The 144,179-nt window shown below is 42.1% G+C and overlaps 1 protein-coding gene across 3 annotated transcripts; it reads right to left on the reverse strand.

Annotated features, from left to right (window-relative positions):
* Positions 1-30,290: 30,290 nt before the first annotated feature.
* Positions 30,291-108,683, reverse strand: CTDSPL (CTD small phosphatase like). 3 transcript variants are annotated; one of them, XM_050915653.1, is made up of 9 exons: positions 108,466-108,683; positions 60,546-60,700; positions 53,587-53,619; positions 50,069-50,122; positions 46,717-46,818; positions 41,627-41,683; positions 34,397-34,489; positions 32,565-32,750; positions 30,291-30,638 (listed from the first exon to the last, which is right to left on the reverse strand). In XM_050915653.1, the coding sequence occupies exons 1-9, from the start codon at positions 108,539-108,541 to the stop codon at positions 30,513-30,515; spliced, it is 882 nt and encodes a 293-aa protein (XP_050771610.1). In that variant the 5' UTR covers positions 108,542-108,683; the 3' UTR covers positions 30,291-30,512. The 3 variants fall into 3 exon arrangements, with proteins under 3 accessions (XP_050771610.1, XP_050771611.1, XP_050771613.1); XM_050915654.1 differs by lacking the exon at positions 50,069-50,122; XM_050915656.1 differs by lacking the exons at positions 50,069-50,122; positions 53,587-53,619.
* Between the last annotated feature and the right edge of the window lie 35,496 nt (positions 108,684-144,179).

Here is a 144,179-nt window from a genome sequence, read left to right on the forward strand (position 1 = left end):
GCTGGATGCAGAGCCTAGTGCTCAGCAGTGACTGGCGCTGGAAAAGGGAGAGCAAACTGGCCGAACGTGGAGGCCGGCAGCCCTTGCCTTGGTGTCCTATCGAGAAGGTCAGAGCACCCACGCAGCTCTTGACTGACTGTCTTCCCGGGAAGTCCTTCTTCCCCAGGATGTCTTTGAAAGCAGCAGGCTCTCCCAGGCAGGTAGCATCTCTGCAGGGTGAGGGCAGCCCTATTAGACTCAAAGCTTTCAGAAGCAGCAGCACCATCTGAGCTGCAGTAACTTCCCCCTGAGATCAGTCCCAGTGACTGATAACAAACTCTTTCGGTGCAAACCCACGCCTCTCTGAAGATCCGCGAGAAAAAAACAGTGGCACAAGAAGCTGTTAAAAGCCACCTGCGTGCAAGCGCCTTGCAGCAGCATTGCCCGTGGTATGGTGCCAGGTGCATTATTTTCAAACAATAAAATGCAGCTTGGTGCACACCTACTTCAGAGGTATCCACTCCACCTCCGGCTCCTCTTCGTGAGGTTATTCAGTCAGAGCCATCCCAAGGGAAAGGCGAGCATGTAGCTTGCCAATTCATTACGAACAAATCTCTCCTTTCTTTCAGCTCTTTCTCCTCTGGTGAAAGGGAGAGATCACTGGCTCGGGACCAGCACTGCGTCTGAAGGCAGGGCTTCGTGCCACAGCGAGGGCAGGAGATGCACGCAGAAGGAAAACAAAGCTGAAGCCATTTTAATTCCTCTTCCTGGTTTCCAGAGAAGTGGTTCAGGTTAGAAACGTTCTCACAAACTAACTTCTAATTACTCACTACCTCCAAGAAAAAAGTTACGATCCTCTCCCACATCAGCATTTTAACGGAGCATTTTTTAACCTAATGGCTGCAGGCAAGTAAAACCAGAGCTGAGGCATCAGGGAGGAGAGCGTGTGTGTTTGGTCACCTGCGCAAGACCTGCCTGAGCCCGGGGGAGGACCTGCACTTCAAAAGCTTATGGGAAAGGTGTGACAGCTGGAAGTTGAGGAGAGACCCTCAAAAGAAGGCTTTTTCCCAGCTGAAACTGAGGGAAGGCCACTGCTTCCTATGCAGGGTTAAAAGAGCCTGGAGGAAGGCTAGGAGAGGGGGTTAGTGGCTGGGGTTCATCCACCCTCACTTGGATATCTTAGTTTTAGGTGCTTAAGTCTGAGGAGGACTCTCCCTGGGTGGTTCCCCTCATCCTGACGCTGGGTCTAGGGCAGATCCAGTGAATCTTGGTCAGGAGGGACTTACTGTCCCTTTGGCCTATGGGGAAAACCCCACGGGTGGAGAGCCCAGCTTGCCACACTGCCCTTCACCTCTCTCAGAGTGTGGGAGCTCAGTCCCATCCACCGTGCCCCAAGACTCTGCTTGCCAGATCTGTCAGCGTGAACTGAGCCAAATACCGTAAATGAAACAGCAGTTAAACCCAAGTACCAGTGCCCACCTGGCCCATCCTTCTCAAAACACAAGTCTAAGAGTTATGATTTTTGCTGCTGCATGTAACAGTTCTATACTTACTCTAAGAATGCGCGCATGCATATATGTGCATACATGTATGTGTGCAAGATAAAGAGCAGGTTTTCCCTGGTGCACAGTTTAACTGGTGCAGTTGAATAAGCCCTCGCTATCAGGACCATCGTTTGATGGTGACGGAGCAGGGGTGCTGGTCTGGCTTCACTCAGACCAGCTGGAGAACTGGTTCCCAGAGCATTGGCTTCCCAGTGGAAAGCAGCAAGATTAATATTAACTATCAAAAGGAAGGGACCGTTCCAGTTTTGCTCCAGTTCAGACCTGCAAGCATCACATCAAACTTGGGAAGAGAAACCCAGGGCTTCTGGAAAAAAACAGATTTACATTTCGGATTGCAAATGAAATGACCTGGACCTAAGCATGGTGCTCCATAGGTGACTGTGCATTTCCATCGCTGGCCTGATGAGATGCCATGGATTTATTCAGGGGGAAGGTTTGTTTCTTGAGCTGCAAAGGAAAGCTTTGCGTATGTTGGCTGACACACCTCTGCCAAAAGACACCTAATTTGTGTCAAAACAAGTGGGCACCGACCAACCCAATCCACACTTCCACGTTTAGGGATGGGGTGCTGAGCCAAGGTGTGAGTTACCTTATATGAGCTTTAAAGTCTTTGAAATGGAGACAGACCTTCACAGGATCTTCTCTCAAGGGAACACCAGCAACACCTGCCTTTTTGGTATCAGTCACCCATACTAGCATTATCGTCTAGGCTTGTGTGAAACCAGAGGGATGTTCAGAGCCACATACGTGGTGTGTTTATCACTGTTTCATCCAGCCCTTGCAACCCAGGGTGGGCTACAAGGTCACGCTTGGCCCTCCTGTGACTTTGGGGGTGCCACTCAGTCTCCACCTGCATCTCCCCGCTTTAAGCGATTGCTCCTTGAGGGGACGTCTCCCCACCATCCCACCCTCCGGGGACCCGGCCCCCGTGGTTGTGTCTCCTTCCTGAGATGGCTTTTGGTGGCTATTCTCTGTTGTGGTAAGAAGAGTGTCCAGGGAGACAACGGGGCACATGGATATGGGGTGGATTACTGGGACTGAGAGGCAGAGGAATACGGGACAATAAGGAGGCATAACTTTGCCCCTGTGGTATCTATGTGCTGTATGATGGATGGTGTTGGCGCATCACGATTTTGTGAGATAAACCCTGTGCTGCCCAGCTCCGGGGCTCCCGCTCGCCTGAGCGCAGCTCTCTGCCAACACGGCACAGCAAGGAGCAAAGCCCCAGCCCACGGGGCCGTGCGTCTGGCACTCGCTTGGCATAAAAAGTGAAACCCATCCCACGCAGGACCACAGCACGCGAGCGCGGGAGTAGTGTGCAATCCCCGCTTGGCAGAAATGAAGGCCAGCTTTGAGAGAGTAGCACATCAACGGCATAAAGCCAAATGAATAAAACATCCCTGCAAATACCGAAAACAGCTTTAGAAAGAGTCATTCATCCAGGACTGCCTTTTGCACCCAGAGCTGCCAATGGGAGTTTTGTCTGAGCACGGGGAAGGGAACCAGGCATCTGAAAGACTGGGCTGGCTGGGATTTGCTCAAACCCAGGCAGCTATTTTGTAGACAGCAACAAAGTACAGTAATTCAGGCTCTAGCACCCTCCCAAAGGGAAGGTGGATATCTCAATAATCTCTATCACCCCAAAAGAATACGATTTCTAGCCCTGCCTGTTTCTTACCCTGTTCAGCTGTTTTTGTAAGAGCAGTTTTAAATAAAGGGCCAGCCAGAAACTTATTCTTTCATCCCAGGGCATGGCAACAGGACATTTTTAGGTAGGAGAGGTCGGCTGCTCTGAATAGCTCATTCCACAGGAACTGCCCAGGATGGAGCTCAACCATGCAATTTAGCATCCCCTATGTCTCGTGTCTTTGACGTAGATATAAGGTAATAACAAGTTTCACTGTTACTCTACCCAGCACTGCCTCAGATAAGCATGAATAGGCTCAGATAAAGGTGGATAACAAATGGTAGGATTTCTTTTTCAAGCAGAGGTCCTTGAAAATCAAGGCAACTGAAGCAAAAGCACACCATCCGATGTTGGAAATTAACATTACATCTCAGAGGACGTTTCAGACTGAAGGATGCCAAAGACTTAGCAACAATATTCACCCCTTCCTGCATTCCTTTTACACCCAGAATGGGTGGAAATACAGTGGAAATGTATAATCATCGAGGATAAATCATAATTAGGTCCATTTCCAGGGTTGTATTATGTGGAAAGGGAGAGCATGAGAAGAGAGGTTTTAATGAGTCGTAGGAGCGTGTACGCCCTTGTGACTGTACGATCTGTTTCTCTGAGGTGCCAACAGAAGCTGAAGAATATATGTGAATAAACAAAGAGCTGGAGCAGAGATATTTTGGGTGTGGTGTGTTCACACTGGAGTCCTTCCTTGTGCAGTTGGACGTTTCTTACATAGAAAGCCCAACCTGTGGATTTGTCTCAGTCCAGAGCGAATTTCAGAAGGCTGCCAAAGAGCCCATTCCCTGTGACGAAGGAGGGACGTTGAGGAGGGGGGGTGGTGGTGGTACGTGCGTTCCCCAGGGGTGGCTAAAATGCAGCTGGGTCAGGTAGCACAAAGGCTTTCGCTGTGCCTCGAGCTCCCCTTCACTGCACAGGGCATTTCAGGGCTCTGCTTCCAAGTGGGCTACCATGTATTTAGCTCTATTAAAATTGAGGGAAGGCTTTTGGTCCAGCAGGACGTGCCCGGCACAGAGCAGAGCCCCAGCATCTTCCAAGCATGGGCCAGGTGTCTGAGCCGGTCTCCTCCTTGGCTGGGGACAAATGACCACAGCATGTGTGGTGCTGGAGGACCAGGCTGCAGGACAGGTCCAGCCTGAAGTCACAGAATCCATGGTGCATCTCCCCCACGTCACATCCCACACCTCCCCGGGGGGTCCAGAGCAGAAAAGGTAACAACCTCCATGCTTTAAGTCCAGAAAAACTTGCGCAGCTCCATGGAAAAGATTAGGAGACACCATGAACATCTTCAGCATCCCTGGCCATTCAAGAGCAGGGATTTATTCTCTCAACCTAACCAGGAGCCCCAAGATACAGGGGAAGGCAGGAGACCAGGGTGACACCGTTTGTGGCCATGGCACAAAACCTTTGCTCCCAGCTGGGAGACCTTGGCAACTGTTGCCACAAAGTCCTGCCTATGAAATAACGTCATGAGAGAGACCTACGTGTCCCTCGGTGGGAAAGGAGCTGGAGGAGGAAAAAGGCAGCCTGTTCGTGCAGGGAGGAGGAGGAGGAGGGGAGGCTCACCTGGCTCTGCTAGGAGGAAGGCGAGGGAAGATGGTCAGGGCTTTCCTGATACGCACCGCGCTGGCTAGAGCCTGTCCTTGCATTTGCTACCACCCGGCACCTCAGCCCACGCGGCAGGGAATGGTAAAACCCCACCAAAAAGGAAGGCCAATACTCTGCGATTGTCTAATCTCTATTCTGCAGGCTCTAATTGCCCATTTAGCAGTGGTGTGTAAAGAGCACCTGGATGATTCACCATCTAAGCGCTGCTCTGGTGGGGCCAGTTTGCTTCAGCTGCTGTAACATTTGTTTACATCTGTGCTAGGGTAGCCTTGAGTAAGTGCGAACCTCCCACAGATGCTAATTCACAGTGGTTCTCCTTTGTGTTAAATATTTATATTCTTAATAGGCATGCCTAAGAAAAATACTGGCAAGTAAGCCTGCAGCTCAACTCCACTACAACTCAATTTTATATCAGTGCAGTTTGCATCTCAAATGAACAGGATGAGAAAACACTCTGTACTTATAGAGCAAAACAGCCCAGCAGCTCAGCCATTAGCAGATGTATCGATTAGATGACAACAAGACCTATCGATGAGAACTTCCAATGACTTTTTGTCGCTGCCTGGACCCATAACCGCGTTGCAAAGGCAGGCGAGCTTTAAGCAAATCCCCACGGCAGCAAAGCATAAAACAAACCAGGCCAAAACAAACTGCTGTTAATTGCTTGTTGCATGAAATCAAAGCCAGTCTGTGCAGAGCTAAACGAAAAGCATGTGTCCTCGGAGCTGATACGTAGCCCGGCCAGGTTCTCGGGGAGCTGAGATAGCTCCGTGTTCCAACCCCAAATGGTGCTAATCAGGATGGGCTCATCGCTTTCAGTAAAGTCATCCTGGCTTACACCAAATGAGCAGTTTTTAAAAAAATACGAAATCTATTAATTTGTTTGTTTGTTTCTTACTATCCCACAGAACAAAAGTCATCAAACAGTTCTGGACTTCAGAAATAAAACTAAGAGGGGTGCAGGGAAGCTGCTTACCTTGCTGGAAAGCGCGCAGTGCCCTCGCAGGTCTCTCTTCTCTGCCAAACCCAGCACTTTCTCTCCTCTTTGGTGCGCTAGTTTCAAGGCACTTTTGTTTGCTGTTCTGCTACCTTGTCAGCTCGGGAACAGCAGTGTTCGGTAATTCAATCCTCTACTTAACCGCAGAGACACTCCTACTCGGAGATCACACCCATTCCCAGGCTCACGGAGGAACAAAGAGGGAGCCGGTGTGAGAGAGTTTCAACCAACTCACTGTTTGCATCAAATATCCACCAGCCCCGCATTCATGGAGCAATAATGATTAAGTGCTGCTTTACTTAGAAACCTGTTTTGTCCAGATTTAAAAGGGCAGGGGAGGATTTTTTTTTTTTCCCCCCTTTTCTCTGTGTCTGCTGGACAAAGCGAGGTGCAGGGCTGCTCAGTGCCACATTGACGCTTGGGCCCAAGAGTCCCAGCTCCAGTCTCTGACTCCGACTGTCCCGAATTTTGGCACAGTTGGTGCTCGGGGAGAGGTGCTCGGGGCAGACAGCCTGCTCCTGCACTCCCTGCAAGGCTGAGCTGGGTCTCCCTGTGCTTGCAGGCTGGAGCCCTGGGTGTATTGCAGCCCAGGGCGATGGGGAGCAGGGGTGAGGATTGCCATCAAGATTACTGGCTGAAATAGGGATGCAACAGAGCATTGGAGTGTGCAACCGGGCTGCCCTCCCAGGAGAAAAGTAATGATAAACCAGAAAACCCCAGCGAAGCTGGCAGTGTTTGCTGCAGCCACCTTCTGCAGCAGAAAGCTGTGTCTGTGGATACTCATTGCGATAGTGTAGCTTATCGTTAAGAAAAAAGTATCTGTGAAGCTTTCAGAGCCTCCCCCTCCGAAAGCTGCCCTGATGCCACTGGCTGTGGATGACCTGAAGACAAACCATCTCCTCTCATTCCCAGCTGCTCCTGCCTGGCATCTGCATGGTGCTGCTTGCTGCCGGTGGAGGGAAAATCCCTCGCTGGAGACGGGTGGAGGCACCACTTCTTACCCTGTTGTCAGCCGGCGGCTCTGCCTTTGGGGGACCCAGGACTGTGTCCAGCTGTGTTTTTACTGTCTCCAGGGATGGAGACTACATGACCTCTCTGGGAACCATCCAAGTCCTTCCCTTCCTACACATCAAGCTCCTCTTGCCATTTCCTTAATTTTTCAGATTAACCCACACAAACTGAAAATAGATGTGGATCAGGTCATCAGCTAAACCAGGTGTCAGAATAGGTTTAAACCAACAGTTTCCACAGATCTCGTCCGCTGACCACTCTTAGACCTAAGGGACCTGTAATGGGAAGTGCGCCCAAAATACCCGTGACATTAGCTACAGACCGGTGTACCACTCATCACAGATAGCTGCAAATCAGGACGCGGGTTGAACCTGCTCATTCAGCCTGGGTGTGCCCGTATCTGAGAGGAACACTTCAGAGATCTTAGTTTCATTGTTGAAGATGCAAAACTGATCCTTAGCAAGCCATTTATCCCTTAATGTCAGCAGGCTACAGTGCATAAAACCCGTAACAGCCTTCACCTTTCATTTTTCATTCTTTTGATTTCATCACGCTGAGTGTCTTCCTCTGTTGCAGGGAACAGAGGAACCGTGTTTTGTGTCTTCCTCCGGTCCACAGAAGATGGGGACCTGCGACAGGGTCTGCTTTTATCTTGGGAGTCAACCCCAAGCCCACTGCTGGCCCAGCGGTGCGGTTCGTACACCAGCAGCTCTGGTGGGAGGCGTTAGAAGATGGGCTGAGGACACCTGGAGATCTCAGAGGATCGGCACCAAGCTCCGTCGTGCTCGGCTTCCCCTTTTGCCACATGAAGTCATTATCCCCAGCACCAAGGGTTTAATTAATAGCTGCTCTGTGTCTGGGTCCTTTTCAGTGCTGATATATGCTGATATAAACCAACCTGTTTCCATGGCTGCGGCTACATGAATTTGAGCTCTGGGATGAAGCATGTCATTCCTATACCCACGGCTTTGGTAATGCACTTCAGGCTCATGCACAGGTGATGTTTGAGCTGCCTGTCCCCACTCCTTTCCATCACCACGGTGAAAAAGTAGTAAATAATCCTGGTGAGCTTTTAAGGAGCCCAAATCTGTAGAAATATATGTAAAGCATTTTAGAACAGTCAACGCTGAGGGAAAAGAAAATGTTTGTCATAAAACATGGGTTCATTTAGTGCTGAGCTGTAGGCACTTTTGCTTCCTGCTAATTCTGGTCATGCCATGGGGTTATTGAGCAGAAAACATTCTTTCCAAGCAGTTTAACTCAGTACTGGTGGAAAACAGAATAGCCTGACTTTCATAACTGAAACATGATCTGAGATGTTCTTGTTCCAGCTATTTTTCTCATGTGCACAACCTGATGCACTCATATTCTTGTCCTAAGCCTTGACTTGGTATTCCCAGAGCTCAAAGACCTTGTGGTTTAATTTTTTTTTCATGCATACAGATGGCAGATGAGGCTGTTTTCAGCATCCCAGTGCAAGCCTAAGACACTGAAGACATTGTCACAGGCTGATGGTGGGGTAAATCAGAAGCTGCTGGGAGGAAGACTCTGCTGAAGTGCAAAAGCAAGGTTTGGCAGTGTAATGGCCCACATCTGCCTCAGCCCTGGCCATCCCACATGCCTGTGGACAAGGTTAACATTGTGCACGGGGAAACAGGCTCTGCCAAGGATGTATTTGCAAAATGACACGTTGCAAAGGTATTTCCACCCTGCTTTCGGGTACGGAGCTCTGGGAGGAAAAGGGAAGGGCCAAACCCTGCAGATGAGATAACACGGCAGGGGCCTCACGGTTTGGAAAAGCAAGGGAAGGAGGCAAAAAAACCCCCGCAAACTGCTCAAGACACCAGTGCAAAGACCCATCGCTACTTATGTGAGGTTAAATGTCCTGACTTGTAGCAGCCAAAGCATTGCGTGAATTTCTGAGAATGTTTCAGGAAAGCTTTCCTTGACCCGCAACCAAAGCACGTGACATTTTACTACACATTCCTCACGTAGCCTCGCTCAGGCACTTCTCTGCCCTACAAAATTATCATCTTCAAATGAAAATCTGCATAGTGCCTCTTATAGGCAGATCCCTACAGATCTGATAGAGGAGGACCAGGCTATAATTTACTGCTCCCCCATCTGCCGTGCTCCTGGGTATGGGGAAAAAGATGCGAAAGCAATACACATGCATGTATATCGACCATAATACATGCAAGGACCTCACTTGTTGGGGCTTATAACTTGCTGAAGCAAAAGACCGCCTGAGAAATACATGTCAGCCAGCCGTGGCATCTAAGCCGTGAGCAAGGCAGGGATGACCGGGAGCCGTAAGGGACTGAGCACCAGCCTCAGGATTTGGCCCAGCTAGCCTGCAAGGGGAGTTTTGATGCGGGAAAGTGAACACAGCTTTGCTCTTTGGCCTGGTGGGCTTGGACCGGTGGAGGCCGGGGCTTCACGTGGATACGGTTTCGTAGGGCAGTGCTCTGCGAGCACCAGCTGACCGGGCAGCACAGAGCTGCCTCTGACAGGTAACAGTGTGCTGGTTAATGGTTAACGGCAGCAAATGGAAATGTCTTGGGACAGAGGAACGTGCCCGGGCACGGGGGGTGAGGAGTGCTCCTGTGCTGCAGTGCCACAGTGCAAGGCTGTGCTGCACCAATGGAGACACAATCGTCTTGAGCTGAAGGGAGTCGTTGCATCCTCCTCTGGTCAGCTCGTGTCAGTCGATGGCTCGCAGCGCCCAGAGAAGCCTTGATCCTGCAAACGAGCCCTTTCAGCCCAGCTCTTGGGCAACGCTGTGCAGGGAGCCGTGCAAACGGTGGATCCCGCGCAGGCAGGAGTAGGATGGGGCAAATCCTCTTTTCCCGATTGAGAAGAAGAGAGTGGCCTTGGCAAGCCAAGGACACAAGGGTAAATGCTGATTTTGGGCAGGAATAGCTTCGGCGAGAGCTCTAGAGATGCAGTTCACCTTCCCAGAGCCAACAGCTTGCAGCAGGTTAAGACAGGAGCAGTCTCTCTGGCACAGGGGTTACAACATCGAGGCAGAAAAAACCTGTACCTGTTGCTCCAATTTATTGCTTGGCAATCTTCGTGCAAAACTCATTTTAAGCCAGCTATGCTGGGCTGTGAATTGGGGATATGGGACTCATGTTTCCTCAGGCTTATGGGAAAAAGTACTCCCCTTGCAAAAGAAAAGGAGACAGGGACAGAGATGATGACATCTTGTAGCATGACGGCAAGGTCTGCCAGGGCTTCTGGTCAGTCTTGAACCCCTTTTCTATGTCCTAAGATGTCTGTAACCCATCCTTGAAGGTGGGAGGCACAACTCTAAGTCTCTGCTAGCAAGGAGAAATACCTCAGTGAATATAACTGCACTGACTATAATGATGGGATATAACAACACTGATGGAAACGGCCATACCATAGCAGACCTCCCTTGATCTTTCTGCATGAGCTCTGGCTGCTACTGAAGGCTTTGCAGAGTGATATACTGCAGCGTGTTTTCTTTTCCAAAATTACATTTTGGGGAATGCGGAGGAAAATCCTCGGGGAGGGCGTTTCTTCCAGACTCCCGCTGGTGAACGACTCCTGCCTTGGAGCACAAGAGCGACTGTCACCTTTCAGGAGGTTAATCTGCAACTTGCCCGGGTGCAGGGTCAGCCGGGGAGGTGGTAATCTCCGGGGGTGGCTGGCCGTGCCTGTGTGCACTGCGGGCGTGGGTTCCTCTGCACTTCTCTCCGTTTGCTCTCGACCGCCGCTGCCAAGAATTAGCAGGTGCACTGAGAAAACAGGATAGCCGAGGTGGGACCGTGACGTGGCACGGGCAAACAGCAGCCCTGGCTGCCTTCCAGCCAGAGGAGGAATGCGGCACAGGGGCCCCAGTTTGGATCCGGATGTATTCAGACCGCTGTTTTATCTGGGGAGACTTCCAGAAGGACCCGAGTCCCCCAGACCCATCACCCCAACGTCGCTGTCAAACCCTACACCTAACGCTGATGCCAGAGTTTGGGCACCTGATGTTCTTCAGGTTATTGGCTGACTGTCTGCTAGGATGAATGAGGTTGGTGCTAGAAAAGCTTAGATTTGCTACTACTTCAGAAAATTAGCCTGCTTTTCCAGAATGCCAAAAAGCTTTAGGGAAGTACTTGGTGGCAACAAAGACTCGGCGGAACTCGGCCCTTTAGGTAAAGAGATGGAGAGTCTAATGGGGTGAGTTTTAAGGCAATGTGGTGGACTTCACAGTGTCTAACCATGGGGGAATGACATGCAGGAAAACAAAACCATTGTGTTCCTGTTCCTGAGTGTTTTTCTCATTTTTACGTAAGCCACAACCAGCTGAGCTGAGGATCCAGACTATCAGCTGGTGATTACTGTTATTAAATTACAATCTTCTTCTAGAGATCTTAAATCCTGATTCAGCCGTTCACAAAGCAAATGCAGATGATTTACAGACTTAATCCCAGGTAAGGCATCGTGGGAGCCTTGCACGGAGATGTTTACCTGTCTCATGTCTGTCTTAAGACGGTAGCAGGGATTATCGCTTGCTGTTATAGGGATGATACCAGGGATGGAGCACAGGATACAGATGGATAAGGCTTCCCAACCAGTATCACTGCAGGAACTGGGTAGTAAAGACAAGAACAAACCCAGATCACCCAAGCACCAGCCTGGCAACTTGGTAACGAAGACCAACCTCCTCCTGAGCATCCTGTCGCCGCCCTGTCCTCAGTCCTCAGCTATGGTATGGAGCAGATGTTTCCCCTACGTAGAGCAGCGCGTCTACCTTGAAGAGGAAGACAACGAGGAGAGGAAGACAAAAAGCAGAGAGGATCAGTAAAACCAAACATCCCTACAAACGGGGCGGTTTTGCAAACTGCTGTACGGATAGTTTCAGAGTTTCACAAAACCTCAGGGGCTCTCTCTCAGCCCTAATGAAAACCTTATGAAACCCGGCAAATTCCAGCACGCTTTGGTCAGGGTCATCAAGCAGAGCCTCTGCGATTTCCAGCGTCAGCTGAATTCGGCAGAAAGGAGACATTTCGCTGCAAAGGCTGCACAGGCAGGGGAGGCTCAGCCGCGCCGGCACTGGTTAATGGGTGTGCGAGCCTGGCAAAGGTTATCCCGCAGCAGCCCGTGGGCAGCAGAGGAGTAACTCACTCGTGCCATGGTGGTGACACCCCCTGAGGTCCAGGCTCCTTGGGACTGTCCTTTCATGGGAATCGCGCTGCAAGCAAGGGGGATGAGGGATTAATGTGTTGTTCTCACATGGCAGCTGAAGCGAACAGAGGTTATTTATGCCTTTTGGACAAGATTACATGGGATGTCTGCACAAGAACCAGAAAGTTGACTCAGGTCCCCAGCAGCTCACCCCTACCCTGCAAGGAGATGTGACCTGGGTTTCTCTCCTGTGGGGTACAAGGCTGGTCCTTTAGCACTCGATGTAGCCAACTGGTCCCAATGGTTTTAATGTGGGTTAGGATCACTGAATGCTGAAAGGTGTCATTGCAGGACATGCTGGCTTTACTGGCGAAAGCTGCTGGAGCTCTCACCCTCGCTATTTTTTTTTAGCATTCAAGCAGACCAGCAGTTTTCACAACTGTGGGAAACCTGATTGCTCACGTTGGTGACCATACCCGAGTGCCCACAAAATAACTCCACACTCCCTTGCAAAATTAATTTTTAACCCGTCTCATTTCAGTGACCCAGCTGCACGTGTGACTACAGAAAGTTACTCTCTGCTAAGGGCTGGGGTGGGGGGTGAAATCCTGAAGCCCTGCCCCGCTGCCAGCACACACCAGCCTCCCCCACCAAATTAGTGTCACAGCAGCTGCCAGTCTTATTTGAAATTGCGGTGCCCAGACATGGAGAGTGTGGGGGATGTCCATGCAGCCGTGTCAAACAGGAACTGTGCCCCGGGAAAGGATCTGGATTTTTCTCAGGGACTTTTGGGCTTGTTCCCCAGGTCTTTCCCCAAAATAGAGCAAAAATTTCCCCAGGACATGTAGTCTGGTAGCTGAGCTGAGTTTACCAACTCCTGTTGTTCACATCTGCTGAACAAGGCTAATGAATTTCAAATCTTAACAGGCGAAGGGGTGCAAGGACAAACCATGCAAGCTGCTGAGCCCCGGGACCTGCAGACAGAGCCAAGATCATACCTACAGGGCTCAGGGTACAGCAGGTAGCCGGGGCTGGGGCCGGTCCTGCAGTGAGCTATTGTTTGCAGGAATGCAGCCCTGCCTGTGCCAACCAGGAAGGAGCAAAAAAATCAAACACCCTAAAGGCTGAGAAATTGTCATCCTGCTACATGTTGCCCCTCCTTGTTTTCCACGGAGAGCACCATCTACACCTGACGTGCATGCTTGGTCCATTACTCACACACATCAGATGTTGGTCACGTCATGCTGCTGGAAGGAGCTCCAATACCCCTGCCGTGAGCATGCGAAGGGCACCAATACTCATCACAGCTTTGGTTCAGCTGATGAATGAAGATCAGGCACTTTGCTGGGTGCTGTATGCACTTCCCCATGTGGCCTATGGCCTTCTGCACGTCATCTCCACCTACTTCTTGTAGACCAGCCCAAGGATCATACGTAGGAGATCACAGGTAGGGTGGGCTGGGTTGGGTTGGGTTGACTAGGACCCATAGAGCTTCTCTGAGAATGGAAGAGGAAGGGCTATTTGAGGGAAACAACTTGAGTTTTGTTATTACAGATGTTTCAATGATTGAAGAATTCGTGCAGCCACTTTTTAGGGAACATCACGGTCTAGAGAGTTAAGTTGCCTTGTCAGAAATGATCTTCAGAAAGTCAAAGCCAGAGCTGAAACCCAGGTCTCTTGTATCCCCTGTACTACCCACCGGGCCATACATCCTACCATGTTGCATTTGGACCTAAAAAGCCGGCTACAAGCTTGGGTGCCAACAAGCAATGGTGTTCCCTAGCCGCCATCAAGCTCTGCATGAGAGACCAGCGAGGAATGGTGGTGCCTCCTAAAACCCTCTCATTTTCAGGAAAAACCTCACCCTGAGGCTGATGCACCCAATTGCTCCCGAGAGCCTTTTGGTGGTTAGTCAGCGCAAACACTGAAGCTGCCTGCCGTTAACGGGTCAGAGCAATGACACTGGCGAGGAGCTCACGTGAGCCGCGAGCCTTTTCCCGGGCAGTTCTGGTTACCGTGTTTGAACACTAAACAAGAAACCCGGGTTACTTCTCTGTGGGACGGGACTCTTTCTAATACAAGCGAGAGGTCGTGCTTGGGGCATCCTTGTGCCACTCCCCAACAGAAAGTGGCCAGCTCAGTGTTTCTCCTTCTTATGTTTCCTGGCTTTCCTGAAGAACAGCCCACGTAAACAGCCCATCCTGCAAAGGACAGTATTATCTTAGCAAGTTTTGGCACGAAGGATTAAACAGATTAACCAACAGAGCAAATGGACACCAGCTTTATCTGTAGGCATCTGCACAACGCAATGAGCAATTTCACTTCTTACCAAAACTGCTTGGGGACAGACGATAACGAGATGCCAGGGACAGTCGCCGCACACGTAATAGCATCAACGTGGACTCACACATAGGCTTTCTGGCCGTGTTTGCACGGGTTTTGCCTCGCCTGGAGTCAGAAGCATCGCTCCCTTTGCAAACAGGGAGGAGGAGGGTGATACTGAGGCTCACCAGCCTCGGGAGGAGGAAAGGGCAGGGCGCTCGCACCCCGAGCAGGAAGCGAGTCCTGGCCCTCGGGGTAGATCTGCTGCACCCGCCTTCGGTTTTAGGATGTTTTCTCTCCCCGGCGAGGATCTGGATGAGTCCGGGACTTGACTCCTCTTTGCTCAAAGATTTACTGGGGAGGACTTTTCCAGACCGCATTCCTTCCACACAGAAATCCAGCTCCAGAAGAACGTTTTGGGAGAGGATCGCAAACGATGCCTCCAGGGTTGCATTCCTGGGCTGGTGGATGAATCATTTTCCAGTCCCACAAGGGAAAAGCCCATCTCTAACACACTGAAGGCCAGGAACCGGTGGAGGGAGGGGATTTGAACAGGATGGACTGGTTTCCAAGTTTCAGGCAGCGTGAGTGAAGCCGAAGGAGAGCAGTTAGCATGGAGCAATGTGTGTATTTGCACATCTCTGCTGGTTGTGGCAGCTGCAGTCTTTGCTTCCTCGGCGGGAGGCTGTGTGCAGCACGGGGATTGCTGCTTGGATAATCGGCCTGGGGAGGAAAGGACCTGCCATTTTAAAAGGACCACACTTTACACCTCAGAAGTGCATGGTCCAGAGTTGCTTTTTTGCATGAACGCCTGACAAATTAAAGGTTTCTCAGGAACATTTTCCGCTTTACCCAGAAAGTGGCGATTATTCAATAAAAACCCACACCCCAGCTCTCAGCCATTTCAGCCAAACTCCAAAACACTTCAAATCTCCGATGACGCAGGCTTGAAGCTATTTCCTTACATCCCCTTTCTCCTCTCCTAAACCAGCCTTCCCAGCTGGATTACACTTCCCAAAGGCTCCTCTAACGTTGCTTCACTGGGATGCTTTGCACCTCACGCTCCCTGAAAGCAAAGCAGCAGCAGATAAGCATCCTGCCTGGCCACTGGGAGCTTTCACAACACTCGCTTTTGAAGATGAGTCCAGACGCGTTCGTGCCAGAAAATCCCAGCTGCAGATGTGTACCTACAGAAATGCCCGGTGCCTTGTGGTCCCAGAGATGCTGGGGTGGTCAAGGGAAAGAAGCATCACCTGCAGTACGGTGATGGTGGCAGGGTGCATGCTATGTTCGTCCAGATGAGGGGTGTCCCCACTTACACACGGGAAATACGAAGTGTGAAGGATCCTGAAGAGGCCACACAGCTCATGCCCAGCCACGTTTGGAGGCTGCAGGCTTGGACACTGCCAGAGTCCGGTGGCTGGATTTGTTGTTCAATACCTCCACTGAAAGGAGTTCACAGCTCCTCCGGGTATCCTGCGTCAGCATTGGGAAGGGAAGGGAAGGGAAGGGAAGGGAAGGGAAGGGAAGGGAAGGGAAGGGAAGGGAAGGGAAGGGAAGGGAAGGGAAGGGAAGGGACCTTCAACGTTCATCTAGTCCAACTACATCATGCGCCCTTATAGCTAGGAGGTAGCTGTATGGTAGTCGTAATACGTTGCTGAAATCTTTTTTTTTTGTTGAAAATTAAGTCATCTTCTAGATCCAACACAAATCTGACATCCTGCTGAAAACCAGGCATTTATCCTGACAACAACCTTCTCTCTCTTCTAGATAAACCTGTCTGTGTGCTGCTTTCCTACGGGCCACGCTTTCCCTACTCTCCCTTCTGTGGCTCTGCCAGCCCACTTTATCTATAACTTCTGCCTTAGAGCACACTGACACTAACCACAGCTCCGATCGAAGTCTCTCTGGCATCCAGCAGAGCAGCAGCAATTATTTCCTAGATTTTACATAACTGTCCTTTTGAATATATTCCTCGAATGAGACTTTTTTTTTTTTTTGGCAATGGTTTGTTTTTTTAAACTTGTGGTTGTTTTTTCTTCCGAAGCATGGCATAAGTGATCCAGACCTTGTCATCCACTGCATCTCCCTGCTCTCTTTCTGCAGCACGGCTCCCTAAAATGCAGTCTTCTGGGCTCTATTCATATATTTGATCTGCTTAGATTTATCATGCAGGGAGATCTCCCTGCTCACATCTCTAATTTTATTCGTCACTGCGAAAACTCACCTCTACTCCTCATGGTGTTTGAGCTGCAGATCGCTTCTCCGTGGCTTCAGAGACCCATCACCTACACCGCTTCCCTGGTTCAACTGGGAGACCATCAGTCAGGTGTGACTGTATCCACAGCCCCACTGACAACAGTATAATTTTGCATGGAGCTTCCCTAAAATAACAGCGGTGTTTAAAATAGTGCCTCTCTCTTATCTTCCTCTAGCGTGATAATTCGATTCACTCAAGGCAGTAACCAAAACCACACAGGAAAGGGTTCTCCCTGGGGGAAACTGCATTAAGAAATGATCTTTGGAAAGCCCCACCAAGCCCACCGAGCTTAAGTAGATGACTTTGAGACAGGAGGGTTTAGTTCTTTCCATGGGGCTTTGGGCATGACTAAAGCAATTTTTGCTCAAATTTCCTGTAAGCAATGTGCTTCGGATCAGGCTGGGGGAGCTGAAGGATGAGCAAAGCCACGTTACATACCCTGGACGGGCAATTAATGGAGACAGACATTGCCTAGAGCAGATAACAGCAGGGAAAACACCGACCTCAAGAGGATGCGACTTTTTGGCCATTGCCACCCAATGAATTAGGCTGACCTGCCATGAGGGAGACTTCTCCCACGACTGTTTTTCCCAGCAAAAAGATTCTGACTTTATTTTTCCCGATCTTGCATGTTTTCCAACTCAGACAGCGAGCGTTTTGTTGAAATGCTTTGAAGTTGCTGCCTCTGTTGTAGATCTGAAGGCAGCTCCGCTACCTGACAGCTTGTGCTTCCCATCCTCCCACCTACCTTAACCTGATAAAGTCATTCTCCCCTCCTACCTTGCCACTGTGCATTTTTAAATAGAGCATCAGGATAAGCTCTGAACAGACATTTAGGAAAACAGGACTGTGCCTTCACACAATTTATAGGCTTGGATTGGGACCGTTTAGAAATCGGCATCTCTCTGCACTTCTTTTCCTTGAGTAGTGGTTTAGGCCAGCTGCAACTTAAAATTGAATGTTCAGGGGCCAAACAGAGCTCACCGGTACTGTAGCAGCCTTTGTTTTTCCATGTCTGTGTTTCTTTCATTACAGTAGCGCAGCTTATTTATAACAGCTCTTAGACCAGCTCTCGAGGCTGTCAGCAGATAAAAGTAATCAGGCTATAGTTGCTGCTCATTTAACAAAAAAATGGGAAATAATAATCACAGAACTGTTTTGAACTTTGAAAATGCTATTAAAAAATCTGACATTTTTTCATTGCTCTACAGCTGGCCACAGAACAGGAGAGGTGAGCAGAAAGTTCGTAGGAACGGACAAGTTTGTGGTTTGTTTTGATAAAAGATTGGCATTTGAAAAAGCAACTCAGAGCACTTTCACCTGGCTCTAATTGCCGTCATGGTGGAAGAACCAGCTCTCCACAGCACGGGGTACAGCGGTGGGAGGGCACAGCACAGAAAATCCTGCTCCACGTCACACCTTTCCCGGCAGGGTTTTCTCAGCAGTGCCATGGCAGGCGGGATCTCTTCTCCTACAGTGAAACCTCTGATGTCCCAGAATGAAGTTAGCAGTCTCTGGGAGCAAACACGCATCCCCCCTCCACCAAAACGACCTGCTAGTGCTCACCACGCACTTGTTAATCCTCTCCTTTTGCAGGAGAGATGCTTCCCTACAGCAAGTTTCACCTTAACGACCGTATTGCATCGAAACAATTTTATAAGCTATAGCTGATGCTCAACCATGACCTGAGTTTACTCCAGACGTGGCGCTGCTGTTCCAGATTGCCAGCTTCTGCTGAAAATAATTCCTCAAGAGCAAGCCCCTACCATGAGGCAAGAGATGGGAGGTTTGTGAAGCCTGGTGGATGGGCCACCTCGAGGTGATGTGCTGCGTCTGGAGTCGATACCTGTGGGGAAGCAGAGACAGGAGATGGTTTGTGGTTTTATACCGGGATGCAAAGAATTAATTTTGATCAGTGAGCCCAAGTTGTTGTAGCGCTTGGCTGTTACATGAGCACAGCCTGGGTGACTCAGATCCAAACCAATGCTGATGCAGTGGCAGGATATAGAGACAGAAGTGACATTAGGCTTTTAAGAATACTCTTCCCTCCTCAGTCCTTCAGCTTTTCTTGTAGCCAGTCTGGCCCCACACCACAGCAAACATCACGGAGGCCGGAGAGGTGTGCTGCAGAGCCGAGAGAGTGATGCTTTCCTATGGAGACAGAGAAGGGTTGCCTATAGTTGGAAGTGTTCTTCCTCCCCCAGCCAGGGCTAGGTGGTTTGGGCTGCAAGCCTGTATGGACCAGTAAATCAAACATGCCTCACTCCAGTAAAGACTGACAGTATTTCATCACGGACAGCCCGTGCAGCTGTGAGTACCTGGGTGGTGAGCGTGTGGGCTCACAAGATACCTGGGGAGACAACATTGTGGACCGTGGAGTGGGACATATGGGACCCAGAGCCCAGGTTCAGGCTCTGCCACAGGTCACCTACATGATCTGGGATGGCCTCTCCTCTTCCCTCCTACACCTCCACTTCCCATCTGTAAAATGGGTATGTTGCCCCGACCGTCTCAGCAGCTAACCTGCGTTTCACTTCCCTCTGGGTTAAGTTTCATCAGATCCTGAACCACTTCATTTGCTGGAGCGCTTCTGTACATTTATCAAACCACTTGTCTCGCTGGAGGATGAGCTGCCATTCTCTTTAATTATGGAGGTTCATAATGATCCGATTTCTGCTTCACTAATATCATGCAATAGTTCTCAGGGGGTATCTGCTCTAAAGCTGAAAAAGATATTAGGGAAGGGAACCCGCTATTATGACTAATTAATCGCTCTGCTTCAACACTTCTAACTGTCTCCAGGATGGAGCTGATACCCGTTCTGGTGGTGAGATCCCTAAAAATGGATGAGAGCATACAAAACTGGTGCCTGTGCAATCCAGCCTGTCAGAGAGCACATCAAATTCATTATTTTAAAAAACATAGCAAGAAAGCATCAGAGCTGACAACCTGGTTGTGAAGAAGTTAAAAGAACTTGATTTTCTGTAAAGTTGAAATTTAGAAAATCTAAAGCAGCCAGAAAAACCGGTTCCCTTTGCTGCCTGTAGCTGACTCACCGCAGGCAAACGAAAAGCATTTATCCCCCTGCTCCCAAAGCATGGATTTTCAGGAGAGCCAGGGTGATATGGAATCAAATGAGATGAGGCTGCAGCCTTTACAGAAGATGTAAGAAAACATATTATTTGTGGATTTTTTTTACCCCTCGAACGATGGGAACTCGGATAATTTCCTTCCTTTCCATCGGAGTGAAGGTGAGAAGCGCCTGTGTCCCAACAGCATCCAAGCAGCTGAAACAATCCAAGGAGGAACAGGATCTTGGAGAGATCAGAGCCACATTTAACACCAAGTCATTAACTGGAGCCTGACGTTTTCCCTGGCACACAGTGTATCACTGTAAAGGTTGGGAGATGCCTCTCAAGGCATTTTTCTCCTTTTAATTGAAATTCTCCATATCGGCTGGGTTACATTAATCGAGTTGCGCCTTCATTCTGCATCTCATGGGGAATCTGTATTTCGCAGGTAATCTGATTTTTGGAGCACAGAGGAAGTCTTTGTTTTGCTAACAGAGACGCAGGCGTTACTTGCAGTAGCGTCCCCTTAGCTCCAGCACCCCCATGGCCCCGTGCAGCTGGAGGCTGCCCATGACGGGCAAAGCCGTCACCTAGAAAAGCCAGGAATTTTGCCCAGGCATGGATCCCAGCCTGGGATTTAACTTTCAAGGCAGCCTCACCATGGGAAGGCAGGAAAACCTGCGGTGCTTATTTAAATCCACAAGAACGACCTTTTTCACTCTTTGCAAGGGCAGCTTATACTAATAAACACACTGATTCGAGGCTAGAGCTGCGTCTTGTCGAAATATTCAGATGGCTGTAAGAGGATGAATTAACCTTCAGGTTAAACACAAGCGATTCACCCCGCGGTGCATCGTGTTCCCTGGTGAAGCCAGATGGGGTTTGCTTCTCCCATATGCGTCTGGAAACACCCATCAGCATCTCTTGGCCCCACGTTGTCTCACTGGTGAACGCTCACCTTCCCTTCTAGTAACACTGTTTCTCTAATCAAATAGCAATATGTGCAAAATAAAAATATTCTGACTGAATGAGAAGAGCGGTTTCACTCCCCAGAATTAACGAGGAGCAGGACTGCAAGGGGTTTAGTGTGACCTCCAGTCCAGATGTTTTGCACTTGGAGAAGCAAAACCACCAACACTCAGGGAAATCTGTTCGTTCCTCTAAAAGAAGGGGCAAAAGAGGGGGGAACAACCGAGCCAGAAGCAAATAGCATGTCCAAGGTAAGCTGGAGAGTTCGGAGCAGAGCTGGGGGTGATACCCTGGTTGGATGAATCCTCATCGGCTCCTGGAGCCGCCGAGCCCTCCTCCTTCACCAGGACAGCTGGCCACTCCATTCCCCGGGACAGCCGGCCAGGAGGTGGAAGACGACACATGGGAATCGTAGAATCAAAGAAGAGCCCAGGTTGGAAGGGATGTCGAAAGATCATCTGGTCCAACCTTTCGTGGGAAGGGGAGCCTAGATGAGGTTATCTAGCACCCTGTCCAATCGCATCTTGAAAACCTCCAGCGATGGGGACTCCACCACGTCCCTGGGGAGGTTGTTCCAGTGATTGATTGTTCTCACTGTAAAAAACTTCCTTATGTCAAGATAAAACCTCTCCCGGCACTACTTGTACCCGTTGTCCCTTGTGTTCTCCGTAACTCCTTGTGAAGAGAGAGCCTCCGTCCTCTTTGTAGCCACCTTTTAAATACTGGAACGCTGTGATGAGGTCCACCCTGAGCCTTCTCTTTTCCAAGGAGGAAAGATCTAACGCCTTCAGCCTTCCCTCAAAGGGCAGGTTCTCCAGGTGGCAAGGAGCACGCAACTGAAAATGCAATGAGAGCAGAAAGCCAGGGAGATGGGCTGCACGGGAGGCTTACGGGTTGCAAACCCCACCTTCTCGCAGCAAACGAGAGCGCGCTGGGCACGTGAAACCAGGCGATGCACTAACGAACGGGGAGACGCAGCCCTGCAAGCGTGGTCCGTTCCCCCGGCAGACGCTGCCTTTCTGGCCCGGCCTCAAACCCTCCCCTCGCCCGGCTGCCGTCCCCCCCCTCGCCCCCGCACGCTGGCTCGGGTCTCGGCCACGCTGCGGGCGACGTGCACGGCTCAGCGCACTCGTGCCGGCGGGGAAGCGGAAGAGGCGCAGGGAGCGATGCCTTGTTATACACCTGCCAGCTTGGCACCGCATTTCTTTCCCTCTTTTTTTTTTTTTCCCCCGCCTCCTGGAGACTTAACATTTGTCCGCAGTTCTCGTGATGTACTTCAGCCAAATCCCAAACAATTTAAAATGTTGTTGCTTTAAAAAAAAAAAAGAAGAAAAAGGTTAGCAGCAAAGCTTTTGGAGGAAAAAAGGTTTACCACACTAGGGAAGGTGTAACAACTCAACTATTTGAGAAATAATGATTTCTCTATTTTTCATGCGCTGATCATATGATTCTGCATTTTCATCGAAGAAAAAAATAATCAGTTACTAAAACGATCATGAATACTTACCTGCCCTGTATTCAGTTGTGGACACACCCGTTCCTTTTGCAAAGGAAACTCAGCATTCATTGGGCAAATGAAGAAATTGCCCGTGAAATACTAAGAGAGATTTTTAACTGAAGGAAGACGTTATCCGTGGACCTGTGGAGCGCAACCCTGGAAGGAGACTCAGATACCAAAGTTGTGGCTATGCTTTTACTTGAGATAATGTCTTTTACTTTTCCTTTACGGCGCCTTTAAAAGCCAATGCTGCACAGCTGCACCATCTCGTGGTGTGACCAAGCCCTGCATGGCCCAAGCCTTGAAAACCCTCTCCATTTTCATAAAACTTTGATCACGGATGTATAAAAGCCAAGTGCACCCACCGCCGCACCATGCCGCAGCTTGGCCCACCGCAGTCCAGTGCCACAAAGTCACCCCGGACCTCCCCCAGCTCCCGTCCTTTCTGCCTGCACATCCTCCTCTCCGGGACACAATATTCCAACCATTATCCAACCGCAACCATCACCATCCCAAGTATTTGCCTGTATCCCTCTGGTTATTATTTCAAGATCTATTCAGCAGATTAGAGATCAGGCCAGTGAACTATTATTCATCTGAAACTGCCTTAACTGAATTACTAAGATGTGTTACAAAGGATTCAGACGAGATCAAGGCTCCACTCGCAATTTAGAGAAAACATTCAAAGGAAAATTAAGGGTCACAGAGCTACATAGCCCCGTGACGCAGAGCCAAGGGCAGGACCTGTAAGCGCTCAGTCTGAGCCCTACTTTTACACAGCACGTGGCCCCACGAAGCTAGAAATGGGCTCAGGTCTTGACAGAAATCTTCCCCTCTTCTTCTCATAAATGCATTTGCTCGTGAAGGAACAAAATGGCCCAAGACACCAGATATTATGCCCAAAAATTTCAGGTGCATAAAAACACACAGAAATTTTACATGTATCTACAGTTCTTGACCTCTCACGGTATGGCATGTAGTCACCAGGTGATTAGGTAGACATTAGAAAAAAATCCGAAAAACATTTATGAAATTATTTTCCTATTAAAAACACACATGAAAACATGTCACTTTCATATTTCTGTGGGCTAATCTGCTAGCATGTGCTCAACTTACACCAAACTTCTTCAGCACGATACTTACACGCTACTGTCTGAAGACCTAACTCAAGAGATGAGTGCCAGATGAAAAGCAGCTTCACATGGTCACCTTGAACCAATTCAACTCGAGTAAAAGGCGGCTCCCCCAGGCTCCCTCCAGTTTGCTTAGGCTATAAATGTTGTTTGACCATGGACTGGTCATCACTGGTTAACCCAAGACCGGTGTCAGGTCACCTGCTCAAAATCACCGCTGACGGATGTACTCACAACAGGCACTGCCAAGCGCTACAGAGGCAGATACCACTGCCGCCTGGAAGGAAAATGCGGTGATGTGCCTCCCGATCCGCTCTCAGGCCCCCGTTTATCCGTGCAAACCCAGGGCAGCCAGGTGAGGAATCGACCGTCTGCTTCGGGGGGGTGCCTTGAACGCAATACGAGGGATGCTGCACGCAGGAACCGAAACCGGCTCGTATAGGGAACCCCACCAGTCTGCATCATCTGTTTTCTCCCGCCGCCTTATCCCCTCCCAGAATCGAGGATCTTGCTCCTTTCTCCTCTCCAGCTTATGTACAGGCTTCAGCGGCTTTGGAAGCAGCAAGATTGTTTAATTCAAATCTCCGCAGGTTAACAAAAAAAAGAATGGGAACTGAACCTACCTGCCAAATATGCTGCTGGAGGAAGAAGCCCTTGATGCTTAGCAGTCAAGGCTTTAATCTTTATTAAAGCCCAGCAAGTCCAAAGAGTTGGGACAGGAACGGAACGAGGAGAACTCTCTGGCCTGATTCTGTAGTGTCTTTGCTTTTTGCCCCAGTATTTCCCCCAAGGAGAATGGCACAGGGAGGGAGAGGGGCATTTCTGGGGGCAGACCTCAACTAGATGCATTATCAGACATGAAGAGGATGAAAAAAATAACACAGTTTATTGTCAAACTGAATCAAAGCATGAAAAAAAAATCACAAAGTTATACTGTAAAGAGATTTGGTTTTCATCACAAAAGCTCATTAAAATCTGACAAAGAAAACAACCCATTGTCAAGCCAGTAACTCCTCCAACAACCCTCAGACTCTTCGAATGCAACATTTATTGAAATGCTGGGAATTCATAGCTGGGGTACATTGCGTTTGTATGAACACAACTATCAACCCTCATTATGTAGAAGAACAGCGGTTCTCAGAGGGGGTGACAAGTTTCTGGCTTAATGGAGACTCCTCTGTTCGCCTTCAAGTAGCAACAGCCTTGTCCTAGCTGGAGTCCAGCCCGAGACGATGGCTACGGCTGACGGGGGGGCCAGCTGCGTTTCGTTTCTTTGTCCAGCATTTTCCTGCAATTTACATCCCGATCCAATGCATCTACATCGCTAAATTAAAAGGCGGTTGCAAAATTAAACGATGGCAGTTGCACAGAGAAGAGCGGTGGGAGGTACGATTGCAGCACAGGGTCCAGCAAGGTCCGGGGGATACAGCTAAGCTGCCACAGCCAGCACCTCAAAAATTCAGTTTGCTGCCGATTTAAGCGATGACCAAATCTAACCTTTTTAAATCGCTGTTTGGGAAGGTGTGTAATTGCAGACGCAGACCTACTTTACTGAGTCAAATCGATCTCTATTAAGTCCAGGACGTTAGTGTATGTCCTGTGCTTCAGAAATGCTGATTAACGTGGCATTAGGCAATTACAGGACAACCTGCTCCTCAGCACAGCTCCCTTCGAAATAGCACTTGAGAAGGCTTTAAACAAAACAAACCTGGAAGCTTTTCAAGTTTGAGTTTGCCAACCTGTCCAAACCAATATATTACCCAAAGATCATTTATTTTCCGGTAGCTCCGGCAGAACCAACAGAGGAGTCCAGGAGAACTTTGCCTGGCCTCCTGCCAGCGTAGCTGGGTTGGTAGGAAGTCTGGATGGCGAAGGTCGCTTGCCAAGAAAACTGCTGGAGCCTGCAGGATCCCCTGGAGCTGCAGCCCACCTGCAAGAGCCCTATCCCATCTTGCAGGGAATTTCAGAGTGGCTGGCTTTCCTTCTGAGTCAGAACACAATAAAAAGGGGGAAAAAAAAAATATTGGAAGGCATGTACGTATATAAGACTATCATGTATTCAGTTTTGCAGACGCTTGGTTTCAATCAGTCAGGATAGAACACCAGTATCTTTCTCACCACTATAAATGAGATGTTTTATGAATTTTGAAATACTTGTTTTACTGAGTGAAAGAAAGGCATCTTTATCTTAAGTAGCAGCTAAGGAGATTGGTAAAACTAAAAAAACCCAACCAACCAAACAAAAAAAAACCCTTACAAAAAAAAAAAAATCAAAACACCCAACCCACCAGTACAAAGTAAAGGCAGTCTAGGTCATTTCAACTGATCACAGGAATAACTAAAAAAATATTTTTAATTGCAGCTAATGTGCTATCTTGAGCCAGCTGCTTATTCTAACAGGCCTGAGGTTTTCTGCTCATGAAGCATTAATATGTGCCTTTTCCTAGAAAGGAAGGCTCTGCCTAAGTCTTACTGTGTCAGATAAAAAGTCCCAAAATAGACTTTCCAACCAAATAAAGTGTTTTATTCAGATATTCATTTGGATATGGCAGTGATGTTAAGAACAGCTATTCAAGTAGCTGAAGTAAGCCCTTCAAAAGAAGTCACACAGCTTTGAGACTTGAACAAATTATTGTATGATCTCATCCAAGAGATCTAAATAGCTGGAACATCTGCCAGAGTCACCACCAATTTATTTAGCAGAGTTCACCAGTAGTTCATCAGCTCTGTTTGCACAAGCAGGTGCCAGGGCAGTCAATAAGGAGCCCTATACATGGCTTAAGAAGAGGAGAGGGGGAGGAGAGTGGAACAGAGACGAGCGACGTTACTATCTAACACGGATGTGCATCAGCAGGAATAAAGTCCCTCTCAAATTAGGGCAGTGACTATTACTGAAGGAGAAGTGCAGAAATTCTTTTTCCCAGAGAAGTATTACATGCACAAGTAACTATATTGTTAAAATTTTTTATTTGTGACAGTAAAGAAACCATTCAATACCTGATTGACAACACTTCTCTCTCCTGAAAACACTCATATGGTATCTGTAGTGTTTCTCAAGTATCGCTGGATTGTTCATTGCATTAAAGTGTAAACAGCTCCATTATTAGGAAAAAAGAAAAAAAAAAAGAAAAAAGAAAGAAACATTGCCATTGCTTACTCCTCTGTTAAGAAGTTCCCAATAGATCTTTAACAAGAAAGAAAAAAAGTCAGCCGGATTTTTACAATATAATGTGAAACAGAAAACTGACAGCTGGTTTTGCATAGTTAGCCCAGAGATTTTTAAGCAATTGCCCCACGCAAGTCTCACCTGCCCGCCTCGCCCCACAAAGGCGTAACATCACAGCACCTTGGAAATCAGAGGCACAAACTTGTTTTTGTTTTACAAATAGGGCTGTGCGGTACTGTGTTTTATTAGTTTAAAAAGAATCTGTAAAACATAGGATTATGTGTTTGTAAATTATATAGCTACAGATTTTTTTTTTTTACACTGAAATTTCAAAAGCTGCAACATCAGTACACACCAGTGTCATTTAGATACTTTATTGTCCCCAACCAGTCTAATCAAAATCATGCTGTGATAAAGTGATTGCATACACTGATAACCAAATCTCTTCAGGTGTTGAGTTTCTTCCATGTATAACTTTGCTGTTTAAAAAAGATTAAAGAGCAAAACAAATAGACAAATTATTCTTCCAAAGCTACCTAAATGAACACAGCAATATTGTACATTTGCTACGATCTTCCATTCAAAACCTGCCACGCTTCCTGGTGGTTAACAAGTATTCTGCGCACAGCCCTAGTTTACAAATGGCAATTTAATCGTAACACTTCAGTTGAATTTCAAGAATCTAAGGCATTCTGCCTTACAGCTTAATTTAAAAATACCTATACAGGCAAAAAACCTTTTTTAACCCGACATAAAAAGGACAACAGAACTTCAGGCCAGGCAGCATTTCTTTAGCTGAACAGAATGACCAACTGGAAAAGACTTTTTAATACTTCTATAATATCCAGAAATAGAATTGAAAACCAGGGTTTATAACAGCCCTGGTGACCTGCATGCATTAACTGCACTTCAAAATATGCAAGAGATTTAGGAAACAAGTATTTTTTCCTATTTTACTTTTTAAAAACTTGTATTTAAAATACAATCAAATACCCGTATTGCAAATTTTACAAACATTCCACTCATTATCTGACTTTATGGACAGAACTATATTGCTTTGTTAAAATCTAGAAACTCTAAGTATATAGCGTACGTATATTCACGCAAACTTAACACTTGAAATTTCAAGTATGATGATAGTGTCAAAATAAACAACCACGACAGTTTGATCCCTTTGGCCAAATCTGAATACCCAGGGAAGTCCAAACCTCACTGCAGAGCACTCCAAGTTTTAGTTCAATGGGAATGAGTTAAAAAAAAAAAAAAAAAAATTTCATCGAAGTTATAGAAAATACTCTTAAGATACTAGCAGAGATCAAAACTGTTGCTAAGTTTTTCGCCTTTGTATTGTCACCAAGTGTCATTTTAATGCTGTACTCGGTTACAATAAGGTTTTTCCTGGAAATCTGGGGATTTCAAGAGCTGAAATAAACAATACAGAACAAGTATGGTTGTACAGAACATCATCAGAACCGTTCTTCCAGAAGCTGGTGCAGAAGTTCAGTTGTCCATTATATGTGGATTTTAAAACAATACAAGACACTTTAATAATCAACATTCATTCACAGACTTAAGGCAACTGGTTCATGAAATCGCTGCTTTCATAAATGCAAACTAATGACATGGTTCGTCTCACATACAACAGGTCACAACCGTTAAATGGTAATGTCTCGGTGGGGTTATTTATTGTCTAATTGGAAGATTGTTTGGTCTAATGCTAGCGAGAAAGTCTTTGAATTTTTTCAGCCACTCCTATCATACCTGCACAACTAACTACAACCTGAATACTTCCCTGCAAACTGTATCTGAAGCCTAGAAGCTACAAACACAGTTGAAAATACTGCTCAGAGAACAACTTTTTGGCAGCTTAGTTTCATTACTCTGAAGTCAAATACAAAATTAAACAATCTTAAACTGAAAGTAAACGTTAATGGACTAACCAGAATCCATACGTCCTTTTTTTTTTTTTTTTCATTTTTTTTAAACAATGTAGGTTGTTGGTTTTTTTTTTTTTTTTAAATGTGACAGTTTTGTCTTTTGTTGTGGCACAGAATTATACAGTACTAAGGTAATGCCAACTGGTAAGAAAACAAAACGGTGATGCCGTACAGACTCACGAGTGTCACGGGACTGCCTCTAACATCCCTCGCTACGAGACCCAGCGAGCAGCTGGAGCACAGCTGCACTGCAAGGGGGCAAGTCATCTTTCAGTTTTATACTGCACCTACGACAATCTACTCACTGCCTGTGTAGGCTGGCCTGCCCTTCTATGAATGAATTTGTTAAGCTGCTTCACCAACGCGTTAGACAAGGATGACAATCCAAGTCCATTCGCAAAAATTTTTTTCGAAGTCGTCAAGACTTTTTGAGAAAAACAGAAAAGGCAAAGGGGATCTACTATTCAGAATTTAGCACTAGGCTAATGAGAAGCACCAACTACTCCATTTAGTTTTCTCTGATGAAAGCCAAACATAGCTGTAATTTTTATGTTTGTAGATTTCTGGTGCAGATAATAATTAAAAGGTGACACTGGAAAGGGATGGGAAAAAAAAAAAAGGTGTGCCTTGTTCTTTAAAGGCTTAAAATATTTAAAAGTTATTCTTTTGAAAGGGTACCTATGACACTACAGAAGATGCTAAGCAGGTTCTCAGATTCAGAGATGAGACACAGTCAACTCCAAAGCCAGAGGACCAGTTTTAGTCTGGGCTAGTAACTTCTGCCCTTCTAGCAAGACTCAATAAAGCTCCCAATCTGTCCCTTACACCTTGAGGAAGAAGAAATACAAATCAGAAATGTGGGAAAAAGACTTTTTGCATTTTTATATACCAAAGAAAGGAGAGGGCTTCATCCCAATTGGGGGGAAAAAAAAAAAAATTCCTTTACAGGTCACCTTTAACTGAGTTCTCTGGTATATCAGATACCATAGGATTAATACATAGGGGTGGGTTATGAAGCCTGCATTTTATTTATTGCCCAAGTTTGCAGCTTACAGAAAATGTTTCATAGCACAGGCACAGTGGCAAAAACAGTATAACAGCCGATGGTCAACTCCATTTGGTGAGTATACAGTAGCAGCAATTAAAAGAAAAAAGTACTCCAAACAGCTCAATACAGATCCAGCTTACCCAGATGGGTTTTTTTAAGAAAAGAATCTTAAACTAATAAATAGATCTCCTCCCCATTCTCCCAAGATAATGGTTTTCCAAAAAACGAGAGGCATGGCAGTTGTGCGTAAGCAGAGACAATAGAACTTCATCTGTCTAGAATAAAAGGTGCTTTAGATCTACTAGCCACCTTATTTTCTCAATTCCATCATTCCCTAATACTCAAACAACTGCAGATATGTTCAAAACTGTGCCCAAAATCATATCAGTGAAACAACCATGTAATTAACCCAAATCACCCCTCCCACAAACGCTTAAACCTTCTGAGCATGACAAAATGTAATACAACTTAATGTCATTGTGGAGACAGGAACCCAGCATCTTTGTTTCAACTTTTTCCTTTGTTATATATTACAGTGCTCTATAAAATTTTTCCTTTTTCCTTTTAAAGCATTTAGACAATACAAGACTAAAAGATGTCTGGAAATACGTCTTATACAAAAATGAATTTTTATCTTAAAATAACATTCAAAAAGGCACTTCATTCTGTAAGAAAAAATTCAGAGTCAGGTCAACTGCTCTAAGCAGGGGGGTAAAATTGTCTGCATAGTGGGAGGGGAAGAAAGGGAGAGAAATTCAACTGCTGAAATACAAGCTTCTTTTTTGGCATGTTTTAAGAAAAGCTGATCCAGTAAAAGATGTCCATTTATGAAATTCATTAAAAGAGTCCCATTTAAAATAGCTTCTTTTTTTTTTTTTTTTTTTCCTTTAAAAAAGTAGTCTGAACACATGACCTTAGGAGTCAGGCTTCTGAAGGCTTAATAGCATCACTCATGATTGTCCTTCGTGTCCAATGTAACAGGAAGATCAAGAGTAGCACTTCTGACAGGGGTGACCTCCCCAAAGCTTACATTTGAAAGAGCTGAAAAAGATGGAGACAGCCTCTAGCAACTGCAATCTAGTAGCAGAAGTCAGTCAAAGTTAAGGGCTACCTGTTGCAGAGTTTATGAAGCATACTGTAAACTTCTTCCTCTTTGCTTAGTCCTTCAAAGAAAGGAATAAGATCTAGCAGCTCTGTGTCTGTCATGTCATCAAACCAGGACTGCACAGGCACCTGAAACAAAGCAACCAACAAATACTAAGACGACTTCATGATGTGAAGAACATGGGAGTTTTGCCTATGTAGATGTCCTGTAATACTCATTGCCATCACAGTAAGGCAAATTGCTAGTCGTTAGCATTCAAGCGGAGCACCAGGTTCAAGTCCACGTTTTCTAGTATGCAACATCAACCCCAAATCCAACTGTAAAACAGCTGACATGCAGCTGACCTTCTCCTACATGTCCAGGTAACCTACACGACCCAACACCGGACAGCTCGATTTGCTCTGCCTCCTTGATATTCGGAATAGACTGGAAGGAAGATACAGGTTATGAAGCTATACTGACACTTTATTTACGGGCAAGTCTTTTTTTCCCCTGTAAGTGTTATCAGTGTGAGTCACTAAACATAGGCATGCAGCAACAACCCCTTCTGGCATGAGGCTGCGGAGCAAAGATTTAAACAGCGAGTACAGAACAGTTCTCTGATTAAAATATAAGACCTTAAGAGCAGGTTCAGAAAATAATGCATATAATGACACTTCTTAAATATGTGGGCTGGATTTAGGGAAGGAGTTTTGTGTATCTTCACTATGGAAGTATACTGAGGTCTTTTAAAGACTATCTTGGATCTTGTTACAAGCTCTGGTTTCTGCAGACTCAAATATCAGTTAGCTAGCAGCACTTTTCTATACATGATTAAACCACTCTGACAAGGTCCTTAATTTCATCTCCCAAATTTCTACAGCTCATTATTTTCTTGGCACTGAATTCCAAGATACCAAATGACGATCTGGATCAGGTTTTTAATTTTAACCATGAAGATAAATTAGAGCTACAGCTCCTGGTTATTATAAATGGCAACTTCAAACCATGTGTGGCACCAATCAGAAAAATGTTTTCACCCGATCATTTAAGGCATCACAGTACTGAGATCTGAATTTAAAAGCTGAATGCTGCAAGATAAATAGCTCACGTTAAAAAAAAAAAAAAAGAAAAAAAAAAGCTACTCCGGAGAGGCAGGACCATGCAAAACAGTGTCCCTAATAAAAATTTCCTATGTTGATTTTAACAGTTCACAAAAAAGGCAGCCTAAAAACATCAAAGAAAACATTGCACAGCCTGGTTGTTTAAAAGTCAGTAGATCTAAGGGGAGTTCCAGCTTGCTATCCTGGCAGCTACAAAACAAATGTGAGCATCTGTACTGACTGCAGCAATGGATGGAGCAAGTGCCAGACCATTCCATCATAGCTTCTGGAGCCGATACGAAACATACAGTGAAAATGCGCATTGCTCCTAATTATTCTCCCTCAAAGTACTGTTGTCTGCCTTTTATCCTTATTGCTAAAACTTGATGAACTTGTTGACTAACATTTCTAACTATGAAGTGAGTTATCACAAAAATACTTAAAAGGAGAAGCATAACAACACAACGGGATCTTGATTTTTTTTCTTCCCCTTAGCCACGAATACAGAACTCAGAGAGTAACCAGTAAAGCATTAATTATCTTGTCTAATAAAGTACTTTCATTCACACAATGAAATAAGATGGAGTACCAAAAGCAGTTCAAGTAAACCATCCTTTCTGTAATCACCACTCCAAAGAACAGAAACTATGCTGGCGGGCAGCTTTGCTTTTCAGAGCTAGGTTAGTTACACAGGTTCTACATGACTTGGTACTTCTCAAAACTGATGGACTTCGTGCCAAAAGCTAAAACTGAAAGCAGATGAACAGTCACAACTGTGACACACTGTCAAGATCAGTTTGCCCTAGTCCGTTAGCATTTGGCAGTGAATACCAGAACCTACCTGCAGTCTAAGAAAATACAGAAACTAATACAGTTAGCGTTCTGAAAGGCTATTTTCTGCATTAGAAAGTCTGGGCAAGGACCAGAAAGGTAAAGTTACGCTTGAGTACTTCGAATACTATGAATACTTACTGCATTTTCAGGATGGAAGATGTAAGATGCAGGAGAATTATCTACTATAATAACTTTACTCAGCTCACGTCCCAGTCGACTCAGATCCTTCACATAATTTCCTCGGTGGAAAACACAGGATTCTCTAAAGAGCCTTGCCCTGAACACACCCCAGCGATCCAGTAAGTCGGCTACTGGGTCTGCATACTTAAAAACAGAAGTTAAAAACATGAAGTTAGCAATGTGCAGATAAGGCTAATTCACAGAACTATACAAAGAAAGGACACAAAATAATTTCAGATAAAATGCCCTTTCTTCATTTTCTTCCCTGCTCCTCGTTAATTAACTTACATTCCTGCAAACCTAAAGTGATTAATAGAGAGATAATGCAAAAGTAGGTCAGTTATCTTTCTATGGAAGGCTAACTTGCACGCTAATGTTTTCTGTGATTTATAGATTAGGTTTTATTCTTAAGGCCAACTTACAGTTACGCTAGGAGTTACCTAGAAGTTGATGGATCCGGAGATCTTCACCTAACATTACCATAAAACCAGCCAATGCCAACAGAAAATCTATATGAAGGCATTTTCACAGCCAATTTATTTCTGTGTGCCTCTGAAGATCAACTGCAATGAATGCATCTGAGCTTGATGTAGCTTTTTCCAATGATGCGCTTGGAGCGACTGGGTCAGTAAGAATCTCAAGATTACCAAATTGCGTAATTGGGCCATGAAAGATCAGACAAAGATGTTATTAGGAAAAATACCCATACACAATTCTGGGAAATTCTCATTTTATATATAAGATGATACTTTAAGTGAGGCACAGCTTAGAATCCAACAATTGATATAAACTGTCCAAGGAAAAGAATCCAAATAAACCAGAACATGAAATAACCATGTACTTGAAAATGGTAGTTATAACTTATTTTTGCAGGACAGGAGTTACCATTTTCCTATATTTTAAATTGAGAAACAAAATTGATGTTGAAATCAATCATCTTTTGACTATGAAAACTGCTACACATTTAACTGCAGTATGAAAATGTTCCATTATTTAGGATTTTCACAATGCTACTGAACAGAACACGGTAAACAGAGCGCAGGGAAGAATCCTCTGATAAGAAGGCACTATAGCAGATCAAACAGGGTCCCGTCCCCTTCCACCATCTCTACACTAGGCTGGAGTAAAAGCTTACTATGCTTGAGTATTATTTAGAAATAATCAATGTAATTTTACAAACGAGACACCACAAATACAACACTGAAAGAAGTGAAGAATTTAAGATGTCTACTACTGTAACGTCTACCACAAAACTACCTACGAGGTACTACTGCTACTGGAGACCAGAGGGCACAAAATATTCCTGTTGATGTTTCAAGCTTTACAAAATGTCTAATTTTCTAACTCCAGATTGCAATTGCACCTTGACAGAACAAAGATGTGTTCCCAATTTTCAGACGCATTAAATTTCTGAATCACTGGTTGATCATGTAGATAGCGTTAAATATGGCGTATTTTATTTCATGCCCAGCTTTAATATACTGCTTTACTCGCACACTATTTGTTCTAATTTCTCACTATAACCATGGTAACTTGTAAGCCTTTCATATTGGCATTATGAGCAATGCATGGAGGCTACATTATGAGACAAGCCCATATGTGATGGTGTTACCATGGAAACACTTACCCACACACTAGCAGACAAAGTACACACTGTCAGACAAAGAAGCAGAAAAGAAGGGGAAAAATTAAGATAGTACCAACTGTGGAAATAATTATCCATAGAAAACCCAACCAAAAGTCCACTGACCAGCATCGCAAGGGCTAATGAGATGAAGAGAGGAACAAACCTTGGCTAGACTGGCTGTGAAGAGTACACATTCAAAGAGCTCTCCCATCCTCTGAAGAAATTCATCCACATGTGGTCGTTTCAATACATAAACCTGGAATGATAATGACTATTTAGGTCAAATGGTGTTTAAGGTAAAAGGAAAGGAAAAAAAAAAACCCAAAACACTCCTGTAATCCTAACACTTGAAGAAACAAAAGTTAACATGGAAGCAGTTCAAATGAAATGCTGAAAGGAAAAAAAAAAGTATACAAGATAAAAGTAGACATCCAATAATGAGAAATTTGAATGCATGGGCTGCCAAGACCCATGCTGATTATGCAATTGCAAATACTGTGCATCATCTGGAGGGATGCTTCTTGGAAAAACTCATTAAAGGCAAAGAGAGACAGTAGGGCTTCTCAAGAAGCGAGGATTCAGATCTCTCAACTGAAACGATTTTGGTGCTGGTGTCTTCAGTCCTGAAGAGTTTTACAGAAGGAATAAATCTGATGAAACCTCTATGATGACAGGAATTGCACAATAGGGAACTGTCTTCTTCCTGTGGCTAATTCTTTCATTTTTTAAATTCCAGGCGCTAAGTACCATATCTCACTACGGGTAGTTATCAGTCATCCGGCTCTGCAGAGAGCTTTCACCAAAAATCTTCATAGCACCATGCAGAATGTCTAGCAAATGCTGCTTTCAAAATTCGGTGGCAAAGTCTACAGCATCTTCTACTGTGACTTTGCCATAAAGGTGGTAAATACTCAGGATCTCTCTCCTCTTGAGCAGCTTCGTTTCAGCAACGTTATATTGCCTTTTTGCACTGACAACCATACAGGCAAGCTTGGCTGCCTACTGTCAACAACCTGATTAACAGATATTAGAGACTCCTTGCCTCTCTTTTCAGAGTAAGGAAGATGATTTGTGTTCACAGAAAATACCAAGATAAGATAACTGCTGCTCAGAAAGCTTACAAGTAGTTCACAATACACTGGGAAGCTGAAGAGGGGAGTCTGCTTGAGAAATATTTATCTATCTTGTTTGCACTTAGATTAAAAGTTTGAGAGAAAACACTGGCAGCATTTTATCTTCTTCGTTTGGCAAATAATCCTTAACACTGGAAATTTCAAGTGGAGAAGTCTGGCATAGAACTGAGTTCAGGAAGAACTGCAAGACTGATGCAATTTCAGGAATTTCTTTCTTTGATATGTAGAACTAGATTAATTGTATGTATATTAGTATGAATCTAGTAAAAAAGAGGTAAAAAACATAAGGCACCCAGAGAAAAAGCCTGAAGGAGAAAAATATGGAAATACCAGCTTGAACTGAAGTGTAACAATTAAAGCCTTTAGCAAAAGAAGAAAAAAAGTTGCATAACAAGGACTGAAATTGAAAACCTAAATCTGAAAGCGAAGTTTTATTAAAAACATACATGATGGAGCTGTACCTTAACGACCAAAGCAGAAATGTTACTTACTTTTCCACTTTACTTTAGCTCATACCATGAAGACATGATCTGCTCTAAGTTATTTCTATGATGTTTAACTAAACTATTTCTGGCCCCTCATATTCAAGTAATACATTCAAACTTTGATACAGATAAGAATTTATAAAAAAAATAAAAATAAATCTGGGTTAAACCACCACAGCAGCACTTAACCAATCAATTAAATAAATGTGACATTTTATGAATTAAAGACAGTTAAGAGATGTACTTCAACACTGCTCTCTTTCCAGATAACTACAGCAAAGTTTCCTATATTTCACTAGGCATAAACCAAGTAATTTCCTCTCCTGTAACAATGCAATTAATTTTTCACTTAAATCTTACTACATCAAGTTGTTCTGTAGTATTTCCTTTCCAAATTAATCTTCAAATTTTTAAAGACACAGGTAGAAAGACAGTTGCAGTCCCTCTGCATTTGGGTAGTCAGAAAGAGACCATCCAACTTGCCAGTTATAAGAGGAAAGATAGGAGGATGTAAGCTATTCCTTAACTCTACAGTTCATAAGACGTTCTTAATTCTTTAGCCTTAAATTATATTCCTACACTTATTTTTGAAGGCACAAAAGGGACACCCCAAAGTCTTAAAGTCGTTCTTGGATAATTAGTGCTGGAATCTAGTATTAGTTTCCCTTTTAAAACCCAGTGTTTTCAGCCACAGCAAAACAAGTCTCCTCTTTGCTCTCCATCCCTATCTATGCCTGTGTCGGTGAAGTATTTCCACTTGGAATGTAATTACAAACTCCAAGCCAAGGATATGAACTTTGTTGCTTGCAACATAACCCACCTCCTCCATAAAGACAGCATACAGTAAATCAACCCAGTAGCTACAGACCGAGAGCTCCTTAATCACAGGCTTGCAGACAGGAGTGGACTTATAAAAGCAAGTATTTGCAATATGCACTCTTCTGGCAATTTGTAGGTCTCCTAATACTGCAACTAGTCAGTATTAGCTGTAAGAACACAGCATTTTAAGTTATATTGTCTTCCTTCTGCAGTTTAGATGTCTTGATCCACCACAGAGTGCCCTCAGCCTCCTCTACTTGAGTTTCTCTTGCTGTTTTGCCTTAAATCTTACCTATTGGGCTCTGGCCAACAGATTCGCTTCTCATGTTAAATGCCTTATTAATAATAAATGTGATCTCTTAGGATGAGGTCTCACCAAATTTTTCCCTTAATTCTCTCCCTCTCTAAAAAGCCCCAACTCCTTCACCCGTTTTTGGTGTGGTTTTTTTTTTTTTTGGTGTGGTGTGGTGGTTTTGGTGGTTTTTTTGTTGCTGGTTGTTTTTTTGTTGTTTGTTTGTTTGTTTTTTTTTTAATAACACTGGTTTTTTTGCAGAACAACATATCTTAATACTCTGGATGGTTATTCTCCTTGAAGTTTTTTTGAGAAGTCCTACTTGGATCCTGGAAGCAACTGCAAGCATACTGGTATCCTGGGCTACAAAGTCTCTTTGGTTTACTTCACATAAAAAGCTTTCTTCAGCTGACAGTGCAGCTCTTTTCTCCTCTTCCTCCTCATTTGGAATTTTTTCCCCTTTACTTTGTTAGTGGCTGGACTTGAATCTCAATGCTGCATGGTTATTTGTGGCTTGGCTTTTTCCTCCGTTGCCTGATGTCTTTAGTTTAAGTCTCTAGACTAACTGGCTCCTGGCATTTTTCTGAGATTTATATACTGTCTTCAGGGCATTAAAAAAACCCCCCTCCAGTTTTTCTGTATTGTATGCTCACTAATTTCTTCCTTATCACAGTAAGAATTTAGAGGAATACAGTCTTCTTTTTTTTTATTTAAAATGAACCCTACTCTTAAAATGTTAAGGCACAAATCAGGCAGTAGGCATGTTTTCACAGGATTCTGTACTTACAGCTGCTAATGGCAGAACACAAGTAATTATCTTTAATTGTTTTCAAGCATTTGGTATTTCCACATACATTTTCTATACCTCAAAGCAGTCTTAACCTAAAGAGACTCAGTATTTGTAAACCAAAAGAGAAACCCAGCTCAATTTTAATCAATTAAATAGGACACAAAGAATTGCCTTTCAAAACCAGCTTTACAATAACGAAATCTTCAAGTAATGACAAAGAAATCTGCCCATGACAACTCAAATTCCTGTAATCTCCTGTTTTGTGGGCTGGGTACATCTTCTTAACAGCAAGCAGAAAATAACACGCGTCCTTGAGCCTCGTCTTTCTGGTTCACACAGTTGTGGTTGCCTCCCAGTGCAAGTAACCAAGAATAGGCCAGCTAGAATGGATACAGCCTATCCTGGATTACTTGAACCAGGCCACAGCCATCTGTAAGAAAATCAAAGAATTTTAGCCTTTACAGAAAGGAAGTTTGTTATTCGAACAGTGTTTTCCCCCACCAGTAAAAAACATTTTGTACATTACATTCGAAGTATACATGCCAAACATTTCTTTAGCTTTCAACAACTAAAAATAAGCAATTGTTAATTGAATTTCAAAAAAAAAAAACCAACCCCAAAACAAAAAACAATAAACACCACACTTAAAAACCAGTTTTACTCACTTAATAAAGAAATTACATTCTAGAATGAAATTCCAAGTAACACCAAATCAAACTCTTCCTGGCTGCCCTCTTTATTCTTTGACACCGACAGCAAGGCACAAAGGCATTGCAAGTCAATTTGGATAAAAGACAACGGGCCACCATACCCTAAAAATCTTCACTCACCGGGGATTAAAGCTGTATTTAACGCACTGTTTCTAATCTGGGGGTCATGACTGCGCTGCACTTGTTAAATGGGAAGCACGTTCCAAAAGCGAGGACGCGTTCTTGCAGAAGTTACGTCAAGGGTACCAAACAGGTTGAATGTCTTTCTCCAGCCACTACTTTCACCCTCAATAAGCTTCCTCTAAAGAGCAGTCTCGGTTGCAACACATTTCACTGGGCTTCCCACAGTTTCTCACTTATAATTTGGTAGAGTAGGGGACCAGCTCCGATTTCCTTTTATTCAGAGAACCAGAGAGAAATGAGAGAACTGGCCAGAAGAGTGTCAGCTTGCATTAGAACTGCCCTTTTGTATCTGTGCCATCATTTCCAACACAAAGTGTGGGATTCATCTCCTGTAACTTTAGCTGCCCCGTAGAAGGGCACAGTCTCTGCAGGCATCTAAAGACCCACAACAGAAGGAAAGAGAGGTACCTCCACACATGAGTTATTTCCTTGTAAAATAAACTGACGAATGCTTTCTAAAGACAAGGTAAATTAAGCTAGAGAAAGAAAGACGGGAGAGAGACAACTGGTGTTCAGAAAAGCTATTTTTTAATCTAGGGAAGCTGGTTTACCCAAGCACCCTTTAAGATGATGATTTAAATTGTCCTCCCTATAGAAAAACAAGAGCCTCTCTGACCTTTGGATTACAAATGACAGAAGGGAAAATAAACTCCCCAAACTAAAGACAGCCTTTTTTGAATACCTCTGTTGCACAACAAAAAATTACAACATTTACCACGAACAAAACTCGTTAGAGAAGTCAGTCTCAAAACTCTTTCAAGTGTACAGCAATGGAATTTGCCACAACTTTCATTTTTGGTATGAGAGATCTGAAGAATCTCATATAATTTGAAATTTCTTTCTGAATGGACACTTCTGAAATGGTGTTCTCCATTTGTTTTCCATGGGGTTCTGTCTAAGGCAGAGTTCAATTAGAACAATACTCTGTCAGACAATCTCCTGCTTGATAAGATACCAGGCTTACTGGTAAAGCAGGTAGGGATATGCACTACAGACAGTATGGTTCCACAACACTTCACATATCCCGTGGTATCTTAAACGGATGGAAGTATTTCCCAATGCCAATGATTAATCTTTGAGTATATAAACTGCTTAAGAAAATGGACAAGCATTATACAGATGACAGATTCTGACAGATAACAAAAATTGTTGGTATTGGTTCGTTTATGCCCTAACTGAATAAAAAAATTACAGGTTTGAAGTGGGAACTGGCTGTCAAAGCTCTACAACCTGTGTTAACGCACATCAGACTAAGCCAGAATGTCCGCTTTCACCCTTGAACAGTCGGAGACTAACTTCACTTGACCTTCTCTGTCAAGAGCATCCTTCCTCCCGTTCATGTTTAGGGTATGTACAAATCCACTCCCTGTGACCAGTTGTGGTGTTTTTTTTTTTCCCCATATGCAGTCACCTTGAGTCCGTAACTGCATTAAGTTTGGTGAAGAATCTGAAAGTTTGCAGCAGGGAATGGAAAAGCAACAGGCTTTTGAAGTGCTTGACTGTAAAGCCCAAATAGTCTTTTATTGGGTTTTGTTTCAAAATGTAAATATATAATCTTGACAAGCTAAGTGATCACAATCCTAAGCCATTCAAAATTGTTAGGCAACCTATTTTATTCCCTTTCAAAAGCATTCTAGAAAGTTTTAGGAGAGAAAATGGCTGTGTTACAGCACCAAACACAACTAAAGCCCACATCAAATGAGGACCGACAATATCACAATACAAACCTCCTGAAACATCACTTATGTGTTTTAAGCATTGAGCTGTGGTGAACATTACAGGTTTAAGTACTCTAGATATTGAATTTTTCTACATAAAACAGGCGCAGTGTAAAAATTGTCAAAGCAACTATCACTTTAAAACACGTTTCAGTCCACTGACTGACATTTAGTAATTCTTTTAAGAGTGACAATTACATGGATGGTTTTCATAACAGGAAATCAAACAAAACTATGAACTAACTTTATGATTTATCAATTTTTCCAAGATCAAAATACTAACCTATTTGTTCAAGTAAAAATAATCCATATAAAAGACAGCATTTCAAAAATTAAAGCATTTAAAATCTCCATTAAATCACATCCAGGGAAGATTTGCAACTCAATAACTGCATTATCTTTAACCTACAACAACCAACAGAACATGTTTCAAACGATTTGCAAGATTCACATATCAGAAAGGCTCAACTTCACATTAACCAGTATAACCCGTCTCCAGCAAGAACTTTAATGTTTGTCTGAAGAGGAAAATTTATGGCATTGTAATTTATTTCATTCAACGTTTTCAGAAATGACTACTGATTAAAGACACCAAGCTAAGATACATGAAGGAGACTGATTTTCAAATTATGGGTGTTTTGCATTTACTGAAAACCATTTCACAGAGTCTTAAGTGAAGTTCTTAAAGAATAAGACATAAAAATTAGTCTCCTTGCAATTTTGTCTGGACCTTTTGAAGATGCTGAAGTGTATAAAAAGTCCTATCAGAGGAACTTAAATTACTTACAGGAAGAAAAGGGGACAGAACTTAAATGTAGATTGCCACAAAAACTGAAGAAATGTCTGTTCTTCCTTAATATTTTTATAAAGCTCTGACCAAATGAACTACCAACAGACATTAAAGCCAAATTATGTCCTGTTTGTCTGTGGAGGGAATGAGAAACGCAGTATTCAAGTAGTTTTTTTCTGGGCCTAGCAATGTTTGAAAACATTTTAAAACTGACAAAGAGTCAAATATTGAAGTCCTGAGAGAGAGATTCTGGAGAACTGAAAAAGTTAAAATCGAGACTTAGCAGTTAGAAACTACATACCTGATCAAACAGGGATGCCTGTCTGGATGATACATTGCAGAGTACACAGCTTTTGTATTTTGCAAAAGGACAAGTTAGTGAATGTAAAGCAGCAAATGGAGAAAGATAATGCTCTGGGACACTGAGGACAGTTCCACTACTAGGACAACGCTAAAGGAACAACAGCACTTACCTGATGTATGGTTCCATCAATTTCAACAGGAACGATGAAATCAGCATTGCTAATTGGCTGGAAAGAATGACAAGGAAATAAATCAACGTTAAAAATAAGATCATTAGAAGGAAAATTTCAGAGGCATAAAAGAGAAGAGTACTTCTCAGGAACAAGTTAATAAGCCTTACTGACTACATAGATCCATTCTGTGTGTATGCCCTTTACACGTACAAGTGAGAAGCCTTACACAGCTGTATTCACCAGATACTGCACTTACCTCTTTCATATTTTTAAGCTTCATACAATGTAATACACTTTACTGTTTGAATAACCTCCACTACCACTGAGTGCGTTTACCAGGAAAAATATCTATCTGGATAACTCTTTCATCAAGTCTGTGTGGGTGATGACAAAGAAATTCAGCTATGTGCTTCACGTATTCTACTCTGGGTCACCAATTAGTAATTAATTAAAAATAAAGACAGTGGTAAAAGTAATACCTAACGGTTATATGTGAATCAGGAGCTGCAACAAGCTGCAACAAGACTTAAGTCGTAGAGTTAAATGATTCTCTAGATGCGATACCTCAAGAACATGCTATACCAATCAAATTAATAACGTAAAACTGCATTTTAATTCAAAAGGGAAGAGCAGGCACACTCTGTCCAAGTCCCTGAATCCGGTTTTCTAGCCTGCTGAATACAACTTATTCCTTAAGACTTACTGTGAAAAACTATTGGTCAAGTAAAATTACTTTGGAAAGCAGAAAAGTATCCTTTTAGACAGTTTAAGAGTACATAGTCTAATCTTGGCTAGACAGTAGTGGTAGTTGGGGAACACACTCCTAACAATGTTTACTAGTTCAAATGGACATCAAACTTGGCAGAATCCTTTGGTACGGCTCATACATTACATCCGTGATGAAAAAAATCATGTAAACATGCCTGGCTGAAGTTTGTAACTCATTCCATGATCTGCAGCTTGGAAATGGCTGAGACACTACAGCTGCAGTTAAAATATAGTTTTAACACGACTGATTAACAGACAATACGCTTCATGGATAACAGCCCAAAATGAAGGCTGGGAGCAGTCTGGCTGGTAACTGGTATGGCATTACTAAGGTAAGGCTGGAAAACATCTTCACTCAGCTCTGTTAGACTTGTACAGACTCTCCCACCTGGTTTTCCGGATCAGCCAATAGACTGATCTCAAGTACCACCAAGGAGGTGCCCCTGAAGAATCTGAGAGACTAGAAACAGCCTTCAAACCCATTCGGGGGGGCAAGGGGGTGCCAAGCAAGCAGAGAAGCAGCCAAGGTAAAGAGAATGAGCTGCAGATCACAAACTGGTGAGCCTAAACAGGTGCTCTGTGAGAAATGGTAGGAAAAAAGAATCCTGCAGTATTAACCGGATAGTATCACTTTGATCCCATTCCCTGGAAAAACGAGATTCTAATTCCACTGTCAAACAACTGTAAGAATCTATACGGAGGGCAACACCCTCTCTCAGTAGTGAAGTAATAAGGAAGATGGTTTGATCTGACGTCTGCAAGTGCTGTGTCAGAGGGCAAATGAGAAGCTACACCGAATCTACTTGTCCTGACCAACCAGTATTGGCAACCAAACCTCCAGAGCAGCCAATGCTGGAAAAGTCCATCCTGTTGATGACCACTGTGCTACTATGTTCTAAAGAATTCCTCAAATATCTGCAGATACAATCTAGATTTTTTTTTTTTTGTAAGCTGACTTCAAGCAATTTCCAAGATATAGCCCCCCTTCTGCTTCTAAAAAAGACAGAGGGGATGCTCCCATCTGTTACCTGCATGAAGCCCCTCAGACAGAGAAGATACTCTGCAGCATCTCTAATAGCCACAGAACAGGTACACAAAAATGTTCTGAAGCTTCACCTTAAAAGAAACCCAAATGAACTGTCAGTAAGATTCAGCCACCAGTTTTCAAGTGGGTGCCAGCTCCGTGCATACTTTGAAGAGACTTGCACACACTTGAAGAATTTATATATGCATGACTCCCTTAAGCAAGATAAATATTCTGTAGCAGCAGAAAAAGAATAGGTCACTGCAAGTTGCTAAGGTTTTGAAGCCCACTGATAAAACTACAGCTATTACTAAACTTTCTTAACAGGAGCAACACCAACCAGATGTCAGAGAAAACCACATTCTGTTTAGACAACTTAATTTTTGCTAACAAATAAAACTCACCCTTAGACTTTGTAACACTCACCAAACTACTCTTAACTACGTATTTGCTTCCCCCACTTATACTTTAGGTACTATGTAGCTCTCTTGGCACAAGTGACAAGGAAGAGAGCACGGACTGGGGTTCTGTGCTTCATCACGATGGAAAGATAGGAGAAAAGTCTGCAACAATTTGCTGGATAAAGGTTTCTGGGGTTGCACATGTGAAGCACATACATGCCTCAAGTGGGAACTAGAGACAGAGCATGAAAGAAGACAATCTATTTCCATTGAAAATCTTCACTTCAGTTAGAACTGTTTCTATTTAATAAAAAGCTTCAGAGTTTTAAATGTTCTAAAAGTGTTTCACAGCCAGTTTTGAATATGGCTACATTCTAGACTTGCATGTGGTTTAATTCATTTTATACCAAACCATGTTTACATGTCCTTGATTTAATAATTTATGATTTTTGCTTCTATTATTGTTTTATGATGGGAATGATAACTATAACGTCTATCTATTCCTTTTTTACTCTTGCCAAAGCACCCCAAACTTTATTCCTTTAATATGCACTTAACATGAAAGACTAGTACCTCCTTAAAGCTTCACAAATATGCAGGGGCATAAAAAGACAAGAATTACCCTCCTTCAGATGTTGCTGCTTTCACAAAAAAGCACTTTAAATACTCTGGCTCTCTGGTTGTGTTAAAAAAAAAAAAATAAATTATCTGCATTTGAAATATGAAGCCTATTTCGTAACAGAATTATGAATTCTAAAATATCATGTGTTTTAAATAAAGCCTTTTGTACTAAAGATCACAAATTTATGTATGCTTTTACAGCTTTTAAGTGGGGACCTGCCTGGGTAGAGCAGACATGTTTTACTGGGCGGGGGGGAAAAAATACAACGAAAAGAAACTGCAAAAGTAACTTGATTATTCAGGCAGAGAGGTGCGCATATAGGTGTTAAAACTCCTGCTCTTCTGGAAATCCATCAGTATTTTTGATGACCGCAACAGCCTTACTTCAGCTGAAGTACTTCCTTTTATGAAACAAAATCCAAACAGCACCACTGGACAGTGCCAGCCACTAAACAACTAAAGCCATTTCCTCCAACACTTGGTTTTCTCTTACATACTCCCATCACAGGGCTTCACACTGAGATAACGCCATCGTAGCTGCAAGACTCTAATACCACGGAAACTCCAACATTTGCCTAACGCTATTTACTTCACACAAAAACGGACCAGTTTTCTTTTCCTAAGACAAAGCATTATTCAGTGTTCAAGACTAAGTAGAATAATCTTTTGATTTTTCTTAAATATCTATTTAACATCATTTAAATACCCATTAAATATCATTTGAATAAATGGGATGATTAAAATGAGCCCACTAAGAAAGCACTCTACAATAAAGGCAAACCTCAATCCTATAAGGAAGGATTTACACTATGTCAACCATTAAACATATACTTCATCAAAATGATTAAAAAAAAAATTAATAACCACCTAAATTGAATCTCATTTTGTTTCAAAACCCAGAAAAATCACAGTACAAAGTTACCCACAGCATTCAGAAAGCAAACTTTTATTTTTACATTTCAGATAACACCAAGCCTAATACTTCATTATTTTTATGTAAATGTAGACTTTTAAATTCAGCTTTCCCTTCCTATTTTTGACTCTCATTTAATTAGGAAGGCATGGTCCCTCCCTTCCCAATCCAGCTGCGTTTCTAATCTCCCTGAAAAATTCTCAAGTGCAAGTTCAGTCTGGGTATAGAAGACAAGGATCTGGCACTGAGGTTAAGAGGTTCCTGTATGCCACCACAAATTGTTATATACCATTAGGCACAATAAAGACAGAGAAGAATCTTAGTTTCAGTTTGAGGCACAGGAATATTTGTTCTAGTATCTCCATATAAGGTCTTCTTTAAGTCAACAAAGACAGGCTGTTGCCAAATTCTAACCACAACATGAATTATGGTTTGCGTATTTAAATGCTGGCAACTAAATACTGCAGGATTAAAATGTTGAGTTTATGCTAGCAGTGAAAAATGGAGTGCAACCAAAACTAGAAGACTATAAAGCTGGTAGTAACTCTACTTTGCTACTAGTATGGAAACATACTATTGATTCTTACAAATTCTCCAATTAAAGTATAAAACTAGCAGATGCTTTATTGTGTCTGACATTTACTAATCAGAAATGCTAACAGTACTCTGAGTCAATTTACGTTATTTGCATTTCTGAGTTCTCCTGTTCTAACTTTAGCCCTACTTAATAGAAAAATACCACTACTTCCACCACATGCTGAAATCTGAAGGGTTAAAAGTTGCTTCTAGAAGATGACTGACTCATCAGCAACAGCTAAATGCTATTTGCTTTTCTGTTGTGAAAGCTAAATACTTAAAAACACTTACTGCATTGGGACAGCAGCCTGACACGGAAAGCAATCTTCTTGGCAACAGAGCACAGCAATCACTGCTGCCCAAAATCTACTGGTTTGAGGTACATCTACCCAGCATAAAGCTGTAACGAGTTTCCATTCTCCTAGACTAACTATGGCATCATTTAAACATCAAAAATGAAACTGTATTTGCAGAGCAACAAGTTTTATACCTGTTAAAATACAGGCCCTTGTTGGAATAGTTACCATTTAAAGCCATAAAGCCAATAACTATTCCAGGCCTTGTTGCAGTCAGTGTGACTTTCTCAGAATCAAAAAAAATAGCAATGTCTGTGTTACTCGCCTTACAGCTAAATTAGGATGAATAATCATAGGAGTAACAATGAGAACTACCAGGCATCCTGGGAGAGCCTGTAAGACTAGTTAATGTGTTAAGAGGCTTAACAGCTCCTACAACATTCACTGACAGATTCAAGTTGCAAGAGATCGCTTTTGAATTTACTTACCTTAAATGAACTGTGCACTAAAGTTTCATCTAAATCAATGACCACACACTTCTTCCCATAGTCTGATGCTGTCAGTTCTGGCAGGAGGTATTTAGCTGGTGGCTAAAAACAAAAAGAAAAGAGGAAGACAACAAAAAAAAAGTAAAACCTCTATTGAAGGGGCACTATTCTGCCAACATTACTATTCTAGTAATTACTGGGAACTGAAATACATGACTCAAAGTTGAATGTGTTTCTGGGCTCATCGCAAGTACATGTATGGAAATTAATAGCTCATACAATATCCATACAGATTTTTTTTTTTTTTAAATGAGAGACTTGTTTAGAGTGATCTCCAAAGCATTGGAAATGAAAATGGTAAACCACCACCACTAGCTAAAAACCAGAGAAAAATAGGACATTTGATACAATGATATCTTTTTCCAGTGGCCCTCTTCCTAATGCCTGGGTTTTGGTTGCTGCTGTTATCCTCTTCACAGTCAATGCCATTTCCAGCCATATCACACTGATGGACATTTACACAAATTGTTATTTCTGTTTGCCATGAAAGATGCTAAAGTGGAGAAATCAATCCTGAAAGAAGACAGCATTACTAATTTTATCTTCCAGGACATGTCTCCACTCTCATTTTTACCACTTGTGAGGGTGCTGACCAAGAGCTTTCATGTGGATTACGTTCCCAATCAAGTTATTACAATTGCAGTATAGAACCTAAACTAGGCTCTTCTACAGTACGCTGCCCTTACTAAAAAATGGTACCAATTACAGGAATTGACAATTTTTCTGAAAGCAATGCAGACAGTCACATAGTCTTCCGATCCCTCGTTCCCCACTTTAACATCCCAATTTGCAATACAGTTATGTTACTCTAGACTTTGGTACTGGATACTTCCTGAAATAACAGAAATGGGAGAGAACGCTTCCATTTAGAGCTGAAACACTGCTGCCACTCACTTAAAGAGGGGTTTTTTTTTTGATGAAGGAAGAGGACTAGCTTTATAGAAAAGTATCAATAGGGAGAAGCCCAAGACTGAGAGGAAATTTAATTGAGAATTGGATACAGAACTCTAACTTCATTCTTTTTCTATCTTTTTATCTGTTCAGACAATGTTGCTCTGGTAAGGATGCATCTATCATGTTTTTTGTTCTTTTCAATAGCCTTTTGTAGAGGTGCTTGCAGAGATCCGAGGCCACCCCTTCGCAGACAGCGGGTGACAAACAGACGAGTCAGACACCCTCTGAACACCCTACAGCAGCAAGTACAGATTATTAACCACTGACTGATTCCAGACGTCGTCTTAAGTTGACAGATACTGGCCAACGATGCCTATTAAGTTCTTGTTTAAATGAAGTAACTAAAAAATGAGATTCTGGACTTAAATAAAAGTGTCTTTAGCTAAAGTATAAGTTATGGGGGATTTTTAGGAGTGCTCACTGAAATTGATTCAGTTCCTTACAATTAACATCAACAACAGTTTCTTCAGCTACCGAAATGGAAGCTGCCTTGCTTACAAGCCACTTCTCTCAATGCATTTTCTCTCAGCACATATCTAACAATGACCTTCAAGAATAAACAACTTCTGCTTAATGCCTGTCAAGTATCCATCCATCACAGTAACCTAACCAGGCCGAAATTTATAGGACACCCTTTCTAGGTTATAGACAGTCCCATGTATACATTACTTCAACAACTGCTTGAGCTCTACCTCTGCTTGTTTGCAACTAGGACCAGATCTAAAGAATTTCAGTTGCTCACTCCTATTTCAAAAATCTAAAAGGTATGTAGGCACCTCACCTCAATTTTTCATAGTAAGAAGGATCCAGACTTGCAACCTAAATAGACTAAAAGTTATTGAAAGAAAAATCAAACCCATTTAAAGACAGTAATCTTCAGAACCCATGTTCTGATACTGATTTCTTGTCTTTGAAGAAGAGAAAAAGGTAGGCACATCCCAAGAAACTTTAAGCGTACTTTTTTTTTTAAAGAATAGTTCAGTTCATTTTTGTACTCTTAAGACTGTTAGTATTGAGTTCGAATATTTGACTAAGTTAATCTGCACAAGCAGTTCAAAGCCAGCAATTTCTTCTGCTATGTGAATTCTTTTTCAAACTGAAAATACCTATATATATGGAAACTATATGGAAATAGATATTCTTTCATATAAAAATATGCATATGAAAAATATGAGCACTGTCTTATCATAGATATCTTTGGGTTTTTGTCTGGAAACTAGTATGCCTGTCATCAAGAAAAGGATAGACATACACCAAGGACTACAAAATGCAAGAACCTTCAACTCTGAGAACCTGAATTCCTTGACTGCATGGTGAGAGACAGCCCATGCCCATCTTCTTCATCCACCTGCAGCTTTCCTTTCCCAAAAGCAGCGGCTGGGAGAGGAACAAGCTTACCTGCGGCATCTACAAAGAGATGCTGGTTACTTATAGAGTTTCTCTCCCTTTTCAGTACTGCCTTAGGAGATAATGTGCAATTATTGACCTAACTTTATCCAACAAGACTACATCTCAAGGTTTTTGCTGGGGAAAGTCTCCCACTAGGGCACACCAACCTTCCTACAAGCTTTGGCTTCTTGAATTCAATCTGATCCTGTTTTCAAAAACACCTGATCAACAGTTCATACATTTGAAGATCAGAAGAAATAAATTTTCCATTTCAAAACCTGTATTGCTGTTGCCCTCAACTTTGAAAACACATTTGCCAACTGATAATCTAACAGGGATAAGGAAACTATTCTGAAGCTGAAGGCACTACAAGTTGCAAGACTGCTAAACATCTGTTGTAGGATTTTGGAGCAAGGATGACATTTTTGAGGCTTTAGGAACTTAAAGGATTTGTACATAGGGTATCAGTCCATTTGTTTTCCTGCTCAAGCTTTCTGATCTAAAGCAATTTCCACATGCCAAGAGTAGCAAAGCTTTTAGGCAGAAACAAGCATTAGTCAATATTGTATTTTAATTTCCTCACTAATGGAGACATATCCAAGAAGAGTTCTAATTACCAGATTGCCATCATAGTTAATAGCGAATAGTTATGGGTCTTTGATAATTTCTTTTTTTAAATATAATAGCTTTAAAGATATCTAGGATGATTAAGAGTGTTTAATTGTGGTTAACAGCAACTCATATTTACTATGTAATACTCTCCGAAAGACTGCAGACTTCCACAGAACTCAGCAGAAAAATAACATGTGGTATCTCAGTACTGTAAGTCCTAGCTTGGTCTTCAATTCCAACAAGACATAAACTGTATACAAGTTAAAGCTTTTAAACTAGTCACTGTTTGGGATTTATGCATTCCAGCCAGGTCTCATGGCTGATCAGCTTAACAGACCTTGTAGTGAAACGACTGCTGCACTGCTTCAGTCCCGTGGAAATAGTATATTCCCTAAGGAAAAAAAAAAAAAAAAAGGGGGTGGTGGTGGCAAGAAAACAGGACTTTTGGTTGAAGCATAAACAGCTGGTCAACACAAACCTTTCAGAAATTTACTGTATAAAACAATCATAACCTTTCTTCCCTGTAGGCCCATATTTCCCACAGAGACAAGTATCAGAATTAGTAAGCCCTTTCTTTGTATACTGGAAATGTTGTCTAGCTTAAGTGCAGCACATTAATTTGCTGTTCATGTTCTGTTCAATTCACACTTTTGGTTGTACTCTACAGAGCTAACAGCTTCTCCCAGCAGTTACGCACAGAAATACTCCAATAGAAGGTAAATTATTACCTCTTAAAACACAGCTGCCAAAAGATGCTAGCTCCTGTTATGAAACAGTTCACAGAATTCTTCTAGAAAAAGTTGTAACAAGAAATTGTCTAAATGTAGGTGAGGACAAGTGAAAAAACAATATCCCAGTGCTAACATATAACTTCTGCAGGGATTCTGAGGACTAATTTTGGTACCACTCCTTAATACTGGGATTTTAAATTGAACAAAAGAAATGGACACTCCAACTCATTTAAAAGGTGCATGAGTATGGCTTCGTACGTCCATCTACCTTTTCGTTCAAAAGAATGAAAACAAGTGCTGAAGTTGCTATGGGTCTACTTTGATTTCTCTACCATACTCCTTTCCAAACAAAGCTGAGAAAAATCCATGAAAGCACAGGCGTCCTGAGCTACACTTAATATATTTTTAAGTCAGGTCTATTACAATGTGTCAGCTGGTACTGTTTTTTCTAATTTTGTGTGTGTTTATGTCGGCCCTAAAAATAAATAATTTTGCAGTATTAGGAAAAAAAATCAATTAAGCTGCTGTTTAATCTATGCCTTATCTGGAAACAGTTTCAGAATATGAGATACAAACAGGATAAAGTTCATCTTTTAAAAAAGCCAAAGTCACATTGTTTCTATTTTCTGAAGAACCTAACTTGAAGCTGGAATGTTTCTTGCTTAGCAGTTATCTCTATCAATAACCAAGTGAAAATTCATGTTAATTCAAGTTTTAAATTAAGTGCAATTAATACAGGAAAAATCTGATTGAACAGCAGATATACTTTACTGATTTGCACATATGTATGTAAAGCAATAGAAGTTCTAAAACAGGTGACCTCAGCAGACTGCCAGATTTTATACATGCATGATAAAACTCCAGAAAACCTCATATTTTGACTAGCGGCTTCAACTTGAACGTTTAACGAGTGGTGAGTGGGCAGTGCTCTTTTCAGAGTCACTAAGGAATTCTCTAAATACTTGAAGTGATTACATTTGCTATGAGCCCTATAAAAAGTAAATGTCCAACTTAATTGTGACCAAGCTCACTCTGTGTCTGTTGAGAGGATTTTTCTCCCGGTATGTACAATACATACAGTTCAAAGAGCTTATTTCTCATCCATGACCCTGTTTACCAGAGCACCAAGAACTTCTGCCTTAATGGGTTTTAAACACACGGTTAATAGTTGTCTCAGAGTGAAGATCTGGGCTCCAGCGCTCAGGACAAACAGCCCTTGTAAGACTGGCAAAGAGGACCGCTTTAATATTAGGCATTTTTCTAATATAACGTTGCATCTTCGTTCCTACCACTTTCTCCATACGCAGCTCACTTCTGTCTTTATTTAGACTATTACGTACTAATGCTTGCTGGCTTCTGTTTGACAGCCAGAAACACTCCGATACTCGGGATAGTAAATGTCACACAACTGCCTGCGGGCAACGGTTGCTTGACAACACTTGCACGTCCTGCTGGAAGAAGGCATCAGATGGCACCAGCGAAGAGGAACGAGTGTCACCTGCTCACTGAGAACTCTATATCATGACTGCAAAGATACGTTAATTTTACTGCCTTATTAAAGTGCTGGGAATATAGGTCAGCAAAATTACAGTTCTGCTAAAAAAAAAAAAGGGCAAAAAAAAAAAGCCCCTTCTTGAATCGTTCATTCTCCTACCACTACCCAAATCTAACAGAGCACTGCTTTAACATTGCAAAGACCGTGTTCTAGCAAAGTATCTCATTTCATGTTTGTACCTGACAAAGCTGTACTCATTTGTCGTTTCAAAATTTTGTTGTTTGAGTTCTTATTTCATTAACACCTACACTCACTCTTAGGCAAAATTTTATTCCAGGTCAGAGCACAGCCAGAACATGTTTTACATTCAAATAACTACTAGTAGAGCAACTACAGTCACCAAACAGAATCTGGCAGGTATGTGAAAGTAATTTAGAAATCAGTATTTTCATCCATCCAAAGTTTTCTATTCCCAGACTTGCATATATACAAATTACATGCATGTGCACGTGTGTGTATACACACACATATGCATGCAAACATATGCATGAGCCATATTAGAAGTAATTTCATATTAGAAATAATAGGTAAGAAATAAAGAGTAATTTCTAACAGTTCTTAAATCCAAGAAAGAGTGGTGAAGGAAGGAAGGAAGCGATCCGCACAGTTATAGCAATCTCCTGACACTACTGCACTGCAGCACGGACAGGGTTCCTATAGGAGGTCTTGTAATGTTGGGCTACATGAGAAGGAAGGGAAAGAGCGAAAAAAAATGGTATCTTGGGGAATATTCAGGTCCTTAGGGGACACCAAATGTCTCACAAGAGGGCTGCGTCAGTAACGCCACACATCAGCACTGCTATTTCCTAGAAAACTGCAATAATAAAGTATCATAAACAGCAAAGGAGCTCAAAAAAAGTATTTCCAGCTTTAAAAAGCCTGTCTCCATCCACATAAAAAGTAAAAAAAGAGCAGCTTTTTGACCAAAAAATGTTAAACCTAATTAAATGAAAAGCTTCAGTTTGAAGAACTTATTTTTTTCATCCTTTTATTTAGTTTTGACAAATTCAGACGCCAAACGGCATTCCAAGTTTAACCCAGGGAAGATAAGCAGAAATATTAAGGCCCATAAAACAGCTGATACTGAGAGCATCATCTTGAATGAGTGCAGTAACGCAGCTATGGCCAGTGTACTCTGCTTTCCTAAAGTGGCTTGTTTCAAACAAATTATGCAGTTTCTAACTTCTTTTCAACTGGAATATAGGGAAAAATTAGAGGAAAAGGTTTTTGTAACGGTGTCTTACATAATGATGATGAGTCACCTTTTGTTTCTATTCAAATAAGTAACTTCAACTTTCAGACTACTTCACGCATTTTCAAAATGATGAAAATTCAGAAACGAATTTAACTGAGATGCAAGATGAAAATCATATAAAACCCAAACTCTTCTTTTAGTCCCTGTATAACACGTGCAGTTCAATTCATCTCTGAGTATACAACATTACAGACAGAACATAAAATCCTTTTGTTAACATGCAACACAAAACAGACCTGTTAGACTGCAACATAAGATGAATCAAAGCAAAAGTTATGAAAATTATTAAAAGAAAAAGGGATAAAAATACATACACTTGGTATAGGCATGACCTGCATCTGGTCACCCTGGGGAAAAAGAAAAAAAAAAAAAAATCACTGTAAGGGTAATGGCTTTTAAGGGTAGAACAAAGGTCTGAAGCAGTAAATGTAGCACTCAAACATTTTAAACCAAAAGTTCAAAGTATTCAAGAAACCAGGGTGAAAAAAAATAAAAACAGGATCTTGCATTTTAGTCACTGAAATGACTGGTTAGTGTATCGGCATTTATGATTTTTAGGAGACTGGACTGGTAAAACCCATGCTATGATTAATAAGAGATGATAATAAGAAAGTACCTGTATTTACTGTAACTTTTTCAGCTTTAAGATCTACTAATGGGTATATTTGTCTATTTTCACTGCAGCAACAAGAGGCTCAGCCAGACCTTGGCAGCAGGGCAGAGACCCACTCCTTGAAGTTGGCTTCACTTGAAACAAGTGCCTCAGAAAAAAAAGCATTTTCACTTAGGCAACAGCAAAATGTCCAAGAAGGACACAATGATGATAAACTAATCCATGGAATCCCACTTTCTTCACCCAGAAAGAGGCAACAGTATCAGTGCTCTTCCTATGGTCTCACTTTTGTATTGTACTTGGGAGAAGGCAAGACAGTCTTGGCCAACTTGACCTTTTCTTCTCATCCTGGGACCTGACACACGGAGACAAAGACACTTCCATTTACAGCTTCCAAATGGAGCAGGCTGGTCACAGGGTCGCCAACTCAATATGCATGACATTTTGGGAAGTAGGAACTGTATTTTTTAATCTTTCTAACCTGTCAAAAAAAGTATTTGTTTTCTGGTGGGCACTGCACATAAAAAGGAAGCTGACCTTTCTAGCACAGCTGTTGCTTAGGTACATGATTTTATTCTTTAATTACTTAGACAACACAGGGTCTGACTACCAGCAGACTGACTATTGAAAGAGCTGTTTTCAACATCAGAACATCCTCTTCCAGCTGAAAAAGTCCCGTGCTCACTTGTTTTGGAGTCTAACATAACGTTGACACACCACTGGCAACCAAAAGTAATTCAATATTATTTTTAAAGTCCTCTTTTTATTGCTACAACAGCAGAAATTTTTACTGAAGTTTGACCAAAATCCAGAGAAGCTGATGAAGCAAGCTAGACAGTAACAACTACCATGAACTATCAAGAAGTTTGCTTTAGCAAAAAGTATCTGATTTCTATAAAAACAAACACAAAGACTGATAAGAATCCAAATTTTCCTCAAGATAATGGCAAAAAGAAAAAAATATAATTCAACACATTAATGTCCTGTTAGTGGAACATCATGTGAAGTTCGTGGGCCATCCAAGAAAGGAGTGAGTTTGAGTAGGTGCCAGTCGGATTAGCTGGCCTGTGATCAAACTGTTATCAAGGATATGGTTACGCAGGCAGAGCACAGATTGTGAAGCCGTGTTTTGTTTTGGGTTTAAAGGCTTTTTTTGCATTCACCGGTAGAGAGAATAAAACACAACTGCAGCTCCTCTTCTGTCAACAGGCGAAAACAGTATATGAGAGGTAGAGGCATATCCACAGTTACGGTACAAGATTATCTTACTCGTGGACACAAATACAGCTGTGTATCACATCAGGTTTTCCCACGGACTTCAAGAGGCACTCACCGCGGTGTAACTTGCTTTCTATTTTGGCAATCTCTTGAAGCAAGAGCTGCACCCCATGGTATTACTGTTAAGCCTGACTTTCATGGGTATCCAGAATCTAAGTTGCTAAAGGACTTGCATTACTGTTCGCTTTGTTTTTCTTGCAGAATTTCTTAAATCAAAAAACAAGAAAAACAAGTGAATTTCCTAAGAGGAACCCTAAAAGTACCTATGCAAAAATCAAAATGGTAATGATGACAACTGAAAAAACAAGCAGAAAGATACATGCAAGAATCCCCTGGTAAAGCATCATGAACAGGCAAATGCTTTTTAAAAACAAGCCTGCTATGGGAAACTTTTAAAAAGTGTCCTGCCTCATTTCCTGATGCCTTGGAACAGGAAGGGAAATAGGTCATAACGGTATCGTTTGAAACAGATGACAGATGACTGCATTTGTTGAAGTCTTTCCACGAGCTCCTGATGCTGGTAACAGGACAAAGCTGTTCCTAGAATGCCAAAATTTCTCCATTGTATCGCTAAGATAACCCAGGAACTGATTTGTCCAGCCACTGAAATCAGTTTTTTTTCATGGCACAATATATACAGATGAAACAATAAATCCTACCTTTTCCCTTAGCTACATAATTTTAGTTTGAGACACACAACATTTTCAGTACCGCGTCCGTTCATTAATGCTGTCTGTCTACGGTCGCGTACGGGATCAATGAGCATCAAGTGACAGGCCACACTATTTTGCTTTTTTAAGAACAGTCTGTATTGAAAGACAAAGACTTGTTTCATTTTAAAGAATAACCCCTTTAGAGAAGAAGCTGATCAAAAGCACAGATTTATCATATTCGTTTCTTTAACACAAAACTTATACTAGACTGTGACCGGTTCTTTAAAAACAGTAATATAGTTGCCGTTAATAGTCTCCCCATCAAAGAGTCGATGCTCATGCAGTTCCTCGAGGTCTTCTGCATGAAGAAGATACTACTTTTGACCTCAAGAACGTGCTCCCTACAAGCCGTTTTTCTCACTCTGGTAAACCATATTGACGTGGGATAGAGAAGATCCTTTTTCCTGCACTGTGTTATAAACAGAGGTTCCTGAAGCAGACAAGAGTGTTGGAGACATGACAATAGGTCATCAAAACAGCTTTCCAGCATCACCTTGGAGATGACAGCATCGTGCAGCAAAAAGCAGTGGGGAGGAGACCTAACTCTTGTAGTGGTTAGGATGGGTAAGGTGGAAATTCAAGGACTTGACCTTTCTGGCTTCATTCCTGTTACAGGGAAAGCAGCGGGGGCAGCTGCCGCCCCCAGAATAAACCTTCTTCTAATTCTGTCTTCTTCCCTGTTGAGTGCGGATCAAGATCTTCTCCTCTAATCCAGCAAGTATAAAAAAACCTTTCCTCATTCATGCTTCATCTTGTTGAGCACGAGCCATCTGCCCGATTTGGATCTAACTGTGAAACAAAAGCAAAGATGACTCTAGTGGAAGTGGGTTGTAACTGAAATGGCAAAGTGCCGACAGACTTGCCAGAGCTCCCTCATCCACCACGACTGAAAGCAAAGGGAAGAGCGAGCTAGTTTGCATCTAGCTTTTCTCACCTTTCTCTATCTGGATCCCTCCTTGAAGCCTGCAGATGAAATTCATATCTGCAAACACTTCAAAACTCAGGTAACAAACTTACCCAGAAAAAAAAACACCCAACCCCAAACTTACACCCAGAAGCATACCCAGAAAATACACAAATTGAGCCAAGTTGCTAACTGAAGAACAGAAATTGAGATTTGAATTTATTCAGAAGAAAACAAAAACCACTTCCCTCTCCCAACACTCCGGCCCCTAAAAAAACCAAACTAGCTGGAAGGTGTTGGTAAGCTGCCTGCTGCTGAGGAGGCAGGAAAAAATTAGCAAGGATTTCATCAGGCTGAACATTGTGTGCTCCCAATGACACATCTGGCTCGGCATCCAAGCTGCAGACAGGCTGATATACCCACTGTAATAGATATTTTATCTTAGGATACATCTTTGTGCTGCACTAAAAAGCTGTTGCATTTTAAGAAAAAAAAAAAATACAATAGTTTCAGTAAATACAAGTTATTATTGAAAAACGTTGTATTGAAACTATAGAGACAGAATGGACCATTCATTACCAGTATTAGAGTCACACTTGGACAAGCAGCTGCTCTGTGAGTAGAAGGTTTAAAAATGAACTTAATAGTTTAAAGAAGTTTTTGGGCTTTTTTCCCCCCCTAATGGAATAGAAGTCAGCGCTGAAAAACCCTGTTTATTCAAAACCATGCTCAGTTTGGTGTTTCTTCCAACCCTGTGAAGATGTGACATGACACTTGACTTGCCAAGCATAATCAAGTCACAACATTTGGTAAAATACTAAATGAAACACTGATTCCTTTGAAGCACTGATTTCATTTTTTCTGATACAGCAAAATAATAATAAAAATTAAATCGCACAACGCAATTACTCTGAACAAAGTTGCAGAACTATGTTTTCAATCACTTTATAAAATACTCTTCCCCGCTTTCCCTCCTTTACAACAGGTTAGCATTAAAAGAATTGAGACTCCTAATTAGAAGGAAGTTAGCTTGTCACATCAACTTCAACTTCAAGAATATGCCAGAAGCAACATAGAACAAACACTGAGTTCCTGTGAAACCAGCAGAAGCTTTCTCTGTTACTTTCCTTCCTCTGAAGTCTTTATCACCAGTTTTCATGTAACAACTCTACTGAACAGTAAAGACAGAAGTAAAGTATATCCAAGCCATTTTATACTAGTTTCTAATGTTAAATAGTTACTATTTAACATTATTGTGCAATTTTCTTTTTTCATTTTTGAAGGAAAGGGTCGCAACACATGAACTGACTGGGCCATGGTCAGAGGTCACCTGTGATGTAATAATTCATAAAACATACAAAAGTGACAGCAGATAAAAGTAAGTGACCATCTGAACAGCAGCTCAACAGGACTTAAAACTATTCTAACCTGGCAAGCAGAATAATGCAAAAAGAGCTTTAATTAAACAGCAGAGGAGTTTAAGCAGTGTGTTGTCAGGCTTTCTTTTCTTTCCTAAAGCAGGTAATTTTATCATTGCTGGACATTTAATTTCACCAATTTAGACACTGAGCCCCACTGTTGCATGTACTTTCCCCCAACTTACTTATCACTTCTGAATCTAGACAAGATGCTCAGTGTTAACTCGATCAAATCCAACCAGGCTGCGCAGTTCTAAAACACAGCTCTCCTGGTAAAAAGCGCTAGCCTGACAGTGTAACGATATTCAAATATATCTAAGTCTTCAATGCTGTTTTTCTTTCTTTAAAAGAATTTCCTACTTAGGCTAACCATGTTAGCACTCAAAATAAAAACAGCATATAAAACCACATACAAAGCTTATTAGTCTTTAATACTGCATTTAAAATAGAAATGTCACAGACTTATTTGCACTCACTTAAGAACTACCCAAAAGCTTAGCTATACTTGGTTTCTTCTACGAAGATCTGTACGCATCTGAGTGCTTTTCATTCTATTTGAAGAAAATGCAGTCTTTAATATTTCTTTTTAACACGTACCTTGAACTTTTTTACTCTATTAAGCTGTAGTCTGGTAATTCTATGAATTCTGTGATTTGGGTCTTGGGCTCATGTACAAGTATTGCATAACTTCAAAACTGCTCACTAAGAGAGCATAGAGTGAGGATGGAAACTTGTGTGAACATATATGCATCCACTCGCTCAAGGCATAAGATATATTTAGAAAGTAATTAAGTGTTTTACAAAATGCAATCTGAAAACTACTGACTCCAGACCATTTTAACTCACGTTTTCTATAGAAAAAACAAACTCTTCTTCATGTTTTTCTTTCCAATGAACTCCCATTTTCTCTCAGCTGCCATTTGGCTAGTAGCCTCACTTCTGCCTCCTTTCCGTTCCCTAGCATAGTGGAAAGGGAAATTTTACTAGTTTCCCATTCCTTTTGTTTCTCAGGTGAACATGCGCATACATGCTATGCACTACTCAGCTTTCCCTGCAGCACATCCAGGCTAGATTTCCCTCATTTCAGTCAAAATGTACCTTGGCTAGCAAAAGAAGTCTAAAAATACACATACAACTCCTCCTCTTAGCAGAGGAATTTTCAGGGCACTTTACCCCTGCGTGAGCAGTTTCAGCATGAACTGTTGCAGTTCAGACTTAACCTCCACACGTATTCTTAGTCTCCATCACTTTAATTTGCTTTCCTTTCCTCTCTCCCACCAAACAGTTCCTCTGCTCTTTCTCCTGAGCTTTTCAGAATTCAAACATAACCAGCAAAATCCAAAACAGAATAAAATGGACTGGACAAGGTAGGTAAGAAATCAGCTGCATCAAATATGAAAAATTAGTGTGAAGAGCAGAAGGGTGAAAAGATAGAGACATCTCCATTTCTGCTATTATTCCCCATCATGGATACACCTATATTTGCCATCTCTTAACGTTCTGGAAAAGTGCAACGGGAATGGTGTTTCAATTAAGAGTATAGCACTAGTGGAGTTTTGAGAGTGCTGAAAAAAACATGGTATGGACAAGATGGTATTCCTATGTGTGCTCTATTGAACTGAAATTCTTCAGTTCTTAACACAAACGCTCTCAGTATTATCAGATTTAAAAAGAACATATAAAATCATTTGTGTTGTGATTTTATGAATATGGCAAAGCAATATAATTACTAGAACTCAATGAAAGTAACATGCTGCTCTTACATACAATGCTTTGAAGTGCTAAAAGTTTGTATCAATTAATTTGACTTATTAAGTAAACAAAACTTAATAACCTGGAGAAATGGCCAAAAGCCGATACCCCTGGACTCAGCATGCATGAAATATAGGCGAACTGGTTAGAAAAAAAGGTCCAAACCATTATGGTTCTCCCCCTTTTTGAACTGTTTTTATGTCACTGAAAACCCTTTCAACCGACATCCAAAGAGGTTCCACTATGCTCCAGTGGACACATTTTAACCTTCCTGCAGTTGGGAAAGAGAACCAAAGCTAGAGACAACTCAGCATCTGAAGTGTTATGAGAAGTCCACATTTTTTTAGTGTCTTACTCAGGTTTTAAATGTTGTTTACTTATAAAATGTATAGTGCCAATACCCTTCACGGAAAACTTAGTTTTAAATTGCAGCTGAAGAGACAGTATTAGCAATTCACCATCAGAACAGTAATTTTTTCTGTAACTCATAACATGTTCCCCATGAGGGAAACGTATTAAGACAAACCTTCAGCAGCGCAGAGTTAAACCTTGGTTACAAAACTCATGTGACAGCAAAATAAGATAAAAGCCTGACCTTCTGAAGTCCTCCATTCTCCTCCACCAAAGGAGGAAGAGCACTGGTGCTATTGGTAGATGGTGGTTCGACATTGTAGTCACGAAAGCAGCAGAATAAGGTGCTAAAGATACTTCGACTCCTCTGCTTCTTCAAGCTGATATTACATTGGGACACTAGGAAACAAAAAACAGCAAAAAAATAAATTAATGTAGCACAGACCTAGTATTCCAGACCACAATGACTGGATTTAAGATGCTTGGTTATTACCTCAGAAGTCCTTCTCAAGTCTTAAGATAACCCCACAGAGATTTTCCATCATATTGAGACCCTCTTCCTTCCGTTTCAACACATTTTTTCCTTGTCAAACTCACACGGTGACGTCAGCCTATTACTAACCAACGTAGATCTCTGTACAATCAAAGGTCTTGCCATACTGAGACACTACATTGAGAGTTTTCCTAGAAGTATCCAAAGTAGATACTGTAAATTACATGAAATAACTTGCTGGTAAAATATATCTCTGGACTGAGGAAGCAAACAGGACTGATCTAAAACAGAAGAGACGCAATAAACGCCTACTGATGCCCGGGCATATTTTCTAGCCAAATACACGATCACGTGTGCAACATTTAAACTCCCGCAAGGGTCAGAAAAAGATCTGAGATGTTTCTGAGTTTCCTCTGTTACTGTTTGACAGCGTCGCTGGAGGACGAAAGACACAACACAGAGGCAGCACTGTGAGCTGCAACACCGGCTGCAGGAACAAGTCTGGAGAGGGTGTTACTAAATAAACAGGAGTCCTGGCCTTTCTTTTCAACTTGCTTATTGGTCTACCAGGATAAAAAAAACCCAAACTGGTAAAAAATTACATACAGCTCAATGAAAGCAAGTGTAACATTTTTAAAGACTAAAAATTGTAGATAAAAGCAACAGTTTGGAGAAAAGAAATGCACATAAGATATCTAGTGATTTCCCTAAGATTCAAACTCCCCCAAATTAGATCTTGAACACACAATAAAAAGTTGGAAAAAAGTTTTAGAATATTTTAAGTAATACTCTAGTTCATCACCAAATATTTTAATGATTTATTGTTAGCCAGAAGTATTTGTTTCCTACGTTGGAGTGCAATACCTGACAGATTTACCACTCTTCCAGGGCAGGGACAGGCAGGTGCACCCTTTTCATCTTGTGCCTTTCGCGCAGCCCTTTTTCTTTGATGTTTATCTATACCGCTGCAACATATGGTACTGAATGTTATCGATACTCAACTTGCTAACATCACATGGTAACACAATGAGAGACAACCATGTCACCTGCATCTTGTAAATAACTGCTTTACCACAACTATTACCGTGAATACTGCGTGAAACCAAACATCACGCACCCCCTGCAAGAGACAGGCACTCCTCTCTGCTGTACTGCCTTACCTTAGCCAGGACCAACTTAGCCTCTCCATTAAGCAAAGGAGTATCTTAGACTATAGAGATTAATGGCTTCCTTTTCAGAGTCAACAAATGATTTAATTTAAAATACATGCAAACAAGCCCGAACAAGTTCTTTTTTATTCTTTTTTCACAGCTATGCAACAGCGCATCTTAAAGTAGCAAACTTGAAAAGGTGGATTACACTGAGAAAAAAGGATGCTACGAAAATTGTAGCACCAACCAGATTAATAGCCATCCACGCACTACATAGTTTATTTACATTCTGCATTAGAAGGAATAAACCACTCCCCCCATCCCAAAGTTAGAGGGTAAGTGAAATTCTTAGTAAGTCCCATTACACGCATCAATATATAATTCCCCATCTTTCCTCCTCTCTCAGATTATTAGGGCACTGCCACATACATCTACCTTCCTTCATATATTACAAATACATCAAGTGCAATCAAGGCAAGTGGCAACAGAAATACAAATAATACAATTATTAATATATAAAGACATTTCAGTGAAAGAAGAGTTGTGTATGAAATGGAACAAATCTCCCCTGGAAGACTGAAGGGATACCATTGCACTCTGAAGTCAGAAGGTGTGCAGGTACACGCGTGTGCTTTGACAAGAAAGCCTTGCGGTGCAGATTTTGAGTGAACTTTCAAGCACTCTCTGAAAATATAAACAAAATCTTCTGATTTTGTAGAGTCAGCATAAGCTAGACATCAATATTTCTCCTCTCAAAGCACCTGAAGGTGTCCAACAGGTCCAAGAGTAATTTTCTGTTCTCCATATAGTATGTATTTCCATATTTGCCAAAATATTTTTCCACCTTAAGGGAATGAACAATGCTCAGGTTCAGTTATTAAATACTACTAAGAAGAAAGTGTACTGCTATCAAAAACTAAATGCATTTTATAAACTTTCACCATTTAAAAAGCGCTCAGATAACAGAGCAAAGTCAGAATTGTGCACAGATTTGTGCACGTCTGTGTGTTTAAGGAAGTGTTTCATTACGTTAAAGACATTTGTAAACTGAAACCAATCTAAACACTGCTTTTCAATACTCCAGTTAAACAGAAAACATATGCAAAACTCTGACCATTGGTGGTACAAGTTACAGCAAAAGACTCATTCTCAAAACGTCACATTCTGTTTGCAAGAAATTTGAAGAAACATGCCTTTAGAAATCCCCAAAGGATACCTGTGCAGCTATGAAGGACTTTTTCAAAACAGCAGTCAAGAAGACTTGTATTGCAAGCACAAGCAAGTTTGTTGCAGTATCATCCAGGCAAGAAGAACTCCTTTCTGAACTTAAACACTGAAATATGCTGAAATTAGAACGGGAAGCACAATGCTCCGTGTCCTGTTCCCTACAGCTAGTGCCACAGAAACCTTCCTAATAATTTGTTTTCAGCCTCTACGTAAAAATATGACAGCAAATAATCACATTTGAATGCTTAAAATAGAAATGCTCTTACACAGCATTTATCATAAGCTTTTGTTTTTCCTGGACTTCACAAGGTACAAGAACATAACATTAAACTTGATTCTGCAAACAACTATTATGCATAAAATAGTCCTCCCAAGGCCAAGACTGCATTTTATAATAAAGTTCAATTTATATTCTAGGCTGGGATTGAGATAGGTCTTCAATGTAGGATCCATTTCTATAAAGTCAATAAAATGTGTTAAGCAAGGAAAACTAATTACCGAATCACAGAATGGTTTGGGTTGGAAGGGACCTTAAAGATCACCTAGTTCCGACCCCCCCTGCCATGGGCAGGGACACCTTCCACTAGACCTGCTTGCTCAAAGCCCCATCCAACCTGGCCTTGAATAATTCCAGGGAGGGGGCATCCACAACCTCTCTGGGCAACCTGTGCCAGTACCTCACCACCCTCACAGTAAAGAACTTCTTCCTTACATCTAATCTAAATCTACCCTCTTTCAGTTTAAAGCCATTACCCCTTGTCCTGTCACTACATGCCCTCATAAAGAGTCCCTCTCTGGCTTTCTTGTAGGCCCCCTTTAGGTACTAGAAGGCTGCCATTGTAGCCTAGAAGGTGCCTGTCCTTGCTTCCACCCTCTGTAGGTTTCCTTTTTGTGTTTGAGTTTGTCCAGGTGCAACTTGTTCGTCCACGCAGGCCTCCTGGTGTTTTGGCCTGACCTTCTCTTTATTGGGATGCATCGCTCCTGAGCTTGGAGGAGGTGATCCTTGAATATTAACCAGCTTTCTTGGGCCCCTCTTCCCTCCAGGGCTTTATCCCATGGTACTCTACCAAGCAGATCCCTGAAGAGACCAAAACCTGCTCTCCTGAAGTCCAGGGTAGCGAGCTTGCTGTCCGCCCTCCTTGCTGCCCTGAGGATCTTGAACTCCACCATTTCATGGTCACTGCAGCCAAGGCTGCCCTTGAGCTTCACGTTCCCCACCAGCTCCTCCTTCTTGGTGAGAACAAGGTCCAGCATAGCACCTCTCCTTGTTGGCTCCTCTATCACTTGGAGAAGGAAGCTATCATCAACACATTCCAGGAACCTCCTGGATTGCTTATGCTCTGCCGTGTTGTCCCTCCAACAGATATCGGGGTGGTTGATGTCCCCCATGAGGACCAGGGCTTGTGAATGTGAGGCTGCTCCTATCTGTCTATAGAGGGCCTCATCTGCTCAGTCTTCCTGGTCAGGTGGCCTGTAGCAGACCCCACTATAATGTCCCCTGTCCCTGCCCTCCCTTTAATCCTGACCCATAAGCTCTCCATTGGCTCCTCATCCATGCCCAGGTGGAGCTCCATGCACTCCAGCTGGTCACTGACACAGAGGGCAACACCCCCTCCTCATCTCCCCTGCCTGTCCTTCCTAAAGAGCCTGTATCCTTCCACTCCAACACTCCAGTCATAGAAGCCATCCCACCATGTCTCTGTGATGCCAATAAGATCACAGCCCTGCAGGCGTGCTTGCGTAAGAAATGTTGCAGAGTACTTCTGAGCTTAGTCTTCGAGAGGTTAATGAATACAAACAGCATGCAAGGCAAAAATTTACCTAAACCACATCATGTTCATCCCCAAACCTCATAATGCTGAATATCAGACCATGGATGGTCTGGATGTGCAAAGAGCCGTACTAAGATTACAGGATGAAGTCCCAAATTTTCAAGAGAAATTCTGCCCAGTAACGACTACAGCATTTAATGGAGAGGAGTGAAAGCAGCATGCTGCATGGCCTCCGATGGCTACGGCTTTACAAAGATGCACGTGGCCAAGAGACACTTGAACTCCTCATCTCTAGTGGTTCCTCAGATCTGTTCACATCTTGCTGCTCTGAGCTGCTGTCTGGAGCAAGCCTTTCAATCAGGTATGAATTACAGCAGTGTTTTCAAATTCATAACTTACAGCCTCAGCTGCACAGCACATCAACAGGAACAACATAACCATTTAAGAACTAACATTTGTATCTTTTCTATGCAGAGGTTAGAAAGAGGCAGTAAACAGAGTAAATAGTCCAAATAAACATTCAAAAATCTCAGACAAAAGCTACTGATTTGTTCAAATCTTTTAAGAATACTTGTTTTCCTTGATCAAATTATACATCTGAAATCCGGCCACTCACTTTCACTTAGTGAAATATTTGTTCTAGGAAAAATAATCCTTCATGTTTTTTTTCATCTTGGCCATTTTGCCATTCATAATACAGTGGTGTTTCAAATAGGTCTTTCCACTAATTCAGATGTTATTTTAAAGAGATCTGTTTTTTAAAATAATATATTATAGATGCTTTACTGTGACTTAAAAAATTATAATTTCAGATGCAGTAAGGAACAGAAGTTCTCAAGTGGCTTTACGTGCCATGCTGTAATCACACACAGGTATTGCATACGTAGAAAAGATTTGCACCAGATCTCATTTTTAGCAACTATGACAGTCTTGTGCATCACAGAAAACAGTTTCTCCTTCCTTAGTTACACTGGACCACATGCAATATGTGTGCTGTTTGCTAGATCTGCTTGTCTTGAAGCAGTGACAGTACAAATATAACAACTATAAAGGTGTAAAGAAGCATTCATATTGAATCACTACCATAAATTTAGGTATTCCGGATGCCAGCAAATTTTAAAGAGAAAAAAACTGCAGAGGACAAAACCTGACGTTCCTTAAAAGCCTATAGGTAAGACCAGGCAGTAACGATACTGGAATGGTAAGCTGAATTATCTAAACTCCAAGTCTGAGCAGCACAGCATCCAGCATATGGAATTTAGAAGACTTTTTCTTTTTTCCCTGCTCCATCTTTTGGGAGTTATGGCCTTGATTTCTGGAACTGATTTCCTCCGACATCCACAGAAGTACTATACTCATTACCCCTATCACCACTGAATGCTGAAGACAACTTTAAGTGACTTTTTACATCTTAAACACTGCATACCAAACATGTAAACACTGCATACCAAAAAAGCCCAGGCAAAACAACTTCACAATATGAAAGCACGTTATCCGTGAAAGCAGACAAGACTGTAACCAGCAGATATCTGCAGAAGAGTTCAAGAAAGGAACAACGCAAGACTGGAGCGATGCTTTACCTTCACACCACCCCAGGTGCACTCTAACTGCAGTTCAAGGACCTCCTTACCTGAAGGCATCAACTGCGTATGTAACAGTCCTCAATAAATTCCTCTTTCATGACTTTGTCCCACCACGTTTTGAACCTACGCCAACTTTTAGTGCCAAAAGCATCCGGCGGCAAGAAGGTCCACAGCTCAGTCAACCATTTAGCTGTTTCACAACTCTGACCCTCCTTGTTTCTTATCTTTGTACCATCTCTAATTCATATTTTTGAGCAGGAGGAGAGGGACTAGAACCACACACAATACCCAGGATGAAAGGAGAGCACCATGAATTTATACACTCACATAGTGCTTTGTTCTCTTACTTTTCTAATAATTCCTAATATTTCCTAATATCTTATTTGAGTTTTACAACAAGTGAGCCTTGGGCTAATGTGATTTTTCAGAAGATCTTATTATAACACCAAGATCTCTTCATTAGTAGGTATTTCAGGCATCACTGCAAATGTAAGTCAAGAATTCTTATCTCTTCCCATGCAGAAAAATTTCATGTGTATCTACACTTAATTTCATCTGCTATTTTAGAGGCCAGTCATTCAAAATCACATCACCTTCCTACAACTCTTCACAGTTAAGTTTTAAATCTATATACAGATACACATATATGCACACACATTTATATACATGCACAAACAAATACATACCCCTTTCCCTTACAATTTTGTCACCTTATTTCCTTATTCCCTTTTCCATATGGTTTAATGCTACACTGAAGAGCAGACTGCACAGATCTCTGTGTAACTTCTTCCCCAGGGATCTCATGGAGGTCTGCAAGAGCCTTCAGCAAAGCACTTTGTCAAATTATCTGAATTTGTAAAAGATTATTTGCAGATAGGGTCAGAAACAGGAACACAGCTCTTCCTGCCTAGGAGGGAAGTCCCTCTGGTGCAGATTTCCCCCGATTTGAAAGTGCAGGGTCTCACCTATAATTTCCAGATGCTGTTTCTAATGACAAGCCTCACTGCTTGTAACCTGTGCGCTACCCGCTGCTTGTGGGTAAGTTAATTCTTGAATTGCCTGCAAGTTTCTGGAATCCAAAGATGGTCCACAGACCTATCAAGGTCTTCTGGCAAGTTCTAACGAACCCACAGCATTACTAAGCCTGGGGAGGGGTTCAAGGAAAGATAAGGGCAAGTTTTAAAATAAATTACTGCAATCACATAAGCTTAAATGGAAGATATGCAACCATACTGGGTGGTTATACTAAGAGCACAGGAAGGAAAAAAAACCCAAACAACAAACTCCAAATATTACAGACAAACGTTATAACAGAAATTAATACAAGAGCATGCTAATAGAAGTAATCTACAGCATCTTCTCAAACGTCCTTTCACTCAAACCATCCTTTGGAGGCAGAAGGGTTGCGCTGCTCTTCTCCCACCAGGACAGTTCCAACAGCAGCACAAGTTACACAGTAAAGAAAAAGCTTTTCCCTCACGCACTGTATTCTAAAAAAGTTTAGTTCAGGGCTTCTCCCATGAAATTTTGCTGTAGTTGTGTGAAATTATAAAAACAGATTGTTGTGCAGCCATCACACAATAAACCCCTCGCTGCTGCAGGAAGCCACCGTGGGATGACTGGAGGACTCCTAATCCAGCCCATCCCTCTGCAGCACATGAGCAGCTAATTACTGCTGAATTTTTCCTAATTAAATGAATGCAATAGCCAGTTCTCCCAAATAACATAAACTGGATAATGAAGAGACTTTCCATGTGCTTACAGATGAACTTGCTAAATGCAATAAATGAACATCTGTGTATCGTGAGCCCTCCACTAACAAGTTTGTTTATAATACAAAATGGAAAGATGCAAGTCAGAATAAATTGGTATTAAACAAAGCCTTTCTTCAGAAGGAAGCAGTTTCGAAATTTACACATGATTAGAGAAGCACAATTTCTCAATCTTCTTAAGAGGCCGTATCTGATCTTATTAGAAAAATATCCAACGTGACTCAAGCTAGAAACAGTTAAATAGCCGAAAACCATTAACTTTGCTTATACAGCTCCTATTTTTGTGATGTATTGACCAGGATAGAAATTATTTTACAATACGTGGTGCCAAATCTGCACGATGACCACGTAACTTTGGTTTTAAATGCCATTTGCAGTTTACCATTGAAAGGTTTCATCTTCCATGTATGCTTTGCAGAAAATATAGCAATAACAGCACTGTCACATACCTGAAACAACCGCCCACAACTGGTTTAACCTTCAAACATGTATAATCCAAGCAAATTGCTCTGTTTATACTCGGCATGATATACCCCAGAATTATCTTCAATTCCACTGAAGGTGACAACCTCTCTCCCCCTCCAACCATAATTAAATAAACTGAAGGTTTTTCCACTTAATAAACTTTTGTTTTTTTCCACTGAAATTATTTCTTTGAAGGGAGGGATCCCAGATTAGTGTAGTGAAAGAAAGATCTTTCCAAAACATTTAACTCTCCCTCCCCACCAAACCCTCTCCCATACACTGCATTAGTAGTCTGCTCTGGATGGGGCTGATCGCATGGCTAGAGGTCAAGAAATAAAAGCTTAAATATGTAAGACAGGTGGGGACATGGGGGAAAAAATAACCAAGTAACTTATTTTTACTTTTCAGATAATCTCTTCTTTATCTCACTTTAATCTATTTAAAGTAGGTCACTGCACTTGGATCTGAAAAAATGTCAGTATGATTTATGAACTTTTAGGAATTTTAGGAAAAATTGAACATTACTCTTACTAACCCATTCCATGACGTTTTGGAAAACAAGCTCAGAAGTTGCACCTGTACGCTAAGATCAAACTGTTACACAAGAACAGCTTATCTCATTCAAAGAGAAGTTATCTAGTGGATATCAGAACACTACAGTTTGCCTTCCATGCCTGCGAAAGTCCTATAAAAATATACTTTCACGTAGTACCTAGGACAAAAGGAGAAAAATCATCGGGACGAATGTTAATTCAAGACAGCTAAAGCTGTACGAAGAAAAAAGACCTCTACCTAACCAAACAAAGCTTTGGAAACATTTTTGTTGCAGCAGCTTAAAGCAAAAAAACTTCTTTTGCCCTGCATGCATTATTTATTACAGTCCTCAAATCTGGGTGGATTAAATACCTGCCATTGGTTACTGGATGCTCATTTTCTAAGGATCAGAAGTAGTGAAATTCTGAAATCACTTTTTTAACACACAACTGAGAACTCAGCACTGCTCTCTCCGTACAAGGCTGTGATACATCATGAGACACAACCAGTATATGTTAAAAACAGCAACTGTACACAGAAGCCTCTTAACTGACAAGGAAGGATAAGAAACCATGAAAAGGCTCAAAACAGCACAAAAACCTGACGGATCCCAAGGCAAACTCCAAAACCATAAAGCAGTTGGTACACTTCAGTCTGCACACTGAGGTTTGGTTGGACATACGTATATACGATGGTATATCCTTCATATCATATGTGTCAGCTTCTCATATAAGCCATGATTCAAACACCTGTGCTGTCTTGCAGTGTAAGTTAGGAGGGTTGCTACTAGGAAATACTATGTTAAAAGAAATGCATCTGTCAGAGCCCAACTCCTTGCATTTATTCAGCTCGAAGACTGAAGGCAGATCCACTGCTTCAGGGGCATTCACATTTCATAACGAAGCTGAAAAGTTAAAAACTGTTTTAACAACCTAATTAACCCGCTGAACCATGTTCTGAGTGAAATACCTTCAAGTTCAAATTAAACAGCGCAGCTTCTGGCCACCTCCCTTTCCTGCTCTAGTGCTTGACAAGCTAACGGCTACAATGAGACCACTTCCAATTTTGAGAAGCAGCACATGTAGATCTGTATCTCCAAAGGACTGAAAAGTAGGTCTCCTTGTGATCCAGGAAGGAACTAATTAACACTTAGCACTTTCATTTTTGTGCCTGTATCGCTTGCCACTGGAACAGCCAGGGACAGAAGATGGATGAGAATACAAAGAAGTTAGGAGATGTCCATCTCCAGCAGCACTCCAATAGCTCCTCCAGCAAGATGAGCCAGGGAGCTGCTGTACCTTTGCCTTCTACATAAACAGCTGAACACTGTTTAAACAGGAGCTTGCCTGGGTTCTCCTCTGGGCTAGAGGAGAGCTCGAGCTGTGCTCGGTACCTGTCCTGCGCTGGCATCCATCCACCTGGTCAGCACGTGGCATTCTGCGAGAGCACATCAAGGACCAAGGGCCCATAACAGGGTGCCCTGGTCTTCAAGGCTGACCTGTGCGCACTCGCTTCCTCTTCATGTAGAACTAAGTAGCTGCTGAACACACTAAAAAAGGTGCTAAAAGGATATACAACATTTTTTTAATGCGTGTATGCATATACACGCAGTTCACAATCGAACCTTTTCCTAGTATTTGCTTTTTTTTTTTTTTGAGAAGAGCCACAGCACTTCATACGTTCCAGAGGAGCCTATGGATGTAAATTCTCAAAACATACATCTGCTTAAAAAAAATAAATAAAATTCTTAAATAAAATAAATGACTAGGCACACCCCCCAGTCACTCTTCCATCAGCTGCTGGTAGTCTGAAACGGTAACAGAACTGCCACATGTACAAAGGACCAGAAGCACTTCAAAAAAAAGATAAAAAAATTAAAAGAAATAAACCCTCTCATCTCACTTTCACACTACACACAAGGCAAGGTTGCAGCACTGGAGTTTAGTGTTCATTGGCAGAAGTGATCAAACTCAAAGTTTTTTTCCTTTTCCTAAAACAAAATATTTCACTTCTGAAGTACAATTCATGCAATGCAAAAGCGATGCTTCAAAACAGTTTAAGGGCAAAATAAAATACAGCAAATAATGCAAAAGTAGCTTCAGAACCAAAAGATTACTATGTTTTTAACTGGATGGAAAACAAAGCTAACTGAACTACGCAGGCAACATTATGGAGACGTATTATGCTGCAAAATAAACATAACTTTTTGCAGTGACATTATGGAGCCTTCTCTCTGTACGTATAGTGCTTCAGCAAGTTTAATGTTTTGTCTCGGCCACAGTAATCTATAAATAGTGTCGAAACAATAATCCATAAAATGATAAATTCAAAGCAGTAGCACACCATGAAGATTCACTTTAAAAAATATATTTTCTGAACAAAAAAACCCCAAAAAACCCCAAAAACGAAGGATTTCAGAAGCTGCAGCACTTCTTCATTGTTTGAGCGAGGACTGAGCTGCTCGATCTGGAGATTTTCCCAGCGCCGAGGTTTGGAGCGGCAGTTGAACAGGAAATACTGCGCAGTCTGTGCATGCATTACATTCCTGTCCCGCCCCGAGCGGGCGGCCAACAAACAAACCTTTCTTCTAGTAAAAGAGGGGGGGGGAGGGGAAAAAAAAAAAAAAAGAAAAAAAAAAAAGAAGGCAGACTGCACAAAGTTCACCAGCAGATGTGGCCTATGAATCCAAACCGACCTTTTCTGCTGATAAAAAGAACTCGATGCATTTGCAATGTTGGTATAACGTCACGGTTTTGCGAAGCTGGATTAGCAAAGACCTGGAAGTTTAAAGATGCAAAATCTGCAATTCTGAGCTTCTGCAGGGTGCTGTAAGCGAGCAGTAATTGCACATATGTCAGCGGGTTTATTTTAAGAAGGTTTTGCCAAATATTAGTAGCAGCTTACAATCAAGCTGCAACAATCAGAACTGAATTTTGTACAGCAAGAATGAACTATTCGCAAGAAAGGGGATTGCTTTATTTCCATTTTATTTTATGTGCAGCACTAACGAACAAGGACTCAGCACTTAACTTTGTCTTCAACCGTAAAGTAACAAACAGAGTTAGTAACCAGAACATATGTTTGTGTATCTCAACTCTTTTGAATTGCTCCCAGGTTGGCCTCTTAAATCCTGGAAGATATTTAATAATAATTTGTTAAATACTTGGGAGGGAAGGCAAAGGAGAAACAAACAAATGGAAACATGAGCAGCACATGGGGTCAAAATGGCAGTATCTCAGAGTTTGTTAGTCACGGCTGATACCCTCTGGCATGGGAAGAGGATTAGAGTCAAAATGGCAATGAAGCAAATGTAAACAAGCATGTGTTTATAGAGCAAAAATATGTACCGTATCGGATCTGCTCTGCCTTGGATTGTGCTTACATGTAACATGGTGGGAAAGGCAGAAAAGAACAACTCGCCAAATGCTGAGTAGCTAAAACACAGGAAAAGCAGATACAAGCGAGCAACGCGCGGGCATCTGAAGCCACCACAACCAAAGCAGTTAACAGTTTTCCCCAAACATTAATTTAATTCAAAGCTGGTATAGTGAAAAAAAAAAAAAACAAACCCTTTTGCAGAGTGTGTTTTCTTATTACACGATATGAATGTACAGACAGACAGATGGATACTCACACGTGGCAGACACACACACGGTCTCTGCAACCCCAGGCTGCATTTTCCTTACGAAGTTACGCCATGAAATCAGTATGAAGTTACAGAAGAGCTGTAAAAGCCCCTTTTTCTGTGCTCCAAGGGCACCGCGCAGTGTGTAAAACAGCAAGCTACCCACTTGCCGCACATATTTTATCCAATCAATTAATTTTTCAAGTCAAAGCATGATCCAAACCTAAAGAATATTACTGGGCACCATACCTATAATGGGCTCATTTCCTTATCAAGTTTGTTCAGTTTAATAAATAGATGTTTGGGGTTTTTCCCCCACCCAATGACCAAATTCACAACCTGAGATTCTGAAATTAAGCTGAGTTTCTTTCTGCCTCCTGCCGCAAACAGGTTGACTCAAACATAGGTGACAGTTTTGGTACTCTTTCTTTGACTTGAAAAGCATGAGACAAGTGGTTCACCAAACCCAAACGTAGAAGAAATTCTTCTACTCTCTTTCCCCTCAAAAATACTACTACACTTCCAACCAAAGCCTCACCAAAACCTCGCTCATCTGAGGAGAGTAAGCTTAATTTACTCTTCCTAAATATAGCTGTAAGATGTTCCCATAGAGACAGCAACATTCCCAACTGCACTTTTTGCAGCAAATACTTCAGTAAGATATCAAATCTAAAGTATTAGTCTATTTTTGCAAACTTTCTCATCTCTTTCCTAGGAACAGCTCTTTAACAGATTCATCTTGCAAAAATGCTGTTAAAGGGTGCTCCCTTGCAAGGAAAAGTTTTGTTTCTTCATTTCACCTTATGAATTTTTTGTTCACTCCCTGGGGATATTTTGGGACAGGCTACAATTCTCATTCCTGCCAGGGAAATCGCTCATCGAAAGTTTGCTGCCCAAAAGATACATCCCTAATAGTAAAAATCAAACTAGGACGTCTCTTTTTTTGTAGCTCCTTTGATGCCTATTTCCAATTACCACTTATTTCTCCCACCCATTGCTATTTTGCGGATATTGAGTGCAGTTCTCATAAAACATCCACTCTGCAAGAAAGTACACATTTAAAATGATGGTGTTTCTGGTAAAATGTTTTATAGAACTAAAGCCATTTAAATCATAATTTCTGGAAAAGACCCTGTCTTAATGGAGTAAGGAACATCCATGACTACTTATGAAATATTTACCTTCTTTCTTTGGAAGAAAAATAGAAGTTGCATAACTTCAAAAAGACATTGACTTTAATAGAGATGGAGTTATTTGGACCAATTGCTGGTTTTCCCTGTTCCTCCCTGCCCCTCCCCAAATTTCTCTGTATTGTGAAACCCAGATACAAAGGAAGAAAGAGGAACCCCTCTCATTTGGAAGAGGAAACTCTCTCTAAATCACTGTATCATCTGTGCCTCGGTCATTAATATAATCTAAAAGTAATAGCTGTTTCTAACAACTGAAAATGCTCTTGAAATCAAGTTACAGCAGCATACAGCTCGTATCACTTTAGCAGGTTATTTAAATCCAGTGCTTCTGGAAGCAAAATTAAAACATCAGATTTTGATTATAAACTTAATTGTTGCATCTTTAGTTGCAGGGATTTCTCAAGGAGCAGTCTGGAAGACACTTGAGTGTATCTGCTGAGACAGAATCTGACTTACAGGAATTGTTGCCAAAGTAATTTCTCCTCCAGCTTTAGCTTTCATGGAGTAGATTTTACTCAACCTTAGATTACCCTCCATAAATTTTTTTTTTTAAACACTTGCAATATTTATGGACATGTAATACAAGTGCATATTACAGAAAGAAAAATGTTTGCAACTTTATTTGCTGCTTTTTTCTTCAAGCTGTTGCATCTGCCCTCACCAGTTAAGCTAGAAAGAATTTTGATGAATTTAAGTTTTCAGTAAGATCTACACATATTCAGTAACTATATTAAATCTAAAGTAATTACAACATCAACCACTGCAGGTTTGCAATTCAATGGAAGTGTCACCTGTAGAACAGCAGCACTGCCAGCTATCTCTGACAAAAATTTTAAGCTGTAGTTCACCTTTCTGTAACAGAGCATCTATTGTTACACTCTTAAGTAAAGAGGAGTCAAAAATCCCCACAAAAGTGTACTGCAAATTCTCTTTAATAATTTGCTAAAATACCTAGCATTGCCTTGGTGAAGCATGAACCCTCTCTCCCTGGCTTTCAAACTCCTCTTCCCTGGGGTGTATTTAAAAAGGCCAGTAGGATACATGCTGTCATTTTTGAAAGACAAGCATAATATACTCATATTAAGTTTAAAACACCTAAATGTCTACCTGAATCCTGATCAACTACAAAAAAACCCCCTGAGTACAGAGAAAGGAACAGCCAAAACCAATATACACCTGACATTATTTAAAAATGTTTAGGAGTCTGATACAAAGATTTTTATTTCCCCACTGGCTGGGTATGTATGTTGTACCAAAACACAAAGCTGAACTAAGTATCAAAACCACCTTTAAGAAAATGTTCAACTTACCTCATTCAGCAAGTCCATAATTTATATTAAAAAAAAAGATAAATTTAATATTTCACATTAAGAATTGAAAAGCCTGAAATGGTAACTATCAACAGTCTATAAGGTAATTCAACCAACGCCAGCAACCAGTGTAACAGCATGGACTGCAGGTACTGCTTAATATTGAGTATTTTTTCAACTGATCCCAAGAAATAAATTGGAAAATATTCATTCCTAGCTCTTCTGACCTTGTACTTTGGACTCAAGATTATTTTACCCATTCACCATTCCCAGACCATTAAAAGCAGTACATTCCTACCTGGAAATATGATATTCAGAAAGCTAAAACTAGATTAAGAATGAAACAAAAGATATAGGAAACTGCAAGCTTTGTATGATAAAGTCACTAGTTTTGACAAAAAAAGCAGCCAAACTTGCCCAACTGCCAGCAATTCCTTTCCAGAACAAAGCCACAGTTTATTGCCTGCTTAGAAATTCAGATAATAAAAAATGAAAATAAATTAATTTTTCTTATTCCATTAAGCTTAAGAGGAGGGGATTTTTTAAAAAGCATTTTGGTGCCTTAAACAAGTACTTAGATGCCTCTACCAAGCTGACAGTTCAGCTGCAGGTTGGAACAGCTGCAGACACGTTTAATTGCTTCTCCAAATACCCAGAACATCAAGTACTTTTGACCTATTTGAAATATCCTAAACTTTGTACTAAAAGGAATGCACACAATTTAATACCCATGCTTTAACTTCTAACAATCCTGTAAAGCAGAAAGCTACCCACTTGCTATTTTACATACAAGTCATGAGAAAGCATGAATAACTGACTGCTGTATAATAAGTGAAGATGTTAAATAACCAGTGTCTTCACAACTACAAGTTTGGAAAAGTTAAAAATAAACTCTTTCCTTAATTCTACCAGAAAAAAAAAGAAACAAAACCCAAAATAGTACAGTAACTTTTTGTTGTTTACTGGAGCAAAAATGATTACATTTGTCATTATATGGATACATTCCACAAAACCCACTCCTGTTATCCCCAAACAAAGGCCATATATTGATCTTATCAAAGGTAGAACAAAAGAAGGTAAAAAGAGCACCTGCGCCCATTAACAAAATCAGAAGTCTTTCCTAGCTTATTTCTTCAGGATGTGCCTTTGTGCTAACTGTAAGAGATAACCAAGGCACGATGCAATAGAAATTACTCTAATTCTACAGCTCGCCCAGGTTCCAGCCTCTCTCAACCTACATTCTTGCCCAAGTTGTTTATACAGAACACTTCCACATCAGCTGGTCTCTGCCCAATCTGGCAAAAAAAAAAAAAAAAAAAAAGGTGCTGTCTTCCTTCATCACTGATGCAGTGGCAAGGGTGAGCAGTTTATTTAGTACATAATGACACAATACTATCCCCACCGCTTTGCATCCTCTTCTCTCTTGGGATCAAAGAGCCAGACTTTTACCATTTACATTAAACAGATCTTACTGTCTTCTTGCTCTTGGCACTAAAGAAAGCCAGGTCTTGCAGAACACTTACTCTTCCATCTCTTAGGGAGGTAGGATCCTTGTCTTATTACCAGTACTTCTAATAGCAGAGGTTCCAGTTAGGCTCAGGGGAGAGAAGCAGCTGATGATCTCATGCAGGAGCCCAAACCAGATGACTGATCCAGTACATTTCTTGCACTTAGCTTAGACGGAAAATCCCAGGCATATGGACCCATAAATGTTAAATCATATTAAGTCTATACCTACATATATACTCAAGCACTTAGAAGGCCATCTTTAGGATTTGCCCCTTCTCCTCCCCCCAAAATAATAAGCTCTAACCTTACGGAGCCCCAGCCAGCACCGACACTCAGCATCGCTCCTCTTCAGTTATTTCACGCTCCCTGCGCAGCTCTAACTGACTCGAACTTCGCCAGTTTGCAGTTAAGATGCCTGCACCGGCTCTGCAAGCAGGTGTTCACACAACAAACCCCACTGCGATGTGGGTCGTAACTCAAACTGAGACGGAAGAAGGGGACAGCAACAACAATTTCTAACTGAAAACTGTACGGGTGCCTCTGGGATACCCGGCTGCATGCAGCAAAACTTGCATTGAGAAAAGCATTGCCTGAGACGGTCACATCTGCCACAGCTGTGTGTGCCGTTTATCCTAATAGCTTTAAAAATCCCTTTTGGCCCAAATAATAAGTATTATGTCCTGTACTGTAACTCAGCATAAGCAATTTTAAAAGTTTTCTTCTGGCCGCTGGCTGAACGCTATCAGTTTGGGCAGAGCCTCTCCCTGCCCATTTAGGTCCCTCTGCCCAGCCTGAGCATTTCAATGAATTACTAAAATCTAAACAGACTTCTGCATTTGAATTAATGTCCCGAAGCTATACAGAGCTAAAGCAGAAAAGCATTGTATGCGATTGCATGCCTGCTGCAAAACAAGATAAATATCTGGCACCTCTCCCACTCCTACGCAACCAAAACGAGGAGGACAAATAGCTGCATATTGGCTTCATTACTGCCTTTCTTACACGATCATATTTTTCTTGGGGACATAGGAAAACATGACAAGAGAAATGCATGACCAAACACAATTTTCCCAGACCAAAATTTAACAAAGATCAACAATACAAATCTGGAGCTAACTCTTGCAATACTGCAGAGACATTCTCCTTTCTGCTGAAGAACTCTACTCCAGTAATACATGGGCAAGAACGAAGGCACGAGTCCCCTCCCACAGTCCCAACACAAGCGAGGAACCCCAGCCCTACAAAATAAACAAAGTAAGGTCCGGTGTGTTTAAGAAATGCACTGCCAAAAATCTCCTGCCAAGACCCAGACAGCTGGTGGTGGGAAGTTTCCGGGTGGTAATGGGTCTCCACATTGAACAGAACTATTATTTTTTTTTTGTTTTAATTACATCATTATAGCTCCAAAGTAATTTCTGTGGATATTCGCCTTAACCTCCTGGTAGCTCTGTCATCAGCCCAGCTGACCACAGGCAGCGTTCACAAAGCCAAGCTGATAAGCACTTGTAGGGCATAATTCATGATTTGTCTACACTAGAATCCACCCTAAAAATGTCATTTTTTTTTTCTTCCCTCTACTGAGGGCTGCTGCTGAATAGCTCAGCTGTTTATATTGCAAATATTTACAGTTAGGGGAAAGATCACCATCCCCCACATCACTGCTTTAGTCTTTCCTGTAAGTCAGCGGAGTTGGCCAAGACCAGAAACAATCCATCAAGCTTGCTTGTCCTAAAAATGCTGCAAAATAACCCCTTCATTTAATCCTTCTGCTCCGCTACCCATATCAATGCAACTACTTCCTAACCACTCCAAACTATGGATCTGCATATCCAAAATACAAATGGAAAATGTTGTTCATATGAAAAACAAAACAAAACACAGGACCAGGGCTTAACATGAGGTTCCTCAACAAGGCTGAATCAGGAACACTGGACACCAAATACAACCTCCTGCACCCCCAGTGAAGCTGCTGAACGTACCCCAGCTTTCAGGATTCCTGGGGACTCCAGCGAGTTCCCCATGATATGCTGCAAGAACAACGCCATGGTACAGAAAAGTCTGATGACAGAACACACCAAGGAAGATTATTTGCCCAAAGTATTATGTATGCTCAAAGACCACAACACAATTCGCAAGGGAAAGAGCTTACACAAACAGGGCAAAGCTGCTGGATGGACTTTCACAGCAGTTTTTTCTCCGCTCTTCCTCCCTCCTTTCACCAAGAGGTGAAAGTGGAAAGTTTTTTCATACAGAGGATGCCTTGGACACTGAGTTATACAGTACTTAAGCAAGCACATTATCTGCAAAACTTTTTTTTTTCTCATTTGAGAAAATTCAATTGTTCAAAGATCTTATTTAATCAGCTAGCGCACATTTATAGGTGAGCCCAAGCGCTGAAGAGGCTGTTTCATCCCCTCCTTTAATGAAGGATGAGCACAATTTCCAAATACCTTCGACAAGCCACACGTTAAAACATGCTTCACCACCACCCGATAACAATGCGAGGTAATTACAACACTGGTGTAACGTTGTGCCTGCTTTCAGGCCACAGGTTTTAAGTTTCCCACCACTACCTTAAGTCTTCTGTTGAATCCCGAAGATAGGTGTATCTTCATGAATAACGTTAAAAAATTGCAAGTTCTACAAATCTGCGACGTTCCTCCTGCTCTTCTGCTTATGGTACAAACATCTGTATCAGTTTGTGGTTTATATCATTGGAAATTTCATAGCAAACATTAAGGAATGTGGCTGGAAGTGAATATGTAAAAAAAGAGCTAGAAATATGTAGTTTCTCTTGCAACCGCAAGTTTTGGATACTCCCATTAAAAGGAAAGACAATACAAAAATCCAAGTAATGCCAGAAGGTACTAACTGCTCCAAGTGACAACTGGGGACACGGAATTGAAGTTTCTTTAAAACTTTGGATCAAGTGACAAAAGACAATACTGTATTGTACTTCTTAATAGGATATATGTACTGCAAAGCAAAGAGAAAAAGGTCAACCTCACCAATTAAGACAACCAGTTAAAGTCTAAAGAGAACTAGATTCACTTTTCTGCTCCACTCCAAATTTCCACTTTTTTGGACAAATGGCTTCATGTGTTTTATGCCATGGTTCCTTGGCTACAGAACAACTTCTTAAACCCAGGGTAAAAAACACCTACAAAACATTTCCTGCTTAATTTTTATTCCTTGGTAAGGCACACACACAGACTTTCACTAGGAGCTTGGGGCTGAATATATATTAAAAATTGAGAGGTGCTCATATAATTTAATAGTGAGGTCTAGAGGAGTACTTAGCTGGTAACATCCTTACTTTATTCTCTTATCACAGGTAGCATAAACTCCTGCAGCGGTATCACGCACTGTTTTATCCAACGTCTAGAAATTACATTAACCATATCTAGGAAATACTGCTAAATGAGGGCCTTAGCATTTAAGTAACTATTTAAGTTATGCCTTCCACAAAATGTAATTGTGGTGTTTGGTGTTTGGATATTACTAATTACAGATATTTTTCCTATTAATAAACTAATTGTTGTGTAGGATTCTAGTAAGGCAGTGGAAAAACATATCTCGAGAGCTCTTGTCTAAAAATGCAACTTGGTATTTTTTTTCCTTGAGTCATTTCAGGCAACTAAACCAAGCATGATCTAGGAATGAGAAAGTACATTGAAAAGTACAAATGAAAAAGATCACTAAAAATGATGTCACTTGGCTTACACTTCTTGTTTATAGTGATAGTACAGCAGAAAATATAATTACAAACATAAGTTTGCACCAGGTTTAAAATATTCCATATTGAAAGAATTTATTGTATTCCATAATGCTAAATAGCTTTAAGTGTTTCTCCAAATTCCATTTACATGCCATAGATAGAAAAGCTCACACACATTTTGCCTGCCTTAATAAACCAACAGTATATACATATATGCATGAATACATTGCATGCATATGTACACATCTGGAAAAGCTAGCTTGAAAGCGGTACAAGCAACAAAAATATGTAGCCCAGCCCTGTATCCAAACCAGAGAGGTAATAATTCTTAGACATGGAGTTTAAAGCAACTTCAATAAACAGTCAGTCTGTCATTCTAAAAAGCATATTCTAACTAGAATTACCCTGACTTTTTTTAGGAATTGAATTCCAGTAATATTGTATGAATTATTCAATGATCGTATCAGGTTATTTTCAACAAAATTCTGGTTTCTTTTCCCTGAGGAAATTCCAACAGTACTTGCATGCACCACTCCAGTATTAGCAAGAGTTAAGAGTCCTTTACACTATTTTTTTTTTCCCTACACAGATAATGTATTCTTCAAGTTCATTTCTACTGAGGGAAGAGAAAAGCTTTCAGCTCTGCTTTCCTCATGAATAATACATTAAAAATTTAGTATTAGAGAACAAATCTTCTTTTTAAGCCTCCAGAAACAGTACTATATTTGCCCTATTACTTTGAAAAGATTCATGTACACATTTAAATAAGGGTAAACCATAAGCTCCTGTTTTCCATAATTAAGCTGTAACAAAATATTTCACCATTTATCAGACCAATTCTAAAACAATACTGTATAGCTTTATAACTGCCATCAAAAAAGATAATCACTTACCGTATCCACACTAAGGAGTATAATACATTTTGGTCCATAACTCAGTGTTATAATCTGAAGTGGAACAGATTTTTTCAGCCATTCATGAAAACCAGTTTGTTTACAGGAAGGAGACAAGAGAATCCTGATTTCAAGTAGGCATCTATAGTCCACATTACTAATAGCATATGTAAATAAAACCAAATCCCACAAGCAAAACCATTTACAGCAGCAAAAATTGTGTGAGAGAGCAGAGGGAGCAAAATAACTGCCTGTTAAAAGGATGAAAACTTCTAGGAAGAGAAGAGTCCTTCTAAGAACGGCAGCCGCATCGATCTCATGCTACTTGTTTAAGCCTTGACTCTGCAGTCTGATGGCTCCGCTACAGCCTCAGGCTTCTTTTTCCTTCTTCGGCTTGTATAAAAATAAACAACCTGCAGAATATGAACCCAGATGTTTCAGAAATCAGAAAGCAAGAGTCCAATTATACTGCTACCACAGAAGTATTTTTAAGTGTTTGCGTCTGGCAAGACTGCGTTAGAAGGCAGTATCGCCGAGTTCAATTCCCTGAAGCCTTCAAGTATCTTTTCCAGGAAGCAAGCTAATGACACTTAAGGAACCGGACAAGGTGTCCTTTGAGAAAGGAGTACACTCACTACAATCTGCAGAATAAAGGATAAATATAACAAACACAAACTTTGTTTTCATTTCTACACGTTGCCTCTGCTGGAAGGATGAGTAGAATGGGGGAGGGATATCAAGGGCAAAAGAGTCATTTTTATTAAGGTGGCGGGAAGAAATGTTACAGACTCAACTGTATAGCTGCAACTAAAGGTTTAAGCCAACCATCAGCCCAATTACCCTTTAAAGATATCTTTTAATTTCTCTTCTTTAAGGTATTGCGTTCCACACGAGCTGGGATACTCTGCTCATTATCACAGCAAGAGAGTAGGAAATGGAAAGTTTTATTCTTTACCTAATTTACTACAAATCCTTTTAAAATTCTCATTAAGTTGTTGGCATTCAAAGATTTCACTTTGGGTTGGATTTTCAGGTGGTTCTTCACATTCCCTACAAAAAGACAGACCTGAGGTGCAAGACACGGGAAACAGAGACTCTCTAGTGCCTGGCTGGCATGGAACTAGCTAGCAAACATTGTTTGATGATCAGTTCCCAGATCACAGATTGTGGGAGTGAGCTGTAAACCCTGTCAAAAACACATTTCTAACTGAACTTTCAAAGGGAAGTCAGGTCCCAGCAAGGTTTTGGAATCGACACTCCTGAGTCGCTTGGCTTTGCAGTGTTCAAGAGACAGCCCCTGTGGCTCTTCAACTAAAGAGCGGTGAACTCCTTGTGTTATTTTTTCTAAGAACTTCTATTTTCCTACTTCTCAACATTTGCTTTAGTCTTAAATAACAAAATTCATATGAGGGGCTCTTCTACCTAAACCCTCCCAGAAAGAAAACCCTATTGCTTTCTGAACTGTTAAAACCATGAGAAACTGCCAATCTGCCGAGCTGCCCTCATCCAGCTCCTGCGTTCAGCGCAGCGAAAGGGCAGCTTTGCACAGACAGTGACTGCCCCGAATGTCACTCGTGTCCCACAGCAGGAAGTCCACCCAGCAGCAGCTGGCACGCAGCGCAGCAAACTGCACAGTCTATGTTTGTCCATTACCCTTTTTCCTTTTGGCTGGCGTTTCGGGTTCGTGAGCTCCGCTCCCCTTATACAGGAAGCTGGGGCCTCAAGCTTAATCCTGCACATTCAGTTCTCTTCTCTTCCAGCTACCACTACAAATGTATTCTCCCAGGAAAAAAAAAACAAAACAAAAAAAAAAACAACCAAACCACCGAAAGCTCTCGCAATCAAATCTTTGCTAAACTTCTCCACAGTGAGATTATTTCTCCCTGTTTCTGGAAGAAAACTGAAGGAAAGAAAGAGAAACAAATTCCTGCAGCTGAACAAACATACTAAACATTATTCATCAAGACAGAGAGCAGATAATCCAAATCTAAAGGTACAAACAAACCTTGCAACGCCACTACAACCAGATAACCATGAATGTCTTAATATCTTTATCCACATTTCGGCATTACGCTTCAGTCACTTTACGTGAGCCAGATGCAGCAGCACTTGAGCATTTTTACTGGCTTTTGTGCGGGGCTGGGGAAGTGGCAGCAATAGCAGACTTGTGGGAGATGGGTAGGAAGATGGGGAAGGTGCGGTTGCAAGCAGAAGAGCTTGGCTACAGCAGCCTGGAAAGCCAGTGCAGCAGATCGAGGTGGTAAAGGGAGGAAGGACGAGTCTACAACACTAATTTCTCTTCTTTTAGTCTGAAAGCAGTTGAGTTTCTCTCCACTAAGGCATCTATTCCCTCTACTGCTCTGCCTGCTCACGCCATGCCAGTCTCTGGACTCTACCATCAGCCCCTTCCATCCTCAGAACAGCTTGTTTCCTTCTCAACCTAAGAGGGTGAATCTCCTTGTCCTCTCTCTTGGCCATTACAACATTGCCAGGACCACCCCAGTATATTCCAGGGGGGAAAAAACCCAACCAACCAAGGAAGCATCAAATTTCTGTATCTTGAAATGTAGTGTTTTGTAATGTTATTTGTATGTGTGTGTGTGTGTCCCCCCGTCCCAGCAGCTTCCTCAATTCCTTCTTCCTGAACCTCATGGCCTAAAACAGAGCAAAAAAACCCTTCCTGTCATCCTTTCCAATTATTTTGGCACTTCCTCAATTACTGACTCTAGGTAAAACCACTATACTATACATAAAGACATCTGCAATTTGCTTAATTGTATACATGGCACTTCAGAAGGGTAAGATTGCACAGTTCCCAGACTCACCATTCCTTCAGTTGCCGACTAAGATCAGCAGCCAACTCCACTACAGTTTTTACTGGATTTACTCTAAATAATTTTATAGCATTTAAGATGTAGACAGCACAGCAGCAAATTACTGTTGACTTAAGCACCAACTGTTGTATTGAGAGCCTCATCAAAAGGAGCTGATGTATCTTCTAATGCCTGTGGTCTGCTGAATAACTCCAGCTACTCACCAAAAGTACCGCAGGATGTGCGAAGGGCACCACAAAATGAGGACGTATTAGAGCACCCTCCCTGCCATCAGTCCCTCGAGGTATTCTACGAAAAGCATTCGATATGGCTAGGAGAAAAGGTACTTTCTCAAAAGGAAGGGAAGAAGGGCTACTGCTTTAAGTGACAGCTGAATTGATTTCTTTTAGGTTTCAAGGTGCTTCCAGCAGTATGAATGAACCTGATGCTTTTAAATGCTCATCCTTTATTTCATGTTCAACTACAGAGATTCCATAGCCATTTATATGTAATGCTTAATAATGTAATAGCAAGAAGAAGTGGGAAGAAAGGAAAAGTGACTATACGTGGATTAACTACATGCAGAATTAACCACACCAACACACCTTTTCTATATTAAAAAAATGTATGCCAACATCAGCACTATTGTGATTTCTGTTGGCAGACTAACTATTGAAATGTTGCAGTCACATCAGTCCCAGAAACTATGGAAAGATATATAAATAAACAAATAAAAATCAGGATTCCCCCCAGGATAAAAAAAGTTCTCAATTAGTTCAGCTTTTCACTGCAGGTCAGCTTTCCTAGTCTGATTGCTTTTTCCCTGCTCCTTGGAAAGCTCCCAAATCCAAATCCAGTGCTCAAAGCTTTGCACAGCAGTTCAGAAGAATTCTTTCCAAAACAGAGTACAGCAGGACGACTTCACTGTTCTTACAAATCGGCTGTCACGTTGGAATGCGTAAACAAGCATATATCTTTTTTTTTACTGCTGCGTGTCAAATCTGACTACTACAAATATCTCAGGATTTTCTATGGACTAGCAACACAACTAGTTGTCCTTTCTTCTCAGTTTTTGCAGTGGGTTGTTCCACAAAATCTTGAAATAGTCTGATGAAGTAACATGAAAAACACAGGATATACATTTAGCTCATCCAGTCCCTTTCTATTTTTAGTGGAAACACCCAGTATGTCTTTTATTTCAGTACCTGCAGAGTCAGTGTATTCTCCATTGCATCACCCAGGTCATTAATGACTGACCAGCGCCAGACCTAGAACAGACTGCTGCACAGTCTCACCTGCTGTATCCCTTTGAAGGCCCTGAACTATTGATTCATTATGTAAAGATTTCTTCTGCACCCATTTTATAGCAGTTTACATGCAGACCACATTCTTCTAGTTTAGAGTTTTAAAAGCTTCACTTCAACTCATGGTAATCTGCTAGTTTTTCCTTTCCTTGTTACCAAGTTACAGAAATAAGTTCAGTTTCTTTGACACGGTTTATTTTTGAAAAGAAAAATCTACTGGATATTATCGGTTTCCTTGGTTTCTTGCAATATTTCTTATGTTTCCGTGTTTCTTTCAGTTTCTTTCTGAAAACTGAAATTAGAAATTATGAATAAGGCAGCCTAAGTATTATGTTCATTCTTCTGTTTTTTTAGAAGCTTATTTACTCTTCCCAAGGTGTCAAAGGTAACAGCTCACAGCTCTGAAGTTGTATAGTTTCACACCAGCCACTAAGCATCCAGTGATTTAATTTGCCATCTGCTCTCAATTAAAGCCTTAGCCAAAGACTGATACAAGCTTCCCTTCCCCCATTTTATTAAAATATTTTAGTGTCAGAAGTTGGTAACTTCCTCTTCCTGCTGAGCAGCAGACCAAATCCTTTGTCTTCCTTTCATTACTACAATACTCACTGATTTTTTATATTCCCCACAGCCGCTGTTAGGTGCATGTTCTGGCAAGCACAAGTCACAGAACATAAAAAAATTAATTTCAAAAAATTAAAAACAACAAAAAAAAATCAGAGAAGAAAAAATATTCTTTTATACTTATCTCTGCTCAAATCATCCCTATTGGAAACTAGGTCAGACTTTCTGCAGGCTTCCTTCCTTCCTCCTCGTGCTGGAGAAACTTCTCAAGTCAGTGAGTTACTATATTTTCTATCCTTCATTTGAACTGGGACAGTCTGTGCTTGTCTCCATAATAAAAAATTCTGTTAAACTGCCACCTCATCTTAAGTCCTCTTTTTCTTTCAGGTTTGCATCTATAAAAACACTCTGAGTCATGTCACCCACTTCTCAGAGTTTATTGAGGTTTGCCATCTTGTAGTGCACTGATTTTAATGGTTTTTGCTCTCTTTCTCTCTCTTCCCCCCCTGAATCCCCTGATGAATGCCACCATTTCAGTCACCCCTTCCAAACCACCTTCCACTTTTGTGCTCTTGGTGCCTCCTTACCTATGATTTCAGAGTCACGCCTTTAAGGATCTCTCTCAGCTGCCCTTCCTACATCAAAGCCTGTTTGAACATGAGGAGGATGTGCTGGACAACGCGTCCTGCTGTACTCCTTCCCCAAGTGTCTAGTTGCAAAAATCACTTCGCCACCATCTTCTGTGGTTTGAATCACTCCGGGACTCTTGTACAGCATATAAGACATGTGCTAATTGCAAGATGCTATCAGGTACTTGAGTGAAAGCACAGTAAGGATACAAAGACGTCCAAGAAAAACTTATCTACCACAATGTGACTGTACTGACATCATCAGTAGTGCTCACTTTTACAACCTATTATGCTAAGAAGAGATGTGTTTTCATGAAACTTGGCCACTACAGAAGCTGTCTGGTGCTACCATTTTACAGTAGGTTTTATTATTTCTAACATTTGGTCTCAGTCTGTCTTTCTTGGTAACTCCATAAATGAAGTTCATATATTTAATTACTATGTCATAAAGGTCCATCACCCATCACAAGGCCTTTGGGCGCTTCACCACTTCACAGAGTGCTCCTGAAGCTGACACTATACTACCGCACAGCTATTGAGCAAGGACAGCACTGAAGGTACATTGTTATGACGTACCATCGTACAGGGCAGCAGTCTTCAAACAGCAAATGCAAACACTATTTATGTGCTCTGTATCATCTTCACTGTTCCTGTTCATATGAAGGACATCTTAGTCCAGCCTACAATACGCGCAGTGTGAACGTGGACCACAGACTGTCCCCTCCTGCATCTTCCAGCATCTCCAAAGTTCTTACGCTGCTTAAAGAGGTGTCATCTGTCACAGGTGAAGGACTCTGCCCAAACAGAAATTCCCTCCTGTGACAGACCCTGCATTTTCCTGCCCTTTCCAGATCCCCTCCTTTCACAACCGCAGCTTTCACCATGTCTGTCGCAACACGTACATCGCACTGATCCTTTTTCACAAATGCACAACTCATCTCAGATCTTTTTAAAAAATAATTGCTGTAACAAATCTTCATGTCTAGATGAAATATGAAAGTCATTTTGAGAGAGGTGCATATTAATCCTTAAGGGATGAATCTTACTTTCTTACCAAGACAATTTTAGGTTTTATTTTTCAGAGTTTAAGAAGTGCCAGAGAGGCAGTAACACACAAAAGTGACCTGTAATTCTGCCCCAATCCCCATATAAGCACCTCTCAACAGGGCATGTTTCCCCTTTTGATCAAATGAGGACCTGACTACAGCTGTTTCTGCCTGAGTGGCAAACCTGTCACCAAGACCAATGTTTCCACTCCGTGACTAATCACACTGAAATAAAAGTATTTTCGTTTGGTGCAGGTTTTTTTAGTGCTTTGTTTGTTTGTTTGAAGCTTTTTTCTAAATTAATTCTGAACTCAAATGCCTGGGAGAGAGGATTTTAAAAAAAAAAAAAGCTTTGTGCAATTTTGTACTGTTTCTTAATTCATCTTTGAGGACAGTGTGGAATATTGGTAAAAAACACAGGTCCACAGGCTCAGCAGTCAGTTAAACATCTATGCATTTTAGACTAGATATAAGGAAGAATTTTTTACGATGAGGGTGGTGAAACACTGGCACAGGTTGCCCAGAGAGGTGGCAGATGCCCCATCCCTGGAAACATTCAAGGTCAGGTTGGACAGGGCTCTGAGCAACCTGACCTAGTTGATGATGTCCCTGCTCATTGCAGGGGCGGGGGTTGACCAGATGACCTTTAAAGGTCCCTTCCAACCTAAACTATTCTATGATTCTATTTCCTTCAAGTTTTCCTTATAGGTAGAATATAAACTGACCTCCAACACTTTACTCAGTATTAAGCATCGTTACAAGAACAGATAAAAATTATATTGTGGCTGTCCCAAGTTGATTTTTTTTTTTAAACACACTACTTCTGAACAGCATTGTATAAGTCCAAATGTTCATAGTAATAGGAAGCTTAAACACTAAAAAAAATGAGGAACTGCAGAATTCAAGGAGTCCAAATAAAAGAGGAAACAATGTTCAAGACCAATGATGCTTACAGCTCAGACAGACACCAATTGGTTCCCATCATGTTTCAAGCAATAACCATCATCACCATGCAGCAGAGCTAACAGAGGAGGTCCCCAAACTTACAACAATCTCTTGTAACAACAAATGTTTCTACCACCATCCTCAATCTAGACTATTGTTTGACACACAGGCATGCTTAAATCTGTTCAGCTGTTCTGCATATATATGCATGCCAAGCAGATGAAGAGAATCGCATTTGTAGTGATGAATGAAATGACTACAGGCACATTTGTAATGTTTCATGTCTAGGGTGACATGTTCATCTATCAGGTTTTCAACATGTACAACCACCTTTCCATCATGAGATGTCTTACTACAGACTCCAGTAAAAGCAACCGCAACAATTAACAATCGGTTTGGCACATTTGTCTCTACAGGTAGCTCATGAAGTCAGAAAGAGAGTGGGAAGAAAAGGATGAATCGTAAGGAAAACCAGTCTCATTAACAGTAAGGGGTTAGACTCTATATACTTCCAGAAAGTGACCTGATGATCCTTTTTTAAGGAACAGGACTGCAACCTTGTTTTAATAAAAAGTAGGTGCACATTAGAAACGTATTTTTTTTATGGACAGCAATGTAAGAAATAAATATTAACCACACTCCAAACATACCATTTGTTTTAGGAAATGAGAAGCCAATCAATTATCAGTGGCAGACCAGGATGTACAACTACTGGGACTGCACCCCAAGTCTCCGTGCCAGGAGAGACCCCATATGTTTCAAGAACTTTTGAAGCAACTTTTCTGAAATACTTCAGATTACAGGTTTCCCAAATGCATTTTCACTAAACTTTATGTGGAGCACTGCTAGTAAATAACCTAGTGTCCTACATTTTTCGGGTACTAGTCAAAATAGTAACTGAAGAGAATACGCCATTGATGAAAGGCCAGAATAGAAACAACCATGACCTATTCCATGTGAAATCACATTTTAAAGGCAAAGCTCTATGAAGCATAAAGAAGAAAAAAAAGACAAATGCAAAATACACAACCTTTCTTCCACCTAACACAACCCGTTTAAACTTATGTCCAGAAAGGGAGCCAAACGCACACAAGGAAACAGAGAAGATGAGGCTGCAGCAGCTTGTCACATTGCATTGGAAAATTTTTTAAATTTTTTTTTTTTTTACAAATCTATTTTCCATTTAAGCGCTTAACTCCATGGATAAAACACACATTGATTAGCTGCTATTTTTGCTTCCACGGGGCTATCATTGACAGTAGTTTTGCTGAAAAGAGCTCCACAACACTGAAAACAGTAGCAGAGCTAGCATACAACATGATTTTCAGTAACATGTCAAAAATATGCTGTCAAAGATTAACTTCTTGCCTCCAAAAGCAAAGACACTGTTTTAACTGTTAATCTACCAAACTGCAATTATTAAAGAGACCTCTAGTTATCCATACCAGAGACATACAGCACAATATATTATAAAAGTATACCAAATACTGCTGGTAAATCAGAGGAGACTTGTCTGCAAATAATGCAAAAACTAGCTACATCGATTATTTTGGTACTAACACTCACTGTTTTGCAACATTTGGCAAAGATGGAAAAATAATCCACCTCCGTGAACATGAGTTTTACTGTAAATGCTTCAGTTTTGGCCTTGCTATCCCATAACAGAGAGTGCCAAGTAACTGGCTAATCCACTTTCAGAATTTTTTTTTTTTATTTGTATTTTTTTTACTCCTCTTGAATAAACTGCAAAACTATGCCCTGCCTTACCCTGCCATTTCACTGCATGAGAATAAAGCCTGTATCTTATTATGCAGCTTAATGACATGTTGATCTTAAAGCAAAACACTGGAGTGAAACACTAATACTGACACCAAAACAAACTAACAAACAAACAATCAGAAAATGTGCTACTGAGTGTAATAGAGCTGTATGCCCAAATAATGTGAGAAACCGAAGCAGCAATTAACACAAATTGTTTTATTCAACAGAATGAACAGAATATAAACAACCTGCTATCATGACACAGTTAAAAGAAAGAGATGGCTTGTTACGGACTAGTTGGTATTACGGCAACAAAACAAAGGACACTGCACAAGGTAAAGCTGAAGCTAAAGACAGGATATGTCAGAATTTCATTGGGAGATAAAAATATATAAAACTCCTTTTGTTTCTTCTTTGAAGACAGGATTCAGAGAGATTTTTTTAAATGAGGTACAGATTTTCTGCAGGAGTAGCTACCCTGTAATTTTTTTTACTATTCTGTACTGAAAATGAATGTTCATGGTATTCTGATGAAATGCTAACATAATAATAATTTTTTTAAAAAGTATATACATTCTTCCTGAGGCTGTGTGAACAGCAGGTTGTATGAAGCATTAAACTATTTCACCTCTGCAGGTTCTGTGCTAAAATAAGAAGTTAGGGCAAAAAGTAGTACCTAAAATACTGTCATCCTACATGTTCTGGGAAAGTTAAACTCAAGCAGCAGAGAAAGCTTATCCTAGCCACAACAGTTTAAAAAAAAAACAAAACAAAACAAAACAAAGAACCCCCAGCACTAATACCAGCAAAAAAATCCCTACTGGGTCTTAACAGTTGTTTTCTGTAACCCCAGAAGAGCATTTTGCAAGGAGTAAGTTGTTGCTTGTTGTAATCTTTAACCCCAGCTCTTCCTGCAACTTTGTGCAGATACGACTGTCAGTGGTTCATTTGTACGGGTGAGGAAAATCAGGGAAGCACAGTACCGAAAAGAGAGGACTTATGTCAGCTGCAAATACTAGTAACAGTTTATTAAAGATGAATATTTTGAAGGATACAAACTCCAGCGCAACATTCATGTCTCTCTTGTGACCTGCAGAACTTCCTGGCAACGTAAGATGTAATTGCCACAGAAAATAAGAACAGGCAGGACGAAAGAAGGGTTGAAAAAGCACCGCAAACCACCAAGGTCTTCTATGTTGCTGTTCTCTCAAAACCCAACCTTCTCTACATGAAGTCCACACATATATCACCTTGCAGTATAATCTCAAATTATATTTTAAATCATTATACATTTGGGAAAAAAATAAGTAACAGAAAAAATGTAGAAAGTTGTCAGATGGCAATTTATTTAGAAGTAACCCGTTATTTAAGCTTCTTATTCAGGAACACTGAGCTGTTTATAGATCATCATGTCATTTCTGGAGGGAGACAATAACTACCTGGTACCATTGAAGTCCTCAGTCTAATTTTCAGTAGAGCAGTGATACTAGTGCCCAAAGTTTCCTCACATTCATATGATACTATGTAAGAGCCATTATCAAAACTACTACTCACTGAGATTATATAGGCTCAGATTCTGTGTGTTTTACAGAAAATATATCAAACTGCCATGCCAAATTGCTGCAGGATATTATGAACTGCCAAGTTTTAAAGCAGAGAAAGTTGAATTTTAGAGGCAAAGGATCTCATCTAAATTTTAAATCCAGACAAACTTAAGTTGATTTCAAGATTGAGTATGAACATATACTGCATAACGACACCAAACTACTCAGGAGCGAGACCACTATGTAGTTAGGAACACGTTTGTCAAGGATCGAAAGCGGGGGGTGTGAGGGGCCGGGGGGTGTTAACTATAGCTCAGACATACAACACTGTACAACACATGGGCATAAAAGCACTATGTCAGCCTGATTCTGCCTTTGTCTTCACCCTTATCCAAATAATTTTTCTGGAAATGTCACTGGGCAATTAAAAGAAGTTCATTAATTAAGAAGGATTAATAGCATGGATTTACTGAAATACTTAGTAACTTGGGTACAGTGTCTCAAGAACCAGCATGTCAAATCCTTAACAAGAAAGTGCTGGAAAAGAGGAGTATCACTTTCAAACGTACTCAGCTTCCATTTTCCTGACTTCATGATTTTGAGGGTTTTTTGACACATAGTATGACTTTGTTGAAAGCGAGATTTTGTTTATTCTAGAAAACTTTAAAAGCTGTGCATGCACAGTAGGATAAGTACTTTCAACAGGTGATTATGCTAAATCAAAAAATGGCTCAGATGAGTATATGAGAGCCTGACAAAATTGTATTATTTCATGAAGTGAGAAACCTATAGCTACAGTATCTTCGTATCTTCAGGAAAAAGATACAGCCAAGGCAAGTGAAAGAATAGAATGAAGCACTGGCTTTAAACTGAAAATCACTATAAACATAATGGAAGACAAAGCTCTTTGCAGATGAATTATATTTAAGTGAACAGAGAACTGTTTGAGGAAGAGGGAAACATCAAACAAATAAGCATTTTATTATTCCTTTGTACATCTAGCTTAACGTTTTAAGCAGATACAGCTACCTAGGGGGAGGTTACAGAGAAGATGGAGTGAGACTCCTAGAGGTACACAGGAATAGTAGAAGGCGGAACGGATCCAAGTTGCAGCAGGATAAATTCCTCCTAAATATTAGGAATTACAGTGGTCAAACACTGGAAGAGGGCCCCAGACAGGCTGTGAAATCTCTGTCCTTGGAGATACTCAAAACTTAACTGGACAGCAGTCCGAGCATCCCCAGCCCTGCTTTGAGCAAGGACCTGCGCACGTCCCTTCTGACCTGAATTACTGTACGGTGCTATGAGCCTGGACACCACCTACCACAACAACAAACCCTGTTACCTAAGGGTGAATAACAGGTATTTAGGTATAGTTTGTGCTCCTGTATACATATGTAACAACTAACTCTCAGTTATTTAAAGAATAATATATAAGTATTTACAACAGCTGAAATACCACTAATGGTTTAAAAAAAATACTACTTAAACCCCCCCCCCGTTTTCTAACATTAGTCTGCCAATCTTGTATGAACAATAACCCTTTTCTTCTAAATTCTTTTATGTAGGAGAAAATTAAAGCTTAGTATTTTTATCTTGAAAAACTATATTGCCAAATAAGAAAACTTAAAAAGGGCTTGTGTGACATCTGAAAGGTGATTATTTTTTTTAAACTGACATTTACATCACATTGAATTCTTTAAAAGCTTTCATCCATCTTTCTTCCAGTTTTATGTTAGCTACCTTATTCTCCTTTTTCTCAGTTTTCTGTTTACCTCAGAAATATCAGCCTATCTTCTTTTTCCAGATCCTTACTATTTAGGCATCCTCATTCCCTTGAATTACTTCCTGGGACATTAATAGTAGAGATAGAGCAAGCAATACCATAGCCTGTCAGCGGAAATAAAATACCACCTTGCTAATCATTGATCACAGAAAAAGGGTGAAAAGTGTTAGCATCTCACTAATTGCCAAATGCCTTGTAAATATTTACTGAATCGTGAACTTTCATCATGAATCTTACTGTGTCAAGCTCCAGCAGCAAGCTAAGTTTTATCCTTCGTATCACAGACCAGCATCATTAAAACCATACCACTGAGCATACAGCTGAGCTTACAGAATGATTTAATCCGGTCCTAAAGTAGAATTTCAGAACAGAAGTTTAAAGTTGGCTGTAAATTCAACTCCCCCAACCCAAAATGCATAGCAAGTACCTGCGTTAAAATGCCTCCCCTTGAACTAGAGCTTAAGCTCACACAAAGACCTGTACAGGTGCCAAGCCACACATACCTGCGGGATGAGACAAGATTCCAAAGTACTACAGCTTTAAGTTCACAAAAGAAGGAAGATGGGTACTAGGAAGATGGAAGCCCTGCGAGCACAGTACTGGTCAGACCCCCCATCCCAGGCACAGCCACGCAGCTCTGCAAAGGCTTCTCTATCGCTATCGTCTTCCCCTCCACTGAGAAGAGCAACCTGAAGCCAAGACCCAAATCACTGAAAGTGTAAGTCAAATGAAATCTATAAAAAAATATGAAGTCTTAGTTCTAAAGAGCTATGAAAATTTAATTTTGCTATGAGTGCAGTAAATTTATGCTTCCTGAATATATATGTTAAAAGAGAAGTATATCAATTCTTTTAATGGGATGCACACTTGGGACTTCTTTTTTTTTCCTTAGCAGTACCCTGGACTATCAACAAGTATGAGATGAATCCAGTCAGAATCTCACTTAAAATACTCATGTATGTGTGATTTCTCCCCTTCCTTCCACAACAGGATCCCGTTTCCTTCCATATAGTCAGCCTTAGTGATCATCCCAGATGAATCCCCTTCCCTTTTCATAACTGAGTATTGATTTCCCTTCGATGCTGCAGACTTCAGAAGAGGAGGGAACTGAAAGTTTCTCACAAAGACTTTTCATAAATAACTATGCAAAGGATCACAATCTTGCAAGTATACTTATTTAATTCAGAAACAGAGAATTAAAACAGATTTTGTGGAAATGCTGAACGGTAAGCATATAAAAGTGTTGGTGGTACTCACTCAGGAAGCCAGCTGACAAAATCCATCAGAGAAGGAATTAGAAGAGGTGATATTTTATCAAATTCAGTTGCAGCTTTTTGCAATGGGAGATTCGTTAACATCCTATAGAAACTGTGAAAACCGTCAAAAAGGCCCCTGGAATAATGCAGCCTTTCCATAACCCTCTATATTGTTCTCCTGGCTGCGTAACAGACACAAGGAGAAGTTTCTCTACAGTGGCAAAACAACGAGCCCCTGCTGATGCTGAGATCAGGTTTGCCTCTATGGAGTAGAGCAGTATGACTTCAGTGTGACACGAAACTTCCACAAATTGCAATTTAAATATGCTGCCTGAAGTTTACCGGTAAGCAAACTATGCAATTCTTGTCTGCAACAGGGAAAGTTGTTAAATCTCTTCCATTTTTACTGAATTACTGATTAAATTCAGCCAGGTATTTTGGCTTTGGAAGCTGCAGCATAGATGGACTTCCAGCACGCTGAAGCACCACGTTACCTAACGCTGCTCAGAACAGAGGGTTTCAAAATCTGAAAACCCATTTTAACAACCACCCCCAATGCTGCTAAACTTAGAGAAGCAGAACACCACCAACAACCGCTGAAATTTTTTTGCCAAGTTTTCCCTCTTCTCCTCCTCCTCTGAAGAGAAGCTAAAGATAAACGGTGGGACACTGCAAGTCCGTATCCCTGGTTACATTTCAGTGCAGCCAAAAACCAGTGCGGCATCTACAGCGTGCGGAGCTGACGACAAAATTGTCAAATTAGGATTTTGAACTCCATTCCACCTGTCTTTGCACACAGCCAAGCACGGAGATCAGTGAAAAACTCGGCACGCTTCCTTTACTGTTGATGGAGTCTCCAGGACATGATTCATGTCATCCTAAAGCAGACAACTACAACAGTGCAATTAACTGCATCCTACAAGCGCCTGCATTTCCTCCACCAACTATTAAACCAAACCCACCTTATTTACATGCACACGTGACAAAGCCACACGTTAATTTTTATTGAGTATCAAACTTATTTTATCAAAAAAACCCTCAAAAATAGAAAAATATTCAAACACATTGAACAAAATGGAAGATGCCCTGACCTCTAACTTTACCAACCAAAGGAAGGAAAACTCTCCCGTTCCTGACCACCTGGTAAGGCAAAGCAACATTCCCATTTTACAGACACGAAAACGTGTCCAGCATCGCTAGCAACAGCTCGAGTAATTGACTGAAAAAGTTCTACCAGATACTTAAGTATTGCATTATTTAGGACTCCTCCAAGCAAGGCAAATGACCGTACTTAAAATACTAGTGAAGACAGAAAGCCTTGTTTCTAAGAAAATATTGCCAAACAGCATCAAAGATGAGCAGCACACCATCTCTTTCAGTCACGCACCCTCAGCTGAGGGACAACAGAACATCTGGCTCAGCTTTTCCTCAAAAAGGACCAAAACACTGCAATCAATACACAGGCGCTGCCTGTGAATAAACACAGCAAAAAAACCCAGCCAGCGGGGAGGGGAGTTAGCGATGGGCAGCGAGTGCAAGGGCCCTGGGACATCTCCTGGCACCTCCCTGCTCCACACAGGGCAAGAATAATTACATGTGGTCCTCCCAGTAATCCAGAGAAGTGGCATATTTGGCCACTTCGACCAAAAGGCGGGTCATGGTTTAGAAGCACATTGGTATTATACGTTCCAAGGGCTGCATTTAACCTCTGGGAAGTGATATGAATAGACATGATGTTTTCCAGAGGAAAGGGTGTTAGTGGTCAGTTTTACCCAAACATTGCCAAAGAAGTATCCTCAGGTTAAGCATCCGAGTCCTCCATTCAGTTGACGTTTTAATTTTTTCTAGAAGAATTAAAAAGTGACTGCTCTAGTAAATACTTGATGCTCCCTTTCACTAGAACACAAACCAAGAAGTTAACATGTTCATATTCAACTCTCTTGCTCAATACTTTTTTACTGTTATTTAATATGCAAGACAACTGTTTACAGAGAAGTTAACCCACGCAGACTTTGCAAAGAAAACACAAGAATTTATAGGTGTTTTGCCACTTAGTAAACTTAAGATTTATTTTAAAAAAGTGTTTCTATATACTGGGTCCAAACAGTAACCTTATCACGTTAGGAAAATATTCAGTGTTTATTTTGTTACAGCACAAGACCTTCAAACCTCAAGATATGTTTGGTTGCTTTGCATGATGAAATAGAAAGCAAAACCAAAACTGCTTTCAAAGACATCTGCCTAATGGACTTAGTAGTCATTTCCACAACTGCAACATTTTATCAGCTATTTAACTGAAAATACAGGATATAGATTCCCAGATAATCACAGTTGCTGTACACATATGGTCTTAATTAAAGCAAGAAAGCCTGTTTACTCCTGTAAAATACTCCGTAACAGCCAGCTAGCTGACTATCACCTAATAAGCTAGTAAAAAGGTGAAAACTGTGAACCTGCTTTCCAGTCAGAAGAATTACCCATTCAAAACTGTGTCATTATTATCCAAAACAGAAATCTTTACTGACCTTATTAGCAGAAAAGAAGATAAAGCCATTTGTTACTTGAAGGCTATCATACAAAGACCACCTACAGTGGGCCTTAAGAAATCATCTTCACAATAAAAAATTGCAGAGTTTTTTTTAAAAGAGCAGCATGTATTGGGCTGACAATTACTTGAAAATAGTTTAAAAACAACACCATAAATTTTTGGTTTTGTTTTCCCACCTTGACTCCAACTGGTAATTTAAAGTGGCCAATAGAAACATTTTACTTCAACCTTGCTCCATTAGCAAAGAAAAAAACCAAGCATTCTGCTAAGCAGTAGGCGCATTACTTTTTGCTGAAAAAATAACGAATTTTTACCCACGGACTTCTAAAATTATTTAAAGCGAATTCCAACATCCCCCCATCCACAGCACTAAGGATAAACAAAGCCTAAACTAAACAGGTATTAACCTTAACACGTAGAATTCAGGACTATCTCAGCATATTCTGCAATGTCAGCCAGCCATATTTTACTCTTATCTTTCTTTAGTACCCATTGAAGACATTTCCAAAACAAAAACAGTTACTTCTATGTTTTAGTACAAACATTACTCAAACACAGGCATATCCTTGTACACTAACATCCCACTTTCTCAAGAGGCTGGAGTGTGTTTTGTACAGACTGAGTGCCAGGTTACCTTGCTAAAAATTGTACCGCTATGCCCTTCTGGTCATCATCACAAAGTTGCCTTCTGAGATTTTCATGATTAGTTTCCTTTTCACAGCTTACATCCCTGCTAATATTACTGGGATTTTTTTGCTTGTTTGTTTGGGTTTGGTTTGTTTGATTTTGGGGGGGTATGTGCGTTTATGTGTTGTTTTTTTAGTTTTCTTGGGTTTAGGAGCACAGGAGAATAATTTTTTTATGTTGCAAAGCTCCAATATATATTTTTAGATATACAATTTAGGAAGATTGCAAGTGTTATTTGAACAGAGTTTGGTGAAAGAAATACTTTTGGGTCATGGGGGGAAGAATCAGAACTTCTGTGGAAGTTCCACCAAAACACTGTGGAAACTGTATTTGAACAGAACCACAACAGTGCAAGGTCAGCATTAAGTTTTGCACTTCAGGGCCTAATCTAGCATATTACACAGTGCAAAATGAAATGTCATAGTTTCATTCTTTCTATTTAGGACATTTCCTGAAAGGACACTTTGAACAGAAATTATAAAGCAAAACCTCCTTCTGATCTCACCTTTTCTTCAGATGTGGTACTGTAGTTACTGAGTCCTACTCTGCATCTAATGGAAACAGTACCTTACTGATGGATCTAGGGGCACCTGGTCCTTAGGAATCTACTGAAGTTGTTTCTTGCATCTAGGGCAGGTTTTCTCTGAAAGCTCATTTTTCTCCTTTTAATAATATTACAGTTTTATAACATGAGATTGTAACAGTATTTAGTTATTATGTTTAAGATAAACAACTGTTCGATTTAAAGGTATTGAAAAGAATCCATCACTAATAAAACAACTGAGGTAGTGACATTTTTAAAAATACTCTGCTCTCAGAGCTCACTCGCCTGCCAGAAGGATGCTAAACAGGTAATTTATAATAAAGTGCAGCAGTAACACTACAAGTAAATACAGGAATGAGACCTGAACAGATTCCTGTTTCAAAACTGCCAAGTTTGATTTCCAGTTTTGTTCAAATTTTTATCCTTTCTCCTGTGATGACATGTTTACAAAAGAAAAAGTGGCAGCAACTGTAGGGTACATGTTGGGCACCAACAAGTCTGAAATACTTACAGGGAAAAAAAAACAAAACCCCCAAACTATCATTGTAGTAATCTAGTATCTTTGTAGTAATACTAGTTAGTGTGTCTAAATTGTTAGCATCCTTTCCAATACAGACAGCAAGAATTCGCTGCAGTGTTTCAAATTTCTTACGGGGTAGGAAAAAAAGGCATTTGAATTTCAGGGCACAGTTTGCATTAAACTGCCAGTTTTGTCATGATAATCTGGAACCAGAAACATTCAAGTATTCAATCCACTCTAAAATTAAGAAGGACATTTTTGGGGGTTTTTTTAGGTTTCACTTTCATTCTCCATTAAACTTCACCATACTTGCTTCCTTGACATTTTTAATCTCAACACAAGCAGGAATATTCCAGAAAGACATGAGATTTTGAAATGTGAGGAAAAAGGAGTCCCACAACTATGTACTCATGATAAAACCGATTAAACAAATCCACTTAAAATCTCATTCCTTTGTGGATAAGCACAGACCTCTACACAGATGCAAATTGTTTTACAGTTATGCTGTAAACCCCCTCCTTCTGGGACTTTTCAATTTATGTCAATGTGTAATTAGCAAATGAATTGCACTGTAGATTGCATTCAGTACTCTCTTCCTTTTCTTAATTCCCCAACTAACATAACCTCCCCTCTCCCACTTCCAAAACTCTCAAATGATTTTCAACTTATTGATTCTCAACAAAATCAGCTTCATATCATAAAAAGTCATGAGAACTGGCAGCTGGCCAACAAATGACTTGGCTGAGGCAATCGTGTTCCAGCGTACATAACCCATCACAAGAAAACTGTTGGTGAGAGTTCATGATACATATAAGTACAGACACTTGACTATGTAAAGATATTTTCCCCTTCCTTCCCCTACTGACTGATGACACACAATTTGTATGTTGAAGTACGATCAGTACCTTTATAATATTATTTTTCAGTACCTTCGTAAGATTACTTTTATTATAATAAATGCAAATTGCTATCAGTTAATCCTGTTTAGGAATTCAGAGATAAACTATTTTGGCAACCACACCTTCAAGGATTACGCAGGCCACCCATACGATGCATGAGCAAATGCTTCCTTTTACCCAAATGGGATATTCTGCCTTTAATTCTGTAACCGTGCTGTACTGTGGAAAGAGCCCTGGCGTACTTACTCTATTTTACTGATTATTTTTCATGCATCTCCTCCCTTTAAATACAGCACAACATTCACTCAAGGTTTTTAACCAGCTGTTATGAAGAAGTAATAAATGTCTTGGCTTTGTACAAAATTCATACCTTTAAAAAAATTCTTTTACTAACATTACTTCAAAGAAAAGCGTGGATTCTTCTACATGTGTCCATTGTAACAGCATCCTTTGTGGCAGAATTTCTTTCTGACAGCTATGAGGATGGAAACTGATCCATCTACCCCAAAATGTTCTCTGAGGTTAGGAGTTCATCCCCAAGCGCTGGAGACACATCTCTCCCTCTTCCTCCCAGAGGCCAGGAGAGGAGTGCTATACACCAAGGAGATGACCAAGCTTTGCAAATCATCAAATAAACAAGAAAGTTTAAAATTTTACTGCTGATGACAGCAGACAAGGAAACAGCAAGATTAGTTTTACTGCTAATTCTGCTGGGAATCCTGGAGGACAACTCAGGAAGGAAGAGAGCTGCGGGGGTGGGGGAGAGCACAGTGGTGAATAAAAATCAATACATCACTTTCTACCAAGAAAATAAGGAGGTCCTGCAACAGTAGCAGAAAACAACTGACAGAACTGGCTGACCAGTTACTCACGAGAGATGACTTGACTTTAAAAAAACCCCATCAATATACAAACTGTAACTTCAGGTTGACATTCATGAAATATTCGTTTCCTATAAAACTGTCCTGAATTTGTATAAACACCTTAAAAAGTTACATACACAGTAGGTTTTGACAGATCAGGCATCCTTCATTTGGGCTTGCTCTTCTGTGCAAAACACATCCTGTAGTATCTTATTTGCCCCTGTCTGTCAGGCTTTAAATATACTAATAAACATTCAGAAGAGAGTAGTAGTTCTTCCTTGCAAAAAGAAATAAAGAAAAAATGTCATTTAAAAAACCTCGACACCCTCAGAATCCAAGTGTACCATACATTTATTCAGATTTAACTCACAATAAATTTTCTAGATAATAGAATTCCAGTTTCTAGTACAGCCAATCACTTCTAATAATGGGGTTTTCTTTTTTCAGAAATCATACTTTATTATCTTGTACAAAGAAAACAAGATGTGGCACTTCTGCGCAAGTCATCATTTTGGTAACACACTGAATAAAGCCTACAAACTTTATGTAGGCCCAACATGATGCACAGAACTTTCTCTGCTCTTTTGTCTAATGCTGGTATTTTTACCTCTGATATCCATGTTACACAGTAGTAGCTGGTACTGAAAGGACTGGACTGCATAGGACTCACTTTGGCTATTTTTTGTCTTATAGCAAACATTCTAGAAATACAAAAAAGGCCAAAATTATACCACAGTAGACCACATGGAACTTATTTTTACTCTGATCTATTTAGATGCTACTTACGCCTTCTGTATTTGTCACATCTATGTCCATTTTATGCCCTAACCTCTCCTAGTAAAAATAAAGCAAACTCCTGTCAAACTCCAGCAAAAATAGGATTTATAGAAGATTAACATTTTCAACATAAAACTCTTAAAAATGTCTCTGGCTACATTACAGTACAAAAGGCATCTTTCCTCTGTGCCCGTCCGCAGCCCCTTACAAAAAGCTCTGGAAGTTCAGCAAAGCATTTATACCCACTGATACCACGTCATCCTATTTGAGCCTCCTGGCCAGGAAGACGAGTGCTGAAAATACAGCTTATATCAATATCATTTAGTAGAATAGACACATGAAGACTTCAGAGATGCTGCTGAGCGTTTTTGTGAGATTCTCCAGCCAGGTCTCCACTGCTGAGGGGAATCAAACGGTATACAATCCTCACTAGCAATCCAGATGTAGTCTTTAAACATCTAAATAGGCTTGCTCATTAGCTCTATCGGCCATTCTCTTATTTCAGCTTGGAAGATTCCTGCCCCTTTCTGGAAACACTTATGAATTGGTATAAGGGAACACACATAACCACCCAACTGGGTGGACAGAGACCCACCGACTTCATCATGAGAGTACCCACTGCCCAGGAGTGGTACAAGGATGGGTGGGGTCAGAGAAGGTCAGGAGCCCGTAGTAGACTCTAAACCTATCCCCTGTCCCACTCAGTCCCCGTATGGGCTCAGCAGCCCTCAAGAGCCAGGACTTCATACCCTCTGCTTGGTCCCCTCAAATAGGCTGGAGAACTTTGGCAGCTCTCTTTTCCTTCCTGGTCCTACATACATCCACATGGCTAGCTTCTCTCCCAGTAAGACATATGCCCCAGGCAGGGAGAAGAAGGAGGGATGAGCCACATCTTCCCCTACTGATCCACACAGTGGGTAAAAACCTAACGAAGAATGTAGAGAGTTAGACCTATCTTTGCTTTTTCTACTTTTTAAAAAAAGGAAAATGTTAAATCTTGCAGACAGAAACACTTCACATATAATTCAAAGTAATCCATCTGAAATTCTCCGTCGGGTAAGGTTGAGTAATGGACAAATTCAGTCCCCAAGTTAACATTTCCATATCCAGCATTGTCTGAAACTCATTTTTAGTGGAAAATGTAATACTGAGCACCAACCACGGTGGTCATTGCCAACAACTCTTCCAACTCAAAATTTAGCAGAAAACAAAGGCGCACTTGCTTACAGAGTGAATATTTAAGATTCAACATATATAAAAATTGCAGGCTAGAACTAATATGCAACCATTTTCTTGTAAAAGTCATCATTCAAACAAGATAGTAAAACTCATAAATTAAGTGTTCCATGATGGAAAAATAAGCTTCCCACAGTTAAACCTATCTACCAGGCAAACGGGAACAATTTCTTTCACCAACAATGACCAAATAAGAGAGTGTCATTTCTCTTAGCTTTCACTTTACCAGCATTTTAGTTTCGTATCACTTTAAAGAAACAAACATGGACCCATTATCCGGAGGCTTATTTGTAATGTTCAGATTAAATTCTGAAAGATGAAGTGTAGCATCGATCACACCGCATTTTACTGATTATGTCAGAAAATGCTATTTGCATTTCTGAATACTAAATTGACAAAATGTAGGTCAACTTTGTTTTTTTAAAGGCATGTTAAACTTCTGAACACTTTAGTTAAATCACTGCATTGAAACAAATATGAATTTGAGATGACATGCACTATGAAGAAATGATAACGCTGCAGCTTACAGACACGGACTGAATATTAGATATTCATGCAAATCATCATTCATGTTACTGCCAATACACTTCAGCTTGTTAACTGCTACCCTAAATCAAATCTTGGGTTACTACAGGTTACTACAGTCTCCCTGGAACATAAAACCTACTGTATGGTTACTCTGGTTTCATATAACAACTATGTCATTAGTTAATGATTTAAAATTTTACCCTCTGTGAGCAATTCACATTCCAATGTAGTGCTGGAGTGGTTTCCACATCATTTTTTTTTTTTTTTTAAATGCTACTTTAAAGTTAAAATTCTGAAGTTAATATTATAAAAATTTGTTGACACAATGTCTCAGGTACATTAACATATGTTCAAATGTTTGAGTACTCTGAATCCTGGTGATGTAATGGCAAAAAAGAATATTCAGAATATTTTCATATATTTTCAAAATGCTTTTTACTGAAGACACAATTCAAGACACTTATTTTGGCTTTTAACTTGAGATGTTAAAAACTTGTTATTTCAAATGATAATGAATACTGGTCTCATTGCTGGTTTTTCCAATATTATTTGAAAGAAAGGCAGGCAAAAAAGTTTGCCTGTTTGCAAAAACATCCTCGGGGAATTACACTGTTCATTAAAAAAAATTATAATGGTTTAGGTTCCACTGTGAATCTTTTTCAAATAATTTATTGCAGAAGAAAATACACTTCCGTAGGGACACTAAAACATTCAGTTACTCTAAATAACTGAAAATAGATGCTCAGCTGACAGACAAATTTTATAGAAGTCAGGAAGGATGCATCTGAAGAGAGAAAACGCAACACCACAGCCTGAAGGTGGTACCTGAAGAAGGACTGGGCTATTATCACTTCTTTGGACTGAACGTCTATTACCCACCCCTGATCACACTCCCTATGTTACACTCAGTGCAAAGACTTGTCAGCTTTGCACTGTTTTCTATAGATTTAACTGTATAGATTTTATATTAGAGGCCACTGTTCAACTAATTAGTAAGAATTAATACCTTCCTTATAAAATAAAAAGTTGATTTTATCTGTAGAACTGATTATACGGAGATACAGATTTTCAGTTTTTCTTTCTAGTTTTTATTTATATTTTTTCTTAGTTGCTCACATTTATTGCTGATATAACAAACCCCTTTTCACACACTTACGTCTCTGTTTTAAGTTACAAGTCTTGCTAATGCTTCCAGTTTCCAGAAGTGACAAATGACCACAACATAAAATATTTCTGTGAAGATCTACTATTTTCGTTACTTAAAAAACTAACAGGGAATTAAATTCTCCATGAATTTAGTGCCCAGAATATTTTTAATCACCTATGTATCATGTCCAATTGGGAGAATATAAGTTTCTATTTCCCAGAACTAATTTAACGACATAGATATGGACCAAAATCCTCCAGGAGCATGAACACCACAGGCATTTCAGAACAAACATTACAATAATAAAAAAATATGATTGTAGCAACTTTCCATGCTCAGCTTTCATTTTGACAGACAACTAAATACAGTGCACCACCATGTGGCAACATATTAGGGAATGGTTGATGTACCGAGATCTGGTTTTTTCCACCTTCAAAATTTTTTACTATTTGTTAAAAATAAATGTTAACAATTCCATCTTAGTATTAATAAATTCCTCTTTAACAAGTTGTCACAGCTTCACTTATCTCAGAAGCTAATTTTTAATACATCTGGATTAGCAAGAAAATACCTGGGCATTTTTATTTGTAAAGCACAATATTTACCTAAAAACGTAACTGCCCCACGACCAGAGAACAGCTCTGTTTCTTGCCAATCACGCTCCCTTGCACAAGAGAAATTGGGCATAAGCATATACTGTACATCAAGTTCCTTTTAAAACATAAATACAGTTAAAAAAATAAATCAAGCTAAATGCTGGACTCATGGCTGATTAAAAGCTTCAAAAAATCTTGGAAAAAAATCAAACACTTGAAGGTATACACATTCATTATTTAGCAGTTGCTCAGCTACTGTAAAACCGCTTCTCTCCAGCTTAACAACAAGCAAAAAAATTATTTTTTTCCACGAGAAACACCAACAGAAGGTCCCAAAAACCCTAAGAAAACCCTGACTCCCGAAGCCACCACATGCCACTTAGTACCCTGGAACATATTTCTGCAGCCAAAGGCTAAACTCGGAGGAAAAAGCAGGTTCTCATTAAACTGGACAGCCTTTGCGCACACAGTACGGTGCTGTTGTAATTCACTGTATTAGAAAATTTCAGAAGATAGGCTCAGGTGATTCTTGTATTCGTTAAATAAAGAGTTAATTCATGATGCCTTAACATATTTGTTAGCCATTTTGTACCAGTACATTCAGTTCAATCTGAATTAGCGGTGAAGACTCACTTTAAACATCAGTCTAAACTGAGAACCTATCTGTATTCACCATCTCAGCTTCAGGCTCTCTCGTAGCTCACCGGACCTAAAGGCTTTGCTAAAACTGTTAAGAAATCTAACAGAAAATTGGGTGACGCGATATGCAACCACACAAGGAAGGTAGGTAGCACAACGGGTTTTCACAAGCTCCGTACCTCGAGCAGTGGGAAAACCTGTAGTGGAAGAGGTAGGAGCAAGCAGCACTCTCCTTCCAGAGCACAGGACGGACAGACCTGCAATTCTCTTTCTGCAAAAGTTGCTCTGGCGTGATTTGAGAGTCTCACCACAGAGCACATAGTCAATCCAAAGCATGCACTTTAACCACATTTAAAAAAGAAAACAGAAGAAACATTAATCCACCTTCTGTATTAAGATCATGCTGAAGTTTCCTCCTGTCTCAAACTCCAACTACCCTCCTTCCAGCCTCCCCCAGCTCTCCCTTGCTAACACGCAGCCTGAAAAGCCCCTGCTATGCATTTAAGACCATCATGATTTTCTGCCAAAGACAAACCAATAGCAAGAACACAATGCATATTATGCAAGTTACTGCATAGTTATGCAAGTTATATGCATATTTTCGCTATGCAGCGTAGCTCACTGTACAAAGGACTCTGAAGACACTTGTTTGATGTGGATGCTTACTCTTATTTTGAGCTGTCAAATTTTCCTCTACTTGTCTCAACTGGCTTTTTTACGCTAAAATTTCAACCAGCTGCTAACAATATTAATGAAGCTCCTCCAGTAGGTACAATAATACAGGCCATTAATACCACAAAAACATCTGAGCACAGTATCACATAAGTCTACTCCAAACCAGGTCTTAGGAGACATCATAGGCAGAGCACCGGCACCTTATTTACTGTAGATACCCCACACTCAACATTGCCAAAACGGAGGAAAACATCAGAAATCGCTGGAGACAAACAAGGCCTCGCGGTGGAAGTATCACTTCACAAGCAATATGAATTAAAGAGTTACGTGAGCACTCCTATACCAAACAAAAAAATAATTTTTTGTTCAAACACCCCCCAACCTGATGGCTTTTTTTTTTTTAAATCTACCTCCATACTTGTTCTGCAGTCAGCATTGGTGAGACGAGAAGACATGTACAGCCTTTCATTTGAAAGTAACAAGGAGCAACTTCTCCAATGATACAGGACCCCTTCACTATTTACAAGATGAGCCACACAAAAACGGAAGCTTTCTGAATACTAAAAGCATTGATTTTAGGGAGAGATATATCAATATACCATTTTTGGAAGACCACTCGGAGGTCTATTACCATAACTACTAGGGAACATCACCACACACTCTATTTCTAACTTCTGTCCTTTCTCCCCTTTTTACCAGCACTGCCTGTAAAAAAGCATAAACTCGACATCCAAATAACTTCCAAAATCCATGAGCAATCACACACAGCTCCCCAGAACTTGAACCCTGCTGCTTACCCGTACCTTTCTCATCGCCAGCTGCAAGGACACAACCACTTACAGCCCAAGACCCCTCCGAGCTTCCAAAAGGAAGCGAGGTTAAGGGCAATCATCAACGTCTAGACTTTTGAGGAGAAGCAGCTCCTTTGGCCAGGCTGGATTCATCTTACTTTGGAGCAAAACGCAACCTAAGTGTGATGCCTTACGCAAGCAACAACTATTTATCTACAGAGTAAATAGAGCCCACTTTTAAAAGTAGCCCACGTTTTTTTCTGAGACACACAAGTATCCTCCAACAACAAACCTGAAAGCTACACAGATTCTTAAACGTGAGGCAGGGAGAAATACAAGAAAGCAGAGAGAAATCAGGAAACCCTTTTTTCCAAAAAATGGCGGGGGGGGGGTGGTGGTGGTGTTAAAATCTTTACAGCTGAGATTTCAAAACCTTCAACACATCCAGCACAGGTATCCTTTCCCTGAAGCAGGGCACTAACTGCACAGTGACAACCTTACAAAGTTATCTCGCCGACCCTCAAGGAACAAGAGTATTTTATTTAAATAACTGCTGATTAAACTCAATATTTAAACACTGTAACAAGTTCTCAGCTGTATCCAGCAAGCAGTTTCAGAGACCTTCATGCAAGTACCTTCATCCCACAAAAAAAAAAAACCAACCCCAACCCCAACAAGCCCTCCTCTATTCCCAGCAGCCTAGAGAGAGGATTATATGGTCACTGAAGAATGCAAGTTGTTACTACGTGCATTTTTAAGCAGCGATTTCCAGAAAAAAAAAAAAACAAAACCAAAAACGTGGAGAAAGAGCGAAGGCAGCTCACCTTTATCCTGAGTGCAGGACAGGATCTCCTCCTCTTTGGGGTTAGTCACCTGGGTGATAATGGACGGGTTGTCCATGGAAACAGAGTGAGATTCCACCTGGCTATTTCCCTCCCAGAGGCAGGCTTGTGTGCGGGGGGGATTTGTTTGTTTGTTTAAAAGTCAATATGCAGATTTGTATTTAAAAAAAGAAAAAAAAAAACAACAAAAAAACCAACTCCTCCAAGGAGCGAATCCAAGCGGGGGGGGGGGGGGGGGGAGGGAAGGGGAGGGGGAGCACCGCGCACAGGGGCCCCTCCGGTAGCGCTGCCACCGCCGCCTCCTCCAGGCGCCAATTCTCCACGGAGGAGGGGGGGGGGGGGGGGGGAAGTAAATTACCCCCCCCCTCAAAAAAAAAGAATAATTAATCCAATTCACCCTTCCGGGAAGCCCTCCGCAGCGCTCCCCCGAGACCCCGCCGGAGCCGCCGCCGCCGCCGCCTCCCGAGGCGGGGGAAGTGCCCCCGGCCCTCCGCGCCGCGCCTCCCCCCGCGGCGAGCCCCCGCCTCACGCCGCCGCCCCCCGCATCCACCTGAGCCGCCCCGCGGGGCCTCCCCGAGCGCGTCCCCCGGCACAGCCCCCCACTCCCTACATACCCCCCCTCCGCCGCCGCCCTCCTCCTCCGCGCTTATCTCATCCCCGCGCCCCCCCTCCCCGGCCCCGGCCCCCCTCACACCTCCGCCCCGGCCCTCCCTCCCCCCCACCCCCCTTCCCGCGGGCAGCGCTGCGGGCTCGGCGGAGCGACGCCGGGCCGCCCCCTCCTCCTCCTCCTCCTCCTCCTCCTCCTCCTCCACCCCCCCGCTTTCCCGGGTCACGGGCCGCCGCCGTGCGCGGGCGAGGAGGGAAGCGCGGTGCGAGGGGAGGAAGGGAGGGGAAAGGGGCCGAGCCGAGCCGCGCTGCGCGCCCCGGCCGCGCTCCCCGCGCTGCGCCACAGCCCGCCGCCACCGTCGTCGCCGCCGCCGCGCTCGCAGCCTGTCAGCCCGCCCGGCGCGGCCCGCGCCCCGCCCCGCTCCGCCCCCGCGCCGCGGGACGCTCCAACATGGAGGCGGGGAGCGGGCAGCGCCCGGGCCCCGCTGCGCGGTAAACAAGGGGGCGGAGCTACGGCGGGGGGCGGGGCTACGGGAGGGGCGGGGCGAGGCGCCTGCGGAGACGGCGCGCTGGCGGCGGGGTGGGGGGGCAGGGGCGGCTATTGTTGTTGCGTACAAAAGGCTTTTCTCTTCGCCGCGAGGAGGGGGCGGGGCCGATGGCGGGGCGGGGCCGGGCCGGGCCGGGCCGGGCCGGGCCGGGGGCGGGGCCAGCGCTCATCTGAGGGGGCCCTCGGAGCTGTGAGGCCTCGGGGAGGCGGGAAAGGGGGTTGTGCGCCATTTCCCTCCTCAGGGCTGTCCTGCTTCAGTGCTGGGCTAAGCGGGGGCTGGTTTCCTTCGGGAGCGGGTACAAACTGTCTGAGGAGGAGATGTGGCCAGTGGGGAGTGAAATATTTTTACAGGTGGCCATGAAGTGTTTTTCAGAGGCGAGTGTGTAACTGGAAGGTACCGAGGGCAGTCTTGGCAGCTTCTCTCAGAGAAAATACTCTCTTTTTTTTTCCCTAGAGCATCTTAAAAGGCATGTCTGACTTTCCAGGAATTCCCTATGCTGCTGTTCGCTGGTGCATCAGGAGACAGACTGCAGTGTGCATGCCCTGCTCCTCCTGCCCTCCTCCAGCACCTGCCGTTAGCTGGGGTCTTGTGCATGATGGTGGGGAAGGTAGGTGGGGGAGCCCACCCAGAATAATGGCTCTTCTATGGGGCTGTCGGAGTCTAGAGAAAACCTTTTGGAAAGCATGGTGGTGTATTTAATGTAAATAAAGAATGGCAACCTCCTTTCACTCCTAGAAAAAGAACAGTTCTAATGTGTATATACAAGCCTCTACTGCAACCTTGCTACAAAAAGGACAGATATCATTTTAAATGCCGTTAACTACTTGGGAAAAATCCTTCTGTAGCTGGCATAGACCCAGGCATCGTGAATTTTAGTAATATTGGTTACAACTATCTTTTTTTTTTTCCTAAAAGAGAAAGCCACTGCCTGTGCGCATTTAAAATGTATATGTAAGAATATGTATGTAGCTCTGAACGGTTTTACTTAACAGTAGCAAAACCATGGCATTTCAACTGCTGAGCTAGGTTGCAGAAATGACCATTGTGTTTAATTCCAGCAACAGCAAGCACCTGTTCTTGTTGCAGTGCTTTACCGGAAAGGGAGGCTACGGGCCCAGCCTCGAGGAATGTCTAATCTGCGGTAGTGCCACATCTAGTTTCTGGGGAAAATTACTTAAAGCTCTGCAGCCTTGAATACACTAAGTGAGTGTATTCCTATAGTCAACACATTTAAACATTTTGCTGTGAGTCGTCAAATCGCTGCATTTGTTCAATGCAGAAAAAGTTGTTCAAAATCTAGCCGTGTTTTCTCTCACAAAACTAACACTCCCTAAACAGCAGTACATGCAGAGATACCAGTATTGCAGGTTTCTGGGACTTGTATTTTAGGTTTGCCCGTCCTGCTCTTATGACAAACACTTGCACAGGGAATGAGTGCAATGCCACTGCTTGCATTGCATCCAATTGTGCAAGTTTCAACCTGCTATTTAGCTTTGGCTTCTCAAGACAAGAGTCTTGCAGTTGCAAATAGTCCCTTACAGGTTAGATCGGGCGCAGATGAATAGGAGTTAGTACGTGTTGGCTGATGGAATTAGTCCTGTTACCTGTGAAGGTTGAGAGCTCCTGCTCCTAAGCTATTATGAAGCTTTATCACAGCACTAGCTATGTTGTAATCCAGCAAGTGCTTGATCTTCTACCCGCCCAGGCACTGGAGGCATTTTTAATTATCTGAGGGTTAATTTGCATAGAAGCTTTTGCTGAAACAATAAATTCATACCTCTTGTTATTATTGGGTATGAGTTTCTGTATCAACATTTATATTTGGATAAAAACAAAGTAGCTTCCTACTAGCGTTAAGACAAAGGGGTTGCTTCAGAGCAAGTTTTAGAGTCATCCAGCAGTAAAACCATCTTCCACTTCTTTGCAGGGAAAGGGCAATTATAATGTGTGGTTGGAGAACATGTGCTCTAATGCCTCTTTTCTATGCAGGAATGAGGAGATCTAAACGTCTTGTCTGATGAAAAGCATGTTTTGCAAGGCTTGACAAATATGATATTCACCTTGAGCCAATGTGTTATGTATGTTTTAAATGTTGGTAGGATTGTTTTTGCAGCTTATGTTGTAAAACTCCAGTCGAACAGCTAGCTGTTTATTCATCTTATTAAGGAATTTGGTGCTTACTTCAGGTTAGAGGGGGAACTGCTGTTTATGGTGATATATAAAGTGGAAGTAGGGTGAGAGAACGTGCCAGCAGGGGATGTCCCTCCCTGTGCTTGTCCCTTCGCTACTGTCATGCAGGCTCACTCACCCCTCCAGTCTAAAGTGGAGAGCAGAAAAGCAGGATGCTGATAGCACGCTAGGAGCTGTAGACAGTCCATGCTCGTGCAGGGCAGTGGGAAGCAGAATGGAAGTTTAGGAAGCCCAGTTCTTGTACTGGCAGCACTGCTGTAACATAGGAAGCAGGTCCCTTCCTCTAAGCAGTGTTGTTCAGCCTCTCCCACCTCCCTCACTCCCATTCCTGTACCAGTTACGAGACAGTTGTAACAGAATCAGGAGCAATCCATGTTGTTTCCTTTCTGCTTTTACTGTAGAGACACTGCGAAATGTGTACAGTATCTTCTGTTTCTTTATATGCTACATGAACTAAATCCTAAATAATCCCATGGAACAAGTGAATGGTTTCATCTCCATGTTACAGATAGGAGGTGGAGGCACAGACAAAACAATACTTTGCAGGAAATTGCAGTACAAGCTAGTGGGAGATCCAGATTTTCATCATGACTCCTGACATTTGTCCTTGCCACTAAAACGTGTCCCCCTTTCAATGCCACAGGATGTTTTATAATAGGGTGAAAAAAATGTTTTTAGCAGAACTGTTCTACATTAAAAGGAAGCATTTATTTTCATTGATATCAGCTCAGCGAAGGCTTGACCCTGGGCCCACGATGGGAGTTTTATCCTTGACTTTAATGGAAGAACAATCAAGGTCTCATGATACTACATCCTAAAGAACGGAAAATACTGCAGTTTGTATCAATAAGATAAATGTCTCATAGTTATTGTAAGCCGCTATATTCTTGCAATAAATGGTTTGTTAGATTGATTAAATGTCTTAACTTCACTTCAGCTATTAATCAGTTTTGACAGCTGTTTATTGCTTTGTATACTTCAAAGTAATGGAGATTATTCCTTAATTATCTCATTGCAGTTCATTCATTGTTTCCTAAATAGTGCCATTATAATGGTAAATTGCAACAGTAAAACAGTGTCAATGCAAAGTTATGGAGTTCCTATTTTATGATGCATTCATAAAGTTAACGCAATCTACTTAAAATGTAGCTGTGATTTCAGTGCAGTGACCTATTTGATATGGCATAAGAGATTCTGATGAGAAAACAGTAGAGCATTAAGTGTGCTGGGACTCTGCTTTCACCAAAGTAAAACATAGCGTATTCCCTGTTGGAATATATGTGCATATCAGAATTTATTACACTAGTACTTACTTGATCACTTCCGGTTTCACCAAATGCTGTGAATTCTGAAGATTTTGTGCGTTTGAATACAATGTATTTATTTCTTCTTGTCTGTGCAAAAAGACATGAGAAAACTCCAAGCAATACTATCATTTAGAGGTTACTATTGTCATTCCACAGAAGGAAAAAAGCGTACCAAATCAATCAGAAGAAAATGGCTGCTTTTAGTATTATCTTCAGATCTGGCAGCAATTCATAAAGTAGCAGTTGCATAACAATTTCCATTCTAAGTCCCTTTTTCAGTCAACTGTAACTGTACCTAACTTTAACATTATGAGTTGTCTGTTTCAGGCTGAGTTGTTTGGGAGGAATCGGTATTACTTTCAAGCTGAGAAAGATTCATGAAACCTGCTTTCAAAAACTGTAACATAAATTGCCTCCCTTCTTGCTCCCCAATAAAAGTTTTTTGGGGAAAAAAATAACGCTGCAAATTTTGAGTTCTCAGTTTTTTTATTTTCCTTGACTTTTCACTGTGCATATGATAGCAGAAAATGTGGGTCCTTAGCTTGGGTTAAATTAGTGCCGAAGATAAGGTGCATGGGTTTTTTACTAACATTAACAATTTCTGTTCAAACCCAAATTCCTGTAGACTCCTCATCCAGAAACTTTGATTAAGGAACCCAACTAAGATGAGGCCTGATTGTACCAGATGCTGGACACCCACATGAGAAACGATGCCTGAAAAGCGCTCAACCCAGTGTGAAGCGAACATACAATTAAAATGCGTGGCTGTAATTTTGGTGCTGGGTTGAATTCAACTGGTGACCAACAGGTGGAAGGCTCTGTCGAGCTCATCCCCTGGTAACCCACAAGTGACATAGCCAGTCTTCCCTAATTGCAAATGATACACCTTTGCAAGAGAGCCTGCTTTTTTTTAGCAATCCTGTTCCAACCTTTTCAAAGACTGGCGAAGTCTCCCATTCACTGGGTGTGCTAGTTGCATCTTCTGCTTCATATGGTCAAGTTTAAACAGTCTCCTACTGTCCTAAGGTGCTCATCAACGTCTTAGAGCTGGAGGTGAGCTGCCACCAGAATTCAGCTAGCAGAGACATTTGTAAGACAGCTCCCACTTAGTCAAAACTAGCCGACTCAAGGCAACTATTTAAATTCTTTAGGCTAAATAATTTGGCCTAAACCAGATTAGGGCTTACTCTGAATCTTTCAGACTACAGAAGCAATACCACAGGGCCAGAAACAACCATTTAGGAGGCAAGAGCAACTTCCTGTCTGCAGCCTTAGACCGTATCTGTGCTACAACTTTTTGCTGTTGGTCAGAGATGAGAGGTGGGAATTGCGTCTCATCAAGGGACCACAGTGGAGACATGACAACGGTAGCAGGACTTCACTTTTGATTGTACTTCTGTTTCACTTGAGCACAGCAGTGGAATAGAATAAAACTTGGCTTTGCCCTTATCTGGTTACCCATTGTAAGCACTCTGTTCTCCGGTATCCTGCTGTAGCATTCCTACCGATACGGCTGTAGAGGCTTGGTTTCCATTTCAGTTTTACTGGTTGTCAGATAGTTTATCTGTGAAACAGATATAATAACAGCTAATCTTGTGTTATGGTTCTGTGGCTGTTTATAACTCCTATTAATAGCAACTGTGGAAAGCCTGGGAGTAGATTTTATAGGGCACTGGGGTAACCAGTTAACTGCACATTCCCCTGAGGCTACGTAGCATCGAGTGTAGCAGCTTGTCCTTTCCAGACTAGGTCATGATCATCTTAACTCCGGCATTCCCTATCTTTTAGGGATTTGACTTTGCGCTTTTGATGTTCTTTCTGAGACACGATTGGTAAACGATTGATGTGCTCCGTGATTTGTACTTGCGAATTTCCCAACTGATTTCCAAGAAGAGGCTCCGTAACTAAGCTCTACCTTGTGCACCAGCTCAGGTGGATATCTTCACAGCACTTAAAAGTGATCTCCTGAATTGGCTGGACTTTCACTGGAGGGAAATAGGATAGGTACACGATGTTTTGATAACTCTTAGAGGTTCATACTTTTAAATACTTCTAAATGTTCTAAATTCTGATTTCAGTTGCTAGTACCCATTCTTAAATGTGTGTATTTTATCCTCCAAATGTGGGAAATATTAATGTAATACCTGATTCAGTGAGACATTGACCAACGCGACTATTGTCACATATAAAACTTGCCTCCTTGAAACAGGACAACAAATACCATTCTTACTGATAGATAACATGATGGGATTGCTAAATGAATAAGAGCGACGGTAGATGCATGCCACGTTAGTGATGCGGTTATGCTTTACCATTAAGCACAGTAAACATGGGAAGGTATTTGTCTACCAATTCTGGGGGAACCAGCTGACGAGCTGTGAGAAAGTCCTGGCTTTGTGGATGATGAAACGGGATAAAAAAGGCATGACAAAGACCTGAAACAGCCCTCAGCAAGGACTTCAGGTCATCTTGGCACAATGAAGTGGTAATTTATTCCACGAGTCACTACTGAAATCATCAGTGTGAGCTATGAAATAAAGCAATAGTATGAATAAAGGCAGTAGATTTTGGCCTAATTGAGAAACAGAAGAGGAGGAGTGAGGAACACGAAAGGTCTTCTAAGTGCAATGTCCTGTCATCTGAGTCAACTGACAGTCATGGTAAGTAGCCATCTAATTTTTTTTTTAAAGGACTTCTCAGAAGAAAAACCTGCTGACTGTTGGAAAAATAAAGTCAAAACGAGTAAGAATTGCAATGAGAAATTCTAGTCAGTGCCTAATTTTATGCCATTCATTTCGAATTGCATAAATGGTAACTTAGCTTTTGGCCTCATGCCTAGAATAGCACCTGAGAACTCATCATTGCATCATCATTGAGAGTCTATTGGCCGCCTTTTTTAATTACGGGCTGGCTTTGGAAAGTGAAGTGGCTTGATTGGTTAAGGCTGATACTAGACCTAACTAGCAGTGAATGACTACCACAAAAAATGCTAGCACGAAAACCACAAACGCTCTTTGAAGTCTTTGGAGCTATGCTTACTTGCCACTCTGACCGTTTGTTTGATGGAAATTTTGTTCACACGGCTGCTAGTGGAACATGAATGTGTCAGGAATGTGAAAGAGCATTTCTCGTGTGGTGGGGTGGCCCGTGTGGCTGGAAGTAGAGAAATTTGAGTCGAAGTGGGTAGGCTTGAGTGAGGAAAAGAGGAGAGAGCATCTGCAGCTGTAACGAAAGGCAGCCTTAGGCATGTATGAATTCTGTACAAAAGCTATGAGGGGGAAGGGTAGATGGAGGAAGTGGTAAGGCAGAGGAAAGGAAAATGAACCACAGAAAGGGTAGGAAATAGGAAATCCTTAAAGAAAAGCTCCTAACAGGTCTCAGCATTTCAATCCTAGTGGCTTTCCCCTGGAGAATTTCCTAGCAGGGCATTTCAAATGTGGGGTGATCTTCAGCACCTGGTTGCTGGAGAGCTGCAAAGAAACTTGGTGGCATTTGTTGGGGAAAGGAGCTTTAGATATTGGAAAAGCAGAGATAATTTAAAAGAGTTCTGTGGCTGTGCTTGGGAATAGTATTGTTCTCTTCTCCAGTGGTTCCTTCTGCCGCCTGTGTAATGAAAAGGAGTCCAGTGGACACTGGGATCTCCGCATGACTTTGCTTTCCTGAATGTGCAAAGCTGTGGAGATGCTGCTGCTTGACTGGTTCCGGGCGACTCCCAAAGCAAGAGACACTGGCCATCTCCAAATAGTTTGGAGTAATAGCCTACACTTTTCACTGTAGAATTTGTATTCCAGTGAAAAGGCCGTGAAACAGGTTCTCTGATAAATATCTACAAGTAACAGAAGGGTCTAGGCATCAGGAAGATGCACATATTGAGATTAATAAAAATATTTGATGGTGAGATCAAGATAACTCAATAATCTTGTCAAAATTAGTCCCATTGTGCTGGATTGTGTGCAAAAAGTAGTAGGAAGTGACCCACAGTTTAAAGATTTACAGTTCAAGTGTAAAAGGAAATACAATTTCATGTGGAAAACTGAAGCATAGAAAGAGTAATTCAGCTGAGATTACATAGGCAATTTCTGGCAGGGTTGGGACTACCCAATCTGCTACTTCTCCAATCTGAGATTGAAGCTATCCTTTAAGATCTTGAAAATCAACCCGGTAAAGACACAGGAAGGAATATAGTGTGATAAGTTGTGTACCACTCCTGGACGATTGGCCAAGTCCATAATTTCTGGTCCTATCACCCACCCATCAGGAACAGAAGCACCGAGCGGCCCACTGGGATGCAGGAGCTCAGCCCTGTGAGCAGACACAAAGGACTCACAGAGCGTGTACTATTGCCTCATGCAAGCGCAGTGCAATCATTTGTTAAAAAGGTGCCAAGTGTAAAAATGTAACTGATGCTGGGTCAGTGGGTCAGTGGGAAGCCTCTGCTTCTTTATTTTTGGAGCCGCCATCCCAGCAGGATACCACTGAACTGAGATTCTCACATAAGCCATTCCCAACTTGAAGCCTGTCCCAAGCCACCAACTTAATGAGTGCCATTGCTGTCATTTACAGCTAGCAAAGACGTGGCTGTAAATGGAAGCAAATAGATTGTAGCGCTATTAGCTGAAGACGTGTAGGCAGGCCTGCCACAGCAACAGACTTCACACAGTTGCAAAGCGTTGAGTGCTCCGGAGACTGATATGCCATGTTAATTCAATTAATTGGTTCTTCATCTTGGTTGAAAGATCAACCCGTGAAGTACAAATATCTCCAGCCAAACAATGTTTTCCTTGTCTGTGGTGGGTAACGCGTTCTGCACGTGATTGTCTATCAAATGTTCAGCTGCAACACGTGCATCTTGATGTTCTCGGGTGATTTTCTCCAAGCTTCACTTGACAGCCATTCTACATTTCAATTTCTCTTGGGTCAGTAAACGAAATATTTTCCTTGCGTACTTGCATTACGGTCAGTTGGGGAGCTATATATGACTGGGTACAAGCCAAACTGGTATTTAGAGACTATGATAAAACTGGAAAACAGTATCGCAATGTGTTCGTCCAAGCATCATTTGCAATGCTTTGCCCCTGGCTAGTCATCCTGCAGCTCCGTGTAGCAGAAGCGTACTCTGTTCCATTTGCATGCAGAGAAGACTTTGAACTGCCTGGCGTTTTGTGTGAAATTTCCCCTTGGCTGAAGGCCCTGTGCAAGATCCATGCACCATTTAAGTTCTTTATGCATTAGCTTTTACCAGAATAGTTAAATAATTAAGACAGTCTGTTGGCCAATATATTGATAAAAGAATTATATGGCTTCCATTGGCTGCTATTTATGTGACCGTGTGGGTTATTATTGGCGAGTATTCATGCAGCTCCAACTACAAGTGGAAGTGCCTGGGTCATGGAGTGATAGTACTTTTTGGGAGAGTTGAGTTTTGACCTCACGGGGAACCCCCCAGCTCTCTCCCTAAGGAGGAATTTGTGGCTGAGGGGTTGGGTTGTATTTGCAGACTGCCTGGGCCGGAGACAAAACCAACAAGCAGCTCTAGGACACCTGCTTGACCTGTGCTTCTTTGATTTAGGGAAATTAAACTCTACCCCATAGAGAAAGAGCTGAAATCCTGCTGCTCTTGGGAATGTTATTTCAATGTACTTGTTCAGTGAGTTGGCCTGGTAGTTTACAATTCAGAAACCCTAGAGCATTTGTGAATTGTGAGGGAAGTACACTATTCATTATCTGCTGTCAGGCATTCATCATTCCAGTGTAAGCTTCAATCCTCTCATCAGGATGCAGAACATTACTTATGACCAGTCACAGGCCATGAATAATGGCTTAACGAAATGAACAGTTCTCTAACAATTCAGACTCAGGTTTGTTAATCAAAACTATTCTGAGCCAGATTCTGGCACCCCCTTACACACACTGAATAACACCTATCCCCAGTGCAGTCTCTTTGGTTCTAATTGCATTTATGGTTTAACAAACTATTTTTTTTAATCTGGCTGACCTCACTTAACTAGCTCACGGGAAAAGCTGGAGTTTGCCTCCACCAAAATAAGTAGTTCTTGTCTCGTTCTGCATTAGCACTTGATTAGTGCCAAAACCACTTTGGCAGTGATGACAAATCTGCATGTCTTTTCCTTAGCTCCATCAGATGGGATATCCACACTGGTCAGCAGCTAAGCGCTGCCTAAAGCTAAGCAATGATTTAAACATATCTTTTATTCTTTATGTGGGAAAAGTCAGTCAAGTGACACATTCTTTATGGGACCTTATGCACAGCAATAAAATAGCATGACCATATTCATCCATGTGCAGGATTATGCAGTGTTCTAGTCAACCTTCCAGCTGAGGTTTCACACCAACAGCAGTTCTCTCCTGTATATTGCCAAACATACTTCAGGCTCCTGGAAAGTGAAATATATTGGTGTATTTGCAACCCAGTCCACAAGTATTCCTCTACAAATGTTCAAAGCAGCTGGTAGCTCTACCTCTCTTCCCCAGTCGTAGGAGGCTTCTTACATTTTTTGCTATTCTGAACTGTACCAAAGAAGCCGGTACTGCATTTCCAGAAGTGGAGATTGATGAAGTTGGAACATTTCATTTACGGAGAGCTTTCTGGGTAGTGGTGGTAAGGTAAAGCCCTGGAAATACTCAACTGAATCTTTTCTCTTCAATACTATCTTTGCATTGTAAAGCACAGCCTTGGCTGTCATTACACATATTGGGTAAGACCTCCGAGAGTGGTTCCCCAGCACTATTTTGGGGCATGGGACTACTAGCAGATGTGGAGATGGTAGGATATGTCCAGGATCCTGGATGCAGTCCTACTCCCTCTAGGGGAGTAGTAGGACCCTCTTGGGCTGAGACTCCCAATGGAGACTCTCAGGGATGTAGTTACCAACTTCCATTGTGGTCAGACTCCTCTATGTGTTTGAACAGAACTCTGCATTTTATTTTACATATTCATTTGTAAAATCATTCTCAGTGCATAATCTTCCATAACGAGTTCTTCTTCCTCGGGATCATATTTTGGGAAACAGTCACAGCAGTTTCACCCCTGGAATGTATTTCCCCATATGATTAAATGTCAGTCCATTTGTATGGGTAAATCAGTGCTCAAAATGAGGAAGAAAAACCCCTCTAGATTCATGTCAGAGCATCTTTCTATCAGCAACGGCTGGTGCAGGGGAGGCACAGCTTGCTCTGGGTTTTTTTCCAGCAGATTACGGTCTGAGGCACTAGCTGCAATGAGTGGGAAGGGAGGAGCAGGGAAAAGAGGGAGAAAAAAGAAAAGGCCCTCATCTAGAGAGAAGCCAGGAGCGCTTATCTCTCCCTCTCCCTCCTCTGCCTTGCATTCACTGCCACCAGCTCTTCATCATCTCTTTCTGTCCTCAGGGCTATAAATGTGGGCATCTGTGGGGGAATAACCTGATATATGATTTTGTCTCCTCTTGGAAGTTTTCAGCAAATTTTCGTTTTGGTCATTTCTTCGGGCATTGTATGTTCTTTATTAGAGAAAAGAGAGGAAAAATGCAACCCAAACAACATTTCAGCTTCTCCAGCAAAGTTTCTATTTTGATTTATTGAAAACTTGTCCAACCAGTTATTTATATTTTATCTGTGAAAGACTCAAAAAATTTCATCTGAAACAGATATTTCCATGGAAACGTCCATCTTTGATGAGATGTTGTTCCTCAGATGTTTCAGCTGAAGGATTTTGTCAGTTCTGCCAGAAAAAAAGAGTAGGGGGCAGAAGAAACAAAGACCAAGCTCAAAGGAAAACATGCAATGCTTCAAGTTAATGGGCTAAAATGTCAGCTGGTAAACTGCCATAAAGCCAGAGAAATCAACCAGTCAACTCAAGTCAATGGAGCTATGCTAATTTACACAGAGGATCTGGCCTTAGATTTTAATAGAACCAGCCTAGCAAGCTGTTTCTCCGCTTACCCATCCTCCTCCCTTTTTAATAAGCTCTCAGTCATACTTGGCCTAGCCTTTAATAATTCACCCTTCTCTCTTCACGATCGTTCTTCCTTCTCTGGAGATAATGGGATGGGATTTTCTGCTTGCAGCCCTCACAGAAATATCATAGACAGGTTAAACTCTGCACAGCTGGCTACTGGCTTCTGACATATCCCTTGTGCCTCTTTCTGGACTCTAATATCCATCTTCTGTTTGGTCTTTACTTAGCCGGTGCCAACTGACTTCAATGCTATTTGCTATATATTATGATATAGCGTATTGTATTGTAATCTATAGATCCCGGGATATTGAAGTATTAAGCTCACAGAGCAATCAATTACTTCAATGGGAGTTGTGTGTGTCTGGCCGCAATTCTGGAAAGCAGATCTATGAGATAGCTCTAGGACACAATCCAACTTCTGGACCAAGTGACTGCTCTACCGCAGAAGTTACTATTTCTTTCTTGCTCAGGGCCAAATAGGTATTTAAAACACAATTGGCAAGATGCACATTATTGTATGCTTTTTTTGTTGTTACGTGTAACTACAGTATGAATGACCATGTGTAGCTGCTCAGTCCTGTGTAACGTGTAGCTGTATGAAATAAACACTTGATGATATCCGGTTCCAGAGCTGCAAGTTTCTTACCCCGTTCCCTTGAAGCCAAGATCCAAAGTACTGAATTTTGTAAGACCCACCAGACTACTTTTCTTAATCTAGTTCTAGTTTCTTGATGATCATGTCCTTCCCTCTCAGCTACTTTGATTAAACAGAATAGGGAATTGTTGATGCAGAAAAACTCCCTTGCAGACCTTAAAAGGCTCACGCATCTTTTTTTTTTTTTTTTGGAAGATCCTCATTGAAAAAGGGACGACACCTGATTGTTTCCTTTAGAAGTAAATAGTTTTGAGTCCCCAGAGAATGTGAGCCCCTATTTTCAGTGATGTATTTGCAATGCTTCGGTTCGTTGTACCTGATCTTGTTCACATGGAGGAGTGAAGACACCATGCAAAGTCTGAGATGTCTTCTCTGTTGATTTCTCAGAAGCACATTGCATGGAGCACACCTTTTGCACACCTTTTTCCAGAGTAGCTGAGATGCTGTTTGATTGCCCTGGGTACAGAGCTGATACCTGCATCTTCCAGAGAAATAAAAAGTAATGTGTGTGAATGGATCCCGTACTGAAATCCTGTGGACTTTGTATTGATTAAATCAACCTTTTGGAACAACAGAAGTATGATTGATGTCTTTTGAATTTCAGCTCAGCATCTTGATTGGCATTCTTGTTTAATGACTTTTTCTTATTTGTTAAATTTAATTGATGGTTATTGCATTTATTTCTAAAGAACATTGCTTTAATTAAAAAAAAAATCTCTGCTCGACAGAAATTAATATTCACCATCTATATGGCACAAAAGGATATGTGGTGAACATAGAGAATAATTAGTAGCTGTAGGAGGAGAACTTATGAGATGATGATTATGAATATGTAATAGAGGAAATAGACTACAAGGAAATTAAACCAAGAAATTTATGAGTGAATAATTGACCTCTGAGTAAATACGAGCATTCTCTCAGCAGCCACTTGATGTGTTGTTAACCACTCAGTATTTCAGAACATTAACCACCCTTTTAACTAACCAGTTCTTTGCTATTGGCAGCGACTCACTCTCTGGAGTTGCCTTCGTCTTTTACAGGGTGATTGCTTACTGTATGCATAATGCTATAAATACACGTGGTGCCAAAGCTTTGGAGTAGGTGGGAGAAAGGTCATAATCTGTTACATATGTGTAAATCTACCTTTAGCCAAAGGAAATAGTTGTAGGAACTAACTAAATCTGCTTCCAGAGTAACGCTGTTATACGTGAGAGAGAAATTTTATCACTACTACCAAATGAATACAGATCTCTTTCCACCATGAGGGCATCAGTCCAAAGTTTAGATTTTCAGAATTGATGGTGAAGTTTCTAAAGTCAATTTTCGAAGTTTTCAAAGTTTCCATTTTCCCTTAGATTTGGTGACTAATTAGGAATTGCAACTTTAAAGACTGTAGGCTAGAGATGTCAGCCTGTTCCCAGGAAAGTCCCAATATCTTCCAAATGAGAAGCCTGATAGATATGAGCAGATATGTTAGCCAGAAAAGCGAAGCTGATGATAGCAGTTGTATTTGAGAGGTAGTTCCCAAGAAACAGAGAGCATCCATGAGCTAGGCCTTTAACCTGAATTGTATAATGGAGTAAGTGGGGTCAAAGTTCCCTGAAGGAAGACTAGGTTCATTTCTTGAGGATTCAGAAATCATAATGATAAAAAGTAAGATGGTGAAGTTTGTTCATTGGGAAACTTTTGTATTAGAGTGGTCCATGGAGAATGAGGTATAATGGCTGTATATTGAGGATAAAGATTATGTTTTCATTCTAGAGAGATGAGTTATTCCTGCTGATTGTGGACCAAACACATTGCTAAATTATTGCCAGTTTTACACCAATGAAACTGATAACAAAAATATGATATCAGGGGAGCTTTGTCTTTTCTCCTCCTTCCCATCAAATGCTGGTTAGCGCACCAAACATTTTTTACATCATAGAATAGAGGGCAAGTAGTTATCTAGAAAATGTAATGATCAACTACAATACGTGACTGATTGAATCAGGTGAGTAGTGTGAAAGATGAGGTTCACTTGCTGGCCTTGGCCTCTTTGTTTGGCAAAGAGAGATAAGAAGACAAAGCTCAGTTTTATCAGAAGTTAACAAATGACCAAGTAGATGAGAATCTCAAATCAGCTCTTTATTTCATTGTCATCCAAGTAATTAATGGAGTATGCTTGGAGGCGGTAAAAGACCAAACATAATACCTTAGCTATCCTCCCCTTCATCTCTGCTGGAACATGGAGTGGTGCTGTTGGGAGGTACTGTCTGTATCAGTGAAGACCAGGTAGAGCCTTTGGGTTTGAAGGGAGCTGGGCACTTAGTTCTTTAGCCTCCTTGGAAAGTCCTAATCTACATAGCTGTAATCTACATGTGTCCATACTTACAGTCCCAAGTCCCACCTTTGGCTATCTTGCTGAAAGTCAACAAGTTGGGGGAGCTAAGGTTATGAGCCAGAGGAATGAAATCATAAGCTTATCCCAAAGGAAAGACGTGGATGTGCTCCACTTCAGCACAGCTTTTATCAGCAGTGGACATTTTTCTTTCTTTCTGGGAAAAGGAGAACAACCTGTAAGCTAAAAGCAAGTAGTCCAGAAAAAATTGATCCAGTCTTTTTTTTGGCGATGATGGGAAGGTTTTAAAGGATACATCTACAATAGTGAAACAGTGTTGACCCCCTAGAATTAGCCGCCTATTTTTTTCCGGTTATTAGAATGATCCATGGCACAATTTTTAGCCCAGGCCACCTAGCGCTGTCCCAATCAGTCTCCAGTCACTGTTTGGAAGGACCATGGATGATGGACCTTTCCCCATAGGCAGTTTGGATGAGGTCAGCCTTTTCTGGAGGCTGAAGGACTTTGATAGTATGGACACAGCCAGACTGTGGTAGTTGGCCTCTGGACCATAAAATGCTCCCTGGCACAATTTAGTCCACTAGAAGAGGTGTAGCTGAAACTTGTTAGGCTATGTTCAGACATTCAGGGGAGATCCTTTCTCAGTTACCTCTTCAGTTAAGAATAGCTGAGATAAGTTGTAAGAAGAAGAGGGAATATATGAGATCTTTTACACAAATCATCCATATTAAAAATGACAAGACTGGAAGATCTGACACCACTTGAATTGCAGTTTAGTACTTTCTGGAGCATTCTGTTTTTTTGGAAGTTTTCAGTGTTTGTGGAAAATAGAGGCCATGATGGAGAATTTGGATACAAGAATTGAGGGTATATGTTGAGCCTCTGTGGCTGTGCCCTGTTTCAAAACAAACAGCAGCAGCAAAGACATAAAGGCCAAGTTCAAACTGGGGACTAAGACTAAGATGCAAAAGGAGAGAGCAACAGTGCAGACTCCAAGAAAGCATCCTTATGCACCTCTTCTTACAGGTAAACACTTACATATTGTTCTGAATAGGTGAACATGGGCTTACATGCTTTCTGGAGATGAGGACAGGGTCGTGCAGAACTAGAAATCTGATGCTGGGTGAGTTTGATTCTGAAGTTCCAGAGAAGGGGCTTCCGGGGAGGTGGATTTAGCTGTAGGGCAGGGAAGTTAGAAACTAGATGGTTACAGAAATCAAAAGATGCAGAGAGATTATCCATAGGAAGAGATCTGAAGAAGTAAAGTTTAGCCTTGTTTAATCAGGGTTAACATTTTCTAAGTGTTTAGATACTGTCTTAAATGTTCTGCATTCTAAAGCAATGTTAAACATAGTAGGCCCATTTCATTTTTACTGGCACAAATGAGAAATAAACCTCTCCACTCACTTGAGCTTCTACTGCATGCGAGATCAAAATCAGAGCCAGAGGCATTTGGAGTTTGAAAGAAATGTTTTTGGTTTTGATGTCTATTTTTGCTACCTCTATTTAGAGCAAACATAGCCAGGGCTGGAAGTGAATACAGTGCCTCTGAAGAGGTGAATTATTCCCAGCCAATCTGTAGTGGCAGAAGTGTCGTACTTTATGGGCTTGAAATAGACCATCCTCATTAACCACATGTTGGGCCAAACTCCATTAATTTCTACAGCCCCTCAGGGCTGAATTTAGCCCATTGTAACAAAGTGGTAATATTGTTGGAAGCTATTTTTGTGCCCTGTGCTGTAAGTTGGATACTACGATACAGTATAAACTAGGTAAAGCCAAGATATTTTAGGCTTTTTGGCATTAAGTAGTTTCTCGGTATTTGTCCATGCTTTTCTCGAGAGTTCCCAACAGTACTAATTAGTGTACATTAATGGTGGTTGAAATTCAGAGAGAACTAATGCAGCGAGTGTGTTGGGGGTACTTGTGGTGTCTTCAGAGCCATGTCCTTCTAGAGGTGTTTGAAGAGAGCTGTGTGATGTGGTGGTGTGTTGGCCAGCGATTGGTGGGACTTTATTAGCGGTAGTGATTGTAGGAGTGCCAGTGATATGGAGTCAAGGAAAACTAGGCAAGACTCTAGGCAAGTTTTCTACTAAAGTCTCTAGCGTGGCCCACCTAGGGCTGTTGAGTTGCGTGTTGACTCATGTACATCTCCCCTTCTGGTTTAGGTTATGTGGAGACGTCTCAGGCTTTGCTGGTGTTGAGGCAGCTGTGTGATTTAGACTTTCAGTTGAGGAAAGAGCGGAGGTGGCAAGGTTGCTCAGGCTGACATCATGAGTCCATCCTGGGACTAAAACAGATGGCCAGACCCCTTCCCACAAGGGACAGTGGGAAGCTAAGAAGCAGTTGACATACCTGGTCTATGTGCTACTTCTTAAGCCCTCCCCTCAATTTGTCTTTCCATTGGTCACTTGTCTTGTGGCTTTTGGCCATCTTAAGATTCTGGTACGTGTCTCATGAGCTCAGGAGTATCAGTCACTGCTGGGGTTTAGCAGCACAAATAGGACTCATTGAGTTCATATGAAAATTTCCCCCAAACGAACACAGTGTCTCCAAATCATGTTCCCCTTCTCCAGCTGAGGTGAAGCTGGTGAAGGTGGATGCCCTGCTGACATGTGACAGTTTGCCATGATGTTATGTGATGCTGTTCTCCTGTGTTGTTATTCCCGTGGCAATGACAACAATCATTTGACACATCAGCCTGCCTGACGCATGCCTGAGCTGCGCTGTACCGGCATTAGCTGGCTTTACACCTGCTGAATAATTACGCTCTCTCTAGCTTCAAGATCGGGCATGTAAGCTTCAGCCATTCTGAGAACAGCTTCACTGGAGCAAAAAATCCAGTTAAAGAGAAACACGGCAGGCAACGAGCTGCTGAGTCATTACACAGCCCTCCTCGGATAGCCTTACACCAACGCAGAGGATCAAAGGTGAGGTGACCTTGTGCATCGGAGGTGAGGCAAAGTCCTCTGCACGGGCTGGAATGTGCATTAGCTCTGGAATGCAGACAGACAAACACTGCCTCTATTAGCAGCTGTTAGGCATGGGTCTAAGATCATCTGCGTCTAAGGGGAAAAAGCTCCACATGTGTCCAAAAGCCAGAGAAGTCAGTGGAAAGACTCCCATCAATTGTGAATCAGGTGCTCAGAGAGAGTATTCTTAGATCTATTCTTCTGACCAGGATTGTGATTAGTCTAGGTGATGTTTAGTTTTGGTCCGCTCTGTTTTGAAGCTGGCTGAAGCTCCTGGAAAGCCTAGAAACCTCTCTTTAATTTGCTAAATAGGAAGCTTGCATCTCATCCTGTAATTTCACAATTCTTATTATAATCTCCAAAGAAACATTAAAATGGGTCGTGTTTTAAAGATTACTATTTCTCATCCCATCTCCAGCCCACTCTTTTTATTTCAGTGGTCTGAATATCAAGATTGTTATTTCTGGGTATGTGTGAATCAGTGGTTCTGCACTTGCTGATTTCTATACCACCTTCTGGCCTCAGTAATTAAACTAAGCAACCTTTTGACTACTTTTAGAGGGATTGTCTGGCAAGGCCTGTTTCACTGGCTTGTCATATGGATACAGAGCAACAAAGAGCCCAGTGCTGTTTGCCAGATCGCCTTCATTGCTCTGAAAGGTGTAGGACAGAGAACACAAAGGTGTTGGTCAAGATGAAAGCAGGACTCGTTTGCTGTTTAGATCCCTTGCTCTGTTTTGGGCTCACAGGTGCTGCTACAAGGTACAGACTGGTAAGATTAATCTCTCAACTTTAGACATATGCAATGTGGACATTTACCTCTGAGTAGTCATCCTGGACCCCATTTACAGTCCAGCAATTTACCTCATCCTAAAGTAGACATTTGCAAGACATGCCCTATTGGGTTGTGCCCTAAAAGACCCAGGTTGTCTTCATGGACTCTAATGGGGTCTAGCAGATAAGCTCAGAGATAGACATCTACAGCTGAGATATCCAGATTTGATTAGAGAGCCTCAGATTTACAGTCTAGTTTTCACTGGATCTCAGGGGTTTAAAAATCAAACCTCTGTTCAGTCTATTTGCACTTCAGTCAGTCATCTCTGGAGACGGATTTGCCCTCTTTCCAAGATACGATGTGAATTTGGTCCCTAAAACATCTGCACATGTGGCCCTTTGCAGAAATCATGCTTTCATGAGTTTCTTGCCCTGGGGCATACCTCTCTTTCAAACCATCCTCTAGGAAGCATTTTGTAACACGAGAATCTGAATGGGATGGTTGTGCTTCTTTCCATTACTACTTGGGAAACCACCACTGACCAGAACACCCATGAACAAAAAAGTCACCAGAGCAGAAAGCCCAGACAGGCTCCCCCTGGACAAAGCCCATCATAATGTCCTTGTGAGCCAATCTACTTGGAGAACAGGAGAGCTGCATCTGGATCATGCCTTATAACACATCGTGGGATCCGTAGGATGAAAGAACCTATATAAACATAAAATATCTCTATTGATTACAACTGACAGCGAAAGGGAAATCCGTGATTTAAAGCAGTGCCAGCTCTGGTCTAATAGCAGATAAATAGCACTGGGGCTGTTGGTCAAATGGTGCTATCCACTCTACACCACTTGTGTTCAGACAAACTGCAGGGGTAGGATATTTTTTTCTATCGACCCCATAAAGATCTGCATGTTCCTATATGTCTTTCCTACGGAGATAAAGACATGGACACTGCTGACATGTTACATTCCTCTTATCTGGGGCGATTGTGCAGTCCCACTGGTGTAAATCTCCTGCTTCCTAGCGTGATGCAAGCAAGCTCTGCCGTCGCAAAGAGGGAGGGCAGTTTGGCATGGCACTGACCCCCCAAAGCAAGAGGTGTGACTTGTCAGCAGGAAAATCATGGAAGCGATTATACGGAAGGTGACAAAAGGTTGGAAGTTAATGCAGGGACCTTCCAAGAAAGCACCATACAGTTTCCACAGCAATTCCTCCTCTCACCATGTGTCTTATGTAAGGTAACAAGAGACTGACTGACTTGGCTGGGTAACCTCGCGAAAATCTGGGCAGGACTGTTGCACTGCAGGCTGCTGTTACGTGATCCATCTTTGGAAATACGGTCCCATCAGGAGCGCTTCCAAATCGTGCATTTCCAAGTCCTGCCGTCCCAAGGACTCTGGGAACGATTTTCATCTCATGCAGCTTCAGGGGATCAAATCAGGCATCAAGTGCTGCTTTAGATGCTGCATGTTATCAGAGGCATCTGCATGAGGCTGGCAGATAGGAGATGGGACCTGTGTGAGACCTGTGTCCTTGAGTGGCAACTAGAAGCCAGGTGAGATACACCAGGACATCTCAAATGGCATGAGATGCCTGTATTTAGGCACCTGCATTCCTTCCTGCACATCTACACCCTCAGTGTCTCCATCAGAGCTGGTCATCCTGGGCTGTTTTCGCAGTCGGCATAGAGATGTGAGTATTTTCAAGGTGTGGTTTAGCCAAACTGTTTTAGATACCTATTTCAGGAGGAAGTGAGTTGTTCCCTAGACACCACAGACTGTCATAACTAGATTTCTGTGACTGCAAAGGGAACTCAAATATAGACATTTACATGCAATCAGATGAACCTCATCCCAGATCTGGTCTATCTCACGTTGACATTAGCTTAATACCAAGAAAACAGCAATCCACGGACCTGATTTTACTTGTAATTACAGCAGTGTTGATGAGAATAGATTCAGAACCACCATTTGGCAGTTGTTCTCCAAAGTAAGCTCTGACAGCTATTCATTCTGGTAATGTTTTCATGGCTCCTTATGTAAAAACAAGAGTTTCAGTTAAGAGTAATTTGTTTGGATTCAAGCCAATTGCAAACGGCTTCAATTTTAACAGGGTGTCCCACGATGCTTTCAATTACAACGAGGTGAGTAAGAGATGTTTTGGTTTGCTGGCAATGCTGAAAGATAATTACACACATCTATATTGTTCCTGATCTAATAAAAAAGTTTCACTCAATCCCAGAGAAAACATTTCAGTTCGCTTTTAAGCATTTTTCACATTAAGAAGAAAAACAGAGTGAAAGGAAATCTCTGAACAAAGAGACATTTCATGGTGAAATCCATCTCAAGCAACTTATGTTTTTTAATTCTAAACGAATTCATTTGGCAAAACTGTCAGAAATTCACAGTGTTGCTGCTTTTTTTCACCAGAAAGAGCATTTAGCCCCCCCCCCCAAATACGCCCACGCTGTTTGCAGCGTTCAAAAAGCCACAGGGCTTTGGACCCTTGCTGGCAGGGTGGGAGGGACCTGGGACAGTCCCTGCAGGTTGGTGACAGCAAGTTAACAAAGGGCTTTTGGAAACCTTCCCTCCATGACACTTCCACAAGGTAAATGTTCCCGGTATTATTTGCAATACGGTCATATGTCACAGCAAATGCCAGGTACAATAAGACCCAGACAGCAAAACTGAGTATAAATAGATGAGGGAATTCCTGGCATTAGTTCTGGAGCAGTTTGGGACTGGAACAAGTGAAAAATACAATTTCTCTAAAAGGGAAGTTTCCTGTAAGTAAAAGAATATTTCCCCCATTTCTCCCCCCTCTTCTTTCCCCGGATTCCAGTTTTTCACCAGGGAGAATCTGACTGTTTCAAGAGGGTTCACCCAGAATTTCATTTTGCTGGACTGGCCTGATTTGGGATGCAAACCAACCTCTGAAAGGCTGAAATTTCCCGTGGGAGCAGAAATTTTCTCGATTTTGCTCATCTCTAGTTACTCCTTGCACAGAAATGGCCTAAAGCAAACAAACAGCCACTCTCCTAGTGCAGGTAGGAGAGCCGCCTGGAAAGTAGGTGAATTTGGATGGGGTTCCCTGGTAGCAGCTCCTCTTCCTCTCTTCTGCCAGGGGAAACTTGTGCAGTGACCAGCTCTGCAGACGGGGCAGTGACAAGCTTCCCTTCAAGGCAAAAATAAACCTACACATATATAAGCTCAGAGATCCTTTCCTACAGCAGTCATTTACGCCCCAGGGCAGGCTGGCGTGGCCTGACACAGCTCCACTGACCTCAACAGAGCACCCCAGCAAAAGGATCACCTCGTTCTATATGTGAAAATATTCAATTTTCCAGCAAAGCTAAGGCCCTAAAGGATTTTTTGGTAGGCTCCACAAAGCAGCTGATAGCCCAGATGGGACTTCATAGCTGTGGCTGGATGCTGAGAGGCTGCCAGCTGGTGATGCATCCCTGTTGGTGAGGTATCAGCACGTTACCGGTGAGGATCGGCAAAGGTGCCAAAGCTAGGAGCCTGGGGGGATGCGAGATGGACGCATGCGAGTGGCTCTGGATGGAGGCAGCCGGTTTCTTCTCATTGCTTCTGTCTCCATAACACGACTGCAAGGAGACGTCAGGCTCCAGAGCTGATGAAAGCCTGGGGCAGGGCAGCCTTGGGGCAGCTGATGGGGAGAGCTGGACCCCCAGGTGCAGAGCACTGCTGGTTTTCTCTGCTGAAAAGTTGCTATCCATGGGTATAGGGCATAGGATGCAGGGTCGAGCGGTTCTGCCTCCTTGCAGCAAAGACAGATGTGCCCTCTGAGTACTGCAGTCTCAGTCCTCAAGTATTCATGGCTTTCTGTGCTGAGCTTCAGCCTTCCTCCAGCTATGGTATAGTAACGGTCCTTTACTTCTCATCTGAGGATAGCAAAGTGCCCTGCAAACAATTAAGTCTCACAATCCCCCAGCGAGCTGGGAAAGAATTATCTCCTCATTTTTACCTGTCTGGAAAATGACACAGAAATTAATTGACTTCTTCAAGGTCACTCAAAGAGTCAGTGGGAGATTTGAAAATGGGACCCAGGAGTCCTGACTGCTGGTCCTTTCTAACCACTAGATACCTAACATCAATTGCTAGAGAACCTGCTCTTAGGCTTTACAATTTTGATTAAAGATTCAAAAAAATTTGGAACATTAAAGGAAAAAATAATTCACTACAACTTTACCAAGCGACGCGTGACTGGGCACAGCCCCTCTGGGAATGCAAGCACTATGTAAGAAGAGCTGATCTGCTGTATGCTCTGCATACGCATGAGGTCTTAGGCTCGATGCCAAGTGACATGGGCAGCAGATCTGGCTCCTGCCATCACGGGCAGCTCAGGTGGCTGTCAGGGCTTTGCATGTCCATGTCCAGAAGATGAGGTCCTGAAATGAAGAAGCAGCAAGCTGTGGATTTACATCTTACACTGGGCTTCTGTTGCGTTAGGTGTTCAAAAGCGTGTAATTTAGCTGCTACATACAAGCAACCTGGGCTTTGAGAATAATAGGTGGAGTTTAGTGGATGCAAGTCCTACTCTGCGTGCAGAAGCAGAGCAGTAAGTTGGCTCTTTGCCTAAAATCATCCTGTGTGGGGCAGAAAGCGCCTTCCACCGGGCTCCTCATCCCCTTCCCTGGGCTCCTGCACCGCAGCCCTGCGCTCCTGCAAAGCTCAGCGACCCATTTCTGATGCCACCTCATTTCTTCTCCCACCAGCACACAGGGACACCCTCCCAGCACACCCGCTGCTCTCTCCTCGGTGCAGCCCAGCCCCACAAGTGCCCCACAGCAAGGGCGGCAAGGGGAGCGCAACCTGCGCCTTCATTTGCTCTTGCCTGCTCTTACCTCTCTGGGATCACCACTTCCAAACCCTCCATCTCCATCAAGATGGACAGCAAGACCTGTCCCAGCCATGTGGCTCCAGCAGCCTGACTCACTGTTACCCTCTAGTGCTGGACCAGGTGGGCGACAGGCGTCTCCCCGGAGAAAGCAGGCGCTGCAGGCAGCACTAGGTTGTCCTCTCCACTCCCAGCCACCCCAAATTCAAGTCCTGGCCCCAGCGACTCATTGTAGGGTGCTGAATTTCAGCCCTTGAATGGTTTGCTGAGCCACTTGCTCTGCCTCTCGCACCGTGGCTGGGCAGATTTGTCACCCAGCTGTTGGTAGCGTGGACAAGCATTTTGGTTCACTTGATTATGCGCCTGCCGCCGGTTTTTTTTCTTCCTTCCTTCCTTTTTATTTAAGGCTCTCCCTGTCATCTCGAGTTTTGTTCTCCAGACTTTGTTTGCTGTGGTTTTAGTGGAGGGACTGGTAGCCAGTTTGCCCATGGAGAAGCTGACGGTGAAACGTCTGCCAGGAACGATTAGGGAAAACTCGTTCTGTTGGAAACTCCTATTTTTATAGGGAAAGCACTGCTGGCGAGTGGGGCCAGAGTTTGCTCCCAGTCGGCATCAGTAAGGGCTTGGACACAGGAAGATGGGGAAAATGCTGAAGCCCTCTTCTGCTTTCCCTGCAGTCCCTGTGAATATTGCCATTGGTTTCCAAACAGCCAGGATTTTCCCTCTCTGCAGGGAAAGGAGGGGTTGAACATCTTGAGAGCAGCCTTTATGGATAAGGCTGAAGACAGCCCGTGGGGCCGGGAGCAGAGTGCTGGGATCTGGCCACGGTGGAGTGGGGAGCTTGAAAGTGGGATGGCTTTCCTGGGGAGGGTGGAGAAAGGGAATCCCTTGCAGCAGCTGAGCTCTAACCCTCCTTCCCCCCCTGCTTCCAGGGGAAGAGGATTAGCATTTTTCCCTAGCAGGATTTGTCAGGGTTGGGCACCCAAGTTAGATGTCTTCTCACCCTAGCCTGGCCACAGCCCTGAATGCCAATGATTCAATACTGGAAACACTAGTAAAGCTACTTTCTTTTTCATGTTTTTCCATTTATTTTCTTTCTTAACGAGTGCTGCCAATTCCTTATTTCACACATGCTGACATGGATTAGAACTTGCTCATCTGAAAAGAGTCTAATAGTCACATTGGCTATGGACTCGAAGCTGTGTAATCAAGAGCTTGCTTTGGCCCCCTTACACATTTGGACCTGTTTTTCTGATAAGCTTAGCTTGTTTATGGACATGCATGAAATGCAGCTTGTGGTTTTCTGTGCTAATGCATCTTGTTTGACTATATTTTAACTTCACTGAGTGTTCCCATTGATAGAATAAACATCAGTATTCATATAAATCATTTACACTTTGAGATCCTGTGATAAAGCACGGTAAAAGTGTCTTGCGTACACCAGTGAACTGAGCAAAGCAAACATCCTGTAAGATAGGTAAGGAGCATTTAGAAACTTTATGGCCAGAAACACCATTTGATCTTTGAGTCTGAGCGCTTGTATACACACGCCATAAAAATTCACCCACGTATTTCTGCGTTGTGTCCAGCAGTGCATTCTTGAGTAATGCATCTGTTCCTGGAAAACATACAGGGCATTGTTCAGTTGCCTAAATGGAGGTGTATGGGGTTTTTTTGAGATGCTGTGGGAATGTGAGGCATCCACACAGGTCTGGCAGGAAATGATGCAGGCCTACAGGCTCCCTCCCTCTTGGACCAGCTGCTGAAAGTTCTGCAAGATACCCCCAAGACCCTCAGGAGGTGTGAGATTTCTGTGTGTTGTCAACAGTTGAGCTCCCTGCATGATATGAAGGGTAGGGTTCAGCTCACAGACGGAGACAGCTAAATTCAAGTGTCTGCAGAATGGTGTCCACATGAGCATTGAGTGTCTGAATTACAGTCGGTGGAGATCTTGTCCATCCAGTCAGTGGACCCCAGAGAGTGATTCATTTGGTCAGATGAACAACTCTGTTGACTGCATTAGGAGGGACTCCGTTTTCTAAGCATTGGCACCTTTTGCTATGTGAGATGCTCCAGATTATCCCAGACAGCTGATACCCAGGATACCTATGTCATCTGCAGTGGCAGACATGACAAAGGACTTCTTAGAGGAGACCCAGGTCTGGATGATATCAAATCCCAGAGAGGTGCAGGTCTCCATAGGTCTTTTATCATATCTGCCAGCAGATATGCATGCAGATACCTAACATATCCAAAGAGCGCTAGACATGTCTGTTTGGAAACTGAGCTGAGCACCAAAATAGGAGTTCTTCTCTCCTAACTAGACATTCATAATATAGACAGTTATATGTAATGTGGCCACTCCCAGCTCCCTTTACCATAGGTGGCAGGAAATGTGCACTCCAAGGGCATGATTCATCTGCCCAATTTTAGATGTCTTCTCTAGGAACACAAGAATAACCCTTTGGTTCTCCTGACCACATAGACTAGATCTCTACAGGGTCTAAAAGGTGCTTAGCAAGATAGGAGTCAGCGTTGACTTTTCCCTGTAGATACAGTCATTTAATCAGAAGAATTGCATCTTCAGGAGACTGGCAGTCCACCAGTTCCTTTGATAGATTTTCCCTGTGACTGGTAATTGTCTCATCTGAATTTGCCGGTTTATGTCCTGCTTCTCTTCAGTAGATTGAAGGATCCTGTAGCACTGCAGTGAGTCATATATTCTGATCATCCTATTGATAAAATAAAGAGCTGGAGCTGCTCGAGGCCTTGCAAGGTTGCTTAAAATTCTTAAGAACTGAGATAACACATGGTTGAACACATTGTTTCCATCAATGAGGACAAATGGAGCAAATTATTAAGTAATTCCGTGTTATGAGAGAACTGACTTAATAACATCATCGCAATACAGCCATCTACGACAAAGTAAAGCAAAGCTATGTGCAAGCCACATATGAATGGGAGAGTTTAACTGTATATCCAAGTGCATATGTCCAAAGAGAGTCAGAAAGACCAGAAAACTGGAGAGAGAATATCCAATGGATGTAGTCACAGGAACGCTGTTAGCATTTGCTGAGAAAACGGAGAGAAGGAGAGCGATAATACATTTGACTTTCATGTCTTGAGTTATCTGGAAAATGGATTGGAGCTGTGAAGTCAGAAACAGCTTTCAGTTCTTTTCCACCATTTCTAGAGAAAAAAAGGACTTTCTCAATGAACAGGATTGCACTGCAGAGATCTTGATCCTATAATAATTTCTCCTGGTGGAAGCAACTCTGAATTTTAACAACTGCTTCAGCATAACCCAGAACAGATGCCTTTCTTGAAGCATTCTGACTACTTTCTTCAGAATACCTTCTTTCTTTTATCCCAGATTTGGGAACAGGATGTTGGATCTTCTCTGTCTCCCCCTTTGAAACTGCACAACAGCTTAGAAGAGGCAATGGGAAAAGTTCAGAGGAGGGAAGGCTGAATGCAATTGCGCAGCTAGCAGGTGGTCTCATCTCCTTCAGAATGGGTCCCAGCACGATGACTAACTTCACCGGTCGTGATCTTGGCCTCATATCCCCATGGGAGAGATGCTAAGAAGATAGGCACATAGGATACTTGAAGTTCAGTAGGATTCGAGGCTGAGTGAGAGAGAAGTCCCTTGATGCTGGGTATTGCACATCGAGCAAGAGAAAAACTTGAACAACAACCCAGAAAAGAGTGCTAAGGCACCCGCTGCTCACTGTCACCTAGTGCCTCTGATCCCAGGTGGAGCCTCTGTGCATGGCTACCACTTCTTTTGTCACTCTCGCTGCAGGTAGTGTAAAAAAGGAGGTGGACGCCATTCCAGATGATGTGAACAAGGTGAGCAGGTCTGTGTTATGATCTCTTGTTACGACTCTGTGCACTGGAAAGGCACATGGAGTCACTGTGCCTCGGTTTCTCCATCTGCACAGTGGAGCTGGTAGGACAAATCTACTGAGTATCTCCTGAGCTGTGTAACTTTCGCTGGTCTCACTCAGACCCTCTGATGATGTAAATCAATTCCCATGGTGCTTACTGACAGGGATTCTGGCCTCGAGCTTGCAAAGCAGCCAGAGATTCACATGCAACATGTGAAACCCATCCCTGGGGCAAAACCCACTGCCAAATCTGGGAGCAGGAGAGGGGTTTCCTTGCTAGAAACATCACAGTGTTACCCTGGGGAGTGAAAAAGAAAAGACAACCACATGCCATCCTCTTTCCAGGCAGAGTTTAGTTGAATTTTAGACAGCCTCACTCAAACCTCCCCCCATGACAGCAAATGTCACTTGTAAAGTATGTAATTTGTGCCTGCAGGCTTGTGTCACCCAGGTCACATGCAGACGTGTACTCCCTGCTGTTTCCTTCTCTGCTTTGAAAGGATGCAGTTTCAGCATCACCTGCCATCCCAGTGAGGCTCCTGCAGAGCTGAGGCCTCGCCGTGGCATGCGTGGGCTGGCGGGCCTTGGGGAGGTACGAATGTCCCCGCTGCCGTCGTGGCCACCTCTGTGCATGGCTCCCTGCATACGGCTCAGGGCACTGCCGGCACCGAGTGTCTGCATCATCCGAATCGCCAGCTGTTAGAGGCTGTGAGCCCGCAGGGTCTGCTGGGGGAGAGATTTCTTGCTTCTCCTTGGGCAGATAGCCCTGCTTTTGGCCTTGGGCTCGTATTCTTCCTGGCTGATAGACCGCTTCTCGCTCCCTTGGCGTCGCTGCATTTGCAACACAGATGGTGCTCGCAGCACCCTGCTTTCCCAGCCTGACCTTGCAGCAGTATCTTTTCCTCTAACTAGAAAGCTGACACTGCTGATCACTCTGCATCCTATAAACTCAACCCGTGCTGGAAGGGAGCTGCGAGACCCTTGGGAAGCCCTTGGCACATCCATGTTCTGACCTATTATGGGAGACCCTTTGCAGGTCTTCAAGGCTGTGTTGGCCACACGATGACAGTGTCAGGGTGGGTGGCTGTGATGCTCACTGTACTGCACAGTCCTGTGCATGCCCTGATTCATCTCAGTGTTAGGGAAGTGCTTCTTCTGTTGGTATTATTTACGTTTAAATACCAAAAAAAGCCCCGATCATACTAGACCTTAACTATTTTGTCTTTTCTCATAGTGAAACCTTGGCAGGGTTAAATAACTCCGCAGCACCATCCAACCAAATGAGTGCTAAACAAGTGCTTCATCGTTTTGGGAAGCGAAATTTGAGCTTCTCCAGCGTGCCAGCCCAGCAGACGCCTTCTGAATCTTGTTTGTAAACTAAGCGGGGGCATGGCTCTCCTGGAGGTCAGGGAGGCATGTCTGTGAAAGTGCTCTGATGAATGAGAGTCATGAAACACTGGTGGCCCTCAGCCCTGGATGATCCTGTGAGGCAATTCAGTTGCTTACTGTATTTCAAAGACAACAGCACTGTGGTAGTCTCTAGACACTCCTGCCAGGGTTAAGGCCCCATTTACCAATCAAGAATAATGAAATTTTACACCTTTTAGAAAGCACTTCAAGATCTGCTTGTGATAAGTGCCTTAGAGAAGCCAAATACTGCTATTATTGTTTATTCCAATGTCAGAAATGTGTCCACACCTAGTAGGAGATGGATGCTACCATGGAGACCTTGCAATCCCATCAGCCAAATGATGGCAGAAAGGGAGTATCCATGCCTCCCTAGCCGTACAATGTGCATCTGAGGGAGGTTAAGTGACTCACTCGAGGCTACGCAGCAATATGTGGAAGAGGTGGGACCGATTTCAGTGCCACATTGCTTGAGGCTGCTCCTTCAGTAAAGATTAGGTTAGCAGAGCAAAGCAGTCCTTACAGAGAAGGGTCCTGGTCCATCCTGGTCTCCATGCAGAGCTATGGTCATGCTGGGCAGTGAGCCTGTGGCAAGTGAGCTTCCTTCTGTATTACTCGTAACAATATTTTGTTGCTTCTTCAGCCCACTCATAAGCACAACTATTGAATCCCTGCTGGGACCCAGCACATTCACGTAAATGCCTGGGACAGAGGGAAAGTTTCCTCTGAAATACTTTTTGGCATCTGAAAATTGGGTTCTTCTATACCCTCATCTTTTAGGTGAAATGTACGCTTTGGACTTCTGTTGGAAAAGGAAGAAAACATTTCAGTTTGAAAGCCTGAAACTAGGTGAGGGACATTGGACTTGCCCAGCCAGATAGTGTGTGAACAGAACAAGAACTGGGTCCCCATCAGATCTAACGCCTGCCCTTAATTAGACACTCTTTAATCTATGGTGATTAAGTAAATTAGAGTTCAGTGGGATCAGCGAAGGAGCCACCATGGTGGCTCCACTGTCAGTGCTAGCCTGAGGACAGGAGGAGCGGATGCTCCTGTGTGCAGTCCTGGAGGCAGCACCGAGGCGAGCTGATGGAGCAGTCTAGAAAAGCTTGTCTTGTTGAGGGTTTGGTCAGAGATCAAGAGAGGACCTCAATTTTCAGACACGTCAACCTCATGCTTTCTATGAAGGGCAATGAAAATAAGTTTCATGTCCCAGGGCTGTGCTCTGCGGTCCCATCACCGAACCTTGCAAACTCCCTGATGGGTCTGCTCCTGCTCCCACTGAAGACCTTTGACACCAGCTCTACTGAGAACAGACCTAGATTTATAAAGAGAAACCAAGGTCGGTTTTTGGGGGGGAGGAAGTGTTTTCCCTAGAGATTTTTTTTTCAAGTAATTTGCATTTTGTTATGGCATTGCCGAGGCCCTTCTTTAAAAACAGACCTATGAGCTAAGCAGGGATCCTCTTTGCAATGCTTTTTTCTATTCCTCTTTTACCCCACTTTGTGCCACAGAACTGCTCCTCAATGGGTACCATTAATAAATAAATGCTTCCTTTCTCCCCTCCTCCTTCCAGCCATCCCAAGGGAATGAGATAGCACTTTAACAAGTCATTATTAAAGCGATGGTAAATATAAACCCTTGATGGAGAGCTGTGGTGTAGGAACAGATTGCCCAATTTTCTTAGAGCGATGGAGACGTGCGTGTCATTAATAAAACATCTTGTTATATGGTTTTTAATTATTTTTCTCATCTCAGTTAAGATCGTTACCTCTGCTTACATGAAAAAGCAGATAACTTGATGAAGGTTCTTGTAATAAGCATTGTTGGAGCCATCATCTGCCAGAGTATCTTGGTAATTAATGGTTTGTTTAAATTCCAGTGCGTAATTGTCTTTGCATTCTCGACTCTGACTGTTGCTTAGGTCCTAATGGGACATTTGTAGAGAAAACAGGAGGGCAGTGGGAGTTTAATTCATCACAAATGCTCATCAGCCAGGTGTGCTTCGGTGGTGTCATGTCCCAGTGGTGCCACTTTGAGAATGGCTGTCATCATACGAGAAAACAGCATCTCTTTGCTGGGCATCTGGGCTGGTATTTTCTAGCAATTTACAGTGCCTAACACTGACACGTGGATTTATGAACAGGACTAAACACCGTATGAGCTAAGATCAGTGGGATTTTTTTCTGTTGGCTCCTCCGAGCTCTGAGCAGCATCTTGTGCGATGGCGCAAGGTGTCTGTACAGGAAGGACCAGGAGATCTGATACTACTACATCTTTTCTGGACCAACTGGCATCTTACCCTTTCAGCTCTTAGTCCAGCTAGGTCTGGGCCCCAAACCACTGCACTCATTGTGCTCTTTCCCCTCTACAGAGTGGCATGAGAAGTCCTTTCTCCCTGTCCTTGCTGCAGCCCTGCAGCTTATTTGTGCTGCTGTCTCACCTGATTTTATTGTGAGACCTGAAATACCTGGTCCTTGTGTTCACCACCCCCAAACTCAGTGCTGCTTCTGATGCTCAGTGAAGTAAATAAGTGCAGACATAAAAAAGGGCTTCCGAGCCTTGCAAATATGGAAGAAATTTTGAAAGCATGATCCAGGCACAGCTCTGATTCTCAGAAAACATAAAAAAGAAGTATCCTGTTAAAAAACCAAAATAAAATATTATTGTGACATATACCTCAGTAGATGCAAATCCTGAGGAGATGAAGGGACCGAGGGGTCTGCTCACACTGCTTCGAAGCCAATGGGTCATGGCATTAGCTTCATTGGGACTGTCACTTTGCAACCAGTAAAGCATTTAGTAAAATTGCAGTTTGACAAATCCTAAAGTGCAAAGCTAATTTTGGTCAATGACATCCCTCTAAGATTGGTAAATGAGTGCACATCCTCACTGAAGAGGTTGACACTGTCAGAGCCCATCAGTGGAACGAGGAATAAAAACATCGCTGAAAACATCACCCCCTCCATGCCTTGAGAATAAACAGTGAGAAATTCCTCCTTGGAGGGTGTCTGCCTGTGCCACAGGAGGCAATGACTAAAGCTGGGATCTCAAACAGTAAATAGAGGTTTTTATACCTCAGTGACTTTATGACCCATAATAGCTTTCATGGTTCTCTGCTCTAATCAGATCTCATGCTTCAGGACAGAAAGCATCCTGGCATCGGGAAGGAATCTGTCCTCCACGTGCCACGGATGCCCACAGGTGACCAATGACAAGGTGCATCGTGTAAAACTCCCCTCTGAAACATCCACTATCAATGCCTGCTGGTACCATTTTTCATCCAAAATGCTGAGAAGCTGCTAATTACAAGATGACATATGAGTGGCTCATAATCGTATTGTTGATTATTTTTGGGAAGCCCCCTGTTACTGTGGCGACAGCCTAGAAGGAGAGCGTGCAACGTTATGTGCCTTTGGGCACTTTAATTTGTGGAAACGTGCTGTGTTCCCAGCTCCCCTGGCATCAGCTGGAAGGGCTGCTGCCTTCCAGCTGCGGCACTGAGCCAGTGGAGCGGCACAAAATGATTATGAGCGACGATAAGGAAAAGGGAGAGCAGTCCCCTGGACCTGGCTGACCGATGGTGACCGTGGGTGAACGTCTCACCTGTCAGGATGGAGGTTTGCAAAATATCCGACTTGTCTGAGTTGCTTTAACCAACTTCTTGTGGATGTTCTCAGGGAAACTGGAGCTCCAGACATGTTGGGACAGTGGGAACCCAGAGAGGTTCTCTCTTCCCAAGGTCTTGTCCTTTGACAGATTGTCAAGCAAGAATCCCTTTGCAAGTTACCGTGGGTGGGAGTCAGCTTGCAGAATAAGGCTTAAATTTAGCTGCTTTTGTGTAGATGTTGTCATGTGAGCCAGGTACCTAAGCCTCTATCTACAGGAGGAACTCAGTTGCGTGAACCTGGTGCCTATAACTGCATCGTGGGTCTTGGACCTTTAGCTTGGACGAGAGGGTCTGGAGAGCTGTGGAACCGTGCTGTTTTCTGCCAAAATGGTGAGGAACGGCAGCATCTCTCTCCCTCTCTCTCCCTTTCAAGCTCCTATGACTTTTCTCTTGTGTTAACTGTCATCCTCCTCCTGTTTCTGCAAATGCTGTAATTCAAAAATAGAAAAAGGAGAAGAATGAAACAAAACAACTGCTTAAAAAGCCCCGTAAAAAAAGGGGAACCTAAGATATAATTATGCCTCTTGGATGATATTTTCCCCTGATAATACTGGAAAAATACTAAACATGTTCATGTGATGTTCTAGTGTGCAAGTATCTGTAGCACATCTCCCTCCTGCTCGCTCCCTCCCTCCCTCTCTCTCTCGCTCTCTGTTTCAGGAACTGCCAGCATTTAACGTAGATATACCTAGAGACAGCTCAGAGCTGAACCTGCAGCACTGCCATGCTCTGATTTAAGGATCAGTCCATAAAACCCACAAGACACACAGTCACAGCATTTGACCCCAGAAAAAAAATTACATTTTGAACCCTCTTTCCACCACAATTTGGGTCTCCGGCTCATTCCTGGGTACCTTTGAAGGAACAGAGGAATTAAAGGGATCGGTGATGTTGGGCCATCCCTGCCTCCCATCACAGCCCCGTTTCCCCATGAAAGCAGGCGAGTGCTAGGAACTCGCCGAGCAAGACAGGAGCGCTTCCCCCGTGGGCTGGTGGATGGATGCAAGCGGTGGCAGCGATGCACCAAACCGGGGGTTGAATTTGGGGGACAGGGCATTATGGTTTAAGTGAGGTCTAAGCAAATATAAGCACGAGAGGCTTTTGCAGCTCAGCAGCATGTGAGCCAACAAATAATCTCCCCCCCGGCTACTTTCGCTCCTGCTCTCTTTCCCTGCCTGATCAAGACCTGCTGCTAATTGCGGTCAAAGTTCTGCAGGAGATTCCTGCTGCCTTCGTATGGAGGCTTCTCCTGACACACTCCTGGGGTTAGAGGATCCCGGGCTTAATTTATTCACTGTTTTCAGACTCAGGTCCAAATAAGGACCTGCGCTTTCCTTTTCACCTCTCCCCTGAGGTTTGCAGTAGCTGAAATCCAAACCCTGCAGCAGATCACCATGTTTTGCACTAATTTAACGTGAAGCTTCAGGTACTTAAACATTTCTGCAGTCTTTGAGCACAAAAGTGGCCTTTTTTTCCTTTCCCTCCATTCCCTCTGTTATTCAAACACTGTTCCAAAAAATTTCAGGAATGAGTTGTGTTGCTTATTTCTTTTCTGGCACATTTCATGTTTTTAAGAGCAGTTTTTTCCACCATGTTGCAGGAAGGCTCACTGCTGGGCATGGTCCTTAGCGGGCTCTTGAAAACCCAAGCTGGATTTAACGCTGGTGAGAAAACCTGAAAGCCGGTCTGTGTCCCAAAGCCCAGAGTTTGAGTGTCGGATGTTTGCACCTCTCAGCATTGGGGACCTGATCACGGCTCTGATGATGTCCTGTGGAGTGAGACCTCGGCAAAGCAGGCTCGAGTCCTCCACATGGGGTAGATGACCCCATGAGCATGTAGCATGTGTATAAAGCTTTATTCTGTTAAAAGCTGAAGATTCACATCTATCCCGGCACTTCTTAGATAGCCTTTTCTTTTAGATAACTCTTAACTTGTCAGAAAAAGAGATGAAGAAAGAGCAGACCTTTCACCAAATAGGCTGTAGTTCAGTGAAAAGTTAGAGCTGAAAAAAATGAGACGCCAATAAAAAATAGGAAAATGAATGTTTTCATCTTTTTAAATTCATTTTTTTGACCTGTTGTTTTGAAAAGGCGCTTAAAATCAACCACAGATTCTTCTTTCCAGCTGCAAAGGTGTCGTCCTAAATTCAACCTCCCATGAAAATTCAAGCTGCCTTGTCCTCATCGGGGTTTTAAATTGAATTAGTTAACTGAATTAGGAATGCTTTTTGCTTTTCTGTGTTTGGTAGTGACTGATAAGCCTGCAGCCGCAGAGAAGCATGGGTTTGATTCAAGCTGCTGCCTGGACCTGCACGTGGAATCGGTTAACCATGTGCAGGAGAGCTTTCCTGAGCCAGACTCATATTTCCTGCATAAATGATACTTGTGACAAATACCTGGTGTCATTGATATTCCATTAGTTGCCTTCACTGAAAGATCAGACAGCTTTAAAAAGCCAATAAATTCCCACAGATTGTCTCTGAAAGGGAGAAAAAAGATTCCTTGGCAGGCCACACACC

The sequence above is a fragment of the Gymnogyps californianus genome, chromosome 2, assembly GCF_018139145.2.
Source record: "Gymnogyps californianus isolate 813 chromosome 2, ASM1813914v2, whole genome shotgun sequence".
NCBI classification, from domain to species: domain Eukaryota; kingdom Metazoa; phylum Chordata; class Aves; order Accipitriformes; family Cathartidae; genus Gymnogyps; species Gymnogyps californianus.

What these genes read in the sequence shown, in the direction of transcription:
- CTDSPL (XM_050915653.1), bottom strand. Translation starts at nt 108,541, where the DNA reads ATGGACAACCCGTCCATTATCACCCAGGTGACTAACCCCAAAGAGGAG. An exon ending in GTCCTGCACTCAGGATAAAG is followed by an intron (nt 60,701 to 108,465) that starts GTGAGCTGCCTT and finishes TTTGTTTCCTAG; the next exon opens with TGTCCCAATGTAATATCAGC. An exon ending in AGAATGGAGGACTTCAGAAG is followed by an intron (nt 53,620 to 60,545) that starts GTCAGGCTTTTA and finishes CTTTTTCCCCAG; the next exon opens with GGTGACCAGATGCAGGTCAT.